This window comes from Dendropsophus ebraccatus, chromosome 5, assembly GCF_027789765.1.
Source record: "Dendropsophus ebraccatus isolate aDenEbr1 chromosome 5, aDenEbr1.pat, whole genome shotgun sequence".
Lineage (NCBI taxonomy): Eukaryota > Metazoa > Chordata > Amphibia > Anura > Hylidae > Dendropsophus > Dendropsophus ebraccatus.
The window spans coordinates 137,826,077-137,965,496 of record NC_091458.1 but is presented as its reverse complement, the minus strand read 5'-3'; the positions used below and the strand labels follow the sequence as shown (position 1 = coordinate 137,965,496).

The window sequence follows — 139,420 nt, the reverse complement described above, 5'->3', positions numbered from 1 at the left end:
TTTTGTTAAATTTCGATGGAGGCGCATCAGCGTGCCCCCATACCATGGAGATGGCACCCGGAGTTGAATAGCGGCCGCAATAAATTACAATCGATTACAATCCCGTCCGGACTGTATACTATGTGGGAGATTTATCAAACATGGTGTAAAGTGAAACTGGCTCAGTTGCCCCTAGCAACCAATCAGATTCCACCTTTCATTCCTCACAGACTCTTTGAAAAATATAAGGTGGAATCTGATTGCAGGGCCATTTCTAGCGCCGGGCGGGCCGGGCCACCGCACGGGGCGCAAAGGGCAAGGGGGCGCCCAGCGGTGCCCAACAACACCCGGCCCCTGCACACTCCCCACATCATTGTCGCCCCCGCCAAAAGCCCCAACGGGAGCTGAGAGGGCACATTAAGATGGACACTGACAGACCCCGTCTCCCTGCAGCCCCCGCCCCCGGACACTGAAGTGCCGCGCCGCAGCTCCGGTGATGTAAATACAGAGCCTCCCGGTGCAGGCTTCCTGCATCGGAAGTTCACTGTATCTGCCTCGCAGCGCCCTCACTCCTCTCCTGCTTGGCTCAGATGTGACGTCATGTCCAGAGCCAAGGAGAGAGTGCGGACACTGCGGGGCTGGAACAGGGGACTTCTGATGACAGGAAGCCTGCACCAGAAGTCTCTGTACTTGGAAATAGCGGCTCCAGGAGGAGAGACTGCGGGGGAGCCTTGCGATAGGTGAGTTTGCTTTGTGTTTTTTTTTTTTTTTTTTTTACATCGAAGCTACTACACAGGGGGAGGGGAGGGGTATACTATGTGGGGACATACAATGTGGGGGCTACAAAGAGGGACTATACAATGTGGGGCTACATAGGGAGCTTTACTGTGTGGGTGACAATGCTGGGGACATTATAAATATATGGGGGCAATGCAGAAGGACTTTATTACTACATTTGGGGCAATGCAGGGGGACATTATAAGTATATGGGGGATAGTGCAGGGGACATTATAAGTATATGGGGGACAGTGCAGGGGACATTATAAGTATATGGGGGACAGTGCAGGGGACATTATAAGTATATGGGGGACACTGCAGGGGACATTATTATAAGTATATGGGGGACAGTGCAGGGGACATTATTATAAGTATATGGGGGACAGTGCAGGGGACATTATTATACGTATATGGGGGACAGTGCAGGGGACATTATTATACGTATATGGGGGACAATGCAGGGGACATTATTATAAGTATATGGGGGACAGTGCAGGGGACATTATACGTATATGGGGGACAGTGCAGGGGACATTATAAGTATATGGGGGACAGTGCAGGGGACATTATTACTAGATGGGGGACAGTGCAGGGGACATTATTATTATTACTATATGGGGGACAGTGCAGGGGACATTATTATTACTAAATGGGGGACAGTGCAGGGGGATTATTATTACTGTATGGGGACAATGCAGGAGGCACATTACTATATGGGGGACAATGCAGGGGACATTATAAATATATGGGGGCAATGCAGGGAGACTTTATTACTACATGTGGGGCAATTCAGGGGGTCATTATAAGTATATGGGGCAATGAAGGGGGACTTTATTAGTATATGAGGACATAGCAGGGTACATTATTACTATAAGGAGGTACAGCAAGAGACATTATTACTGTAAGGTACAGCAGGGGACATTATTACTATGTGGAGGTACAGCAGGGGGCATTATTACTATATGGAGGTACAGGAGGGGATCCTACATACAGGGGCAATCCACAGACCTACTGACTTTTGCGCACCAAACAGTGCAATTATTACAGTTTGGGAGCCTATAGGTGGGAAAAGGGAAGGAAGATGCTGGATATGTGCGGAGCCTAAGATGTTTGGCAGGTTCTGAAGAGATGAATTGTAGCTGCAAGAAGTCGTCATGGTGGTCCAGGCCAGATGGAGAGGAAAGGGGAAAGTGACGCCTCAGATCAAAGAAGACGTCACCTGTGAGTCACTGAATGGTTCTTGTATTCAGTAGAGCTGGTAGGGGTGCAACACTGCTTCTTCTTAGTAACCCGAATTATGATAACGGCCCCCCTTACTTCCCCAGGACCGAACTGTGTGTGTGTGGGGGGGGCGCTTTTATCAACATTCGCCCTGTTGCCAAGATGCCCTAGAAACTGCCCTGTCTGATTGGTTGCTAGGGGCAACTGGGCCAGCTTCACTTTACACCTTGTTTGATAAGTCTCCCCCTATGGGCGACATGTATCATCCGGCGTACGGATGATTTTCGGCGGAAAGTGCCGATTTGCATATTTTTTATTTGCAAATGGCCGATTTGCGAATATAATATTCACAAATCGCCACTTTCCGCCGAGTACGCCGGGGGGCGGGGAGGGGGTGTGAAGGGGGCTGAATGGAGTGCGTGGACTCACCATCCGTTCCGCCAAAAGATACGCCGATAACCTACTCCAGTCCTCAGCTGGCATAGGTTTTCGGCAGTGCGCACCAGAGCGCACGGGATTTATGTAGAGGCAGTCCACCTCTACATAAATCCCCGTAGCGCCGGAGATGCGGGGACATTTATAAGTCCGGCGTAAAAAACGCCGGACTTAATAAATGTCCCCCTATGCGTATACGCTCCGTCCGGGATTCCATTCATTTTCAATGCATAGTATCTTTTGAATTAATTACGGCCGTTGTTGCAAATTAGAGACCTTTTACAGACAGATAAATCGCTTAAAGGGAATTTGTTATGAAAAAATGACTTAGGGTCCATTTACACAGAAAGATTATCTGAAAGATTATCTGTCAAAGACTTAAAGCCAAAGCCAGGAATGGATTTGAAAAGAGGAGAAATCTCAGGCTTTCCTTTATGACTTGATCTCTGTTTATAGTCTGTTTCTGGCTTTGGCTTCAAATCTTTGGCAGATAATCTGTCAGATAATCTTTCTGTGTAAATGGACCCTGAAAGTGTCACTGTTGTTTCAGAAAACTTTAGACTTGTCATAGAGACATGTCAAAAGTTTTGATCGGTCGGGGTCTGAGTGTTCACACCTATACCAATCTGGAGAACGAGCAGGGAGAGGACTGGGCTGCAGCTCTCTGTGTCAGTGTGATCAGTCGGGCTCCATAGGGCTCCATTATACTCCAGACTGATCATGTGACACAGAGCCGGGAAAGGACCGCGCTGAGTGCGATTGGTACGGGTCTGAGTGTTCAAAACCGACCAATTAAAACTTTTGACATGTGTTTATGACATGTCAAACGTTTTCTGAAATGACAGTGATATTTTAATGTTTAAATAATGTTTTATGTTAAAAATATTTTTTAATCCCTTAATGACCAAAGCCATAAATGTACGCCGTGGCATCGTTAGGGGAGTTCAGAGGGGGGCCGCACGGTGACCCCGCTCTGAACCGCCGCGATCCTGGGTGCTATCTGCTTAGGCATTTTGACAAAGTTGACAGCTGCATTTAAATGCCTTTTTTCCCCAATACTTGGTGGTCTAGTGGGAGGGATCGCCCCCCCCCATGACATGATCGCGGAGGAACCATCTCCCCATCTAAGCTGGCCGGGGGTCTGCGCTGTAACCCAGCTCGGCAATCTAGAAAAAAATGTGTTTTTTTTCAGCACACATATAATTTCTTTTCGGGTTTTGCAGTGTACTTTATGCAAAAATTAAGAGTCTGTCATTGCAAAGTACAATTAGTGGTGCAAAAAATAAGGGCTCATGTGGGTCTCTAGGTGAAAAGATGCAAGTGCTATGGCCTTTTAAGCAAAAGGAGGAAAAAATGAAAGCTCAAAAATGGAAATTGGCTCCGTCCTTAAAGGGAACCAATCACGGAAAAAATCGTAAGGAAATGTGCTGGCACATCACCCAGCACGCTTCCCAAACATCCCCCTGTACCCTCCGTGCCCCCCTCTATAAGATCGTATTCTTACTTTTATAATGTCCCATGCTGTATGTAAATGCCGGGCAAGTAGTCACGGTGGGCGGTCCTGGGCGCATCTAGCCACGGACCTGGGCGGTGGAATAGCTGTAATCACGCCCAGAGGGGGCCTGCGTCACACGTCGGCAGCGCAGCAACGCCTTTAGCACGCCGCGCATGCGCTGTACGGCGGGAGAAGATTCTGACACACTGCGCATGTGCGGCATCCTGAAGACATCGGCACGCCGACGCCGTTGAATGCAGGCCTCGGGTGACGTCGGCAGAACGCAGGTCTTTCAATCACGCCCCTCTGAGCGTGATTACAGCTATTCCACCGCCCAGGACCATGACTAGATGCGCCCAGGACCGCCCACCGGGACCAATTGCCCGGCATTTACATACAGCGCGGGACATCATAAAAGTAAGAATACGATCTAATAGAGGAGGGCACGGAAAGTACAGGGGGATGTTTGGGAAGTGTGCTGGGTGATGTTCCAGCACGTTTCCTTATCATTAGGGTGATTTTTTGCGTGATTGGTTCCCTTTAAAGGGGTACTCCAGCAAAAAGCTTTTTCCTAGTAATTGAAACACATTATGGTGCGTTTACACAGGCAAATTTATCTGAAAGATTTTGGAAGCCAAAGCCAGGAATGGATTTGAAAAGAGCAGAAATCTCAGTCTTTCCTATATGACCCATTCCCTGTTTATGCTCTGTTCCTGGCTTTGGCTTCCAAAATCTGTCAGATAAATCTGTCTGTGTAAACGCACCATAACAAAGTTTGTAATGCTGCGTTTACACAGACAGATTTATCTGACAGATTTTTGAAGCCAAAACCAGGAACAGACTATAAACAAAACAGGCCATAAAGCAAAGACTGAGATTCCTCCTTTTTTTAAATCCATTCCTGGCTTTGGATTCCAAAATTGGTCAGATAAATCTCTCTGTGTAAACGCACCATAATATGCTTCAATCACCTATCTGCCCCCCTTCCCTATCTTTTCTCCCCTCAACCCCCACCAGGAAGAGAAGTAAACTCATTCTTATCTAATGACTGTTGACCCCAGGCTGTTCTGTGGCAGCCATTTTCTGACAATGACATCATCAAGAGGGAGGCGGGTCTAAGCCCTGCTAAGCCAGCCTCCCTTTGTCAGATGACTCATGTTGCTCAGCTCTGAACAAGATGTAAGCCTACAGAGTCAGTAAGACATCATAGGAGACAAAGTGCATCATGGGAAAGCCCAAGCCAGGAAGTAAAGAAAATATGAAGAGACAAACTGGAAGTTCAGGGACCTGCAAACAGCAAGAAATTCGAACGGAGACAGACTCAGGAGGGATGGTAAGTGTAAAAACTACAGTATGTTTATGATTGATTGTTTTGATATTTTTTTTATCAGCGGCGGAGTACCCCTTTAAGGGGTTAAAAATTGTGATATGTCCACCCCTGTAGGTAAGTATACCTGGCAAAAGTTTTTCAAGGACACAGGGCTAAACATGTTGCCTACACTACTTATCCTCTCATAGGGTATGTTCACACTGCGGAATGGCGACGAATAACCCGTTGCGCATTCCGCAGCTCGCACCAGCCGGCGGACTAATGCGTGCGCGTGCATCTCCGCCCGTGTCATAGATTCCATTCTATGCACGGGTGGATTCCGTCGCCGGTCCAAAGAATGAACATGTCATTTCTTTGAGCGGAGAGTGGCGGCAGCGGAGGAGCACGCACCCTCTCATTCACTCAAAGTAGTCCTTGTTAACCACAGATGTCTGCAGTCGTCCATCTATTTAGGATACATTGTTGGTGACTGCAGCCACCTGTGGTAGTAATGGCGCCCCTTTCAATTGAATTGGAGATAGAGTGGCATGACAAGGAATGGCTGTGCAGCCCAAGCCTGACAGAAGCCATCATTACTGCCTGCACATGTATCACTCTCCATTTATCACTCATAACACTGCAGTGAAGGATGGAGAGCTGCCATACTCCACAGTGGCCTCTAGATGGAGCCACTGCCTAAATGTACCCTGCAGATAATTTCAGCTGTAGCTCTTCCTCCAGGTTAGGTCACCACCTTCCACAATTTCCATTGTGCAAGATCAATGTTGGGGGACGATTCCTTTATGTTCTATAAGTTGCGTAGTCATGTGACAAGTAATGGGAGGACCTTATATGTACAGAGGTAGTGGTAGCTTGTTATGTCGCTGCGCTGAGGTGGGCTAGGAGAAATATAGGGCTGGCTGTTCTCTATTGCGCCATCGTGGGTGGTATAAAGTAAAATAAAGTCATACAAAACAACAACTTTCTGAAGGCTGTGTGTGCACGCTGGTAGTTGTAGTCCATAGCTGGAGATTTGCAGGTTGGGTGACACTGCTATAAATAACTATAGGCAGGAGAATCACATATAATGAATGATACAATAACACACTGCAGTGGCGCTTGATGACTCCACACACCTGTAGGTAAGCAGGCCAGGATGGCAGCTGTGGACCCTGCCCATTCTCCCCGACCCCTTGTACAGTGAGTGTGTGAGGAGGGCCAGCAATCCGCCCCCCTCCCATCATCATCAATGACCGAATTGGTGCTCAGGGGTGGTAGCCCTGCCCCCAATGCACCTAATGAAATACCGGTAGAGGCTTTCCCAGCTTGTGGTGTCCCACCATGGGTGTTGCTTATTTATACACCCCTCACAAAAGTCTGTACTCCAAGTGAAAGTGGTAATGAAGTTGTACCTAAGTTTTGCCACTAGATGTTGCTACTATATGTAACTGTACTTTTATGTTGCACAGCTGTAGTGAATATGGGGTTATTGTTTGTTGTAATCTGCACACCAATGAAAGACTTCTTCTGTTCTTCACCTATCTCTATGCTCCTTTCTCTTTATACTTTCTTCACCACTCACGACAGACATTACACCTCCTGTAGGAAGTTGTCACATAAGGAGGGGAAGTACACACCCACACTTATTGAGTCTCACCCAAGTCTTGGTGGAGAGAGGACGCAAGACAAGACGGTCCCTGCTGTAGTTCAGCTGGGCCCTGGCTTTGCCAGGTCCCCACTTCAGTTAGTATCCAGTGTAGTCTAGTCTGTAGTGTGGTAGATGACAGACGCACATGGGAGATGCAGACACCAGTTTCTTGAAAGCAGCACTTCTACTCATTATGTAGTTAGGTTATTGTATGGGCTTCAGAGCCGTTTATCCTGGTTATATATAGTATCAGTGCATGGTTATTTGACTATCTCCCAATAACTCACAGCGTGTTGCAGCCTGCATTATCAGGTTACCCGGACCTGCCCATACCTGTGGTGCTGTTTTCCATGTGTGGTTTTTGAACTTTTTACTGCTATTGTTGTTAATTTTTTAGCCAATAAAATTTTGAACTTTCATATTCTATTTGTATTGATTTCAGTTTATTATTACACATAAGGTCTTTTTTCCTTTGCTTCATAGGATTATTATTGATTTAAGACTGTGTTTGTGATGTATATTACAATAACTCAACATTGAGTATCTATACATATGTGCATGTGTGTATCCATTTTGGATGTAACATTATGTAGTGTTAAGCCACTCAGGAGAGGACAAGTCAGAGATCACCCAATCCACGCCATGAACATCTCTAACAGTGCAGGGCAGTATTGTGAAACAAGAGGAACTGATCTGGATGGAGCAAAGTTGCTAGAAGCCTACATACTCTATCTTGCAGCGCAGGAGTATCCAGGTAAATTTGCCCACCTTGCTAAACTCAGGTAACAAGGTCTGGGGTTTGTGTCACCCTAATAAGACGGGACACCCGACACTGTAGGGCAACAGGTGGTATAACGACAGCTAAGGTCGAAACACGGGCACAGGTATACTTCTATTTTTAAGACTTCAGTATTCTACTTCTTCTAAAGTTCCGGCAGAGCACACTTCTACCCTGGGTTGGGACTCGGCACAAACTCCTCTCTACTACTCTGGACTCTTAGCACAAACTCCTCTCCACTGTTGTGAACTCTCAGTACAAACTCTTCTCTACTGTTCTCAGCCCTTCTACCCTAAAGGCTCTCAGCGCAGATTCTGTTCTGTCACGTCTACAGTATGTTATCAGCTATTGTACAAAGTTCTCACAGTATTCCCACAGTAAAAAAAGATTTCATTTATGATAACAGGACTCAGTGATTATTGTTCCAGCACCTACACAGTAGATACCTCATCCTTGGGTCATCTCCCCTTTCTGTGGCTGGCGGTAACGATAGTCTGGGTGGGTCACAACTCCACTCCGGGCCACCGTGATAAGTATGCAAGGGACCCCCTCACAACCTGGCAGGTCACCGACCACAGGAAAAAGGATATAACCAGCCACCTTAAAATAAAAGCGGGTGTGCCTCTATATCTGTGTACCCCACTGGCATTGGCGTCACGACAGTACAACCACAGGCTGAGCTATATTCCGACCAACCACCACAGTAGTGGCGTAACACAAAACCATCTGGCAAGTGACCGGTCGAACGCCCACAGGCACCACATGCTAACCACACAGGAACGGCACATACAAACATAACAGACATACCTTCTTCCTCAGCGCCCTGTGCCCACTAGGGAGCTATGAGCAGGTTAGATTTGTCTAGCTGCTGATAGTGCCCCTTTAATGCATTCAGCTTATTATTGTAAGTCCAGGGAACTCTGTGGCATATTTCAGCTGCTTTAAGTAATATTGGAGTAAAATCTTTTTTTTATAGGTATTTGGAATCGGCATTTCCAAAATACGATGCGTTTTTTCGAACATCATTGGCATCTATGTTTTTTTTGGGATTATTTACTGTTCCTATATTTTCAAGGAAAGATAATGGTGTCCAGTAGGTGGCAGCATCCCACAGTGACTGTAAACTGGAGCTTCTCCATACATAGAAGCTAAGTACCACACAGTGGTGCCTTGGATTACGAGCATAATTCGTTCCAGGACTGTGCTTATAATCCAAATCCACTCTTAAACCAAAGCAAATTTTCCCATAAGAAATTATTTAAAGCGGCACTATCAGCAGGTTCTTTCCAGAAAACCTGCTGATATGCCGCAGTAGCAGAGGACCTCTGTAGTATATGGCAGTTAGTTTCACTCCTCTTCTCCCCCACATTGTTTGTAAAATCGCTAAATGCTCTTACGCAAGTTACTTGCTTAAGAGCATTTAGGGCGTTGCTCGGGGCCAGAGAGCATCGCTGCTCCGTGCCCAAACCTGCCCTCTCCTGTCCCGCCCACTATGCATATTCATAACTACATAGTGGGCGCTATACTGCGCAGGGAAGCAGTCCCGTCGGACTGAATCCTCTAGGCCACTGCCGATCCTCCCGGAGGTCCCTCAGGACGTATGTATAAGAGACTTGTACTTACGACTTGAGGAACCTCCGGCCCGGGGGATTCACGCATGCGCGGAAAGCAGCCCGTCTCCGCCGTGTATAGTGCCCACTATGCAGTTATGAATATGCATAGTGGGCGGCGGGAGGGGCAGGCTGGGCGGTGTGCGGCGATGCTCTCCAACCCTGAGCAACACCCTAAATGCTGTTAAGCAAATTATTTGCACAAGAGCATTTAGCGATTTTACAAACAATGCGGGGGAGGAGAGGGGGGAAAGTAGTGGCAATATACTACTGAGGGATACAGCTACTGCGGCATATCAGCAGGTTCTCTGGGAAGAACCTGCTAATAGTGCCGCTTTAAATGCAGAGAATTGGTTTCACACACCCAAAATAATAATTTTTTTATTATGAATACCATGTTAAACAAATTAAATAAACATTTAGAAAGAGCTGAATATGTGATATTACAGTATAGCAATCAGCATGTGGTGTATAATGTATAGTAAGTGCATAAAACTGAAAAAACAGCAGCAGTTTGTAGATACCAGGAAGTGAGAATCACAGAGCAGTGCAGGAGGACAGTGACAGACACTTTTCTATACAGCAGTGTGAATAGCTGAGTGTGAGTGCAGACACATTATAGCAGGAATGGAGAGGATGGGAAACACAAGGGCTGAAAGAGACTGCAGGTAGCATGAAGGAATGAGCAGGGCAGATGTGGGCACAGTATAGCAGCACTCTCTGTCTGGGGAGAGAGGGGGTTACCTCCACAGTCCTGTCCCCTGATGTGAGCCCCAGCCTGAAGTTGATCTGCTATGATTTGGAAGGTAAGGGAGACTTCCTGGGTCAGAGTACAGTGCTGTAGACCTGCTATGCAGACCATGCCCCTCCTACACTCGCCCTCCCACCCAGTACAGGGAGCTCTTAAACCAAAGCAATGCTCTTAAACCAAGTTACACTTTTGAAAAGCTGTGAGCTCTTCTTGCAAAACGCTCTCAATCCAGGTTATTCTTAAACCAAGGTACCACTTTACACATATATAATGTTAACATAATATCTATGCATGATAATACTGTATCTCTAAATAGCAATCATAGTTACCAAATAACAGCAGAATACTAGAAACAAATATTATCACCATACATGGCACCACCAAACTGTATACTAAGCCCAATATTACCAATAATACCAATATACACAGGACAGATATTACTGTCACACCATGACCCTTACCACAATCACCACACAGTGACTGGATAATACCACTATACTGTTACTGAATAAAAAAAATACTATATAAAGACCAATATTCTACCTAAGCAGTGACAACATACAGGTAGATCTCTACAGTGTCGGACTGGGGTACCTGGGGCCCACCAGAGGAAATGATCCTTGGGGCCCACCAAAGAACAATCGGTAAAAAGCAACAAACTGACCCTGCCCTATCCTGGATTCATCTGGATCTGTGACAACTCCCTTGTCCCCCACTCAGAGCAGGCTATAGGGATAGCACTCCAATGACTGACTGTATATACTGGTAGTTTATGCCCATATGATGCAGCTGCACCCCATATAATAATTTTATTACCCCCTTTATCCTCCTGCCCTCCATCATCATACTCCTACCCCCTTCATCCTTCTGCCGCCCATCATCATACTACTACCTCCTTCATCCTCCTGCCCTCCATCATCCTACTACTACCCCTTCATCCTCCTGCCCTCCATCATCATACTACTACCCCTTCATCCTCCTGCCCTCCATCATCATACTACTACCTCCTTCATCCTCCTGCCCTCCATCATCATACTACTACCTCCTTTATCCTCCTGCCCTCCATCATCCTACTACTACCCCTTCATCCTCCTGCCCTCCATCATCATACTACTACCCCTTCATCCTCCTGCCCTCCATCATCATACTACTACCTCCTTCATCCTCCTGCCTCTCCATCATCATACTACTACCTCCTTCATCATAATACTACCACCCCCTTTATACGACTACCTCTTTCATCCTCCTGCCCCTCCCTCATAATACTACCCCTCCATTATCCTTCTACCCCATGATACCATCATAAGCAGTTGGGCTCAATATGCGCTTCCAAATAGTACTCAGGCCATTGAGGATGCATGGTCTACGAATGGTTGGCACACGTCAGTGATTGCTAAGGTGTTGATGTTTTCACAATGATTGGTGGTCATTCAAGCATCCATCCTCTTTGACATCAGCAACCGAAGCCATAAAAGTCCAAACATTTCTTAGAAGGGCCACCATTAACCCTTAACCTCTGATGATGCTTGTGTGTCTTGGTATAAAAAAAAAATTCCTATAAGATATTGGTACACAATTAACCCTTGCCTGTACTTGGTTATGAGTAGTGGTGTGTGTGGAGGCATGACCAGCGGTACTTCATCAGCATAAACTAAGTCTGATGTTGTGGTTACCTATATTTGCGATATAGGCAAAAAAATAAAATCTTGATTTTTTTTTTTTTGGGGATTCTCTATTTATCTCTCTTTTTTTTCTTTTGATAATTATCATGGGTGTAGTAGTAGGGGCATAGTGGATGAGGATGTAGTGGTAAGTAAGGGCAGTGTCAGTAGTAGGAGTATTAGTAGAAGTATTGGGAGTAGTAATATCAGGAGTGGGAGTAGTAGTAACAATGGTAGTGGGAGCAGTACTAGTGGTAGCAGTATTGAAAGAAGTAGTATTAGTTACTAGGTAGATATGGTGGAGGAGAGGCAGGGCGCCGTGCCGAGTCCTCACTTGCTCTCTGGTGATCTGGGTCTCTCCTGCTCTGGGAGCTCCTCAGTTACTGACCGCTGTTGCTCCAGGTGCGGGCAGGCGGCGATCTCCTAGGTGCGGGCAGGCGGCGATATCCCAGGTGCAGATTAGCGGCCCAGCAGGGGGCACTATGACTTGTAGGAGGAGCAGCTTGCTGCTCTGGGCCCTGCACGCCTTTGCTCCCTCTGCAGGTCAGGGCGCCCTTGTATTTTCTGGGAAAATCGAATTTACAGTTTTCAATGCAAATCAAATCGATTCTCAAATTCTGGGCAAATTAATCGAATTAAAGGAGAAGTCCGGGCAAAGCTTCCTGGTCTGAGCGCTGACCCGGGTCATGATGTGTGCAGTCTGCTCGGCCTGCTGTGCTGCCTCGGCACGGGCACTGGAGAGGGGGAGGTAAGAACATATTATATCTTTTATCCTCCCCCTCCTCAGTAGAGATGAGCGAACCCGCCGGATTTCTGGTTTTTAAGGACCAGAACTCTCGGCGTCTGATTCCCGCTGTCTGCAGGCTCCGTGCAGTTAATCTCCCAGCCCTACTGTAATCACAGAGAAAACTTTGGAACATATCAATATAGCCTTAGTTTTGTCTTAAAAATTGCAGAGGCATCTACAAAAAATGAACAGCTGTGAGTGTTGGCGACCTTATAAACACTGGGGAAAAAGCCACAAAAACTGCATCATCAAGGACAAAAAAAAAGGGCAGTTTTAATGGTGTTTCTTAAGGCAAAAAAAAAGTCTAGCAGAAATTATGTCTAAAGGGTTTCAGAGTACAACTCCTTAATACACTGGTTTACATTCACGTATATATATATATATATATATATATATCAAACCAAAAAAATGACATCGCTGACCATGAATCACTTCATTTTTGCTTGCAGAATTGCTTTGTTCGTCTCTAAAAAAGTTTCTATAAACAGGAGCGGAATAACTGTTGCAGAATGTATCTATATAAAACCTAGCGTGTAAGCTCATAACAATGACCTTTCATCAGAACAATACCTAAAGGTACGGACGGTTAAAAATAGCAACACCAGCTGATGATTTTTTATTTTTTTTTATTCCAAACTGTGACAAGAATTCAAACAGCTGAACACAAACTGAGCATGTCTACAGAAATACCAGCCATGGCTCCCCATAAGTATTGTCCATAAAACACTCGCTCTATATATCGAAATCATTTTTAATGTGCGTTTTGTTTGCAATTTCTTAACTGCAAAATATTCAAATCTCCAGGGGCGTAGCTAGAAATAGCTGGGCCCCATAGCAAACCTTTGATTGGGCCCCTCCTCTCCCCTGACTCTCCAACAGACATGGGTGGGAATACCCTGGACCTGGTCTTCTCTAGACTTTGCCCAATTTCAAACTTTAGTAAGGGCCCTATTACACCAAACAATTATTGACCGTACCTGGCCGATAATCAATTGGTGTAATAGGTCATGTTAAAAGGCAATGATCAATGTAGGCTGATCGTCTTTCGATTTTTCAACATGTTAAATCACAAGGATTACGAAAGTGACAGTCTGCTGCTTGCCGCTCCGTCGTATCGCTCTCTTCAATGATCTAAAGATCATCCGGGCCACCCCTTCTGCAGCTTCCCGTACGACCAAGGAGGAAGGTTGGTGCTTACTTCCGCCTCACATTGTGCCGTGTAATACTGTCTTAGAGTCCATTTACACGGAAAGATTATCTGACAGAGATTTAAAGCCAAAGCCAGAAACAGTCTATAAACAGAGATCAGGTCATAAAGGAAAGACTGAGATTTCTCCTCTTTTCAAATCCATTCCTGGCTTTGGCTTCAAATCTCTGGTAGATAATCTTTCTGTGTAAATGGACCCTTAAACTTTTTCTCCTCCTTTATAACAAGTTCTCATTCTTCTCTTGAGACCCCTACATCACACATGTACAGAAACCTATCTGCCATCAACACGCAACAACTTATAGACTCTGTACAGTCACCACTTTCCCCTCCTAATCACCTGCAGCCAAAAACATCTCTAAAATCTTTCCCTTTCTCACTGTTGAATCAGCTAAAATGCTCGTTTTCACTCATTGTTCATTCCCGTCTTGACCCCCCTGTCTCCCTGTCCAGCTACACCAATGCCCCCCCCCCCCCCCACCACCCAGTAGCAGATTATAAGAGGTCCGTTTCGGGCAGTAGCCCATGGCCCCCCAAACAGACTAATACTTTCAGAAGTGTATTATCTCCAGGCTACAGTTCTACCATGATTTGCATAAAAATAGCAGCTTTTTACCTCAATTTTGCACAAATCAGGGCAAAACTGCAGTCAGGAGACAATGCAGTAACATTAGAGAACATGCTGAAGAACCTTATTGTGTGACAATGATGTCACCATAGGTCCTTTACAGGCTGCATTATAGAAGAAAAAGACTAAAGCTAATGCCGCCATATTTACAGTGGGTTGGGGGGGGGGGGGGGACGCTTAGTGAAGAGCCCGGGGCCCATGGTAAAGTTAATCTGCCCCTGCCACCACCACCCCCATGTCAGTCACTTCACTGACTGCCCATTGACGACAGAATACAATATAAACTCCTCTTGCTCATCCACAAAGCTCCACGCAGTTGTACACTTCCCAAAGGTATAAATAAGCCATCAAAAATCATCTTTTTCAAGCAGGCTTATCAGGTTCCCTAAATTGGCCACCCCCTTCACTCCAAGCACTTAGACCTGTACATACAGTCATTGATTTGTGACTGGTTCACCCACCTTTACTGGCACTATCTTATTTATAAAAGATGTCAGGAAATAAAGCACTTTAGCATTTTTATTCTCCAACTTTTTTCTCACAGATTGTAAGCTCTTGTGAGCAGGGCCCTCCTTCCTAATGTTTGACTTCCTACCACGGATGTTACTGTTATATATATATATATATATATATATATATATATATATATATTACACCCTTCGCAAAAGCCTGTACTAATTGTATAGGAGTGGTGATGAAAGTAGTGATAAAGTTTCGCCACTAGATGTCGCTGTGCTGGATTTGTGTGTTTGGATGCTGCAAAGCTGAAGTGTATAAAGGGTTATTGTTTATTTGTATGTCACATGGATCTGCGAGCCAATGGGAATCTGTTCTTCTCTCCTATCACCTCTCTCTTTACTTCTTCTGTTCGCACTCTTCACCCACTCACAGCGCACTTTACATGCTCTGAGGAAGGAAGTCATGTGGGAGACAGGAAGAGTAAGTCAGTCTTAGCTAGAACCTCGTATGGGTAGGAAGCAAGGCAGGAAACAGCTAACAGTTTTCTTCTCAGTAACGCTACACAGCACTATGCACTGTTAAACCTTTTCAAGAGAGGACAAGTCAGAGACAACGTCAACCCACGCCGTGGACTAGGAGAGTTACAGAGCAGGACAGTATCCACAACAAAGCTACAGAAGCTAAGAACTGATTCAGATAGAGCAAAGTTGCGATAAGCCTAGGAACTCTATCTCGCAGCGCGGTTGTCAGCAGGGAACCCTCAACATTTCGCTCAACCCAGGTAAAAAGGTCTGGGCCTTGTGTCACCCTCTAGGAAGGTTTGGCCAAATCTAGTGGGCATAAGGTGGTGTAAAGACCCAAAGGTCAATACTCAGGCACAAGTATTTTCTTCTTCTTCTAAGTATTCTTCCACCTCATCCTCCCACATCCCGGCAGAGCACAGTACTACTTGGGTTGGGACTCTCACGACTCCTCTCTTCTTCTGTGTTCCTTCGTATCACTCAACACAATACTCAGTCAACACGACTATATTTTACACTGCATTCCAGTCGCAGATTCAGTTGCTGTATTGTCAGGTATTTGTCTACAAGTGTTATCAAGTATATTATCAAGTGTTTTATCAAGAGAAACATCATAACTTTGTAACCTGCTTCAAGCACGTACTTTCTAGTAAAACAGGCTTATTTATGGTGAAGAGACTCTGTGATTCTTCGCCTCCCACCGACACAGCACACACCGCAACCTTGGGACACTTCCCCTTTCTGTGGGTGGCGGTTCCGATAGTCTGGGAGGGTCACTACACCGCTCTGGCCATCCATGATTATACTAACCCAAGGGACCCCGTAGCAACCCGAAGGACACTGAACACAGGGTAAAAAGGTACACCTGGACTTGTAAAATAAAAGCAGGCGTGCTCTCACACCTGTGTTCCCAACCGGCACTGGTGTCACGATATAACACCTCAAGGTCCGGCTGTATCTCGGCCAACAACCACCGGCCAACCACCATCAAGCAAGTGACCTGTCAATCCTCCGACATAATAACATCATCACCGGGGGCTCACCACCACATGTGTATCTCTAGAATGTCTGATTATGTCAGTGTCTACTGTCAGTGTCTCATTGCGTTACTGCAATGAAACTCCAATACCCTTGGAGCAGTACTATATCTGGCCATTATTCTTCTTGTATGTGACATTTATATGCAGATTTCTGCTCTGCAAGTTGTCTTTTAGCTCTCTCTCTCTTTCTGCACTCCCCCTCCCATTTTCCTCCTCCCACTCCAAATATAAGGATTAAGTAGGATTGGGGGGCTTCCTCTTAACAGAAGGAAGCTTTTTTTTTGCCTGATAAGATATATTACAAAGTTCCTCATATTCGCTTGTACTTAAAAGGGAAACTCTGGTAAGAAAGATTTCACCCTGTTCAATCACCACTCATAATCTAAGGTTGCGTGTAATAAATTTCTATTACATGAATTTGTCCGTTTGCAGCACAATCTGACTCACACCCTGAAGCTGCTGAAAATCCTCACTGCCTGCTCCACTCTGTCTCCACTGCTCTGTCCTCCCCCTCCCTTCTAAGACAGAGGTCACATGACCTGTCTCTTCTGTTGCCAGGCAAGCTGTAACACCTAATCTGTAACCCTGCCCACCACTGACATCACACAGTGATCAACTAGCCAAGGGCAGGGAAATAACAGCGTCTCCTGAGTAGTATAGGGGAAAGGAGACACTGTTGTTTCATCTCTCTCTTTCTTTAATCTATCTATGTAGATGAATAGATAGATAGATAGATAGATAGATAGATTACAGTCCCAGAGAATCTCTGCACTACCCAAGAAACAAGTTTAGTTTATTCCATAAGGTATAAAAATCTGCAATGTTTCTGCCCCATCATGGAGCCTTTTTCAAGCAAGTTACAAGTGAGCACAAGTCTATTTATACAAATCACACAGGTGTAAAAAATCACTGCAATCAAGTATGCAAAATAGTGTCAACACAGTGTCAGAATATTTTAATTCATGTGCAAAACAATGTGCATTTACAAACAAGCAATACAATGTGCTAAATAGGGGTACATCATATATCATACATAAGTCACTATCATACACATGTATCATACACATATAATACACTGGCCACTATCGCAAGCATGAAATAACAATACATATCAACCTCCCCACAGCGGCAGCCATAACGTGTTCTTCATCTGTAGACACTCAGGGAGTAAGCATAAAGTAAGGGGTACTGCTCAGGTCATTGAAAATCACCAGTCCAAAGTTTAACCCCTTGCAGTTTTTTATTTATAGTTGTACCTGTAGGAGGCATTTGAGATTCAGGCACAGCAGGAAATCCATCCACATCTAAAGGGTCCAAGGAACCCCAAAGTAATAGCTCAAAGCAAATGACACAGCGGTTCGTGGTGTTCCGTTCCATATTCCTTACCAACTTCATACTAGACATCTAGAAGGAAAAGAGATGAACAAAAGAAGTTTTAATACATAATATTTATCAAATAGTGCTCAAAACACAGATACAGTATACGGAGATCACTTGGTGTGATCTACACAAATATGATCCTATTAAAACTAGAGCGTAGTGCAAAGAATTACACCCCATACAGCCCCATAGATGAAAAAATAGACCGTTATAAGACCCACAATAAGGCAATTTTAATCATACAAAAAAAAAAGTTTTATTGAGGAAAAAAAAAATAGTAAAACAGCATATTGCTGTAGTGGACTTACCTATAGAATAAAGATATCATGTCAGGCTATGTTCACACACATAGTATTTCCCAGTGTTTTTTTCAACACCATAATCAGGAGGAGAACTCACAGTGCAAAATTATAATGGAAAGATTTGCCCTGTTTCTTTGTTTTCAATACACTTCTGGTTTTGGTTAAAAAAAACATACCGACCAATATACTGACAGAACTAGTGTGTGTGAACATAACCGTACTGTAAAGTGCATTACGTAGACATGGAAACCCACCAAAAGTTAACATTTTTTTCCATCATAGATTTTATGGTACATTGAAAGGTGCCATTACAAATTACACTTATTCCTGAAAAAACACACACCCTTACATGGCCCTGTAGATGGGGAAATAAAAAACAAAAATGAAAAAATGAAAATTGGCGCCTAGTCCTTTAGGCCATTGGACTGGCCCATTAAAGAGGTAATTAGTCATTTACTTCTATTAAATAAATCTCAAGTCTTCCGGTACTTATTAGCTGCTGTATGTCCTGCAGGAAGTGGTGTATTCTTTCCTCCGACACAGTGCTCTCTGCTGCCACCTCTGCCCATATCAGGAACTGTCCAGAGCAGGAGAGGTTTTTTATGGGGATTTGCTGCTGCTCTGGACAGTTCCTGACATGGACAGAGGTGGCAGCAGAGAGCACTTTATCAGACTGAAAAGAATACGCCACTTCCTGCAGGACATACAGCAGTAGTATATAGAAGTAAATTACAAATTTCTGGCACCAGCTAACTTGTATTTTTTTTTTTTTTTTTTTTTTGCTTGAGTACCCCTTTAATGAAACAAAACCCTTCAATGAAACATAGTAGATATGTTTTGATGTACTTAATACATCGCTATAATACATAATAGTAACAATAGATAATTGTGGCGGGATAGGTTGTGTTCCTATGGTGCATTAGTCCTAGGTCCATATCCACCGATGACAGATTCTTTTCCTTTGACTGGGAATAGATTTTGGACCCTGTGTATTCCTCTCCCATAATAGTGCATAGGATTAACATTGCATGCATTGTAGTCCCTGCTTTGTTCAGAGAACAAGATCTGCAGCACAATGACAGGTGCACAATGATCAGACTAACCCCCAGCCCCCTCCGACCTTCCAAAAAAAGGCCAGCTCTCTGGGAGTTTGTAAATCCCAATGAACGTCAGTCCCCATTTAAAAATCTTTACACGGCAAAGACCTTTCAGTCTGATATAACAGCTCGCCCCGACCAGGTGATAGAGAGGTAAGTGTAACGCCGCTATTGCTTTCAGATACACACTTAATAAGTGTTAATACAGCATGTAAGCAGAGAAATCCCTGTACAGAGGTCAGAGGTGATGCCTGGTAACCTTATGCAGTAATACCTGGGCACGCTGCTTAACATTCTGAATATAGCACTACTCTAATAGAAAAAATAAATGGCCGTAATTAGAATCCCAGCTGTGAATTCTATCTGAACCCCTATAGGGACAAAGCTCTACCCCTGGACTCCTATAGTGGCAAAGCTCTACCCCTGGACTCCTATAATTACAAAGCTCTACCTCCAAACCCCTATAGGGACAAAGCTCTACCTCTGAACCCCTATAGGGACAAAGCTCTATCTCTGAACCCCTATAGGGACAAAGCTCTATCTCTGAACCCCTATAGGGAGAAAACTCTATCTCTGAACCCCTATAGCAACAAAGTTCTATCTGTAAATCTTTATAGTGACAAAGCTCTGCCTCTGGATCTCTATAGCGACAAGGCTCTACCTTTAAATCCTTATAGCGACTAAGCGCTACCTTTTAACATCTATAGTGACAAAGCTCTGCCTCTGGATATCTATAGCGACAAGGCTCTACTTTTAAATACTTATAACGACAAAGCTCTACCCCTGAACACCTATAGTGACAAAGCTCTACCCCTGAACCCCTATAGTGACAAAGCTTTACCTCTGGACCCCTATAGTGACAAAGCTTTACCTCTGGACCCCTATAGTGACAAAGCTCTACCCTTTAACACCTATAGTGACAAAGCTCTACCTCTGGACCCCTATAGTGACAAAGCTCTACCCCTGAAAACCTATAGTGACAAAGCTCTACCCCTGAACACCTATAGTGACAAAGCTTTACCTCTGGACCCCTATAGTGACAAAGCTCTACCCTTGAACACCAATAGTGATAAAGCTTTACCTCTGGACCCGTATAGTGACAAAGCTCTACCCCTGAAAACCTATAGTGACAAAGCTCTACCCCTGAACACCTATAGTGACAAAGCTTTACCTCTGGACCCCTATAGTGACAAAGCTCTACCCTTGAACACCAATAGTGATAAAGCTTTACCTCTGGACCCCTATAGTGACAAAGCTCTACCCTTGAACACCAATAGTGATAAAGCTTTACCCCTGAACACCTATAGTGACAAAGCTCTACCCCTGAAAACCTATAGTGACAAAGCTATACTTCAGCAGTACATGTTTTAAGAATCCCACTTTCATCCTTGCAGATATACACGTTGGCTTTGACTCATTACTATGACATTGTTTTTAAATGCTTTTTTTTTTTTCTTCAAGATAGTGGATATGAAGTAGTTGGAAATGCTTTAATTCATATGAGTAATTTTTTTTAACTGAAAAACTCAAAAGAAATAGACTTTATGGTAAGGCAGGGTCCACTCTGAGTTTCTGCAGTCAGTTTAACGGATCTGTTTTCAAATGGTTACCTTTAACTTATACAAAAAGATGACCAAAAACTCAAAAAGCATCCGTTTTAAATACGTGCTGTTTTTAATAATGGAAGTCTTGAAAAAAAAGATCCAAAAGGATTGCACGCAATTACAACGTCCCCCCCCCCCATAAAATATATACATTAAACGGACTGCAAAAACACAATGGGGGACATGTATCATCCGGCGTACGGATGATTTTCGGCGGAAAGTGCCGATTTGCGCATTATTTTATTCGCAAATGGCCGATTTGCAAATAAAATATTCGCGAATTGTCACTTTCCGCCGAGTACGTCGGGGGGCGGGGAGGGTGTGTGAAGGGGGCGGAACGGAGGGCGCGGACTCAGAGTCCGCGCGATTCACCATCCGTTCCGCCAAAAGATACGCCGAAAACCTACTCCAGTCCTCAGCTGGCGTAGGTTTTCGGTGGTGCGCACCAGAGCGCACGGGATTTATGTAGAGGCAGTCTGCCTCTACATAAATCGCCGTACCGCCGGAGATGCGGGGACATTTTTAAGTCCGGCGTAAAAAACGCCGGACTTAATAAATGTCCCCCAATGTCTACTATTTTGGGGAACACTAACTCATTTAAAAGAATAGAAAAAAAAATCTCCACCTTCCATCCACTCAATTTCAACATAGCCTTTCTGTGTTTTCAATCCACTCCTGATTTTGGTTGCAAAATACTGTAAGTATTTTAGTATTTAAGTATATAAGTATTACAGTGCGGCTATATTCACACGTTTACTAATTCTTCAGGACCGTATATGATGTCTGCAATCAACCCTAAAAAGTAAAAAAAAACAGTTAAATAAGTTGGAACGGTTTAAAATGATTACTCATATGTATTTTTTATGGATTTGGCAATAATTCCGGAAGTTCCCAGTTACAGTCCATATTAGAGCTTGTCGGTAATTTTGTGGATGCAATTTTTGCAGATTGTGGATCCATTAATATACAGACAGTGAGTCCACTAGCAGAAGTTCTTAGATGTCAATGGGCATTTGTAATTCTGCTTTCACCCTTTAATTTCCCCCTCATGTTTTAAAAGCCATTGCTCTTTAATTAATTCCCCACAGACCCTCTTCATTTTTCCATAAACTATGTTGCAAATGTGAAAAAATTAAAACCTTTTTTTTCTTCACATTTCGGGGTTGTATTGTTTGTTCACCCTGTGGTAAAACATGTTAGCTATATTCCTCAAGTCAGTACAATTTTATGTTATTTTAATACTTTATAAAAAAAAAAACAAAAAAAAAAACATTATTAAATAATTCTTTTTAGCCACCTTCAGGATTGTGCAATTTTTCTCCCCTAGACATGAATATATTTTTAAACAGAGCTCTTGAATCACATGAATTGTTATAAGAAAAATGCCACTAAAAAATGCAAAAACACTCAAAGAGCTAAAAAAAATTCTATGAGGCCCCTGTCAGACACAAAATTTGCATGGATTTTATTTGGCTGCTTTTTAGCATTTTTTTTTCTGTTGTTTTTCATTGCAGTATATTGGTATAGGCATTTTTTTTCCTGGCATTTTAACCACAGCATTTTTTGGGAATAAGACGTGTCATTCTTTTATCATGTTCTTGGATTTTATGTAGTTGACGTTTTTTTTCTGTCGCTGGGATGGGAGTAAAAAAATTACACTACTTCTTGCGCAATAAAAAGCCAAATCCTGAGCTGTGTGCAAAACTGCCAATGGGCTGAAAAGAAATGAAAAATGCCATGTAGGTATGGTAATATATATTTCCCTACAAAATGTCATGTACCAATCTCAATATGTTCACACACTGTTGAAATTGAGTGGATGGCCGTCATTTAATGGCAAATAATTGCTGTTATTTTTAAACAACGGCCGTTATGTAATGTATTATCGTAATATATAGGTAATGTATTCTTCTTTGCTAATAGTCAGTGCCGGCCGCGCATCGGCATTACACGTAGCGATGCGCGGTCGGCGCCCGACAATTATAGGTCAGAACCTATATCAACGATCAGCCGATGACAATGATCATCGGCTTATCATTGTCTTTATTACACGGAACGATAATCGGCCGGATAGGGCCGATTCGGACAATTATCGTTCCGTGTAATAAATACAACGAACTACCGATCGTTGTCATCGGCTGATCGTTGATATAGGTTCCAATCTATAATTGTCGGGCACCGACCGCAAATCGCTACGTGTTAGTGTTCTAGTGGTGCACGGCCGGCGCTGAGATTAGCAAAGAATACATTACCTGTCCAGGCTGCAGGGCTCCTCTTGTTCTGTGCTTCTCCCTGGGTCCCACACTCCAGCTTCAGAGCAGCATGTCTCAGCTGACAGGCCGCTCAGCCAATCACTGGCCAGGACGGCCAGTGATTGGCTGAGCGGCCTGTCAGCTGAGACATGCTGCTCTGAAGCTGGAGTGCGCGTGACCCAGGGAGAAGCACAGAACAAGAGGAGCCCTGCAGCCTGGACAGGTAATGTATAATGTTTAAACAAGGGCTGCAAGGACATCGGTAAGAATGTCCTAGCAGCCCTTGTTAAATGATTATCAGGCCGTGTAATAGGCTCAGTAAACGAGCGCCGATCTAGCAGATCACTGTTATTATCGGGCCCCCATCGGCCTGTGTAATAAGACTCGAAGGCTAGATTCACACGTAACTGATCCGTAGTGGATTTCGCGCTGCAAGTTGTCAGCAAAATCCGCTGCGATTCCCTTACTGTCATTCTGAGTAGGGTTACATACTAGCAACGAGTATGTAAACACTGTCCACCTTAACCCATGGTGGCCTGGTTTATACATTACCTGGTCTGCGCTCCTCCTCCTGTGGCTCCAGGCATCCTGACGTCTCCTTTAGCCAATCAGTGCGCTATCCCACCGCAGCCAGGAGTGGATTATGAGGGCACTTGGTACATATGCAGGGGCGACTATAAGTGGCAGCAGATGTTATGCGCAGGATCATGCCTAATTAATAGCATGCAATGGTTGCTTTGGCTGCAGTATTACCCAGCGTATGCTCGCATCTCTCTGAAGATTAACATTATATACACTTTAAGACCTTACCAACTTTTACAAACTTTTTGGAACTAGTTGGAAAAAATCTGTTCTTATTATTAATTTTTTTTGTTTGCCTACAGGATATCTATTTCCTTTCCATCATGCCAGAGCCGTAAGTATATGAAAATGAAATTTAACACTTTTAGACTTTATTCAGTCAACATCAAAATGACGGACTGATTGTACTTACCATAAACTATGGGGGAGATTTATCAAACATGGTGTGAAGTGAAACTGTCTCAGTTGCCCCTAGCAGCCAATCAGATTCCACCTTTCATTTTCCAAAGAGTCTGTGAGGAATGAAAGGTGGAATCTGATTGGTTCCAAGGGGCAACTGAGCCAGTTTCTCTTTACACCATGTTTGATAAATGTCCCCCTATATTTATACTTATATACTCTATGGGGGACATTTATGAAGTCCGGCGTTTTTTACGCCGGGCTTACAAATGTCTCCGGAGCTCAGGGGATTTATGTAGAGGCGCATTGCCTCTACATAAATAAAAAATATTTGCAAAAATACCATTTGCGAATATTTTTACGCCGATCTGCCCCATCTGCGCCTAAAAATGGAATTTAAGCCTTTTCATACATTTCCCCCTCTTACTTTTATGGAGACAGCAATTTTACTTCTTGACCAGTAGATGTCAATGTTGCCTTAATATGGTATACCAGTATTTAAAGGAGAAGTCCGGCCATAACAAACTATTCCAACTCGCCTGTCCCTCTCCAGTGCTGCTTTAGGACCCCTGCCAGGCTCCGGTATCTCCTGCAGAGCCGATGTCACGACCTGGTTGATGGACTGCCCGCTCAGCCGGTCAGTGACTGGGGAGGGACACTGAGTGCACTGAGTGGGCAAACCATCAGCTGGGATGGGAATTTTTCCATCATCACAACTCAGGGTAAAATGCCTCCTGGTGGGGTCATCCAGAATTCTGGATTCACATTCTGAATTCTGTATGAATTGCATCTCAGTACAGCACTGGCAGCATTATATCTCTGTCCATATGAGGTCGCTACCTCTCCCCAGCATTGCTTTACCATAAGCCCGGGGCTGTTCACCAGGCCTGGGCCCCTCCATCCCACTGTAACTATGGCAGCACTAGCGTTGTGTTCATAGTAGAGAGAGTAGATAATGTCATGATGCCGCGATGCGAGCTCAGGGCCCCAGGCTACCGCCTGAAACGGACCTATTTAAATCCGCTACTGATTGTGGTGCACAAGCGACATGACACGTGTGTGCAGAGCGAAGGAGAAGCCGTCTGGGAGAACAGCGGAAGCAGGTAAATATGACGTATGGAGGGGGCCTTAGTCAACAGGTGTAATGTAGTATTACATAACTAACCTTCAGAATAATGGTCATGTAACACAAGGATGGATGGAGTCTGTCAGAACAATAGTTGCTTGTATAGATAAAACACATAGAAATCTGCATCTTACAAGGTAGCAGGTTAGAGTTACCACTGAATAAAATGCTATTATTATTATTATCCAGAATAGTTTTAGGACATGGAAACTCTGAAACAATAGGATCTTACATGCCAGTTATAATGCTAAATAAGAATGGTGGCAACTATTCACAGGTGTGCTGGTCCTACCTGAAGCATAGATACTTACTTCTATATAGCAGTATACACACAATGTTTGCTAGGGTTATGAGATGTATAAATTATACGGGTTAAGACATCAGCCATTTACACATGGAGAAAAATTTGAATGGACCCCCCGATATGAGGTCCGGTTCACACTGTTGCACAGGGTTCTGGCTTCATAGCCTCCTTTGGGAGTTGATCACATAACCAGTGACACCAACACCCAGACTTGTGGTACTGAGGATGGACGACTGCTCCTCTGGTCAGTAGTGTAATGTAGGAAGGCGGCTGCCCCAGGTGCAAAATTGTTAGCGGTGCAAAATGTAGCCCCCCTAAGAAGATTAAGTGAGTGAAGATGCCAGGGGCATCCGGGTGGTGGTTTGATTATAATACTAGGGGCATCTGGGTGGTAGTTTAATTATAATACTAGGGGCATCCTGGCAGTGGATATTATAAGATTATATCAAATAGAGTTGACCCCTGTACTAGGGACATCCTGGAGTGAGTGTGTGTGTGGGGGGGGTTAACTACAATATTAGGGACATACTTTGCCTTGCCCTGGATGCTGCTAACCCATGCTATAACCACTGCCTCTGGTGCCATCGCTTTTAAAGCATCTTTAAAGGGGTATTCCACTCAAACATAACTTTTGATATGTTGCTTATGGTGAGACTAACAATTCCTTCCATACTTGTTATTATCTATTCAGTCTCCTTCCGTCAGTTCTAAACTGCTGCTTTCTGCTTAAGACACAAAAGTATGTGTGTGATCTTTTCTCTCTGTCTCCGCTCCTCCCCCCTCCCTTCTGAGACAGCTGATGTAAACAAGTCTCTGACTGTAACTGCAACACTGTAGCTTCTTTGTAATGCTGGGAGGGTTATTCTGAGGTCAAGTTGCTGATGATCTCACTGTGAATAACCCTCCCAGCATTATAAAGAAGCTACAATCAGATGTCTTAGAAGGGAGGGATGACAGAGAGAAAAGCTCACCCACACATTTTTGTGTCTTCAGCAGAAAGCAGCAGCTGAGAACTGGGGAAGGAGACTGAATAGATAATAACAAGTATGGGATGAATTGGTATTCTCACCATGGGCAACAACATATGAAAAATTATGTTTGAGTGGAATACCCCTTTAATTACATTCTTATCATGTATTGGCAGCATGTAACTTAATCCCTCAGCAAGGTCCTACTCTGTCTTGTAAAGACAAGACTAACTTTAGCTGTTTCCCACAGTGTATGATGCATTCTTCTCTGATATACATCAACAAGTTTGTTAGCTTGTGTTATTGTGTTTAAGCTCTCTGTATTGAGCATATATATATATATATATATATATATATATATATATATATATATATATATATATCAAAATGACACTACCCTTTTAACCTTCTTTTCTGTTTCTTTATTGGTGCAAACAACATTAGAGAGGTAAGTCATGATAAATGTGCTCACTCTGAAAGTCATTCTCTGTAGTTATGTATGCTGTATGTCCTCTGTGGTTTCCATTTTTTATTTTGTATTCAGCTTTTTTTTTGCTCTTTAGTACAGTAATCTCTCTGCTGTCATTTGCATGATCTTAAAGGGGTTATCCAGCGCTACAAAAACATGGCCACTTTTCCCCCTCTCTTGTCTCCAGTTCAGGTGTGGTTGGCAATTAAGCTCCATTTACTTCAATGGAACTGAGTTTGAAACCGCACCCAATCTGGAGACAAGAGTAGGAGGAAAGTGGGCTTGTTTTTGTAGCACTGGATAACCCCTTTAACTGCTTCTCTACATATGAGCAGCGATTTATGTCTGAAGCTGTCACCTATGGCCGCTACAGCTTCTCTGTATAACCCGTGTGTAATGGTTCCAGAACATTTTAGGAGAACAGTTCTGCTGTGTGTAACTCTTAGTTTTGTTTGTCCAGCCCGATCCCTTTTATTTCTGATATGTTTTTAACAATGATAAAACATTTCCCCAAACTCTTAATCATTTCTGTTCTTTTTCATCATAGAGGAAATCGAAGATTTCGGCCTCCCGCAAACTCCTCTTAAAGGTAATCTCTTAACTGAACGCTTTAGAACCACGCAACTTTTTTTTTTCTTGTTTTATATTTTGGTACTCAGAAAATATAACTTTTTATTTTTACATCTTGCATTATGCAATGTTTTGCTGTCCTTTTCCAATGTCCATAGTTTAGGGTTATCCGTCAATCTTTTTCTCTCAAATCAACTGGTGCCAGAAAGTTATATAGATTTGTAATTTACTTCTAGTATTCCAGTACTTATCAGCTGCTGTATGTCCTACAGGAAGTGATGTATTCTTCCCAGTCTCACACAGTACTCTCTGCTGTCACCTCTGTCCATGTCAAGATCTGACTGTGGCATGTAAGGGGCTAATCCATCAGGGGCGGCGGTTTCTTTGTTTTGCACAGATCGTACAGAAACTGACGCATGTACCAAAACTCTATAAATAAATGTAATTGTAAAGCATTTTCTGCAGAAGATATGCTGTATACTCACCAGTCAGCAAGGATCTTGGTTCTGACGCAAAAAAGGACCTGGGTATTAAAGCCTAGGATGTGTAACAGGAGAAGAAGGGGTAAATAACTCTTGATAAGTACAAAATATTTTCTGCTTCCTCTCCACAGAGTTTAATGCTGGCTAAGGCCAAGGAGGCCTGGGATCAAGAACATGTGAACACACAAGAAGAAAAGCAGAGATACCTAAGTGAGAGAGTGCCACATAGCAACACACACGGTCTAGGACTGGCAGCGTTACAGGTGTTTCTTAAATAACTCTTTATGTAGTATTAAAATGTGTAAGCTCTTGTGTTCCCCCCCCAGTCCTCCTAGTGTGTAAGCTCTTGTGTCACCCCCAGTCCTCCTAGTGTGTAAGCTCTTGTGTCACCCCCAGTCCTCCTAGTGTGTAAGCTCTTGTGTCACCCCCCAGTCCTCCTAGTGTGTAAGCTCTTGTGCCCCCCCCAGTCCTCCTAGTGTGTAAGCTATTGTGTCACCCCCAGTCCTCCTAGTGTGTAAGCTATTGTGTCACCCCCAGTCCTCCTAGTGTGTAAGCTCTTGTGTCCCCCCCCAGTCCTCCTAGTGTGTAAGCTCTTGTGTCACCCCCAGTCCTCCTAGTGTGTAAGCTCTTGTCCCCCCAGTCCTCCTAGTGTGTAAGCTCTTGTGTCCCCCCAGTCCTCCTAGTGTGTAAGCTCATGTGTCATCGCCGGTCTTCCTAGTGTGTAAGATTTTGTGTCACCCCCAGTCCTCCTAGTGTATAAGCTCTTGTGTCACCCCCAATCCTCCTAGTGTGTAAGCTCTTGTGTCACCCCCAATCCTCCTAGTGTGTAAGCATTTGTGTCCCCCCAGTCCTCCTAGTGTGTAAGCTCTTGTGTCCCCCCAGTCCTCCTAGTGTGTAAGCTCTTGTGTCCCCCCAGTCCTCCTAGTGTGTAAGCTCTTGTCCCCCCAGTCCTCCTAGTGTGTAAGCTCTTGTGTCCCCCCAGTCCTCCTAGTCTGTAAGCTCCTGTGTCCCCAGTCCTCCTCCTAGTGTGTAAGCTCTTGTGTCCCCCCAGTCCTCCTAGTGTGTAAGCTCTTGTGTCCCCCCAGTCCTCCTAGTGTGTAAGCTCCTATGTCCCCCCAGTCCTCCTAGTCTGTAAGCTCCTGTGTCCCCAGTCCTCCTCCTAGTGTGTAAGCTCTTGTGTCCCCCCAGTCCTCCTAGTGTGTAAGCTCTTGTCCCCCCAGTCCTCCTAGTGTGTAAGCTCTTGTGTCCCCCCAGTCCTCCTAGTGTGTAATCTCATGTGTCATCGCCGGTCTTCCTAGTGTGTAAGATTTTGTGTCACCCCCAGTCCTCCTAGTGTATAAGCTCTTGTGTCACCCCCAATCCTCCTAGTGTGTAAGCTCTTGTGTTATCCCCAGTCCTCCTAGTGTGTAAGCCCTTGTGTCTCCCAGTCCTCCTAGTGTGTAAGCTCTTGTGTTATCCCCAGTCCTCCTAGTGTGTAAGCTCTTGTGTCCCCCCAGTCCTCCTAGTGTGTAAGCTCTTGTCCCCCCAGTTCTCCTAGTGTGTAAGCCCTTGTGTCTCCCAGTCCTCCTAGTGTGTAAGCTTGTGTCACCCCTAGTCCTCCTAGTGTGTAAGCTCTTGTGTTATCCCCAGTCCTCCTAGTGTGTAAGCCCTTGTGTCTCCCAGTCCTCCTAGTGTGTAAGCTCATGTGTCACCCCAGTCCTCTTAGTGTGTAAGCTCTTGTGTCACCCCAGTCCTCCTAGTGTGTAAGCTCTCGTGTCCCCCTGAGACCTCCTTGTCTGTAAACTCTTGCAAGCAGGTCCATCATTCCTCGTTTTTTATTTTTATTTTAAAGGAGAAGTCCGGCCTCCATTTTTTTTTTTTTTTAAAGGCAGGGGCACGGGGGAAAGTATTAACTCACCTCTCCTCGTGCCTCTTCAGCCCCGGATCGCTGCTCCGGGTCCCCCACCTGGCTGATGGACTTGGTGGGTGGGACGCCGCTCCAGTCACTGATTGGCTGAATGGGCTGTCCATCAGCCGGGACAGGCGTTTTCCCTCAAATCATGACATCATTACAACTCGGGGGTAAATGCCCTCCGATTGGGGTCCTGAGGCCAGTCCCGCCACTTAACCCAGGCACGGGGAGAGGTAAGTTAGGAATCTTTATTATATTTCCCCTCTGCCCCTGTCGGCTTTTTTTTTTTTTTTTTTAATGGCCGGACTTCTTTAATTGTTGAATTCTGTAATGTGTGAAAGGAAGTGTAACCCCTATATTAAAAAAAAAAAGTGCTGCAGAATCTGTTGGCACTATACAAATAAATTTTATTATTAATAATAATAATAATAATAATAATAATAATATCTTATTATTATTATTATTATTTAAATGTGTTTTTGTTTCACTTTTAAATGTTCTATTTATTTTCTTACAGGAGTTATGTCGTGAACTCCATGTAAAGGTTGGAATTGTTGATGAGGAAAGATATGACATAGAAGCAAAGGTTCTTCATAATACAAGAGAGGTATTTGTCTAAAATATTTCCTTGAAGGGGTAGTGAGATGCTACACATTTATTCACTAAATAACACACATTACAAAGTTTACAACTTTGTAACGTGTGTTATTTCAGTGAATGGCCCCCTTCCCCATGTTCCCCCCACCCACGGAGGTGCATAATACTCACTGAATTACTGTCGACCCTGGGCCGCCATCTTGGGACAATGATGTAATCTTCATGCCGACCCCCTCTGGCGCGTCATTAGCTGCTCAGCCCCGATTGGCTGAGCATAGGTATGTCACGTTAAATATTTTCAGATATCGCTATCTACCACAAATGCATTTGAATGGCCCCATGAACGATGTAGGGATTGTGCGACCCGGCTGCCTGATTCCCCGTGCCTCTATATGCACTGCAAACAATGTTACTGATCGGTGCGAGTTTGTGGCCACGGATGGCTCAAAGATCTTTCAATGTATCTTCAATGCAGTTGTCAGGAGAAGGACCTTCAATGCAGTTGTCAGGAGAAGTTAATTGCTAATTTAATGTAATTGCTAAAATATTTATCTTTGACAAGTCCTACAGGTTTAGCCATATCAGTTTAGACTGGAATACCCCTTTAAGTTCTAATTTCTTCACACTATGAATGTTTGTAATGTCTATAGTTTGCGGTAAAGCAATGCATTTTTTATATTTTCTATGGTAGATTCAAGATTTGAAAATGAAAGTGTTAGATTTGCGTGGGAAGTTTAAAAGGCCACCATTACGCAGAGTGAGGGTATCGGCTGATGCTATGCTCCGTGCACTACTTGGCTCAAAACACAAGGTCTCAATGGATTTGCGCGCTAACTTAAAGTCTGTGAAGAAGGAGGACACAGAGAAGGTACAATATTTTAAACAACTTAATTTTAAGGCTATGTTCACACAATGTATATTTCCGCAAAATCCGTAGCATGCAGTGGAGAGTTCTGACGCGGGCGTGCACAGATGCGCCCACATCAGAACCCTGCGGCTGAAAAGATCATCCGGCTGGTACTGCAGTGACCTGGCCGGTTCACGGAACGGCCGGTCTCTTACATAGTGTGCACATAGCCCAAAGCAGTATTCCAAAGAATAAATTATGGCCAAACTTCTCCTTTAAATACTGGTATACCATATTAAGGCAACAGTGACATCTACTGGTCAAGAAATGAAATTGCTGTCTCCATTAAAAGTAATAGAGTACATAAGTATAAATATAGGGGGAGATTTATCAAACATGGTGTAACCAATCACATTCCACCTTTCATTTTCCAAAGAGTCTGTAAGGAATGGAAGGTGGAATCTGATTGGTTGCTAGGGGCAACTGAGCCAGTTTCACTTTACACCATGTTTGATAAATCTCCCCCATTGTCGCTATGTAGGGGAACTCCGACATCAGGTAAAAAGTAAACCTGCTGCAGAAGCATATAACGTTGCTTACCTGTCTGCCTAGTTGGTCTGATTTGCCCATGGGAACCAATCACAGCTCCACTCTCATCTTCATTCAGAGCAGTTAGAGAAATGAGAACTGCGCTGTCATTGGTTGAGATTGGTAAATCTCCTCCGATTGATTAATATGGACTATTGTTTTACCTTGAAAAAAACAACCAAACTGTGTTGTTCTCATCCATAAGGAACGCCCAGTGGAAGTTAGTGATTGGCGTAAGAATGTGGAAGCAATGTCCGGCATGGAAGGCAGGAAAAAGATGTTTGATGCTGCAAAATCCCCTACTGGACAGTAACAAGGTGAAATTCCCAGAATTGTACCATTGGGATTTGTTGCTTGTGGATATGTTAACATTTAAAGTCATGGATCACTTTCACTGCTAAAATGTTTTATTAAACCTATAATATGACTTTTTTTTTCTGCTTGACGTTTGTAATGAGTTAGAAAGGATTTACTCCAACACTGCAGTAGCTGAACGGCCCTGTGAAAGGCTTGTAGCCATGGTGGGTGCACGGCATCTAGGTAGATACATAGATATATATAGATACATATAGATGCAGAGCAAAATCGGCTGGCTGTCAGCGCTGCTCCCCGCCCTGCCACTCCACTACGGGTGCCGAAAAAAACTGGATCCAATCCTGAGAAACTGGGAGAAGTTTCCCATTATTGGATCCAGCTTTTCCCAGCATCCTGGGAGGAGTGGCAGGGAGCGGAGCAGCACTGACAGCCAGCCGACAAAGTGCTTCGCTCTATTTAGATGAGCGATTCGCTCATCTCTACTCCTGATATTATCTTCGTAGTGCGGATGCAAAGTATGGATCATCCACATGCAAAGAATGCCGCTGTGCATTTAACATATGACCTTGTTCGCACAGAATATGCAGTTTTATCTATGGATATGCTATACATTTGCTTGTCTTTTAAATTTCTGATCAGATAATCTCTATATATAAGAGAAACAGATCGCTGATCTCAGGGAGACCAGCCAAAATGATAACACTGCTGACTGCCAGTTAAAGCACTCAATGCAGTGAAATCCTAGGTGCATTGCTCCCTGGGAAACATGAATATGCAAAAGAAAAGCCCCATGGAGCCTCATTTAAGAGTGTGAAAACACAGGACTAGCCAGATATCCCTCCGGGAAGGACCCGGCCAAGGGGTGGCTCCTGTAGGGAAACCATCAAAACCAAAGTATTAAGTGACACTAAAAGTCAATGTAATGACAAGGGAAAAGCCAAGGCCAGGTATCCATCCACATACACCTGTTTCGGGGTGTTGCCCCTCATCAGTGTGTAGAAGGATTCTGGCTAGGTGGGAGCAATGCCAAGTAAAGCCATAAGAGAAACAGATTGCTGATCTCAGGGAGACCAGCCAAATGATAACACTTCTGACTGCCGGTTAAAGCGCTCAATGCAGTGAAACCCTAGGTGCAATCTCTTTATATTACATTCATTATATCATAATTTATTATAGTCAAATTTATTCTGTAAGGGCTCGTTTTGATTTCAGTTCTTCTGCTTTTTTTTCTAGAAACCCCACGGATCCTCACTATCCTCATTCTGCAGCTGTCAAATTATCAGAAATTACTTCTCTGTCAATGTTTAGCACTTATTACTTATTTTAAAATAAATGTAATCCACATACATACGCTCTGATCTCTAGTAAAGAAAGTCCCGTCTTTTTTTTTCAACTTATGCCAAGGCTCATGTGACAGTCACTAGAGGCTACAGTACTGATGAAGACACAGCCGGGAGCTGTCTTCTTGTGTACTGCAGCCCCAAGTCACATGACCACCACTAGAAGCTGTGGTACACATAAAGACACAGCCATGAGCCTGGAGTGGTAAGTTATATCTCCCCATTTTGACAGGAATTCTTCTCCTCCTAGGGCTGAGCACACTGCACTTAGCCTCTGCCTGGCAAACTGCATTACTGACACTGGCCCACCCAGTTTTGAGCAGGGACTCCCATCATTATGAAGGGATTCCCTGCTCCTGTACAGTAAGGAGCACTGCACTATGCACCGCTACTAACTGTATGTTCAGAGGTGGTAAGTAGTGATGTAGCGAGTACTAAAATGCTTGGGTGCTCGATACTCAAGACAAATATTTCCCGATGCTCGGGTACTCGTTTCGAGTAACAAACCCCATTAAAGTCAATGGGAAACTCGAACGTTTTTGCAGGGGACCCAAGCTCGGCCCAGGGAAGATTGTGTGAAAACCTGTCGACCTCAGAAAATGATGGAAACACAACGGAAATGGACAGCAGGGGCAGCTTGCATGGATGCCTCTAAGGCTGCCTAATCACACCATTGCACCAAATTCAACAGCCCGGTGGTCAAACTCAAGACAATAACAATACAGTCTTCTTAAGAGGCCCCGGAATTTGAAGGAATACACTTTTAATCCTATAAAGAGTATCTAAGAGAGAGCAAGTGCGGTAGCCTGTGTATTAAAAAGACCTGGTCAATCCTGCCTTCAAAGCGGCTACAACATCCCTGCGCACTGTCCAATATATAGCTCTCATTCTCCGACTCTCTCTCTGGTATACTGTGCACTGTCCAATATAGAACGCTCCTTCTCTGACCCTCTCTCTGGTATACTGTGCACTGTCCAATATAGAACGCTCCTTCTCTGACTCTCTCTCTGGTATACTGTGCACTGTCCAATATAGAACGCTCCTTGTCTGACTCTCTTCCTGGTATACTGTGCACTGTCCAATATAGAGCGCTCCTTCTCTGACTCTCTCTCTGGTATACTGTGCACTGTCCAATATAGAGCGCTCCTTCTCTGACTCTCTCTCTGGTAGACTGTGCACTGTCCAATATAGAATGCTCCTTCTCTGACTCTCTCTCTGGTAGACTGTGCACTGTCCAATATAGAGCGCTCCTTCTCTGACTCTCTTTCTGGTATACTGCGCACTGTCCAATATAGAGCACTTCTTCTCTGACTCTCTCTCCTCTTCCGTAGCGGTTCAGGAGTCAGGTGGAAGTTGCAGGCTAGTCATGGTGTACTAATTTTAACTAATAAAGGATGGTGGACAGACCGAGCCTTGAAGTGATATTCTGCTCATTTTAAACTTTTAGGCTATGTTCACACTACGTATATGTCCGGCCGCATATTTTCGCGGCCGGACACATACCTGTTAAACTCCGGCCAGGAATTTACGCAAGTTGCGGCCGGCTACGTACGGACCGCGAACTTACGCCCGTAGTCTACTTACGCTTCCCGAGCGCCCTACGTAGCGATCTGACAGCTGTCTTTTACTTGGAAATCTTCGCCTAGCCCCGGACACCCCACAGAACCTTTTGGATCGGCAAGGAAAGTGGAAAAATGAAGAAATCGCCACTACGTACGGGACCGCATGTTACGCTACGGGCGTAAGTTACGGCATTTTCGTCCTCAAACAATGGTCTGGTTCATTTTTTACGGCGCCGCGTACGATCCGGGCGTAAGTTCGTGCGTAGTGTGAACTGTGCAGCCGTACATCGTATACTTTCCATTGTACGCAAACTACGTAAATCTCCGGCCGCTTATTCACGGAACGCGCTTCGTCCGGAGACTTACGTAGTGTGAACATAGCCTTAGGCTGGGTTCACACACAGTATATTACAGGCAGTATTTGGTCCTCATAGCAACCAAAACCAGGAGTGGATTGAAAACACAGAAAGGCTCTGTTCACACAATGTTGAAATTGAGTGGATGGCCGCCATATAACAGTAAATAACGACCATTATTTCAATACAATGGCTGTTGTTTTAAAATAACAGCAAATATTTGCCATTAAACGGCGGATATCCACTCAATTTCAACATTATGTGGACATTTCTGTGTTTTCAATCCACTCCTGGTTTTGGTTGCCATAAGGACCTGACATGAGGAACAAATACTGCCTGAAATATACTGTGTGAGAACCCAGCCTTAATATGTTTCTGCCCTGGCGGAGAACATAACAAACAGCCTATTCTTACCTTTCCATGCTCCCCCAGTGTTGTCATTGTCTTCGGTCCTTGGCTGACCAATCCCTTCTCCACTTCCGAGACTGACTCATCTCGGCAGTGATAGCCCGCTTAGCCAATCACTGGCTGCGGTGCTGTCCCATTTCAGCCGATGATTGGCTGAGCAGGCTGTTACTACAGCTCGGAAGTAGAACCAGGGAACAAAGATGACGTAGGGGGACACTGAGAACTTGGAAAGGTAATGGTGCGTTTACACAGGCAGATTTATCTGACAGATTGAAAAAAAGGAGAAATCTCAGTCTTTTCTCTATGACTCGTTCCCTGTTTATGGTCTGTTCCTGGCTTTGGCTTCAAAAATCTGTCTGTGTAAACGCACCATAAGAATAGCCTGTTTTAATATGTTGCTGCCCTGGCTCAGAATATAACAAAATTTAAAGTGAGCGGAATACCCCTTTAAGGATGTTGTAGTAATAATGTCATCCAGGGGAGGGTGCTGTTGTTAAGTTAAATAGTTATGACCTCTGCTAGAATGGTAGTCAGAATGGTACTCAGAATGTAAACACCCCCCCCCCCCCCCCCTTGTTGCTGCCTGGTTGGGTGACAGCTGGGGATCTCACAGAGTAGCCCAGCACTTCACCTGACTCCTGTTATTGTTTCAGTCCTGTGACTTAAATAAAACTATGACCATTTTGGCATTAAAAAAAAGTTTTTGTGTGTTTATTAATAGTCTGTACTTATTTTAAGTGGTTTTATAGGGAAGTGCTTGAACTAGAGTAACTAGATCACCTGTAGTGAGTATACGCACCATCACCTAGCGGGAGGGACCAATAATAAAAAATTTTGTGAACTGCCTCTTTAAGTAAACTGATGATCATTGCACCAGCCTTCTGGCTTCCAGTGTCTGTTTCTCTGCACCCAAACAATCACGGGAGTCTCCAAACTCCACCAGGCAGACGCTGTTTTGTAGGTTCCCCCCAGGGGATAACAAGAACAGATGCTGCGGCTCTCAGAGAAGTGCCCCAGGCCAGCGACCCCATTGCAGTCACTGTGACCCCCTGCCGCTTGTGCCAGCTGGACCTGTTACTCAACATCAGGGCTTTCCCATTGGGTCAAGACAAATGTTCCCTGCCACAAAACTTTGTTCAGGCTGGCTTAAAATCTTGGAAAAACTCCAATAAAAATGCAATGCGCCAACATTGGCGGTTTTCATGGTGTTTTTGGCCTAAAAAAACACCAGACAAAAAAGTGTGTGAGGGAACCCTCAGGAATGGTTTGAGGGAAATAACACCACATATCCGTCTTCTTAAGCGCCTATAGAATCTGCTAGATAAACTAACCACTAGGAGGGGGACCCAGGGGAGAAGGTAAGAGTGTGTGTCCTTCTGCTTAACCCCTTATGTACTGCAGTGTGTAAGTGACACAATGTTAACTTACGTGCTGCAACACAAAAAAGGGTTAACAAGCAGAAGACACAGATCTCTGCTTCACTGCACTGATAACCTCTGACCTCTGTTATCCAGCTGCAATCAAGTAGAAAAGGAAAATGTGCAGAGCTCTTTGCAGAGGTCAGGGGCTCCTAATGGGCCCTTATAGCTAAAAACTGTAGACTGTCATAGCAAGCAGCCATTGGCTCTCTGCTCTGCTAGTCACTTTTGTGGCTGCAGCCAGGATTCTGCCTCTGGCCACAAGAGATTTTATTTTTTGGCGTATGTGCCTAGGGAAGGGGGGCCCCTTAAATTTTTTTGCTATGGGGCCCGTGAATCCTAGCTACGCCCCTGTGCCAGAGATTTGTAACTTATTTCTATTTAAAAAATCTCCAGTAATTATCAGCTGCTGTATGTCTTGCAGGAAGTGGTGTTTTCTCTTTAGTCTGATACAGTGCTATTTACTGCCACCTCTGTCTATGTCAGGAACTGTCCAGAGCAGTAGCAAATCCCCACAGAAAACCTCTCCTGCTCTCCAGACTGGAAAGAATATACCACTTCTCTCAGGACATACTTTATTAGAAGTAAATTACAAATCTCTAGCACTAGTTGATTTGAAAGAATTTTTATTTCTCTGAACTACCCCTTTAAGCAGTGGTTTTATTGTTATGGCTGATTCGAATATATTTACATACGGCAAAAAAAATCTAACTGTCTCCTTAAGTTTTCAGCTTAGAAATAAAACAGCTCCTAGGTATTTGTATTTTTCCGTCTGGAGCACTGGGATCAAAGGTAAGTTATGTACAGGGAAGGTGCAACGCTCCGGTTTATTGCATAGAATAAAAAACAGGTTGTTGGAAGCTTTTTATCTACTGTTAACACAAAGTACAGTATGATAATGACATAGCAGCCGGACTGGACAAGGTGCACTGCAGAACACTCCCTCCATTAGGGCAGTGACTTGTGGTCACATGATTGATCTTATTCAAGGTGTTCATGTGAACCAGGAAGCCAGGTGTATGCCGAGAGCAACTCCTGGAAATGTCTATCAGCAGGGGAAACTGGTCTAGCCTATCCAGGTACTGATATATACGACTAAGTAGATTTCTCTCAGTGCTCTATATACAAAGATGTATCAATCTATTTGTCCCTTTTTCATCTTCTCTCTCTCATACAGTATCTTGTGTTATGCTCCTTCACATAGCAATGTCATACAGTACTATTATAGGTGAGAATGCAGGAGACATCATGGACCTAATATGCTGTAAATCCTATATCTTCTTCAGTACCGTACTATATGCAGTCTATTCATTCCCCTTAAGCATGAGAATATTAATATTGTTACCTTTAACGTTCGGCAAATAATTCCGAGCACCTTGTCAGTTCTTTTCCTTTGGTTTTGACTCCTACATTTGTCACCAGGGATGTGATGATATGTCTACCTTTTCCTTTACCTTTGCCCCTTGTAACACTTTTGGCAATCTATTGAGTTTTGCTTTCATCTGAAGACAGAAGAGATGTCACCTGTTACACTACATGTAGTTAGTATTGCGAACCTTCTTGTATTTCTGTATAGGGTGCCCAGGAATTGTCTAAATTGTTATAGAATATGGTATATTACATGTACTGTACAGTAGGAGGAAGAGACCCAGTAAGACAGAGTAGTCTGCACTGCATAAAAGTATCCACTGTGCTTAATGTTCAAGCAGGGTGTCTCATCATGTACTTAGTGGTGCTCAGTCAGGTGCTCAGTATTTCATTAATAGATAGTAAGACAGCACTCACCATAACTTCAAGCTTTATTCGATTAAGTCTCAGGCCATATCATAGCAGGTAAACGGGCACACTGGCTCCCACTGGAATAGGTTACAGCCATTTCCCGTACTGAAGAAGCGCACATGAGTGCGTGAAACAGCTTTAACCTGTTCTAATGGGAGCCAGCATCCCTGCTTAGCTGTTATCATGTGGCCCGAGACTGCCATCTTCCTGTCTGTTTTTTAAATTGACAGTAGGAGGAAGAACCCATTGAAATTAGGAGGGACTAGTCAATGCGTACTAATAGTGAGTTGTACACTCAGCAGGGAGATATAAAGGAATACAATCCATTGGCAATGAATGTAGATGAGACTATTATGAAGGCACAATGAAGAATCCATTCCTTATCAGCATCATATATCTGTCAGAATACCAAAGATTTCTCACATTTTAACTCTGAATTGTGCATGTTGTACTGTAATTTTGGATGTGGGTTCGCCCCATACAATAGGAAAATCCACATCCTGGCAAGCTAACATAGTTTCTGCATGAAGTCTGTACAAAAACGGAATAAGTGACTTTTTTGTGTATGGATGTTTAAAGAGACTCTGTCAGTAGGTTTATGCTGTCCTATCTTAAGGGCCAGTTCACACTGAGCAAGATCGTCGGAATTCCCCGGTGGAGATTTCCGCCGCGGAATCCCGCCGTGCTCCGTGTGCTGCTGTAAGTGAATGGAGAGAGAGGGCGCGCGCTCGTCCGCTGCCGCCGCTCTCTGCTCGAAGAACTAACATGTTCATTCTTTGAGCGGAGAGGAAGCGGACAAGTGCGCGCTCTCCCATTTGCTCAAAGCAGGACACTGAGCGCGGCGGGATTCCGTGGCGGATAGCTCCGCCGTGGAATTAGGCCGTGTTTCCTTAGTGTGAACTGGCCCTAATGGTAGAAAAAACTAGTGGCACAGAAGCTGAACAGAATGATGTATCACATACATTGTTCTGTGCAGCTGATCCAGAGATATTCTCCTGAATAACATGGGCAATAAGTAGTCCTCTCCATTATGTGCATGAGCCCAGTAGTCCTCAATATTCATGAGAAGCAGAAAACTCCGCCCATCAGCTGCTGACTGGCATTTATCTATCTATGCTGTGTATAAGAAGTCAACTGTCAATCAGCAGCTGGAGGGCGGGAGCGGGGTGTGGCAAGGCAACAGCTGAACAGAATGATGGAAGTATCTATCGGGCATTTCTGTCAGTAGTTTATGCCACATAAACCTAGTGACACATTCCCTTTAAATCGGTGCAGGAAAAATCATATGATTTGTAGTATGGATTCCAATTAAAAATATCAGGACATGATCTAAGAAAGGAACTTGGATTTTTCCTTTCTGCTGGGTTTTAGTTGTAGTTTTAGGATTTATATACAATTTTACACGTACAGAATCTGCCCCAGATATCATTGTAACTAAATGACTAAACAGAGCATCAAATCTGCTGCAGATCCTTTACATGTGAATGGACCCATGAAGGGTAACTGTAGCGCTCTGTCCCTTCTTCTCTGCTATAAAACCTATGGCAAATAATTACCGTTATTTTAAAACAATTGCCATTATTTGCCACTAAATGACGGCCATCCAACAGTCTGCTTCCGGCTCTGCACACTGTGTATGAGTGGAGCCATTCTGACTCTGCTCACTGTGTATGGATGAAGCCGTCTCCTTACGGCACTGCACACTGTGTATGAACGGAGCCATCCGCTTCCTGCTCTGTACACTGTGTATGAATGGAGCCATTCCGACTTTGCTCACTGTGTATGAATGGTGCCATCTGCTTCCGCCTCTGCTCACTGTGTATGAATGGAGACATCTGCTTCCGGCACTGCACACCATGTATGGATGGAGCCATCTGCTTCCGGCTCAGCACACTGTGTATGAATGAAGCCATCTGCTTCCAATTCTGTACACTGTGTATGAATGAAGCCATTCCGACTCTGCTCACTGTGTATGAATGGAGCCATCTGCTTCCGGCTCTCCTGTGTGTGAATAGAGCCATTCTGACTCTGCCCACTGTGTATGAACAGTGGTTCTACACACTGTGTATGAACGGAGCCATCTGCTTCCTGCTCTGTACACCGTGTATGAATTGAGCCATTCCGACTTTGCTCACTGTGTATGAATGAAGCTATCTGCTTCCTCTTCTGGACTCTGTGTATGAATGAAGCCATTCCGACATGCTCACTGTGTATTAATGGAACCAGCTCCTTCTGGCTCTGCACACTGTGTATGAACGGAGCCATCCGCTTACAGCTCTGTACGCTGTGTATGAATGGAGCCATTCCGACTCTGCTCACTGTGTATGAATGGAGCCATCAGCTTCCGGCTCTGTACACTGTGTAGTGGAAGTGCTGTAGCTCCTACACGATCACATATTCATGTCCTATTTTGAATTAATTTTTAGTGATAAAACGCTTTAATTTTTTGGCTTTACACGGGAAAGCTTGCCTAGTTATTGCCCCCATGCACATCATTGCTTGCTGCCAGCCATCTCCCTGTATAAACTGCAGATGTGCTGCCAACAATACTGGAAGTGGACAAAGGACGAGCAATTGTGTAGCTATTGTGGGCTGTGTAAAACCTTCTTTTAACTCCAGTCCAATGAACTTAGTAGTGTTGGTCCTTGTATTGGGCAGCTGTCTGTCCCTGTAAATAAACCCTTACAATTATTCACACTGACCTTTGAGTCTTTGCCCTTCAACAATGTCAGGATTGTTACACGTATTACAATGACAATGCTACTAGACAGCTTTGTGTTGTAGTTGCATTGTAAACAATAGTATTCGTGTTAGCATCATGCTTGTTGGCAAAAATAGAGCGAGGTTTTCAATCACGTGGGACCGATGGGGCTTTTGGGCTATTGCAGATATTATGATATTACACTTGTGTGAAGCCGGTCTATGCAGAGCCGTCTTTCCCAGTGGGCAGCTGCCTGGGGGCCCATGACTCATTGGGGCCCCTCTTCTCCTTCGAGGGGGGGGGGGATAGCTGATAGACTATAGACTGGCATACAGCTTAGTTACTGGAATTATTTCTTTGCTACATAGAAGATATGCTAAACATTTCCGGAAGGTCAATTAATGGCAGTGAGAACCTACAAACCAGACTCAGGAATTACAAGTATGCATGATACAGAACTTAATTTGTTAATTTATGTGCTTAATGACAACAAAATGATAGACTACTGTATATAGAACTATGCAACTACCGGCCATAAATCACTGCCGAGAGAAGGAAAGAAGCAGTAGGGCGAGCACTCCTTTCATGTCATCTCAATTCCGGTCCTCATGGCCACCAACAGGTCATGTTTTGAGGATTTCACAGGTGATATAAGTATATACAGTGGTACCTTGGATTACGAGCATAAAGAATCATTGAAATGCAGAAAAATGGTTCCACACCCCAAAAATAATGATTTTTTTTTTTTTTTACTCTGAATAACAGGTAAAACAAACATTTAGAAAGCTGTATATGTCATATTATAAGTTACTGTAGAGTATAGCCAAGCAGCATAGTGTATAATGTATAGTAAGTGCATAAGAATGAACAAACAGCCGCAGTTTGTAGATACAGAATGGGGATGCAGATACCCACAATGCAGTAGCGTAGTACAACAGGCTAGAATAGAGAAGCAGGGCTGCTGTCAGAGGTCTGTGTGGTCACATGACAGCAATGGGGAAGGGGTGTGTGTTAAGCATGGACCAATCAGGATGTGAGAATCACAGAGCTGTGCAGGTGGACAGTGACAGAAACTATATAGCAGTGTGAATGGCTGAGTGTGAGTGCAGGCACATTATAGCAGCAGTGTGTATAGCTGAGTGTAAGTGCAGGCACATTATAGTAGCAGTGTGAATGGCCGAGTGTAAGTGCAGGCACATTATAGCAGGAATGGAGAGGATGGGAAACACAAGGGCTGACAGAAACACAAGGGAGCATGAAGGAATGAGCCTGACATATGGGTTATAGCCAGGGCCGTTTTAACACATAGGTGGGCCCAGTGCACGGCCCCCCCCCCTCTTCCCTTTCGGTGCACCCCCCACACACACACCCACCCACACCTGTTATCAGAATCAGAGCTCCACACACAGTATAATGTACAGAAAGTGACCCCACACTGTATTAATAGCCCCAATACATACAGTAGTTACCTTATAACACCAAGACCCCTATGACTACAAGCCTATAACAGAGTGCAGTTACATCCAGTGACTCACAGGGGGCGTCTTTTCCGATCAGAGTCTGTCACCTTTTCTTTTTCTCTCTCCATCCAGCGTGGGCCACCTTGAAGTCTTCCCCGGGTGTGAATCTCCTCTCCAGAATCTGCCAGAGAAACATTTTAGGCTCCATCACATACAGTAGTTAGGTCCCCTGTATCCCTATATAGTAGTTACACCTCTATTTGCTCCCATAGTTTTAAGGTGTCCCTGTGTCCCCATATAATAATTAAGTATGCTCTGTGCCCCAGTATAGAAGTAAGGTCCCTATATAATATAGGATCCTCTGTGCAGCCCCAATGTAGTAGTTAGGTCCCTTGTACCCCTTTATAGTAGTTACACCCCTCTGTGCTCCCATAGTTTTAAGGTCTCCCTGTGGTATATAGACCCCTGTGTGCTTCCCCAGTTATATACAGCCCTCCTGTGCGCTCCTCAGTATTTTATAGACCCCCGTGCGCTCTCCCAGTAGTATATAGCCCCCATGTGCACTTTCCCCAGTAGTAAATACCCCCCTGTGCGCTCCCCAGTAGTATATAGCCCCTCTGTGCTCTCTCCAGTAGTATATAGCCCCTCTGTGCGCTCCCCAGTAGTATATAGCCCCTCTGTGCGTTCCCACAGAAGTATATAGACCCCCTATGTGCTCCACCAGTAGTATATAGCCACCCTGGGCACTCCCCCAATAATTTATAGCCCCCCTGTGCTCCCCCAATAGTATATAGCCCCCCTGTGCGCTCCCCCAGAAGTATATAGCCCCCCGGTGTACTCCCCCAATAGTATATAGCCCCCCTGTGCTCTCCCGCAATAGTATATAGACTCCCTGTGCTCCCCCAATAGTATATAGCCTCCCTGTGCGCTCCCCCCCATTAAATAGCCCACCTGTGTGCTATCCCAGTACTATACAGCCCCCCGTGCTCTCCCCCAATAGTATACAGCCCCCCTGTGTGCTCCCCCAGAAGTATATAGACCCCCTGTGCTCCCCCAATAGTATTTAGCCCCCTGTGCTCCCCCAATAGTATATAGCCCCCCCGGTGTGCTCCCCCTCCCATATAACATAAAAAAAACAAACACTTATACTCACCTGGGTCCTCGCGTTCCTCTCCTCTTCACTCTTGTGGCCGCATTGCAGCGGTCACAAGAGGCCGCACTCCCCTTACCCTGGCGCCGGCGCTCCTGTGACGTCAGGCACCGACTAAAGCAATGCTCTTAAACCAAGTTACAATTTTGAAAAACTCTGAGCTCTTCTTGCAAAGCCCTCTCAATCCAAGTTATTCTTAAACCAAGGTAGTAGGTACCACTGTATCACCGTCCTGAGGATGGTTCAGTACCTGTCCACAGGATAGTCTGTCAACTTTCCTCTGGCCTATCTGATGGAAACTTCTTCCATGTGCTCAGCTTTGTTGTCCTCCGTCCTAATCTTCTCTCAGGCTTATCCATCACAAAGGAAGATAACCTCTCATCCTAGGCAACCTTCATCTCTTCCCCCCTATTACATCGCCGTCTTAGCTTTCAGACTAAAGTCTTGGAGATGATGCTTATTGTTCACACACCTTGTGCACATTCTCCTTCTAGAGTCACCCCCCAGCGCCAGCACCGCTCTATCCAAACAGGGCTGTATACTGGGAGAAGCATGGGAGTCCCAGCACCATTTTATCCTAACAGGGCTGTATATTGGGGGAAGTGGGGGAGTGGCAGCACCACTCTATCCTAACAGGGCTGTATACTGGGAGAAGCATGGGAGTCCCAGCACCACTCTATCCTAACAGGGCTGTATACTGGGGGAAGTGGGGGAGTGGCAGCACCACTGTATTCAAACAGGCCTGTATACTGTGTAAAACATGGCAGCGGCAGCATTGCTCTCTTTTCTCTCACCTACAGCTTTTATCCACAATCTGAGGGAGAAGCACAGGAGATTTGCAGCTTTATGGGATTACTCACAAAAAAAGAGGGGCGATTGAGTTCATTGACCGGATGTTCCACCTTGATGTCGCTTATGAGTACCTTACACTGGCACCTGACAGTTTTCTCTAATTTGCTGTAGACATGCACAGGGCCTCAGGGGAGGTTTCTCATACTCAGAGATGAGGAAGCTAGCAGGGAGCTATTACATCGCCACATTGTGCTCTGTCAGTTTCACACTAGATAACTCCTCAGCCGCACACTTATTAGGCAGGTAAAGCCCTGGATGGAGTATGGAAGTGTATGGACCTTCTAAGGGTCCTATTCCACGGGCCGAGGAGGGCCCGATCAACGATGTGAACGAGCGGCGATCTGCTAGATCTGGGCCTATTCCACGGCCCGATGATCGTTGAGCGAGGGCTGCAAGGACATTGTTACCGCTGTCCTTGCAGCATCATACATTACCTGGCTGCAGGGCTTGTCCTCCGCTCTGTCTCCTCCCCGGGTCCCCTGCGCTCTATCTTCTGAATGGCCGGTCAGCTGACAGGCTACACTCAGCCAATCACAGGCCGCGGCGGTCCCGGCCTGTGATTGGCTGAGCGCTCCGTCAGCTGACCGACCATTCAGAAGATAGAGCGCGCGGGACCCGGGGATGAAGTCAGCGCAGAGAAGAAGTCCTGCAGCCAGGTAATGTATGATGATGCTGCTGCTGTTTTTTCTCAAATCGTCCAATCGTCCAAATCCCCCGGCGCGCACCGCTATTCAACCGTAGCGATGCGCGGTGGGGGAACGATGATTTTAGGTCTGGCCCTAAATGAACGATCGTTCTCTCTATTTCACCGAACGATAATCGTCCGAATCGGGCCAAATGGGCCCGATCCGGCCGATTATCGTTACTGTGAAATAGGGCCCTTATCCAAGTGCTAGGGTCACTTCTAAATCCACTTAAGTGCTTGGTTTGGTGGAAAAACATATTTAAGCCACATTTATTTTGAATAAATTATTTTCAAAAAGCTATTAAAAGGATGACATGTTTTCAAATGCAATTCCCTTCCTCGAATCCAGCATCATACAACACGGCAGCAGGTATAACTTAAATACCTATCTTTTTGGTGCCAACCACGTCCTCTGGTGGGCGGGTCTAGACAATGTTAACATTGAAAAAAAAGGAAAAAACATTACAGAACGAAATGTAAACACATTGGGGGAGATTTATCAAAGGAGTGTAAAGTAGAACTGGCTCAGTTGCCCCTAGCAACCAATCAGATTCCACCTTTTATTCTTCACAGATGCCTTGGAAAATGAAAAGTGGAAACTGATTGGTTGCTAGGGGCAACTGAGACAATTCTACTTTACACTAGTTTGATGACTCTCCCCCATTGTTCATAATAAAAATACATACAGATATTAAAGGGGATGTGTCATCAGACATATTTACATATTACATTACATACAGTATTTTAAAAAAATATTTTGTGGCTTTTTAATTTTCTTTTTTCTTTTTATATCTATAATCTAAAATAATTAAATGAGATTTTGCCGTTTTCATTCTCACCACTGGGGCTAAAACTAAGCTAAGACTTCCTGTTGTGTCTATGGTGATAAGAGGAGGCTGCTGGAAAGTGATCTGTACAATATTGCAGCAACATGTGACACCAGTCACATGGTCACAGAGCGCTCTGAGTAATGTTTCACATTCATCCAATGAGAAAGTCTATCTATTGTCATCTATGTCCACGAGTCTTACTATAAAGCATGGCACTAAATGCTGTTAAAAAACGCTCTGGCAAGATTGCCAGGTCTATAAGGCCGGGTTCACACTACGTGAAATACCAGCCATTTTGTGACCCGGCCGGTGTCACAGAACAGCCATTGTTAGTGAAGATCATCACCCATGTGAGCCCGCATCCTAATTCACCATTGCACACAATGGAGAGTGCGGCCGGAGCCGCACTTTTAATTGTGTGAACTGACATGTCTGTGTGGCCGTTATTTAATGAATAGCGGCCACACAAAACTGAAGTGTCAGTTTTTCGTGCAGCCGGTTGTAATCCCGTCCGGAGCGTATACTTTGTGTATACGCTTCACCCAGGATTCCATTCATTCAAATACAACATATGTTTTGCATATATCATGGCCGTTGTTGCATATTGCACCAACGGCCATGATTAATGGGAAACATACGTTTTGTGAACATGGCCTAACAATGTATACAAATTTAAATAAAATTACAGTCAGAAAATAGAATACGTTAGAATAAAAGAACAAGTTTACAAGTTTTAGGATCTCACTTTTATCAGTACGAGAAAATCTAGGTTAAACATTCCCTTTAATGTCTTAAAACTTTACTTTACTTTAAGAGGGTGTAAAATCAATTTATTGAAAAATGTGAAGATGTGTCAGAAACATTGAATAGCATCAATCGACATACAGTAAAAGATGAGAACGTGTCAGAGCGGGTGTGGAGAGAGCGCCGCTCATGTAGGTTAGTGTGGTCACATGACTTTAGCAGTCAATCAAGAATAGGGGGTGGGGGGAAGATGTAGCACCGGATACTGTAAGAAAGCTGTCATTATGGTAAGTAGCTGACACCAGCGAGCAACAAAGTGACCACAGAAGTAAAATTAGAGGCAAAAGGTGAATAGGAAAGATAGTAGACCAGGAGAAGTAGGTATTTGCAATGGTTGGCATATGGCATACAGCAATAAATTGGAGTATATAATAGGACCAGAGGTGAATACATAATTGAGAATGGATAAGGTTATTGGGAGAGATGAGTGGCTGTAATTAGAGTTGAGAGAACTCTGAGCATGCTTGAAGCTCTAGGGAGTCCTGGTGGATACAGTCTATGGCCACAGTCTTCCGCCACCACTAATAAAGTGCTGGACGCTCGGGATCGGACTACCCTGAGCATGCTCAAAGTTTGCTCAACTCTAGCTGTAAATACTGAAAATAAGTAGAAATACATATAGGTGTATAGGTCTTTAAAGTAGTTTACTGTACAGTAATACAGTGGTACCTTGGTTTAAGAGTAACTTGGATTGAGAGTGTCTTGCAAGAAAAGCTAGGGCCATTTTAATACACTTGTGGGCCCGATGCAAAGCCCTCAAGGGTGGTACCCCCCTCTTCCCTTTCGGCAACCCCCCCCCCCCCCCCCGCTTTATTCAGAATTTGCCCCCACACTAAATTAAGAGCCCCAATACATTACACTATTTCCACCATACCGTGATTACATATTACGTGAAAACTGCACTGAACAAAACAGGAAGATATCACCAATGATACCATTACATAATACTGCCACATCATGACCCCTATCACTTCAACCCGTTTAACTGTGCAGTTACATCCAGTTACACAGGGGGCGTCTTCTCTGATCAAGGTCTTTCACCTTCTTTTTCTCTCCATCCAGCGTGGGCCACCTTAAAGTCTCCCCTGGCTTTGAATCTTCTCTCCAGAATCTGCCAGAGAAACATTTTAGGCTCCAGCACATACAGTAGTTAGGTCCCCTCTACCCCTATATAGTACTTACACCTCTCTGTGCCCCCATAGTTTTAAGGTGTCCCTGTGTCCCCACATAATAATTAGGTATGCTCTGTGCCCCAGTATAGTAGTAAGGTCCCTATATAATATAGGATCCTCTGTGCAGCCCCAATGTAGAATAGACCCCTGTGTGCTGCCCTCAGTAGTATATAATCCTTGTGCGCTGACCCCAGTAGTAAATACCCCTTGTGTGCTGCCCGCAGTAGTATATAAACCCTATTGTGCTGCCCCCAGTAGTATATAGACCCCATTGTGCTGCCCCCAGTAGTATATAGACCCCTGTGTGCGGCCCCCAGTAGTATATGGACCCCATTGTGCTGTGCCCAGTAGTATATAGACCCCTGTGCTCCCCCAGTAGTATATAGCCCCCCTGTGCTCCCCCAGTAGTATAAAGCCCCCCTGTGTGCTGCCTCCAGTAGTATACAGCCCCCCTGTGCTCCCCCAGTAGTATCTATCCCCCCTGTGCTCCCCCAGTAGTATATAGCTCCCTACACTCCCCCAGTAGTATATAGCCCCACTGTGCACTCCCCAGTAGTATATAATCCCCTGTTCTATCCCCCAGTAGTATATAGCCCCCCTGTGCTCCCCAGTAGTAAATAGCCCCCTATGCTCCCCCAGTAGTATATAGCCCCCCTGTGCACTCCCCATTAGTATATAGACCACTGTGCACTCCCCCAGTAGTATATAGCCCCCCTGTGCACTCCCCCAGTAGTATATAGCCCCCCTGTGTGCTTCTCCAGAAGTATATAGCCCCCCTGTGCGCTCCCCCAGTAGTATACAGCCCTCCTTGCAGATGTACCATTTGCCCTTTGGTTAAATTGGCCCTGAGAAGAGCTCACAGTTTTTCAAAATTGTAACTTGGTTTAAGAGCAATGCTTTGGTTTAAGAGCTCCCAGTACTGGGTGGAATGGGGAAATGGGGAGTGGGTGAGGGACATGGTCTGCATAGCGGGGTCTACAGCTCTGTACTCTGACCCAGACCCTCACCTTTCAAATCATAGCAGATCCTCTTCAGGCTGGACTAGCATCAGGGGACAGGACTGTGGATGTAATCTCCTCATAGCTGTAACCCCTCTCTCCCCAGACAGAGAGTGCTGCATTTATGTGCTTCATATGCCCTACTCATTCCTTTATGCTCTCTGCAGTCTCTGTCAGCCCTTGTGTTTCCTATCCTCTCCATTCCTGCTATAATTTGCCTGCACTTGAACTCAGCTATACACACTGCTGCTATAATGTGCCTGCACTTACACTCAGATATACACACTGCTGCTATAATGTGCCTGCACTTACACTCAGCTATACACACTGCTGCTATAATGTGCCTGCACTTACACTCAGCTATACACACTGTTGCTATAATGTCCCTGCACTTATACTCAGCCATTCACACTGCTGTATAGAAACGTTTCTGTCACTGTCCTCCTGCACAGCTCTGTGTTTCTCACTTCCTGATTGGTCCATGCTGAACAACCCCCCACCTTCCCCATTGCTGTCATGTGGCCATACAGACCTCTGACAGCAACCCTGCTTCTCTATTCTAGCCTGTTGTACTACGCTACTGCATTATGGGGATCTGCAGTTCCATCCTGTATCTACAAACTGCTGCTGTTTTTTGAGATTTATCCACATACAGTACTATTCATTACACTCCACATGCTGATTGCTATACTGTACAGTAACTTATAATATCACATATTCTGCTGTTTCTAAATGTTTGTTTCATTTATTTTACATGTTATTCAGAATAAAAAATAATTAGTTTTGGGGTGTGGAACCAATTGTCTGCATTCCAATGATTTCTTATGGGAAAATTTGCTTTGATTTAAGTGATTTGGATTACAAGGACAGTCCTGGAACAAATTATGCTCGTAATCCAAGGCATCACTATATATATATATATATATATATATATGTGTGTGTTTAAAGACCTAAAATCCCATATGTATACCCGATGGTATATGGGGCACGAAAAAACATAAAGTATGTATGAGTATGTAGATGCAGCCCCACACTAAGAGAACAGGTAAAGCTGGAGTGGCAATATATTGTAGATAATAGGGCTATAAAGAGGTGACTCAGACAATGTCACACTGATTAGACTCCATTAGATAAGTTAAATAATTGTAATATGGAAACCACCCACAGAAAATTACCACTTGTGCTACCGTTCCTCATCGCTTTGCTCTAGCAGAGAATTTCTTTTGGGTGTGACAATTCCTGAATGTATTCATCATGTCACACACAGGCTTCTTTGTTTCTTGTGGGAGCAATAAAAATCGCCATTATTATCAGCTATGACTGACAGAACAGGTCTTCTCTAGCTTATTGGAAGGGAAGGGTTCCTTTAAGTCTTGTCTGCAGTCATTTCAAAGCGACCTGAGTTTGGGCAGTGATGCAGCAGGTCTTTGTATTTACTGTCGCTCTTCTATGGGGATGATTGACAAAATGAATGATAGTTTCTTGTAACGCTCAGCCAATGGTTCAAACTTTTATCTTCGAACCCTTTGATGCAAAGTTAAATGAAAAGTGAAATGGAAATGAAGCAGTATCGCTTTACTGTAAATGATGCAATAGCGCTGTCAGCGAGCGGGGAATGAGGAGCAAGGGAGTGCTGACCCTCTCATCGCTCCATGTAATAGGGGCTTAAACGACTGAACACAGCATCAAATCTGCAGCAGATCTTCTGTGGATCCTGTATGTGTGGACGCATCCTTAAAGAGGAAGCCCCACGAACACTAAAATCGGCAGGCAGGCGGGTGAGAAAATACAAACAAGTAAACACACCCATCCTCCTGCCTCAATTGCGCTGCTCCAGGGTCCCGTTCACAGCAGCCAGCTGTCATCTTCAGCTGGAAACTGGGTTCATACCGTACCCAGCTCTTCCAGCAGCAACGTTCCGGCCCGGCTCTTCAAGCAGCAACATCACCCAACATGTACCCAGGGACAGGATGTTGCAGCTAGCAGTGCTGCAGATCACCGGTGGCTGGGAGTGAGTACCAGGAGGAGTGAGTTTAATTGTGTATTATTTTCTCCCCCTGCCTGTCTACTAATTTAAGTGTTTGTGGGACTTTTCCTTTAAGGGGAGCTCCATACCAGGTACAGATTTCCAGTACTGAGCCCTGTATGTGAATCACACAGGGCGTGCATGCTGCAGCTCAGCATCAGCATCAGCTCTGTGGCTTTTTAGGTTGTAAGGAAAATGGGCAGGCAGGGAGCGTGGCAAGGCTGGGAGAAGGCATGGCCTCATTCCTCACGTAATTTATCAAGGTTTATGTCTGGAAACAGGCGTAAACCAGGATGTATCCCAGGCCAGAAGTATAGATGGAGAAGAGGCCCGAGGACAGAGCCTTGGGGGACACTAACAGTGAGGGGGGGAGGTGGTGTAGGAGAGGCATGTTGGCTGATCATTGCCTTTTAACATGACTTATTACACCAAACAATTATTGGCCAGAGCAGACACGAATCAGCCAAGTACAGCCAATAGTCATTTGGTGTAATAGGGCCCTTTTAGATGAGATGCAGAGCAGGACACCAGGAAGGCTCTTGGACTGGGAGCAGCTATTGCACATGCAATGCCAGCAGCCAACCAGTCTCACTCTGCATCTAATGATGTCATTCTCCTATTAGTCAGTTGTCAGATCGCCACCCTACATCACACCTTAATATAGGAATACAGTTGTTAATAAACAAATTATGTGTTATGCCACCGCTGATTCCTGCCAGCTTACCTATAAGAAGCCCGACAGACAGCACTGTGTTCAGTGCAGATCATCCTCTCATTACACAAAGTCAGGATCGTATGCGCTTTGCAGCTACTACACACAGTCTTGACACCAGTCAGCAATGATGGGCACGAACATTTAAAAATTGGCTTTAAAAATTGCCAATAAGGGCCCCTGCTTTTGCTGTACATTGCGCTTGCAGAATAGCACCCTGCCAGGAAAAAATTACTGGACGTGGGAAGAGGGAGAGCGGCTCACAGAGGACAATGGCCTATCTGGCATTTGCCAGAATTGCCAGATGGGCAGCCTGGCAATATATAATGACTTTTTCTTTTTAATCTTTTTGCATTTGATGAAATTCTGCCTAAATGTTACTTTTCTGCTGTTCTTTTGTTATTTTCATTAAAAAACATGATACATATGAAATATATTATATTTGGTAAATATAAAATATATACCAGATTCCTGATTGTGATGGTGTGTGGGTACATCTATTCCTTCTTCATCCAAGTGCTAAAGAACAATTGATGCTTTCTTTGTTTTTTAATGAAAATAACAAAACAACACCAGAAAACTAACATTTAGACAAAGGTTAATCATAGGCTAGGTTCACACAACGTCTTTTTTCGGTCGGTCAATGGCAGTCAGTGATTTCAAAATAACGGACGTTATTTGGCCTAATGCGTTATGTGTCTCCTTGGGAAGAAAGATATGCAACGCAGGCAACAATACTGCTTATTTTTACAGTTATGTAGCAGGTATAGATAAAGTACATAGTAATTATTGCTGCACAACCAGTATCTTTCCGCAGCCTAAGGCTTTGTTAACACGTTGACGTTCCATTGCGGTGCCATAGCGATTTTGCTGTTAAATCAAGACAAACGCATTACATTTGTACCACCACTTTGGAAAATTTGAAGCAAAACTCTGACAAATACCCAGGAAAACTGCAGTGTGTGAACAAAGCGTGATAGAAATCACTCCAGCAATCATCTCATCATCATCAGACAGGAGAACAATGAGGCTGCCCGTACATGTGCAATAGTGATGACTCAGAATCAATCAGCTTGTACAAGTGAAACAGTGAAAAGACACATTGTTACAGTTTATAATAAAGCTTTAATGACTCATACAAACTTTATTTATAACAAACCAAAGCATAACTTCTTTCTTCTTCATCTCTAGGCTTGCACAACAGTGGATGGAAGATGATGAAGAAGAACAGCAACGGGAAATGAGAAGGAGACATCGAGATTTAAGCAACCCGACTAACAGAGTCATTGAAGTTGAAGACGACAAGTGGGTATTAAGATTGCAACATTTCAGTTTTAACCCCCATAGGCCTCCATTGTTTTGGGGTTGGAGGGACGACACAAGTGATCTCTATTAATTGTATTTATTATGCATTTACCATAATTAAAGGAGTAGTCTGGTAGAAGAGAATTGTAACTATCACCCCAAGACATATAACTTCTTTATATGAGAACAAATTGCTGAACAGCATTGTGTAGGCGTCTAGATCAAAGGGTGCCCAGCATCAGGAAGCTTGACTCTAGAACATTCTCTCAGCTTCAAAGGCCGACTAGACTGCTCTAAATTTTCTTTTCTGCTGAGTGGCTGGCTAAGGGTCCTATTAGATTGGCCAATGGCGGCCCGATCAATAATGTAAACGTGTACCAATCTGCTAAATAGCAGAAAAAGATGAACTTGTCAATTTTCTAAGGCCACAGTTCATTGAACATTGGCTGTAGTTAACCCTCTGTGCACACAATGTATGGCCGTGCTGCCGCCCGTACATTGCACAGAGGTCTATGGCTAATTGGATTATAGGCACAACCAAAAGTGCCCGCAAATAGCGTCTGTTGTTTGACACTGCTGTTTTACAGTGTGTGTACATAGCTTTAATATGAAAAGCCTCTAGCCAGTGTGTTTCCGGGACGTCACCTCATGGGGATTCACTGTTCACCCTCCCCCCCTGATATCCTACTTTTTCCCTATCCTGTGGATAGGAGAAAAGTTAATTTTTCCTGGAAACCCCCCCACAAAAACAGCTAAACAATTGTCTGGATGTTTTAGTGCAGTTTTGGTGCATAATTTACCTGTCCGCGCTCCCGCTGTGTCTTCTTCTGTGTCTTCGGCATCTTCAACCGCCTCCAGTCTGCTCAGTTAACTACTGACTGAGACGGGAAAGCCCCGCAGCCAGTGATTGACTGAGTGGGCTGTCACTCACCACACAAGAGTGACAGCCTGCTCATCCAATCACTGGCTGTGGGGCTGTCCCATCTCAGGCAGTTACTGATTAGCTGAGCAGAATGTGACACTCATCTGCCTTTGGGTGTCATACAGAACAGTATGGCCACCAGGGCTCCACGAAAGGCTGCACAGACCTCACAGCCAGGTCTCCTATGGTGTCAGGGGTTCCGGGTCCCGTAGGCTTCAGGTCGGGTAAAATGGGAAGAGGGATCCTTCTCTTCTATCTCATTATAGTATATCCTAAGAAGCAGCAGCAGCATGGCGACCATTATAGAGCAGTACTTAGCAATGTAATACTAATACTTATACTAATTTGTATTTTCTCTGCAGTCTGTCTGTCTCTGTTTTCTTCTATACCCCCCACCCCCCTTTCTATAGACTGTTATAGAAAACAGGTGATTGGTGCCTTAACACAAGTTGCTAATCTGTCTTTCCTCTCAGGATACATTTGATCATTTTTTTCAGATTGATGATGAGTTTGGGAGAGGAGGAACAGGAGATGGGGATGATATTTGGAGAAAGAGGCATATTTCTCTAATAATAAGATTACAAAGTTTCTTCTATTCACTAGTACTATTGCAGAGTCTGTTGACACACCAGCACCTATTCAGATGTGGATCTGTTTAATCCCTAATCCAGGCCCTCTGCCAACTTGGTAAGAAGCTCGCACAATAAAGAAGAAAAGCAACAAAATCCAACCATCAAGGAATTTCAGAGAGACGATGAAGAAACTCAAAAAGAATATGATAACAGCAATAAGGGTCACAAAGAAGAATCTGAAGGTAAGAAAATCCCTTCTCATAAGACACTTGAGCTTACAAGTAATGAAGAAAAAAGTCCGAACCCCCGTGGTTCAGGTGAGGACGTTCAGGAACGAGAGAACCCAAACCCAAATAACCGGAACTCTCATAGACAAAGAGACAATCTCAATGAAAAATGTCGGGAGCCTGTAAACTCCGAAGGAAAACAAAGAACACATCATGGTATTAATGAAGAATCAAATAAGGAACCCACCAGGCACCAAGAAAAGAAGAAAATGGTGGAAGCACAGGACGTGGAACATGAAGAAATAAGCGCTCATGAAGAACGCAACATCCAGGTAAGAAACGTAAGAAGACTTAAGAAGACGTTTATACCTGAATATGATTAACATAAGTGTAAGATGGCTATGGAATATGTTATTCAATCAATATCAAGTGTGTGTGTGGATGGGAGGCGGAGGCAGTCACTGCAGCTCCGCCCCCATGCCTTGTTACTTAGGCCCCAAATGTTTGTGTGGTTAGCTGAAGGATAGATATAAACAGGTTGTATTAATGGAGTGTATTCCGAGCAGAGACCTGTTACAAGTGACATAGGAGAAGGTTAAGTAGGTAAGGATAGTGACATAGGAGAAGGTTTGGTAGGCAAGGATAGTGACATAGGAGGTTTGGCAGATAAGGATAGTGATATAGGAAAAGGTTTGGTAGGTAAGGATAGTGACATAGGAGAAGGTTTGGTAGGTAAGGATAGTGACTTAGGAGAAGGTTTGGTAGGTAAGGATAGTGATATAGGGGGAGGTTTGGTAGGTATGGATAGTGATATAGGGGGAGGTTTGGTAGGTAAGGTTAGTGACATAGGAGAAGGTTTGGTAGGTAAGGATAGTGACATAGGAGAAGGTTTGGTAGGTAAGGATAGTGATATAGGGGGAGGTTTGGTAGGTATGGATAGTGATATAGGGGGAGGTTTGGTAGGTAAGGTTAGTGACATTGGAGAAGGTTTGGCAGGTAAGGTTAGTGACATTGGAGAAGGTTTGGCAGGTAAGGTTAGTGACATAGGAGAAGGTTTGGCAGGTAACGTTAGTGACATTGGAGAAGGTTTGGTAGGTAAGGTTAGTGACATAGTAAAAGGTTTGGTAGGTAAGATTAGTGACATAGAAAAAGGTTTGGTAGGTAAGGTTAATGACATTGGAGAAGGTTTGTTAGGTAAGGTTAGTGACATTGGGGAAGGTTTGGTAGATAAGGATAGTGACATAGGGGGAGATTTGGCAGGTAAGGTTAGTGACATTGGAGAAGGTTTGGCAGGTAAGGTTAGTGACATTGGAGAAGGTTTGGCAGGTAAGGTTAGTGACATTGGAGAAGGTTTGGCAGGTAAGGTTAGTGACATTGGAGAAGGTTTGGCAGGTAAGGTTAGTGACATTGGAGAAGGTTTGGCAGGTAAGGTTAGTGACATTGGAGAAGGTTTGGCAGGTAAGGTTAGTGACATTGGAGAAGGTTTGGCAGGTAAGGATAGTGACATTGGAGAAGGTTTGGCAGGTAAGGTTAGTGACATTGGAGAAGGTTTGGCAGGTAAGGTTACTGACGTAGGGGAAGGTTTGGCAGGTAAGGTTAGTGACGTAGGGGAAGGTTTGGTAGGTAAGGTTAGTGACGTAGGGGAAGGTTTGGTAGGTAAGGATAGTGACGTAGGGGAAGGTTTGGTAGGTAAGGGTTGTCTGTTGCTAATTACAGAAAAACGTAATATGGTTGATATTCCTGGAGGTGTCAGCTATATGGAAAATGGTTTAGCGTTACTAGATATGTGCTCCAGACAATGAAAACTGCAGTTCAATGTCTCAAATATAAAATGATCTCTCTCTGGATGCACATTACGGTTATACCAAAAGAGATTAAAGATGCTTCCCTATGCCAAAATTAGTGACACCCATCTCTCTATTATATTTAGATCTTAAACTGTTCGCAAAAATAATAGCCTCCCACCTACTGTAACTCCAACATGTTATCCATCTCAACCAGGCTGGCTTTATGCCTCATAGGGAAGTGAGGGATAATAAACATTATTCATCATATCTCCCACTCATGCATGCCAGCCATGTTGCTGCCGACCGATGCTGAAAAGGCTTTCACCAGAGTTACACACAAAATAGAAAAAAGGAAAAATTAGGAGGGCACTCACCGTTAAAATTTAACTTTTATTTCATTTCTTTAAAAATCGTCCATTCGGTTAGGTACGAGGACGCCAGCTCCGGCGTGATTGTGAAGGGCGTGACAGCTGTTTCACACGTGATTCGTGCTTCTACAGACCTGTAGAAGCACGAATCACAGGGTCTGTAGAAGCACGAATCACGTGTGAAACAGCTGTCACGCCCTTCACAATCACGCCGGAGCTGGCGTCCTCGTACCTAACCGAATGGACGATTTTTAAAGAAATGAAATAAAAGTTAAATTTTAACGGTGAGTGCCCTCCTAATTTTTCCTTTTTTCTATTTTGTGTGGAACTATATCTACCTATTTTTCAAACAGGGGTGAGCACCACCGCAAAACAATTTAAACACATTCCTGCGCCTGCACCGTTTATTTTTCCATATCCCAATGTGAATTACATGGTAGTGCCAGCTACAGTATCTTACCTGTTGTTTCACCAGAGTTAGTTGGCCTTTTCTTATGGGTACATGCAGGGCCGCCATCAGGAATTTCGGGGCCCCATACAACCAAAGTGTCTGGGCCCCCCACATTAATAAAAAAAAAAAATTGTGTGTTCGACCCACGCCTTGCTGGGAGGTATAATTTGGTTCAGATCAATTCTAGAGAACTGGCTCATATACCCCATTTTCCCCAGTGGCTTAAAATGTAACCTCTGTTATACAGTTATAAAATTGTAGAAACTAAATGTGAACAAGGTGCAATGTAAATGTCACCATACAGACACTTACTTGTATAGCTGCCTCTTGTGCTCTGTATGCAGTGCATTATACTCACCCCTGCAACGTACAATTTATAGCGTGTCTACAAGCCCAGCGGGGCTCATTATGATGGAGACTAAAACTTATACAAGAGTGGGGTAGGGGTTCCCCTGTATTCAGAATGCTGTTGAGTACTAGGCAATGCCCCGTTTGGGGTTATTGAATTTCGAGGGTCTGGGGGGCTGTTTGATTTGTATATGTTCACCAATATCCCGCCCCCCCCCCCCCCCCCCCCCGGTATGCTCACTAACATAGAATATGTTGATAAGGCTAATATAATGAGGCTGTTCCATGTTAGTGAGCATATACAAATCACACCCCCCCCAGGCAGACTAGTTTAGCTCACCCAAGCCAGTGATAGCGAATACATGGCAGTGAGAACGCTTTCTAGGAGATCCTGTTTGTGCAGCAGAGGTGTCTTTATCCTGCTCTGCATAGACCCTCGTAATTCAATAATCCCAGACGGGGCATTGCCTAGCACTCAACAGCATTCTGAATACAGGGGAACCCCTACCCCACTCTTGTATAAGTTTTAGTCTCCATCATAATGAGCCCCGCTGGGCTTGTAGACACGCTATAAATTGTACGTTGCAGGGGTGAGTATAATGCACTGCATACAGAGCACAAGAGACAGCTATACAAGTAAGTGTCTCTTTGAATTGCACCTTGTTCACCTTTAGGTTCTACAATTTTATAACTGTATAACAGAGGTTACATTTTAAGCCACTGGGAAAAATGGGGTATATGAGCCAGTTCTCTAGAATTGATCTCACACACAGACACCAGCACACATGTATACAGACACCAGCACACATGTATACAGACACCAGCACACATGTATACACACATACAGACACCAGCACACCAGGGCACGATGAAGTTTGAACTTCTGCAACCTGGAGAAATCACCTGATATCACCTGCAGTCCTATGTAACACCACATAACACAGTGGCATCTCTGAGTACAGATAATGTAGTAGATTTCACCTGCAGTCCTATGTAACAGCACAGATAACACAGTGATATCTCAGAGTATAGATCATGTAGTAGATGTCACCTGCAGTCCTATGTAACAGCACAGATAACACAGTGATATCCCTCTGAGTACAGATAATGTAGATGTCACCTGCAGTCCTATGTAACACCACAGATAACACAGTGATATATCTGAGTACAGATAATGTAGTAGCTGTCACCTGCAGTCCTATGTAACACAACAGATAACACAGTGATATCTCTGAGTACAGATAATGTTGTAGCTGTCACCTCGGGGCGCCCCTACTAAATGATGTTCTACAAAATAAGAAAACTGTCATACAGGGACTCACAGGTGACGTCTTCTTTGATCTGAGGCGTCACTTTCCCTTTTCCTCTCCATCCGGCCCAGACCTCCATGATGAGTCCTTCCAGATACGTTTCATCCCCTTAGAACCTGCGAGACAAACAATTTAGGCTCCGCACATTTCTAGCAACTTCCTTTCCTTTCTTCCCCTGTAGGCTCCCATAGTAACTGCGCTGTGTGGGATGCCCCCTGTATGTAGGATTCCCTGCTGTGCCCCCATGAGCTAATAATGCCCCTAGAGGTACCCCCATGAGCTAATAATGCCCCCAGAGGTGCCCCCATGAGCTAATAATGCCCCTAGAGGTGCCCCCATGAGCTAATAATGCCCCTAGAGGTGGCCCCCATGAACTAATAATGCCCCCAGAGGTACCCCCATGCACTAATAATGCCCCCAGAGATGCCCCCATGAACTAATAATGCCCCCAGAGGTGCCCCCATATACTAATAATGCCCCCAGAGGTGTCCCCATATACTAATAATGCCCCCAGAGGTGCCCCCATATACTAATAATGCCCCCAGAGGTGTCCCCATATACTAATAATGCCCCCAGAGGTGCCCCCATATACTAATAATGCCCCCAGAGGTGCTCCCATATACTAATAATGCCCCCAGAGATGCCCCCATGAGTTAATAATGCCCCCAGAGGTACCCCCATATACTAATAATGCCCCCAGAGGTTCCCCCATGAGCTAATAATGCCCCCAGAGGTGCCCCCATACACTACTAATGCCCCCAGAGGTGCCCCCATACACTACTAATGCCCCCATACACTAATAATGCCCCCAGAGGTGCCCCCCATACACTAATAATGCCCCCAGAGGTGCCCCCATATACTAATAATGCCCCCAGAGGTGCCCCCATATACTACTAATGCCCCCAGAGGTGCCCCCATATACTAATGCCCCCAGAGGTGCCCCCATACACTAATAATGCCCCCAGAGGTGCCCCCATATACTAATAATGTCCCCAGAGGTGCCCCCATATACTAATACTGCCCCCAGAGGTGCCCCCATATACTAATAATGCCCCCAGAGGTGCCCCCATACACTAATAATGCCCCCAGAGGTGCCCCCATACACTAATAATGCCCCCAGAGGTGCCCCCCATATACTAATACTGCCCCCAGAGGTGCCCCCATACACTAATAATGCCCCCAGAGGTGCCCCCATACACTAATAATGCCCCCAGAGGTGCCCCCCATATACTAATACTGCCCCCAGAGGTGCCCCCCATATACTAATAATGCCCCCAGAGGTGCCCCCATACACTAATAATGCCCCCAGAGGTGCCCCCATATACTAATAATGCCCCCAGAGGTGCCCCCATATACTAATAATGCCCCCAGAGGTGCCCCCATACACTACTAATAATGCCCCCAGAGGTGCCCCCATACACTAATAATGCCCCCCGAGGTGCCCCCATATACTAATACTGCCCCCAGAGGTGCCCCCATATACTAATACTGCCCCCAGAGGTGCCCCCATGTACTAATACTGCCCCCAGAGGTGCCCCCATATACTAATACTGCCCCCAGAGGTGCCCCCATACACTAATAATGCCCCCCGAGGTGCCCCCATACACTAATACTGCCCCCAGAGGTGCCCCCATATACTAATACTGCCCCCAGAGGTGCCCCCATATACTAATAATGCCCCCAGAGGTGCCCCCATACACTAATACTGCCCCCAGAGGTGCCCCCCATACACTAATAATGCCCCCCGAGGTGCCCCCATACACTAATAATGCCCCCAGAGGTGCCCCTAAAACAACAAACATCCTACTCACCTAATCCGCGCTGTGGCTGCAGGCAGCAGCTCTCCTCCTCCTCTTCTGGCTCCATCTTGCGAGCCGCAGGGACGGGACTTCCGGCAGGCGTGATGACGTCACATGATCACGCCTGCCGGAGAGGTCACATCCCGGCCTCCCATAGGCTGCTGGTATGAAGTGCCGGCAGCCTATGGGAGAGAATACAGGAGGAGAACGCTGACAGGTCCTTCTCCTGTATTCTGATCGCTTCAATGTTCCGCCCGCTCAATGTGCGGGCGGAACATCAAAGCGATCAATGCATCCGGAGAAGCTGCGCGGCCGCAGCTTCTCAGGATGCTCAGAAACAGGTGGCAAGGGGGGCCGTGCGGGCCCCCCTAGCGTAGCGGTGGGGGGCGGCGGCCGGCGGGCCCGCCGGGACCCCCCCCGTGTCTCTTAGGGTCCGGGCCCCATACGGCAGTACCACTTGTACTGCCCTATCGGCGGCCCTGGGTACATGTATATGTCAAATTGTAATCATGGAAAAACCCTATAAAATTAAAATAAAAAAAACTTTAAAGCGTTAGCGGTATCTCTCCCATGGCATACATGTATGTCCTGGAGCCACAAGGCGGTAAAATGGAGAGAGGGTGCTCTGCTTTTCCAAAGGGGTTCCCCAGGACTTTTTATTCTTGGCTCATTCTCAGGATAGGTCTTCAATTTCCAATCGGTAGGGGTCTGACTGAAGCCACTATTACATGGGGCGATCTTCGGGAGCAAGAGAGCGGCGACCTGTCAGATCAGCGCTTACTTGCTCCTCATTCCCCGCTCTCAGCCAGCACTATTACTTGCGCTGACAGTAAGCGAGTAAGTGCGGGGTCCACAAGGAGCTGCAGATCATCCGGGTCCCACTGAGAGTCAGACCCCCAACAATTGGATATTGATGGCCCATCCTAGAAACATAGAAGATTGTCCGCAGAAAAAGACCACTGGGTCCATCTAGTCTGCCCTATTAGTATTTTGCTTCTTATTCTCTTAGGATATATAGGATGTATATACATTAAGTTATTGTAGATTTACCTACCACATCTGCTGGAAGTTTGTTCCAAGCATAGTACTAAAGTAATAAAGATCAAAGTAATAAAGTTTCACTTTAATAATTAGCCACTTCCTGATGCAGCGTTCCTGATTTATTTACTTTTTTCTTTGACTCCTTCTAAGATCCATAATGTTTTTATTTTTAATTGATAGAACCCAATAAGGTCTTATTGTTTGCGAGAAGGCCTTTTTTATTGGTACAATTTTGGGGTATGTGAAGCTACAGAAAAAAAACTATGACAGTGGATGGATTTCGACACCATGTAGGATAAACAATGCTGTATCCGTATTTAGCAGCACCAATTGGGTTAAAGCTTTTGTTGCTTGGAGTTGCAGTCAACTGGAAGCCAAGTTTTCTTTTCAAATATCACTCCTGTGGATCTAAATTATGCACAGGTGTGAGATTCTGAAGCCGGACAAGCAGTGATGGGAGGGGGAACGAAGAGATGTCATAGCACTCAGCACTTCAGGGGCTAAGAAACACCTCTTTGACTCTTTGCATCAGAGAATAAAAGCATTTTCCCACATCATAGAAGCACAGATACAGTATATGAAAAGTACCAGGTGTCTCCTTGCAGAATGGTAATTGCAGTTGTGAGTTTCACTTCCTGTAGAGGAACACATGTTTTTTTTACCATGAAAAGACAACTCTTGGTTTAGCTGCCAATAAAATGAAAAAAAAAAAATAAATAAATAAAAAAAAAAAAAAATGAGGAGACAGGGTTGGATTTGTATAAGGACAGGGGTCTCTTGGTGTACATAGGGGATCACAACAGATAATGCACCAAGTAGAGTAGCAGACAAAAGTGTGGGGGGGGGGGGTGGAGCTGGGTGTTCTCCTCTAGGATAGTTAATGTTTGGCACTGGTGCAAAGGTCCCATAGGGATATATGTGTGTGTATATATATATATATATATATATATATATATATATATATATATATATATATATATAATTGTTTAAAACCTCACAGTAGCTCCTTTTTTTTTTTTTTATAAAAAAGGTATTATTATTAATAATAATAATATGAATGCTATGATGAACAACGAATTTCATGCACCTTGTTGTACTTCATCAGATCCATAAAGTGCATAAAGTGTGATTCATTATTAAAAAAGAAAATCCACCAATTCTGGAGGTCGGCTGATAACAGATGTAAACAGATGTAAACAGATATAAAAACAATGCAAAGAATACAAATAAAAGGAAACAATCGAGTACTGTAACAGCATACTTATTATGGTCTTATTCTAAAGCCTTATTCACGCGTCCAGTAAAGTTGTCTATAATTGCGGATCCGTAATAATGGCTCAACTTAGAGCACATAGATTTATATTGGGCTATTCACACAGTCCATGTTAATTTTGATCTGTAATCTGTTTTGTTAAAAAGAAAAGGACATGTCCTAGTGGGGATTGTCATCTGCACTAGGATTACAGATACAGATTACCAATAGAAGTCTAGGGGATCCATATTTTTTACGGATGTCACATCTGAGACGTCTGTACAAAACAAGGATCAAATCTATGCAAACTAGTACTGTGAGGAATATGGACAGCCCTGTCCCTATTCATGAATATGCATAGTGGTATTATGTGTGGTGTGTTTTATATGTATTCGTGCAGTGGATATTTTATAGATTGTAATTGATATTTTATAGATTGGGCAGGCCCATAGCTGATCCAAGTTAATCATATGGACTTATTGATTAGCTTGGAGTCACGCCGTCTGTTTACCCTGTGTAAAAGACCAAAAGTCTCTCTGCATGGGGCAATAAGCGCGGAGCTGCAAAGGAGATGGTGGAGTAGATTGTGGCTGTTGTTGAATTCGCACCTCTGAGGCAGGATCACTGACTCCATGCCAGAAGGGGGTGGATGCTCTTTATGAAAAGCAATATGAAATCTTTCATAACTTTGTCAAAATAAAAAAAAAGCCACGGACGCCATACCATAGTGTTGGGGATAATGAGGACATCGCAGGAAGTCCAAACATGACTGTTCTCATCATTACATAAGGGGTATCTCACCTTCTGAGTGTCCGAGGCATATCATGTTTGATATGCCAGGAATCAGAACTGCGAGATATGAATTATGAAAAAGGGCTGGGGCCCGTACCATTGATATGGCACCTGGGGAAGTATCTTTTTGATATTCCCAGGTGTGTTCCCTTGATGGCTTAGGGCAGTGACTAAAGCTCTGCCCAGAGGGGCTGAGTTAGAGATGTCAAGTGACGTCCCTCCGGCCAATCCTTTCAGGTCTGACATAAAAGTGAGACCTAGGGAACATGTCATTGTCACAAAGTTGGGGATCCAATTGAATTGGTTTGTGCACCACTTTCTAAGCCCAAATCCCCTGGGAAGGAAGAGCCTATACAACGCATCCCTCTGCTAAGTATTAGAACTTTCTTATTTTATCCCTTTTGTTTTAATTGTTTGCAGCGTCTGTATGTCTTTTGTTATCCATCTTTTTGTAACCAAGTACTGTCCATTTTAATGCATTAAACCTAAAAGTTTGATGGTTTGTCTTGTAGCCTAAACGAACCTAGTTAGCTCCAGGAAGAGTGCATGTGCGGTGTGTGACCGTATAGTGTATGACCGGGTGGCTTACTCTACCGTGTGGCTGTGTCTGCTTGCGAGTGGAACACTCTTGGGGTTCCCTGTCTCCCCAGTAACGTAATAGATAGGGTGGTGGCAGCAAAGTTGTGTATGTATGTTGTGTTTGGGTGTCTGGCAGCGGCTGGAAGGTCACGTGTATGACGACAGCCGGTGGGTCCCAACATAGCCAAGTTCTGTGTGCGTGCTTCGTGGATGTGTGTCTGGCAGCGGTCAGTGGGTCACGTGTATGACAGCGACTGGTGGGTCCAGATACAGCAAAGTGTCGTGTTTGTGTTGGCCAGCGAGCAGGCAGTGTTCGTGGCCAAGTGGGTGTCTGGTGTCTGGGTGTGCAGAAGGCGGCAGGTGGCGATTTACACTCGAGTTACGGCCCGGGAGCAGAGCGTAAAGCGTGAGTGCGTGATGTGAATCGACCTGTAGGGCTAGCGCAACTTAGGGCAATCTAGAGCTCCCAAATTCCTCCGATCCCCTTGTCTTGTCCTTCTCCCCTCTTTGGACCTTGTTTTAGGTCTTTCCGCCTCTTGTGATCAGGTCTCCCCTCCCCCTTGTCAGGGCTGGCGCAGGTTGGCCCGCGTGTTCCTGACAAGTACTATTTACATTTTACAGAAACGGATGCAATAACAGATGCAATTACAGATGATTTTCCACAGATCACAGAAAAAAATAGCGGGAGGTTTTGAGGCCCAGACAAATTACTGAACGTTTGAATGAGGCCTAAGTATCGCCACTAGGATTTGTCACAAAAAAAAACTACTTTTAGCATGTAGGAGAGAAAAAAAGGGAGATTTATCAAACTGGTGTAAAGTAGAATTGTCTCAGTTGCCCCTAGCAACCAATCAGATTCCACCTTTTATTTTTTTAAAGAATCTGTGAGGAATGAAAGGTGGAATCTGATTGGTTGCTAGGGGTAACTAAAACAATTCTACTTTACACCAGCTTGATAAATCTCCCCCTAAATGATATTGGTCAGACAAGTTTCTTAACTTTTAATGTCTTACTGTTTTAGATAAATTTGTTGTGGTGAGAATACCCCTTTAGGCTTGGTTCACACTACGTATATTTCAGTCAGTATTGTGGTCCTCATATTGCAACCAAAACCAGGAGTGGATTGAAAATACAGAAAGGATCTGTTCACACAATGTTGAAATTGAGTCGAGGGCCGCCATATAACAGTAAATAACGGCCATTATTTCAATATAACAGCCGTTGTTTTAAAATAACTGCAAATATTTACCATTAAATGGCGGCCATCCACTCAATTTCAACATTGTGTGAACAGAGCCTTTCTGTGTTTTCAATCCACTCCTGGTTTTAGTTGCAATATGAGGACCACAATACTGACTGAAATGTACGTAGTGTTAACCCATCTTAAGATGATTTAAATGATCTTTGTCAGGTTTAGGCCATGTTCATGACACCAGCCAGTGTCAGAGAAGATTATTCCGACCGATACTGCAGTACCAGTGGGATGATCTTAACCACCGCTGAATTCGGATGCAGGCACATCCGTGTGCGTCCGCATCCGAATTCCCGGCTGCTTACAATGGAGAATGCGTCCGGAGCCGCACGCTCCATTGTGAGCACTGACAGGGTTTTTGCGGCCGCAGAAAACTGGCATGTCAGTTTCTTGTGGTGCCACTAGGGATCCCGGCCGGAGTGTATACAATGTTGGAGATTCGTCAAACATGGTGTAAAGTGAAACTGGCTCAGTTGCCCCTAGCAACCAATCAGATTCCACTTTTCATTCCTCAAAGACTCTTTGGAAAATGAAAGGTGGAATCTGATTGGTTGCTAGGGGCAACTGAGCCACTTTACACCATGTTTGATAAATCTCCCCCTATGTGTATACACTCTGGCCGGGATTCCATAGAAGGCAGCACTACATAAGCTATGTAGCAATCACCGCCGTTGTTGCATATATGCAACAACTGCCGTGATTACTACGTAGCTTATGTAGTGTGAACATAGCCTTAGGTAACATGACTCTGTTTAAGATATGTATATATCTTATATGTTTTATTAGAACCAGAATACAGCAGAACATCGGAAGAATTCCGCCAGCGTCAGTCATTCTGTGGTTCAAACCCCTTCAGATGCAGAGACTAAGGACAGCAGTTCAGCTTCACCATCCACCGGCGGAAACAACACATTTAAGAGCCAAGTGTTTGTAAGGTAAGAAAATGGTAACAATATTATTTTACATAAGGTTTTTATTACATCTGCACTATAACATTGGTCTGTAACATGGTATAATGGTGGTGCTTTGTGGGTCATACTTTATAAGGCTGGGTTCACACTAAGTATATTTCAGTCAGTATTGTGGTCCTCATATTGCAACCAAAACAGGAGTGGATTAAAAACACAGTAAGGCTCTGTTCACACAATGTTGAAATTGAGTGGATGGCCGCCATATAACAGTAAATAACGGCCATTATTTCAATACCACAGCCGTTGTTTTAAAATAACAGCAAATATTTGCCATTAAATGGCGGCCATCCACTCAATTTCAACATTGTGTGTTTTTAATCCACTCCTGGTTTTGGTTGCAATATGAGGACCACAATACTGAGTGAAATATACGTAGTGTGAACCCAGCCTAAAGCCATGCGTGCGCGCCGCTGAGATGAGTCTTACGCCCATAGAGAATGCCGGGAACCGTCATTCTCTATGGGCATCGGACTCATCTCAGCGGCGCGCGCACGGCTTCGGGCGCTGATATCTTCATACCGGGACCGGCTCCAGGAACGGGACTCGTCAGAAAGGATAAGTACACGGAGGCTGCACCGGGGGGGGGGGGGGGGGATTGGTCGAGCAGGCTCTGTGCCCGCGTCCCCGGTGGCAGGTTCCCTTTAAGGATTTGAATCTGTATAGTCTGGAGGAAAGAAGAGAAAGGGGGGACATGCTTGAAACCTTTACCTATGTTAAAGGACTAAATAAGGTTCAGGAGGGAAGTGCTTTTAGTAAAAAAAAAAAACTGAACTCAAGAACAAAAGGACACAGTGAGAGGTTAGTTGGGGGAAAGATAAAAGAGAATATGACTTTACTGAAAGAGTAGTAGATGCTTGGAACAAACTTCCAGCAGATGTGGTAGGTAAATCTATAATAACAGAATGTAAACCTGCCTGGTATATACATATATATATCCTAAGATAATAAGAAGGGAAATACCAAAAGGGCAGACTAGATGGAGCCAGTGGTCTTTTTCTGCCGACAATCTTCTATGCTTCTACACACTGCCCCACACTTTATAGCGTACACACTTCTCCCCCTCCCTGCCACAAAAAATTCCCCTGCCCAGACTTTTCTTTTAAAGAGTAGCGCAGTGGCCCAAAACGTTGGTTGGTCTATCTCTGCAATGTGAACACTGCTCAATAAAGAAGATTCATTAAGGACTTGGTGAGTGCCACCATCCTTTCTTTTGGATGATACAATTTTTATTTTAGTGTTTTTTAAGGGACTTTGCGATTTGTATAAAACATTGGTTATTATAATTTTTATTAGAAGTGTACATTCCTTGTATATAAAATGTCAACTTTTTGGTTTTCTTTGAAGACTTGCTAAGGTATAGCACCTGGATGTATTACTTAGATAATTGTAATGCCATGGCATCAGCGCACAGTGCCTTACAGCATCCTCGGTTCTCTTTGCCTGAGCATTGTCGTTTCCTTGTTTTCCTGAGTAAAGATATGTTATTGAGCCTTCTATTTCGTGTATTCTGAACTACTGTATGCCTGTTCTCTGGATTACATTTGTCTGTCTGGCCCCTTCTGTACCGTTTGCCTCTCCTGTTGCCGACCCGAACTGTCTAACCTGCATCTGGAGCCTCCTGCCCTGATTCTGCCCAGCACTGTCTGGTTCTTAGGACCAGCAGCTACCCACACTGGGACCAGACCTGTAGACCTGGAGTTCTCTATGTGCAAAAGTCCAGCTTCTGCATCCTTGAGCTGGATAATGGGTTAAGACCCTGAGGGCCTAGAAACCTAAAGTCAAGCTGGTTCATTAGCACATCTGCTGCCCATTACAATAATATAGTGGTGTCCATTTATTTGTGTATGGAGTTGCGTTAAGTCTGTAATGATTATGAATTTGTTTTTATTTATTTTTTGCCATATTTTGAAAGCTCTGTGAAAATCCTCCGCCAGCACAGTGGCATCTTAAGTCCACCGCCTATACCTGAGGAGGCAACAGACGAAGCCCCAGCTGCAACAAGAGCAGTAAGGACTAAAGTCATGTCTCCGCCAGCATCTAACACAACTCAGAGTGACAAGCAGGTGAGGAAACAATAGGTTACAATTCAGTAAATTCTGTAAATATTCTGTAAATTCTGTAAATATTTTGTGTTCTTGGTAGTAATTGTCTTATAGCAGAAGTCCCACAAAAGTTAAACATCTCAGACAGAAAGGGGGGTGTGGGAACGTAATAAAGAAAGTATACTTACCCATCCCTGTGCCCCTGCAGCGATGATTTCCCCATCCCTGTGCCTCTGCAATGCTGATTTCCCCATCCCTGTGCCTCTGCAGCGCTGAGTTACCCATCCCCGTGCCCCTGCAGCGCAGAATTACCCATCCCCGTGCCCCTGCAGCTCTGACTTACCCATCCCTGTGCCTCTGCAGCGCAGAATTACCCATCCCCGTGCCCCTGCAGCTCTGACTTACCCATCCCTGTGCCTCTGCAGCGCTAATTTACCCATCCCCGTGCCCCTGCAGCGCAGAATTACCCATCCGGCACAGAATTACCCATCCTTTTGCTCCTGCAGTGCTGACTTACCCATCCCTGTGCCTCTGCAGCTCTGACTTACCCATCCCATTACGGCCTGTCCGGCAATCTGAATTGCCAAATGCTTTGAATGGTCCCATTCAAATGAATGGGATCAGTTCAAAGATCCCCTTCCCTCCGGTGCAGTAGCAAATTACTGAGCCAGATCACCGAATGAGTGTAAACCCAGCCTAACCATACCTAAATACAAATGAATTGACTAATCCTCAAATTTCTTCATGTCTTTTACTTGTTTTCCCGTTTATCATAAAGAATTACAGATCTATTCTTCTTGTGCAGGATGCGGCTTCCCAGCAGACATCGTCGCCCTTCAGAAGGTTCACTCCTTTTACCAGCTCTGTTAAAGTAAGTTTAATAAATTCAGACCTTCGATCTGTTTGAACTAATAAATTTCTATAAAAACATCAAAGTGTATAGTCCTCAAGATACCTCTATAATGATAAGTATGAATAAGTGCCAAATGTCAGTATATATAATATACTGTATAATGGATGTACAGGATTGCAGAATTCAATCCCTGAATATACTAAATAGAAAATAACAGCTTTAATATATGTTCCAAGTAAAAAAATTATATGTATATTCTTTGTTGTTTTATACTTTATTTTGTTTTATTTTATACTTTGTTATTTTTGTCTATTTGTATTGGTTGATGAAGGTAAAGCCATTCCAGTTCCCCTCCATCCTTTTGAGAGGTTTGTGAGCTGCATCCATACAGTAGCTGCTACTTTTCATTTCTATGTTTGTTCTGATTTCAGATAGTGAGATTGCCTGAAACTGAGAGTGAGACCCAAGCAAGTAGCGGTCTTAGACGCAGGTTAGTATATTCCACTACGCTAGTTTGTAAGTCATTTTTTAATTTAAGGGGGTTATTCCGAGTTAAAAGGGTTATCCAGCAAAACTGGATTTGTGATTTACTTCTATTTAAAAATCTTAAGTCTTCCAATACTTATCAGCTGCAGTATGTCCTGCAGGAAGTGGTGTATTCTTTCTGACTGACACAGTCAGTGGGGTATTCAGTCTGAAACAGTGCTCTCTGCTGCCACCTGTGTCCATGTCAGGAACTGTCCAGAGCAGGAGAGGTTTTCTATGGGGATTTGCAACTGCTCTGAACAGTTCCTGACATGGACAGAGGTGGCAGCAGAGAGCACTGTGTCAGACTGGAAAGAAAACAACATTTTCTGCAGGACATACAGCAGGTGATAAGTACTGAAAGACTTTAGATTTTTAAATAGAAGTAAATTACTAGTCGTCAAATTAAATATTTTCATACATTTATTTAGCAAACTTGCCTTCTCCTGATATGCTACTCTTTCTCCCCCACCTTGTTGTTTAGATTACCCACCACTCTAAAAGCATTGGATGGACCACCACACCATATATCTATATATACACTAGCCAGACCACTGCTTTTAGATTGGTAACCTAGACAATGAGCTGTAAACAATGGGAGGGGAAGAGCGGCCATATCAGGAGAAGGAGGCAAGTTTGCTAAATCAATGTATTGGAAAAATATTTATCTTGACAAGCCGTACACGTTTAAAGGGGTTATCCAGCATCCAGCATAAAAAATGTTGCTGCCCTGTTGGTAAATATAATAAACATGCTATATTTACCTCTCTACGCTGCTCCGGTGTCCTGATGTTGCCCCTTTGTTGTCCCCCGCTGACTGCAGCTCCACTACTCCCAAGACAAACTTATCTTGGGAGTTACAGCCCGCTCAGCCAATCACAGGCCACAGGGCTGTCCCATCTCAGTCAGTGATTGGCTGAGCAGGCTGTTACTCCTGAGACAAGTTCCTCTCAGAAGAGGAGACAGTGGGGGACACTGGAGAGGATGCATCGGGACATCGGGGGATCTTGGAGAGGTAAGCATATCATGTTTATTATGTTTACCAACAGGGCAGCAATATATAAAATAAAATTAAATGCTGGATAACCCCTTTAACTATGTGTTAACATTGCGCTTTTGCAGTCCATTTAACTTATACATTTTATGGGGGGGGGGATGCAATGTGTTTGGATCTATTTTTCGTTGACTTCCATAATAATAATACTAATAACAATAACTAGATTAAAATGGATGTTTGTTTTTTTTAAATGTTTTTCTTTTTAACGTTTTCAAAACAGGCCTAGACAAGTTCCTAGACCAAAATAACTTAAATGCATATGTATAGAACCTATCATCCCTCCCCTTCCCTGTATCCATCCCCTCGTATTAACCGTATTAACTATGTAACTATGTAACTGTATTTTTATGTACACTTTAAAAACTGATATGTTAAACGGTGTGCAGTGTGAACCAATAGGAATACCCCTTTAATAAGTGGCTGCTGGGTGCTTTGTATCTGTGTGCTGGGAGGGCGAGGGAGGTGTGTAGAAGGAAGAATAGCTCTGCATATGCCATGTCATGATTTGCATCTTAGGGCTGGGTTGATATTATATAAAAATGATGGACGTCTTTCATAACAACAGCCGTCATTGTGCAAATAACATCAGTCATTTTTTTAAATAACGGCCGTCATTTTTATATAATGTGAACCTAGCCTATGTGTATTGGTGGTGTTCTGAGTGAAAGATGATGTCAGGGGAAAGAAGGTTTGCTTTCAGTACAATATGTTCTGTCTCTAATATTATTCATTTTAAAAATGAGAGAATTTTAAAATGTATAGAGCAGACTCCACTGTCTTATATGTGGGAAATACAACTTCCATGGGTGAAACTCAGATTTGCTGTGTTCACACATTTATTTCTGATGTTCTATTCTTTTATTTTTTTGCCTAGTTCCAGTTTACGGTTGTCACTCCGTAAGATAGACGATCGAGTGGAGAAATATACATCGGCTGTAAAGGTAGTGTCTTCCTTTACTGATTCAGGTTTTTGTTTCAATATTGGATTAGAATAAAATGAGATCAACTTGTGAAAGGTCACATGACTCTCATGTCTGTTGTTTTGATGAAACATGTGACAGGGTTAGCACAGATATGAACGGAGCCCAAAACTTATGTTCCCATGGTGTACGGAACAATGAAAATGAAGGTAATTTTCTTACCTTAAAGGGGTTATGCGGGTAACAAAAAAAGTATTCTAAATGACCCCCCCCTTCCCAATACCACCCTATGTATAATATGCATGTATAACCTATCTTGCACCATTTCCCTGTTTGTTTCCCCTCATATTTACCCCCTCCGGATGTCTTAAATCTTCTTCCCTGTGTCCACTCTGAAATAGAAATAAATTGCAAACCTCTGGCACTTTCTGACGCCAGTTGATTTGAAAGATTTTTTTTTGCTGAACAACCCCTTTGGAATTCACTGTTTACTTTAGAACAAGAAAACTGGATAAGGCTTCCCTCAGACACAATTTTGGATAATTTTTTTGCGCTGAAAAAGTGTGACAAAAACAATTAAAAAATGCCAGCCATTTTTTCTGCTTTTTGGTGTTTTTTCCAACAGTTTTGCTGGCATTTTCTTACTTTAGTGTAATTAGTATAGATTTTCTCAGCAGTTTTCCCCTATGTTTATCTGTTTCCAGTACAAGTCATGTGATTCTTTTTCACGTGACTCCAAGATTTAAAGACTTGAGGAAAAAAATTACAAAAAATGCCAATATGCATATAGACAGACTTTTTCTTCAAGAAACAATGGCAATCCCTCAACCCCCCCCCCCCCTCCCCTAAGACTTCCATAGGGGAGGGGAAAACTCCAGAAAAAAAGTCATGTCTATATGCATATTGGCATTTTCTCTGGAATTTTTATCCACCTATAGATGTCTATGGGGAAAATTGCTAAAAGGCATAAACTGCTGCAATTTAAAGGGGTATTCTCATTTCAAATAACATAGTTAAACTTGTATATTTTTGCTGCTTTTGTCTTCCCATTGTTGACAGCACAATGTCTAGGTAACAGACCACCACTCTGCTTTAAAAGCAGTGGTCTGGCTGGTGCCTACATAGCTATAATGTAAATTTATAGGAGGATATTTATTATGCTGCTAAAATGTCTTTTTAAGGCGCAGGTGGGCCCGACCCAGGCAAGGGCATAACAGGGGGGCTGGCAGAACACAGAGGGGGGCGTCGCCTCTGCTTGCGCTGCATTTATAATTTTTCTGGAGGAAAAATGTCAGTAAAACCTACGCCAGCTCTTAACTGGCATAGGTTTCACTTTATTTGCACAATCTGCCCCCTCCTAACTGTTTGTACCTTCTTATAGCTGCTTTTAGTCCAAGATCTGTCCTGGGGTCCGTTCTGCAGGTGATGCAGTCAATGTCCTAAAAAACAACTTTTAAACCTACAGCCATGTGTCAAATTGTCGTGGCCTAGAGTGTGTGTGACCTAGGCTTGCACCGCCTCTCTGTCCCTCCTTCCTGCCCTCTTCACAATTAGGAAAGCCCCAGGGCAGGTTTTTTTTAATATTTATCACCTCACAGCTCCTGTGCAGTATTCAGACAGGTGATGAATAGGAGAAAATGTCGAGGGGCATTCCGAATGATGAAGAGGGTGGAGAGGAGAGACGGAGGGGTGGTGCAAGTCTAATCCACAGACACTCTAGGCCACTCCAGTTTGACACAGGGCTGAAAATGTAAAAGTTGTTTTTAGGACAATAACTGCATCACCTGCCGAGCGGACCCCAGGACAGATCTTGGATTAAAAGCAGCTATACGAGGGTACAAGTGGTTTGTGGGGGGGGGGGAGATTGTGGATACAGAGTCGCTTTAAAGGAGAACTCTGGCAGGACCTAAAAATATATATATATATATATATATATATATATATATATATATATATATATACAGACACACACTGCATACTCACCATCCCTACAGTGACGATCACCACTTGAATCTCTCGCCGGCCGCGCCCCCATCACCTCCGGGCGGCGTCTTCGGAACGTGAAGTGAATGGGAGAGAAAAGGCTGCTGGTGCACTTGTGCACTGGCAGCCTTTTCATTGGCTGGGCGCATCACATGGCTTCCAGCAAGCTCTGCCAACCAGGGCTGAGCAATCTGGAAGCCATGTGATGCTGTCCAGCCAATGAAAAGGCTGCTGCCTTTTCATGTCCCATTCACTTTACCAGAAGAGGAAGAAGACCTGGCCCGCCCCCTGCTGTGAGGGGGAGAAAGGTGGAGTGTCGGGGGTCGGAAAAGGGGGGGAAAGGGGCCACACATCTTATTTACACACATTACAAAGTTATATAACTTTGTAATGTGTGTTAAATAAGCTAAAAAAGAAAATTGACTGAGTTGTCCTTTAAGCCCAGTGAAAAAAACGCCGGACTTAATAAATGTCCCTCATAGTGTGTGCATATACTGTATAATATTTATAAATATGTAATCAATATGTCTATATGCACCAGCCAGACCAGTGCTTTTAGAGCAGAGCTGTCAACGATAGGAGGGAAAGAGCAGCATATCAGGAGGAGGAGACAAGTTTGCTAAATTAATATATTTGAAGGAATATATAACTTTACAAGTTGTACAAGATTAACTATATTATGCCCTATATAATGCCCTAAAAAATGACAAACTAAAAAACGTCATGTTGGTATTGCATTTTATTTTTCCCATGCTGCAGCATTTTTGAGCTAAAAAAAAATGCTATGCACCAACTTTGGTGTTTTTATTGGCGGGTCTTTGGAAACCGTCCACTCTTTCATCCCAAGACGCTAAAAATACTGACCAAAATACAGATCTAAATACTGCTTTAAAAAAAAAAAAAAGTGACCTGAAGATGTATGTGCACAAGTTATAGTTGTATTAAAGCAGTGGTTTTATAGAGATAAAAATTATTGTGGAGATACTAACGTAGTTACACCATAGACTTCTGTACAAACTAGTGATTTATTTTCATGGTTATAAACCAAAAAATTTTTTTTCCCAGAAAACAGCGAGTGTCAGAATACCAAGTGTTCGTAATGAAAGTGTTCTTGGAGGATCGGATGGCATTGTAAGCAAGAGGAGCATCTTTGAAAAAGAAGACAGTACAACTAGGCCAGAGATTTCCAAAAAGGTGAGAAATATTTCATTATTCACAGAACTGTGTGTAGTGCGATATCCTGATACAGTACAACCTGAATAACATACCATTTTAGGCCATGTTCCCAGTTCAGGAACATATCGGTGGCAGGTGGGCGCCTCAAATAGACAGCCGCTAATAATGATCATGGTCTATGACGAGACGTCCGCCTTGCCCAGATATGTTCCTGAAGTGGGAACATTGCCTTAACCTCTTAGAAACCCATGGCTCCCTCCCGCCCTCCCACTTTGGCTAATTAACCATTTAAATGCTGATCAAAAGGCATCCATGGTGGCCTGGTGACGGATCGGCTTCTCACGATGCGATCGTGAGAACCCTATCTTTTATACTTACCAGGTCTCAGTGACATGTTGACCTCAGTGTTTGCACCTTCTTTTCTCTATCCTTTTTTTTCTCTCTATCCATAGCTAAAGAAATGTCTGGATAGAAAAGAAGTAAATTGTAAAAACTTTCATGTCCTTACCAGATCACTTTTTAATCTTTCCCAGGATTTAAATCTTCCTGGAGGTGTTGCGTCTCGTATTAACCAATGGAGAAACAAGATACAAAACAGTTCAAGTGCCTCTTCAGGCTTGAAGGTATTGGCTTAGTACACAGATTTGTCATACAGAAAATGTTTTTATAATTCCACTAATATTGGTAATTGCAAAAATGTGCTTTTATAGGACTTCAGAACTGGGGACGTAGCCAGTAAGAGAAGGTTATGGCAGCAGCGGTCTCAATCTTCAAGTGATTCCAAGGTAAAACATGAAATATATTTCAAAGCTGAAAAATAACGTAATAAACATCTATAGAATATAGATTCATGTGGCATGACTGTATATCTTAGGGCAGAGGAATCAAAATACATTTTTCACCCCAATTTTCTCAATATGTTTTGTAAATAACCGCTACATATATCAATCAACATTCACCAATGTCAGAGTAAAATATGTCATGAAAAAGTCAGCCCCCAGTATGTAGTAAACCCCAATGTAATAGGCAATGCCCTGTTAGCGCCCCCCAATAAGTAATCCCACTGTTAGATAGCTCCCCCCCACCAGTATATAGTCTACCCAATGTAATAGGCAATCCCCCAGTAAGTAATCTTCCTGTTAGATAGCTCCCCCCCACCAGTATATAATATACCCAATGTTATAGGCACCCCACTGTAGGTAATCCCCCTGGTATTTAGCCCCTCGCGTAGGCATCCTCCCGGTGAAATTAAAAAAACAAAAACATACTCACCTGGCTGCTTTGCTGTCCTCTTGTCCTCCTTGTGCATGATGTCTCTCATGTGTTAGACTGCTAAGGCAGTAAGCTACCTGCGGCCACCAAAGTGGTTGGCATAGCTGGGAGCCAATAGCTGGTCACTCTGACAATGATAGCACCATTTAACTGCAAGCGTTTATCAAGAGTGCCACACGCAAAACCCGGCTCAAAAGAGGTGATGAAAGTGAAGCAAGCAAGGAGAGCCCATTCTAGCTCTGAGCCCATTGGTGCATTCCCCACTTCCCCGCTGGGCCAATCCGGGTCTGATCATACGTATGCATATGGCAGTTTGTGGTCTGGGGTTTCCCCAGGGACTTCTGTGTGGCTTTCAGACTCATAGCGCAGACAGGTGAATCTGATATGAGATAAATTTATAATGAAGAAAACAGCCAGGTAGCGGAGATCCGAGATATGTAACTGCTCACATCAGCTTTTGGACATGCCGCCTCCCAGAATACCCTTTTAAAGGAACCAAAGTTAAAAAAACCGTAAGAGCTATGAGATCAATTTCATTTGCAACATGCAATAGATAGGCACCCTGAAGTGTATGTTTAAATGGGTTAGTGACGTATGTGCACCACTGCGCATATGTTGCTTGGACAAAGCCTGTATAGCAGCAGTATAGCAGATGGGATCTTCCCAACATCCTGCTGTGCAGATGAAGATTTTTGCCATAATTTTTGCCCGCTTGTGGGCATAAATCATTGTAAATCGGTGTGGGAGGAGGCCACTAGTGGATTTCTCTTACTGTCAATCATCCCCGCAGAGCGTGCTGACAGGGCTGTGACTATTCACGGTGGCTCTTTGCCCAAATGACTAGCTGCCGCCCCTCTCCCGGCCTTATGCACCGCAATAAAACACATTTTTCCCCAATGTAAAGATAACCCGGCAGACGTGGCTCATATGGTAGGAGAGCAGCAATAAAGATTAATAGGGTGCAGCTGGAAGCCACATCAATAAACTCAATAGGGATTATGATTGCTAGCTTTGTGATATACATGTGTCATATTTTCTACATTTCCTATGCCTAAGGGCCAGTTCACACTAAATTTGGCGGAATTCCATGGTGGTCCTCTCCGCCACGGAATCCCGCCTGCCTTAGTGTCAAATGGCGTCTCTATGGGAGGGCTCACGCACCTCTGCTCTCCTCCGCTCTCTGCTCAAAGAATTGACATGTAGCAAACCCTCCCATAGAGACAACGTTTGACACTGAGGCGGGATTCCGTAACAGAGAGCTCAACCGTGGCTATTAGCGGGCGTGGTTGATCGCTGTGCCCGCTAATAACGACATTTAATAAGCTGCATTTAAATGCCCTGCAGAGCCCCTCCATGGTAGTCTTGTGAGGTGATCCCCCCTGCGATACGATTGCCGATGGGGAATCCCTTCTCCTTACCCTGCCGGGCCTCAGCGTCGGAATGACGATGATCCCGGATCAGTAATCTAGAGATCTGGTCTGCAGCAGACCGGAGTAATAGAGCACTGATCTAATGGATCAGTGTTCTATTATATACACAGCATTGATCTCAATGAGAGATCAGTTCTCTGTATATAGATTCTAATTACTGTGTATGTTTAAAAAAAAAATCCCCTAGTCTGATAAAAGTTTGAATAACCCTCTTTTCCCATTTAATAAATAAAAATAAGTTAATAAATAAACAAACATGTTTGTTATCGCCACCCGAACTATTAAAGTATCCCATTCCGTATCTCGCATGGTAAACGGCATAAGTGCAAAAAAATTGCAGAGTGCACATTTCTGGTCGCATCAAATCCAGAAAAATTGTTATAAAAAGTGATCAAAAAATTAGATACTGATAGAAAGTATAGATCATGTTACAAAAAATGACACCTCACACAGTCCCCTAGACTAAAGGATAAAAGCGCTATAAGCATGGGAATAGAGCAATTTTAAGGAACATTTCGTTTCTTTAAAATATTAAAATTTTTTTAAAAGCCATCAAATAATATAAAAGTTATGCAAGTTGCCTATCATTGTAATTGTAACAACTTAAAACTTGAAACAACTTTAAATAAAAATTAACATGGTCTAGGAAGGATCATGGACACTGCCCAAGCAAGCCTGCATGTATTTTTCAAGACACTTGATGCAAGGTACACCTTTTTTTTCTTCTTCATTTTAGCCATGATCTTGCAAGAATTAAAGAATCTGCGATAAAGAACTCCTACTCATCTAACAGACATGAAGACAATGACAATGAGAGAAGAAGACAATGGTGTTTAAAATTTGATCTCTTAAATTTCTCGATTAGCTTTTGTATGAAATGACTTCAGTTACTACCTTGATCTCCCATTATCACTGATGGTCTGTAATGGCAAAATGATAAATAATGTAAAAATACAAATTAAAAGGAAATTGTCAACCATTTCTCCTTCTCTTTGTTTTTTATGCTAAAATCAGAAATTGAGTTCTGGAGAAGAAAATTTCATACCTCAACATTGGGAATCCAAATTTACATTGATGCAGCTGGCATTCTCTTTATAGTGGAATCCTATGGATATGGAAGTAGCTCTAAATATAACAAGTATGATGCATTAACCCCTTAAAGACCTGTGGCATACCGCTACACCAGAGGGTCAGAGGTCCCTATGAAGCGAGCTCAGGAGCTGATTGGCGACCTTCTCATAGAGTCTGCCTCAGGAGCGCTAGCTTCATATATTTTAGGTTTAGAGCATTTTTCAAAATGCAGTATCACACATGACAGGTTTAGATACACTGAAGAAATGTTACAGTCCAAAGTGCTGTCCCTGCTGCTGATGAGAGTCTAGAGTGCACACAAACCTCAAATTCTGCAGCATACATGTTTGGAATCTGGGGGTGTGGCTTATGTGTACAGCAGCCAGCCTCAAGATGGCCGCTCCAGTGAGCTGTTTCCATGGTAGTTTTGTTACAATATTATAGAGTTTACAGCCTCAATGATTTCAGGGGTGATTTGTTTTATGTTTAGTCATATTTACTTCCTACCTACAGTAAAATAACTGAGTACACGTGATAGTGATATGTCCTCTTTAAAGGGGTGTTCCCCTTTCTTTCAAATCCACTGGAGTCATAAAGTTATATAGATTTGTAATTTACTTCTATTTAAAAATCTCAAGTCTTCCAGTACTTATTAGATGCTGTATGCCCTGCAGGAAGTGGTGCATGCTTTACAGTCTGACACGGTGCTCTCTGCTGCCACCTCAGTCCATGTCAGGAACTGTCCAGTGGAGGAGAGGTTTTCTATGGGGATTTGCTGCAGCTCTGGACAGTTCCTGACATGGACAGAGGTGGCAGCAGAGAGCACTGTGTCTGACTGGAAAGAATACACCACTTCCTGCAGGACGTACAGCAGCTCATAAGTACTGGAAGACAGGTGATTTTTAAATAGAAGTAAACTAAATACTGGCCAAAATACTGTGTGGAAACATAGCCTAATGTTATGTTTACACAGTCAGATTTATGGAGCCAAAGCCAGGAACAGAATAGAGTACCCAGCCCTGAAACTGTACATATGTGTGTAAGTAGAGAAGCATGGATGCTACTTATCGCTTAGTCACTATGGTGATTTGGGCCAGGTGGCTAATTCAATTAGCATTATTCTAGCTTTGTTTGTCTGTTGGGTTTAGGCTAATGCAAAACAAACATTTACTGTAATACCTCGTGTCTGAACAAAATTGCCCCCTGAAGTTTTGTTCAGTACTTTAAACATTGTTCAGTATCTGAACAAAATCAAGGGAGATAACTGTTAGCTGAACTCAGGGGCGGATTAAGGGTAGTATGGGCCCCAGGCGGTTCAGGAATTATGGGCCCCCTCTAGCCCTGCCCCCAGCCCAACTATCCTTGTCTGATAACTATGCCCCCACTCACTTCCCACAATGCACCACAAGCCAGCTAGAAGCAAGCCTAGAATAAGGACCAATCTATAGGTTGATTCTAACTAATGAATAGAGATGAGCGAACCGGGTTCGGGTTCGAGTCGATCCGAACCCGATCGTTCGGTATTTGATTAGCGGTGGCTGCTGAACTTGGATAAAGCTCTAAGGTTGTCTGGGAAACATGGATACAGCCAATGACTATATCCATGTTATCCACATAGCCTTAGGGCTTTATCCAAGTTCAGCAGCCACCGCTAATCAAATGCCGAAAGTTCGGGTTCGGAACGACTCAAGCATGCACAAGGTTCGCTCATCTCTACTAATGAACATAGAAAAGCTCATCAGGAGCACTGGCAGGTAGCAGGAGGACTAGTTAGATGCAAATACTGCTGGGAAAAAATGGATGTCATGTATTTCAAGCACTTTCTCCCTACTCTCAAACTAATATATCTATAGCTGCAGCAAAACTTCAACTCCAGTCATGTCTTCACTGCAGATACTGGACTATATATATATATATATATATATATATATATATATATATATATATACATATACTGTTACAACCAAGTTATCTGCATCTGTAGCAAGACTACCACTCCCACCATGCTTTCACTTACAGAGCATGATGAGAGTGGTAGTTTTGGTACAGCTGCAGATACCTGTCCCAGTTACATATATATTCCTGTAACTAGTTATTTGCAGCTGTCCTTACTGGGTTCTGGGGTCATCTAGCTCACAGTCTGATCTCCTGACCGCCATTCATTCCACTATAGAGGGAAGAGGTGTCGCTAGCTAACTTTCATACCTGCAGCCTGGCCCAGCAAGCAAGGAGTTAATTGACCCCTTTATTGCTGGACTGTCTGCATCTATCTCCCTGATGGTGCTATCTCTCTTTCCTCTGAAGTGGGATGTGACCTCAGGTGACAGCTGCAGAGTAGATAGGAGTCCCTGACCAGGAGATCAGAATGGGAGCTTCAGATGCAGACAGCTCAGCAATGAAGGGGTCAATTAACTCCTATCTTGCTGGGCCAGGCTGCCAGTATGTAAGGGTCACATTCTGACCGCCCTGCTAGCTTCCCTCTATCCCTCCCGGTGGATAAGATGTTGGAGCTGCCATTCTTCTCCTCCAGAACAGCTCGAACCCAGGAGGCCACCGGCTGCTGACGATCACATGATCAGCCTGCATTTCATTGGTTGAGGCCCAGTCATGTGATAGTCATCTAGCTGGGCCCCCTGGAGCTCAGGGCCCCAGGCGGTTGCCCAGATTGCCCTCATTACAATCCGCCTATGGCTGAACTATTGTTTGAACTTGCCGCGCTGCTCTTGCTTCTCCCTGCTTCAGGGAACACTCGTTTAGAGCAGCAGCGGTGTGGCGGCCTAGAAATGGGTGCCGGCAGCTGGGGCAGACTGGAAGAGCTGTTTCTGGCAGTGGGCAAAAGCAGCGTTGCCCCCGGGGAAAGCTCTGGCAGGTGGTTTGCCAGATGATTGATGCGGAGGACTGGTGGCCCTGAGGAGGCCTCTCGGATGTGGGACAGTTTGGTGGAGCGGAGAGCAGTAGCAGTGGCCCCTGGGAAAGCTGCGGATGGACGCTGCCGGACAAGCGGTTTAAAGGGTGTTCAGTGCAGAAGCAAAGGCGCCGGCGGCCCAAAGGAGGCCTCTTGGAGATGGGACATGCCTTTGCTGCAGGAAACATCCATTTAGAGCAGGGAACCCTGTCATTATGACGAGAATCCCCGCTCTGTGTTCCCCACAGTAGAGGTAGAGAAACAGGCAGCAGCGGGCAGCTGTTTAAACTTTCCACGCCACTCTTCCTTCTCTCCACTGTGGGGCACACCCTGCAAAGGAGCAGGAATTCCCTTCATAATGAGAGGAATCTCCGCTCCTTTACAGTAAATAGAAAGAGGCTAGTCTTTATACTGTGTGGACCATGGAGTGTAAAGACCAATTACATACATTTACAATGTTCCCTATAGGAACACACAGCTCGGTTCTCAAACTGCTCTGTTCTGGAACAGCCTTCCAGAACCGATTATGTTCAAGAACAGAGGTATCATTGTATAAATATAGATCCCCAATAAAGAATATGGCTTTACATACTGTACATACATAGCATACATAGTGTGTACCACCACTCATCAGTATAATGCTTGCCTACCTGCTTGTGTGTGTTATTAAAACAACTAAAACCTACCACGTGTTCCGAGCATCCATCTGTAATATTATTATATAGGACCTAGTAGTTCCTTGTTAGGTAAACCTAGTGCCATAGATTCTTTGTGCAGTTTTTATCTGTACCGGTTGTCTCTCGGACTGTATACTTATATGGTGAACACTTTGAATTCTGAAGAGCCTGAATGATAACCAGGAATAGAAACATCAAGCCAATCCCAACAAAGTATAGTGCACGTTATCACTCCGTCTCCTCTGATGTCTTTGTCTGCCCTCAGAATATAAGGACTGGGTGCTGTATGCGTCCCATTGTTACCACTTCATCTCAGCTCCGCAATATCTACAGGTAAGTGAGCAGTGTATTTTATGTTATACTGTATTATTACTTTATGCTCTTTAGTCTATAATCCAAACTGCACCATTTTATTGATTTGCAAAATAAAAGGCAAAAAAAAAATTGGGGTCACTGTAGTTTTTATGGCGTTTTTTAGGTCAGAATGTTGTTACTTTCGGCCCTCCAGCTGTTGCAAAACTACAATTCCCATCATGCCTGGGCAGCCAAAGCTAAAGCTTTGGCTGCCCAGGCATGATGGGAATTGTAGTTTTGCAACAGCTGGAGGGCCGAAGGTTCCCCATCCTTGCTTTAAAGTATACAGCAAATTATTAAAAGTTCTACATATGCATCTTTTTTGGTTTCGGTGCTTTTCCTGATGTTTTCCCATTGTTTAATTTCTTTACATAACGGCCTTTAAAAACACACACACAAAAAAAACATGTTTTAAATGTTAGAAAAGATATCAAAATGATATCTGGTAAAAAATGTTATAAACAAGCAACTATTTTTCTGTGTTATGGCATCTGGTCTATTTATATGTAACTGGTAGATTGATTAAAGGGGTTATCCAGAAAAAATCATTTCAAATTAACAGGTTTTAGAAACTTCCAGTACTTATCAGCTGCTATATGTCCTGCATGAAGTGGTGCATTCTTTTCAGTCTGACACAGTGCTCTCTGCTGCCACCTCTGTCCGACACAAGAATTGTCCAGAGCAGTAGCAAATCCCCATATAAGACCTTTCCTTCTCTGGACAGTTCCTGACATGGACAGAGGTGGCAGCAGAGAGCACTGTGTCAGACTGAAAAGAATTCACCACATCCTGCAGGACATACAGCAGCTGATAAGTACTGGAAGACTGCTGATTTTTAAATAGAAATAAAGTACAAATCTATATAACTTTCATAAACTAGTTGATTTAAAAAAAAAAAAAGATTTTCGCTTGATAACCCCCTTTAAGTAGTATTTGTTAAGTCTCAGGTTCACACTTTGAATTTTAAATGAGTAGATCTTAAAATCTTTATTACAATCATCCAGTCCTTTAATATCTTGACATTAGAATTCTATGTTCTCTTTTCAATGTAACATGTAGGAATGTATACTTTACGTGTTATTCCTTCTCTACCTCTCATGCTTCCTTGAGCCTGTTCCCTCACACCTGGGGGGACATTTACTAAGGAGTCTAATGCTGCATTTACACGGAACGATTATCGTTCGAATTTTCGCAATAACGATCGCATTTGAGCGATAATCGTTCCGTGTAAACACAGCAAACGATCAAGCAACGAGCGAAAAATCGTTCATTTTGATCTTTCAACATGTTCACAAATCGTCGTTCATCGTTCGCTAAAAATTCGCAGATCGCTTTGTGTAAACAGTCTTTTAAAGATTCACCCTATGTAAAAGATGGGCTTAAGCGATCTTAAAAAACGATCGCAATAACGATTTTTCTTACGAAATTTCTTACGATTTTTCTAACTATTTATTCGTCTAAACGCTGATCGAAATCATTGCTTCAAAATCGTTAAATGATCGATTGGGCGAATTATCGCTTCGTGTAAACCTAGCATTAGGGTGTGTTTACACAGAGAGATTTATCTGACATATTTTGGAAGCCAAAGAAAGGAATGGATTTGAAAAGAGGAGAACTCTCAGTCTTTCCTTTATGACCTGTTCTCTGTTTATAGTCTGTCCCTGGCTTTGGCTTTAAAGATCTGTCAGATAAATCTCTCTGTGGACTGTGGGTCCATTTACACAGAAAGATTATCTGACAGATTACCTGCCAAAGATTTGAAGCCAAAGCCAGGAATGGATTTGAAAAGAGGAGAAATCCCACATTTTTCTTTACGACCTGATCTCTGTTTATAGTCTGTTCCTGGCTTTGGCTTCAAATCTTTGGCATATAATCTGTCAGATAATCTTTCTGTGTAAAAGGACCCTTATGTGCGTGACTCTTCTAATAAGAATTGGTGGATATTTTGTTTCTATATCCTCTAACTGATTTATTAAAATGTTATGGTGCGTTCACACAGACAGATTTATCTGACAGATTTTTTAAGCCAAAGCCAGGAACAGACCATAAACAGGGAACGGGTCATATAGGAAAGACTGAGGTTTCTCCTCTTTTCAAATCCATTCCTGGCTTTGGCTTCCAAAAAAGTCCCAAACAAATTCACCTGGTACTGGTGGCAAATGATAAATCAGTGCAAAAAGTGGATAATGTGAATTTTTGGGTGAGCTGAAAACAGGCGGACTAAAAAAAGTCGTATCTAAAAAATATTCACCCGTTGAATACTGGTTCATTAATAGACCAAAAATTGGCGAAAAATCCAATTATTCACCTAAAAATAGGCGCAAATTTCCCCCCTTGTCTCTCTCCCTGGCTTTTATTATTCTCCTATCTAAACTATTCAGCCTCTTGATCTGTCCCGTGCTTTTACCCTCTTGTCCCTAATCTTCCCTTTATCTCTAAATTCCTGGAATGTCTTGTAAAGTCCCATCCAGGAATATCTTTGTTAACCACTTTGTTGCCTACAACAGGGATGGGGAACCTCCGGCCCTCCAGCTGTTGCAAAACTACAATTCCCATCATGCCTGGACAGCCAATCAAATTCAATCAGATCCAATCAAAAGTAACAAGTAGCGATTCCTTTAGTGTGTGTAATCTCATTAAAGGGGAACTCTGGCGAAAATATTTTTCTTTCAAATGGACCAGATTCGGAAAGTTATATAGAACTATAATTTATTTATATTTAAAAATTTCAAGTCTTCCCATACTTATCAGCTGCTGTACGTCTTGCAGGAAGTGGTGTATTCTTTCCAGTCTGACTCAGTGCTCTCTGCTGCCACCTCTGTCCATGACGGGAACAGAGGTTTTCTATGAGGATTTTCTACTGCTCGGGAAAGGTCCTGACATGGACAGAGGTGGCAGCAGAAAGCACTGTGTCAAACTGGAGAGAATACACCACTTCCTGCAGGACATACAGCAGCCGATAAGTACTGGAAGACTGGAGATTTTTTAAATAGAACTTATTTACATATCTGTATAACTCTGTGACACCAGTTGATTTAAAAAAAAAATTCTCCAGAGTATCCCTTTAAAGCTGGCCCTTTCTGCCAACCATGCTAACACTATGGTACGTTGCTCACAATGTAAACTGTGTTTTTGTGTGAGTCATTGTGAGTTAAAAAAACAAAACCAAATGTATTTTTACAATGATTGAACTTAAAGGGGTTGTCCAGCACTACACAAACATGGTTACTTTTGCCCCCCTTGTCTCCAGTTCAAGTGTGGTTTGCAATTAAGCTCCATTTACTTAAATGGAACTGAGTCTCACACCCCACCCAATCTGGAGACAAGAGTGGGGCAAAAGGGGCCATGTTTTTTTTTTAAGCACTGGATAACCCCTTTAAGTCCCATGTGTATAGATAACTTTATACATTACAAGGATGAGGACAAAGAATAGTAACTTTTCACTCAAGTATTTTCTGAAATTGTTTAACATTGTGGATTTTTTTTGCTTTTGTTCACTCCCTGTGTAGCTCCCGAATCCACAATGTCTGACACAGAGGATATACCAGAAGAAACAGAAGAATATGAGTATGTATTTGCTTTAATTCTTGCACAACATAGATTCCAAGTTTACAAGCATTTTATGAAGTTTTATATCAATTTACAATAAACAAGAAAAACAAGAGAGCATTGTTTATTGGAGAAATCCCAGAATGGGGTGGAACAATCTAGAGTTCCCCACAGAACACAAAAGACTATTACTGCTCAACCGCCACTGGGAGCCATAAACCCCAAACAATAAATCTCAACGGCCATGGCTCGGGCGCTGGTTGCAGATGTTGTGTGCAGCTGGTGGGCTCTAGTATTTGGAGGCAACTTGTCACAGTGGCCAGGAGTGCTAACACCCACCCCTCAACACATGGTAACCGGACCTTGGTAGAACTGGTGTGAGGTGTAGGTGCTGGTGCAGCACAAGAGATGACAGAGTCAGGCACTTAAAGGGGTACTCCAGGCTATTTTCCATGTATGGCCGAGGAGGGGGTGGATATAGATGCCGCTGGTCACTTACCTCCCTGGTTCCAGTGGCTTGTCCCGGATCGCGCCGCCCCGTTCTCCTGTCCCTCTGCAGCTTCCTGGCTTCCTGGTCTGAGCTGCCGCTTGAGACGCCACATCTCACGGCAGCTCAGCCATTCAGCGGCCGAGGCGGGTCTCCGCTACCACTGCTGAATGGCTCAGCGACCTTGAGACGTCGCGTCTTAAGCTGCAGCTCAGACCAGGAAGCGGCAGAGGGACAGGAGAACGGGGCGGCGCGATCCGGGACAAGCCGCTGGAGTCCTCGCCTTATTCCTCCTATAAGAATGCTTCTCCTGGTATTCATCTGGTCTTTATACTGCACAGACATCCTGAGCCTGATATGTGTGTGGCTTCATCCTCCCTGATGTGGTACCACACATATCATACACTGTCAGCTGACAGCAGGAAGAGCTTCTTATAGGAGGAATAAGGCGAGGACTCAGACGGTATTGCCAGGAGCACAATGCTGACAAACATTGGGCACCAGGTTCCAAGCAAAGGAATCATGAAAGGGGGGATGGCAGTCGATTCTCCTGCTCCTTATACAATTTAATCCTTGAGAGCAAAAGGTAACCATCCTTCCGGGACTACTCCACCCAAGTTCTAACAGTTGTCCTGCTCTTGGCTCTCTCCCTGCCTCTACCACAGGAGCAGGGATTTCCGTCATTATGAGGGAAGTCCCCGCTCCTGTAACCTTGGTGTTCCCAAACACCAAAATAACTGTCAGCTGAACAATAATTCAGCTGACAGTTGTCTCCCCTGATTTTGTTCAGATAACAAACAAAACTTCAGGGTGGTTTCAATACCGAGGAGTTCGGGAACTGAGGTATTACTGTATTTGGCTTATGTTTAACATAAGCTGCATGGCTTATTCTTATATTGGCTTATTATTTAACAGATTGATCCAGTATGTGAAATAAAAGGTTTTTTTTTTACTTTCAGTAAATTTTGTTTAAATTTTCATAGTTTAATATTGTTTTATTCTTTTAACTTTTACAGAGAAGAGGAAGAAGCAGAAGAAGAAGCAGAAGAAATGGAAGGTATTCTAACAAGGCCAATTTAAAAAGAAAAATGAGCCTAAGGGCCCTATTCCACAGTAACGATAATCGGCCGGATCGTCCCCATTTGGCCTGATTCGGCCGAATATCGTTCGGTAAAATAGAGAGAACGATCAGCCGATGATCGTGTCATCGGCTGATCGTTCATTTAGGGCCAGACCTAAAATCATCAATCTTCCACTGCGCATCGCTACAGTTGAATAGCGGTGCGCGGTGGGCGACCGACGATTTGACAAGCAGCAGCAGTAATACATTAACTGTCCAGGCTTCTTCTCTGCGCTGTCTTCATCCCCGGGTCCCGCGCACTCTATCTTCAGAATGGCTGGTCAGCTGATGGAGCGCTCAGCCAATCACAGGCCAGGACCTGTCAGTGGCCTGTCAGCTGACCGGCCATTCTGAAGACAGAGCGCGCAGGACCCGGGTTTGAAGACAGCCCGGAGAAGAAGCCTGGACAGGTAATGTATGATGCTGCAAGGGCTGCAAGGACATCGGTAACAACGAATTTTGGGGTGCTTATTCCCTTGTGTTCTTTGCCGAGACGATCCTGCCTCTACTTCTACAAAAGACTAGTTTGAGGGTGACAGCCCACTTGGCAAACCAGTGGCTGCGGCACTGTCCTGCTGCGGCCAGTGATTGTCTGAGCAGGCTATCATCCTCAGACCAGTCTGTCTTTTAAATGAGCTGGGATGGTCTTGGCTGTAATCCGAAGATACCGTAGGTGAACATCAGGGGAGCATGAAAAGGAAAGAATACATCATTTGTTATGTTATCCCCACAGGCAGCAACCTATCAAAATGTATTTTTGAGTGGAATACCCCTTAAGGCTTATGATCATTATTCGCGGCCGTGATTATAATGAGATGACCGCCTTTACAAGCTATTTTCCAGAATTGGAGATGAAGCCATAAGGGGTTAAACACTAACAAATGTAATAAGTTCCTCCTTTTTAAAAGACCTACAACACATCTTTGTAAGCACTGTACAGTATAGAACAGCCTATTGTAACAACATATTGGTATTTAAAGCGAATGTACCACCTTACTGCCAATAATAAGTTTTACATACCACCAGATCTGCGCCACTGTGCTGAATTTTTGAATTAGTCGTCCCTTTCTCATTACTTTCAGATATTTAGATATGGAAATCACGTCTGTTGTGCACTGGGGGTTAGCCCGGGAAGGCCAGTTCAAAGATACCTCCTCCCCCCAAGCAACACATGGCTCTTCTTCTCCTCAGTCCCGCCTCCAGTACCCGGCCCAGCCTGTCTGTGCAGCTGGATCTCGAGCGCCGTCATCAGAGTGGGGTATGGTGTGGGTGGAACCCATAATCCAATGGCCGTGGCGATATGGGTAGGGGGCAAATTTCCACAAATATACACTATCCTTCAGTACCAATGCAGAGAGTGGGGTATGAGTCTGCAATGTGATGATGGCGCTCGAGATTCGGCCGCACGGGCCTGAAACGGGCAGGATACTGGAGGTGAGACTAAGAAGAAGAGGAAGAATGTCATTTAGGGGAGAAGGAGATATCTTTGAACTCGTCTTCCCAGGCTTACCTCCAGTGCACAATGGACCTGATTTGCATACCGGAATTCCAGCAAAAATAACGAGAATAGGATGACCGATTCAAATAAGGACCGCATCAGATGATTCAGCGCAGCGGCGCAGATCTGGTTGTATGTAAAACTTATTATAAGCAGTAAGGTGGTACTTTCTTAGTGAAGTCAATGTACCCTTTGTTTTCAGTGCAAAAGGTAGAAGACGAGGAGGAGGAAGACGTAGTTGAGAAGGGTATGTCTGGTATTAACTTATTTATCAACCCGATTTATGCCCGATTTTTAAAATTAAAATATATAAATTTAAATTTATTTTAAAATCTTACAAGAAATGTAATATAAAAAACAATCACGTCTCAATGTAATTATTATAGACACTAATCATTCCAATTCACTTACATTTCAATAACTTACATAAAACTGCTGTTTTTTAGGGCCAGATTAGATTTCTTTGTGCATTTCTACATTTCTATAGCGCAAAATCAATATGCAATTAAGGGATACATAGAGTGCAATAAAATCTGGTATTGGGAGGGGATTCTCAAAGGGATGGTCATATATACATATGTATATATATATATATATATATATTCATTTTCTTCAGTGAAATTATCATATTTAAAAGCATGTAAAATTAATATTTTGTAACCTCTATGTTTTGGATAAAATATATTAAGGTAATGAAGAGGACGCCAATGCAGAGGGAGAAGGTAAGGTTCAACTACGAAAAAAACATTTTATAAATTTTCCTCGTCAAGTTTAGTCGAACTAGTCCTAATAAAATGTAGGAGCCAGCAATGATCTTCTCTGCAGATACTGTTAGGCTGGATTCACACTGCGTTTTTGCAGTCCGTTTAATATTTTACATTTTCTGAAAGAAAAAAAGGATAAAAAAAAGATGCAAAAAACGGATGTAGTTGTGTGCAATCTCAAAAAAAGGACCCAGCGCCGGCGCCGTTCTATCCACGTGCAAAACTTAAAGCGAATGTACTGATGGTACATTGGCTTTAATACCATAAGATGAACAAAGGGGCCTAATACTCTATAAACAAGGGCAAGGGCACAGAGGAGCCTAATACTATATAGGGACACAGAGGGGGCACTAAGGGGCTTCAGGTAGGAATCTAATAGTATATGGGGGGCCCAGATACTATATAGGGACACAGAGAGGGCCCTAAGGGGCTGCAGGTAGGAATCTAATAGTATATGGGGGGCCCAGATACTATATAGGGACACAGAGGGGCCTATTATTTTGGGTACACAGCGGAGGTCTACAGTAGGTAGATTATCTGTACCTTTATTGTAGTTGTTCCTCAAAAAATGCTTTTTATTGTATTTTTAGTGTCCTGGTTACGCCTCTATGACACAATGACAGATTGGGTATAAAAGCATTATTTTACATGATTGCATGATTGCATTTGGAAAACTACAATAAAGGTATATAGAGTCTCCCCGTTTACATAGCTATGTGACCATGTAAGAAGTTTGGGACTTTTTTTAGCTGACAGTTTCTATTTATATTTGAAAACTGATGTACTCAGTAAGTCTACAGTGTTACATTACCTGTACTCAGGCTGTAACTAGAGATGGCTGGGCCCCATAGCAAACTTTTGATTGGGCCCCAACCCGTTCCCGACTGACCACTAAGCCGTCAAGTCTAGTCATAGCTGCAAGTGCTCCTCAGGAGTGCATGCAGTTAAAGGGGCATTTGCAGAAAACGGGAGGCCCTCTTGGCCACCTGGTGCTGCAACTGAGCAATTCAGGAGCAGTCAATGGGCCCCCTGATGTGGTGGGCCCCATAGCAGCTGCTATGGCTGCTACAGTGATAGTTAAGCCCCTGTTGTACTGTATCATCACAATTTTACAACATTACAGCACAGAATTTATATTATTGGATACCACATTATTAACTATAACCCCCTTTTTTACATTTATTTATCTAGAGGAGACAAAGCCCAAACCCAAGTAAGTTTCTTTTCTTACTTTTATTTTTGCTCAAGATAAACCATACTTACAGTGTACGGTATGGCGGCAGGTGATGGGAAAATAGCAGACTGTGTGCAGCTCTACTTTTGGTAGTAGGAGATAGCAGCAGGCAATGGGCCTCTTGATGCCTCGTTCGCACATTTACAAGTGATGGACACGGAAGGGAGCATCAGGGTTGGCGTCTTCATGTCCTGCATGCAGCTGCTCTGCAGCAGAAGGTAAAGGTAGCGGGGAGAAAAAAAGAATCATAGCTGTATGCCCTAGTGTTCTGTTCAGTGGGCAAGCTTCCAAGAAGGTCTTACTTTTGGGGGAGGCCTTATATTTAGCAATTCAGCAAAACCTCTCCTAGGTCTTATTTTCACGGGATGTCTCATTTTCGGAGAAAGAGGGTAGTTATTATTACATACTTGTTATAGCGCCCTCTGCTGTCCTTTTCATTCACCTGGTGTCCAGTGCCTGTGAGAAGAAGGCCAATTTTTATTGTAAGGCCTGCACTATAGCAGAAATCACTCCACACCATGCAGCTCGAAGTATTTTTTTTCCCCAGTTTTCTGCCATTTTGGAAAATTGTTGACAAGTATCCCTTTCTTAATCACATTATCAAGCAATTTCATAAATGTTTATCCTCTGCTTTTCCCCATAGACTTTTTATGCCAAACCTCGTACCACTGAAAATACCAGATGGAGAAAAAGTGGATTTTGATGTAAGGGTTCTTATATATTTGTGTTTTGATTACTATAGCACTTTATAAAATACCCAGGAGAGAGAGAGAGGTCGGCACCACTGCTATAGCAGCATAATAAATGAGCAATCAGCAAAAAGATTGTGTCTGAACAGACTCCTAGGGTGGTGCACACACGGAGGTAAGGCAGTCTATAATAGTAAAAAGAAAGAGACGTATGGCACCCAAAAGTAGTGGGGTCTTCTATTTATTCATGGACACAAAGTGCAGGCAAGGAAAGGGGAAGATGGCAAGCGGGCACGTCTAGAGAGGCAACAGTTTCGCGCTACAGGTGTGCTTTGTCAAGCCCAGTGCATGACAGGCCCGCATGCCATCTTCCCCCACTATTTTTGGGTGAGTGCCATACGTCTTTTTACTTTATAAAATACATTGTGAGTTTACATACAGACATTTGAGTTTAGAAAGACTTGTGTACTCTCATTTCTACCATATTATATGGTAAAATACAAGGTACCAGCAAAAATGGGTCCGGAAGAGGTAAAAGCCTACCTGTTATCATTTTTACTTTTAAAGAAATCAACAGGGGCTGTGATCGCAAGCAGTTCTGCATTATACTCTATTTTATTTATTTTTTTTTTAATTCTGCGCTTAATTATACATACGGCCACTAGGTGTCTCGTTTCCTGTCAAATTACATAATTAGTTAATTGCCCTCAGGTAATATACAACCTGATTGATGAACAGGTGTCTTTCCTTGTGTGAGCAGCAAAGGACCGGGACTTCTTGTGTTTGGTGTCTGTTTTTGGAACAGAGAAAAAACAAAATATCAGCATGGAGGGAGCACAGAGCACAGTTTGGCCGTATATATAACATTGATTGAAACATAGAAAAAAAGTGACTATATTGCACAACTGCTTGTGATCACAACCTGATCTGATTTAAAGAAACAATCAGGTAATCTGTAAAATCCTGTACACTATTCTTCCTGAGTTATTCTTTTGAGGATAATAATAATACTACAGTCATTGCTGTAACAAGAAAGTGAAGGTAAAGGCAAAATCAATACAAGAAGGTATTTGATTGAGCAGGGTGAGCAGGGGCGAAAAAATGTGCCTGGGCCCCCATAAGCAAACCATGCTACCACACTGTCTATAATGGTGACCAACTCCAGAACACACACGTATAAAAACACACACACACACTGACATATACATACATACATACACACACATTGACATATGCATATATATATATATATATATACACACACATACACTGACATATATATATACATATATATATATATATATATATATATATATATATATATATATATTTATATACACTCACCGGCAACTTTATTAGGTACACCATGCTAGTAACGGGTTGGACCCCCTTTTGCCTTCAGAACTGCCTCAATTCTTCGTGGCATAGATACAACAAGGTGCTGGAAGCTTCCTCAGAGATTTTGGTCCATATTGACATGATGGCATCACACAGTTGCCGCAGATTTGTCGGCTGCACATCCATGATGCGAATCTCCCGTTCCACCACATCCCAAAGATGCTCTATTGGATTGAGATTTGGTGACTGTGGAGGCCATTTGAGTACAGTGAACTCATTGTCATGTTCAAGCAGAAATCGAGACTCATCAGACCAGGCAACGTTTTTCCAATCTTCTACTGTCCAATTTCGATGAGCTTGTGCAAATTGTAGCCCCAGTTACCTGTTCTTAGCTGAAAGGAGTGGCACCCGGTGTGGTCTTCTTCTGCTATAGCCCATCTTACTCAAAGTTCGACGTAGAGAGATGCTCTTCTGCCTACCTTGGTTGTAACGGTTGGCTATTTGAGTCACTGTTGCCTTTCTATCAGCTCGAACCAGTCTGCCCATTCTCCTCTGACCTCTGGCATCAACAAGGCATTTCCGCCCACAGAACTGCCGTTCACTGGATGTTTTTTCTTTTTTGGACCATTCTCTGTAAACCCTAGAGATGGTTGTGCGTGAAAATCCCAGTAGATCAGCAGTTTCTGAAATACTCAGACCAGCCCTTCTGGCACCAACGACCATGCCACGTTCAAAGGCACTCAAATCACCTTTCTTCCCCATACTGATGCTCGGTTTGAACTGCAGGAGATTGTCTTGACCATGTCTACATGCCTAAATGCACTGAGTTGCCGCCATGTGATTGGCTGATTAGAAATTAAGTGGTAACGTGCAGTTGGACAGGTGTACCTAATAAAGTGGCCAGTGAGTGTATATATATATATATATATATATATTTATTTATTTATTCACACTCTGACATATACATTCATCCATACACACACGCACACACACACACATTGACATATGCATATACACACACACACACACATACTGACATATACATATATATATATATATATATATATATATATATATATATATATATATTCACACATTGACATACAGTATATATATAATGAGGATCTGTGGGTCATATGATCAGGTCCTTCAACACTCTCCTTCTGTGTGCAGGGGGCTGGCAGGTCCTTCTCTGTTCAGAGCATCTACCCAGGTCTTTTTATGTTCAGCCCGCTCACCTACACCATACAGCAGTGGGCCCTTCTCCCTCTCTGGGCCCCTGTGCTGCACAAGTGGTATGTCCGCCACTGATGTTGAGATTAATTTATGAGTGAACTCACTGTACAGGATAATATTTTTAATTCAGTCCTTTAAAAGGTAGTTTTAGAGAGAAAAAAAACACACAAATATTTATTTAATTGATAAATTGTGATTTGCACCATGTTTATTTTTTGTTTTTTGCTAAATTCCAGGATATTCATAGGAAACGTATGGAAAAGGATTTTTCAGAACTTCAGACACTTATTGAAGCTCACTTTGAGAGCCGAAAGAAAGAAGAAGAAGAACTATTGGCTCTTACAGAGCGCATGGTAAGGGTCAATGCTCTAATATATACAAGCGTTCCCAGGGTTCACCAAATAATGGTACCAACTGAGCAACTGGACCATCTACTTCCTACAGGACATACAACAGCTGATAAGTACTTACAAATCTCTGGCACTTTCTGTAGGAGAAGCGGAGAGCAGAACGGGCGGAGCAGCTTAGAATTCGAACAGAAAGGGAAAAGGAGAGGCAAGCCAGAATGGCGGTAAGTATGTCATGTATTACAGTACTTTTTGTAAATGGGCAGATCTGGATGATGCAAGAAGGTAGATCCCAATGGTGCGGTACGTTTTTCCAATTGCTGTCTGGTTCCTGCCATCTGCGCCGGTTTCTTCATATGCAAATAGGGTCTCTCTGTGCACTGGAGGCAGAAAGAAGTTACTGTAAATATATAGAAATGTATTAATGAAAAGTACAGGACTCAGCGCATGGCAGATAAATAAATCATGGAGGCTCCAAGGCAAATGTTCAGAAAGTATATGGCACTGTGTTGGTCATGCATGGTGCATATTGCAGAATAGTATAAATGGTAACAAAATGCAATATTGTAAAAAAAAAAGAAAAGAAAAGAAAAAAGAACAATAATAACAACAATAAAAATGTGGATAAATGTTCATGGAAAGGGGGGGGGGGCCTGTATAAGTTAGTAATACTGTAGTATATACGGCTAACCCAAGCTGAATCACATAGTAACAACAATTAAATTGCCCCAATTCACCAAAAATGTTGTTGGGAACAGTGACACAATTAGCACAGTGTCACACACTAACCTATTATCAAGGCTTGTATGCCAGTTCTCTGGTGTAAAAACAGAACACATTTTTGCACAAGCCTCTTTTTGAAAAATACACACTTATGCGCAACTATACGCTATAAGGCACCACAAGTTCCAGTGGAGGGCAGCCTCCTTCCCATGGTGCACAGAACACAGCTGGATGATGTCCCCTGTATGTGATATACCTCACCTACACGCACACATGTTATTAGAGGGGGGCACCACACATGTTATTAGAGGGGTCTCCTCTGCTGGGGGCACCACACATGTTATTAGAGGGGTCTCCTCTGCTGGGGACGCCACACATGTTATAAGAGGGGTCTCCTCTGCCAGGGGCACCACACATGTTATTAGAGGGGTCTCCTCTGCTGGGGGCACCATACATCTTATTAGAGGGGTCTCCTCTTCCAGGGGCGCCACACATGTTATTAAAGGGGGTGTCCTCTGCTGGGGGCGCCACACATGTTACTAAAGGGGGTCTCCTCTGCTGGGGGCACCATACATGTTATTAGAGGGGTCTCCTCTGCTGGGGGCGCCACACATTTTATTAGAGGGGTCTCCTCTGCTGGGGGCACCGCACATGTTATTAGAGGGGTTTCCTCTGCTGGGGGGCACCACACATGTTATTAAAGGGGTCTCCTCTGCTGGGGGCGCCACACATGTTGTTAGAGGCGTCTCCTCTGCTTGGGCCACCACACATGTTATTAGAGGGGTCTCCTCTGCTGGGGGGCGCCACACATGTTATTAGAGGGGTCTCCTCTGCTGGGGGGCGCCACACATGTTATTAGAGGGGTCTCCTCTGCTGGGGGCGCCACACATGTTATTAGAGGGGTCTTCTCTGCCAGGGGCACCACACATGTTATTAGAGGGGTCTCCTCTGCTGGGGGCCCCACACATGTTATTAGAGGGGTCTCCTCTGCTGGGGGGCGCCACACATGTTATTAGAGGGGTCTTCTCTGCCAGGGGCACCACACATGTTATTAGAGGGGTCTCCTCTGCTGGGGGCCCCACACATGTTATTAGAGGGGTCTCCTCTGCTGGGGGGCGCCACACATGTTATTAGAGGGGTCTTCTCTGCTGGGGGCGCCACACATGTTATTATAAGGGGTCTCCTCTGCTGGGGGCACCACACGTTATTAGAGGGGTCTCCTCTGCTGGGGACACCATACATGTTATTGGAAGGGTCTCCTCTGCTGGGGGCACCACACATGTTGTTAGAGGCGTCTCCTCTGCCAGGGGCGCCACACATGTTATTAAAGGGGATCTCCTCTGCTGGGGGCGCCACACATGTTATTAGAGGGGTCTCCTCTGCTGGGGGTGCCACACGTTATTAAAGGGTGTCTCCTCTGTTGGGGGCACCACACATGTTATTAGACTGGTCTCCTCTGCTGGGGGCACCACACATGTTATTAGAGGGGTCTCCTCTGCTGGGGGCACCACACATGTTATTAGAGGGGTCTCCTCCGCTGGGGGCGCCACACATGTTATTAGAGGGGTCTCCTCTGCTGGGGGCGCCACACATGTTATTAAAGGGGGTCTCCTCTGCTGGGGGCGCCACGCATGTTATTAGAGGGGTCTCCTCTGCTGGGGGCACCACACGTTATTAGAGGGGTCTCCTCTGCTGGGGGCACCACAAGTACCAGCAGATAATCTCCCCTGGAGTGGCAGTAGGAGAGGAGCTCCTTGTCCTGCCACTTTCTGTGTAATGCTGGCTGAACGATTAGCTCCGCCCCCATTATACAGCATCCAGACCTGACCAGAAGAGGCCAAAGCCCCGAGGCAAAGCAGGAGCCTGGAGAGGTGAGATTAACAGGAGAAGAGGGGGACTAATATAGGCTGTGTTCTCCAAGAGTCCACTCTTTTCATCCAACTGAATGTCAATTTACAGTCGCAATAAAATCAGAAAATTTAGATCATGTCTCTTCTTTCTTATGCAGGAAGAACGTGCTCGCAAAGAAGAAGAGGAAATCAGAAGAAGAAATGAGGAAGATGACAAGAAAAAGAAGGCTTTATCAAACATGCTTCACTTTGGTGGCTATCTTCAAAAGGTACAGAAGCCATGGTTTCACTGGCAGCACAGCAATCCACCACAATCCACCATGTTTTGCTATTTGTCTGTAGTATTATAATTTGTCTATTATCATGCAGTTTTGTAAATTGGTCTGACAAAAAAGCATGTTTTTGTCTGACTGCAATCTAGAAGCTATTTTTTGGTGATGTTTTTTCAAATTTTCTTGGGGGTTAACTATGACTACCAGGGCATCACTGGGGATTACCTATGGATGTCAGGGGCATCACTGGGGGTTAACTATGGATAGCAGGGTATCACAGGGGGTTAATTACGGATACCAGGGGCATCACAGTGGGTTATCTACAATACTAGGGACATCGGGGGCACACGACTTTGCCTTGCCCAGGGGCCGCCAATCCACATTACACCACTGCCACACACAGTATAACATTGGCTGTGCAGTGTAAGGCTCTCAAATGATTTTATAAATGCTCAAATGGCCCTCGACAGAAAAAAGGTTCCCCGCCTCTGATATAGATAGTAGGATGTAAAATTGGGGGGAAAAAAATGTAAAATATGTTTACCTTAAAACAGTATTTAAACAATGTCATTTTCTAATGACACATTCACTTTAAGTTTGTGGGTTATCATAGCTTCTGCCAAATCCTGGAGCTACGTTCCTCCAGCTTTATTACCGCTAGTAAAGGTTGTGTCTTATACAGTTATACAGTAAAAGAAAAAAATAGTTATACAGTGTCTGGCTTCCTTACACATTATACCTGCAGGGGGGCACCATCAGGGTGAACATCCTACAGTCTGTGCCCCAGGGGATCTACTACCACCACCATCTTCTTTGAAACCCCCTTGTTCACAGAGCATAGACAATGTTGTAGAAGCCCTTGCGCAAGTGTGACAAGATCTTCATGAACCATGCATAATTGATGTGGAACCGCAGGTCCCAGCCATCCCACAGATGTCCTCCCCTTGTGTGACTACACTCTCACTGGGATAAGCATACTTTTAGAAATGCATAGAACTATGGACTTATATGTGCCTGTCCAGGATTCCAATGTATGTTGAACTTTTTGTACAGACTGAAAGGAAAGGAGGAAAGAAACACACCGAACGAGAAAAGAAAAAAATGATATTGGCAGAGAGAAGAAAGCCACTAAACATTGAGAATCTGAATGAGGATAAGCTGAGGTATGCTACACATCATTCTCTGATCAATATGTGCGTTAGTCTCATTAATGAACGGATCTGTCCATTTTGAGGCCACGTTCACACAATGTATTTTTGATTGAACAATGGACGTTGTTTAATCACAGCGGCCGATTGCATTAACCCCTATGGAATTCCGGCTGGAGTGTATACACTCCGTGCCGCCGTACAAAAAAATGACATGTGTATTTTGTGCGGCTGCTATTCAGTGAATAGCAGCTGCACAAAATAGACGGTGCAGACAATGTAAAGTGCGGCTCCAGCTGAGCTTTACATTGTGTGCTATGACTAATTAAAGCGCGGACACACCCGAATGTATTCGCCCGTCTTACAATTAAAAAGAAGTGATGTTCATCCGGCCGATACTGCTGTACCAACTGGGGTGAACATCTCAGACAGCGACCGTTGTGTGACACAGAACAGCCGCTTTTTTTACCACATGTGAACATGACCTAAAAGATGGGATAAGCACAAACTAATTGCAAAATGATCAGTATTTTTTTTAATGATCCGTTTGAATTTTGGCTTTAAAAAAACTGACTGTCCATCCGTGAGGATATCAGTTTATTTTTCTTCCTTGTGTCGCACGCTCAGTGAAAAAAACTAATAATAATTTTATTTGTATAGCGCCAACAGATTCCGCAGCGCTTATGATGACAAATAACTTAGTAAACGGACGTTCCGTTCACGTAAACGGATGTGAACGGAAATACCTTCATCATCACTGACTATAATGTGAAAGGAAAAAACAGATGTGTACTTTCCATTCATATTTCATTTCTTTTGATGGACAAAAAATTTGCCTTATGTCCTTCGGAAAAAAATATGGAACACTGACGGATTCAATGAACATAGAGCACTAATGTGATCAGCGGAGCACGATGAAAAACCCATTGAAATGAATGGGTAATATGCCGAATGCGCTAGGTTTCAAAACGGAAAACGGAATAGAGGTGGAGGGTAAAACGCTGGTGTGAACTGAGCCTTAGTCCTTTTACAAGAACTGATAAACGGTTGTTATTCTGGATTTATTAAGTAGGGATTGCTATCTCTATAAATGTATGCCTGTGATATCCTACCACTCTCTTCCGTAGATGCAATGTACATACGTCATCAGTTAGTAGCCATAGGTGGCTGGAAGATGCCCTCCACCCACTGCTTGCTTTTAACCTCTATTAACTATGATAACTACTGGGGCTTCTCTTTAGAGCTGGCAAAGATTTAGACATAGACCAGTGATGTAAATGTCAAAGTGCTATACGAGACAACTTTTTAACCCAGAGATGTCAGAAAAGAGAGGAAATCTCCCAGACTCCTAGGAACATCAGCACATCTCTTGGGCACCATGTGTTTCAGTTATACTTTCTTCTCCCAATCCCTGCACTTGTGTATCTCAGTTGCACAGTGACACGGCTTCCATTCCCAGATGCCTCAAACCCTGTTACATTGCCCCCCATTTTTTAATGCCAGCAACAACGTTTATAATCGTGTCACAACTAGCGGCATTCCCCCAGCCAAACCAAACCAGAGTCATTTCAGCTGTTATGCCATTTAACATTCCACAAGAATCCAGCAGAGCTCAGCCCAAGCTTCTGCACTGCTTCTCTCCAAGCTTCTGCACAGCTTCTCTCCAGGCTTCTGCACTGCTTCTCCCCAAGCTTCTGCACAGCTTCTCTCCAGGCTTCTGCACTGCTTCTCCCCAAGCTACTGCGCTGCTTCTCCCCAAGCTACTGAGCTGCTTCTCTCCAAGCTTCTGCACTGCTTCTCCCCAAGCTTCTGCACTGCTTCTCTCCAGGCTTCTGCCCTGCTTCTCTCTAAGCTTCTGTGCTGCTTCTCTCCAAGCTTCTGCACTGCTTATCTCCAGGATTCTGCACTGCTTGTCTCCAAGCTACTGCGCTGCTTCTCTCCAAGCTACTGCACTGCTTCTCTCCAAGTTTCTGCGCTGCTTCTCTCCAAGCTACTGCACTTCTTCTCTCCAGGCTTCTGCACAGCTTCTCTCCAGGCTTCTGCACTGCTTCTCCCCAAGCTACTGCGCTGCTTCTCCCCAAGTTACTGCGCTGCTTCTCTCCAAGCTTCTGCACTGCTTCTCCCCAAGCTTCTGCACTGCTTCTCTCCAAGCTTCTGCACTGCTTCTCTCTAAGCTTCTGTGCTGCTTCTCTCTAAGCTTCTGTGCTGCTTCTCTCCAAGCTTCTGCACTGCTTCTCTCCAGGATTCTGCACTGCTTGTCTTCAAGCTACTGCGCTGCTTCTCTCCAAGTTTCTGTACTGCTTCTATCCAAGCTACTGCACTGCTCCTCTCCAAGCTTCTGCACTGATTCTCTCCAAGCTTCTGCACTGATTCTCTCCAAGCTTCTGCACTGATTCTCTCCAAGCTTCTGCACTGATTCTCTCCAAGCTTATGCACTGCTTCTCTCCAAGCTACTGCGCTGCTTCTCTCCAAGCTTCTTCACTGCTTCTACCCAAGCTTCTGCACTGCTTCTCTCCAGGCTTCTGCCCTGCTTCTCTCCAATCTTCTGCGCTGCTTCTCTCCAAGCTACTGCACTTTTTCTCTCCAAGCTACTGCACTGCTTCTCTCCAAGCTTCTGCACTGCTTCTCCCTAAGCTTCTGCACTGCTTCTCTCCAGGCTTCTGCCCTGCTTCTCTCTAAGCTTCTGTGCTGCTTCTCTCCGAGCTACTGCACTGCTTCTCTCCAAGCTTCTGCGCTGCTTCTCTCCAAGCTACTGCACTTTTTCTCTCCAAGCTACTGCACTGCTTCTCTCCAGCTTCTGCACTGCTTCTCCCCAAGCTTCTGCACTGCTTGTCTCCAAGTTTCTTCCCTGCTTCTCTCCAAACGTCTGCCCTGCTTCTCTCTAATCTTCTGTGCTGCTTCTCTTCAAGCTTCTGTGCTGCTTCTCTCCAAGCTTCTGCACTGCTTGTCTCCAAGCTTCTGCCCTGCTTCTTTCTAAGCTTCTTTGCTGCTTCTCTCCAAGTTTCTGCACTGCTTCTCTCCAAGCTTCTGCACTGATTCTCTCCAAGCTTCTGCACTGATTCTCTCCAAGCTTCTGCACTGCTTCTGTCCAAGCTTCTGCACTGCTTCTCTCCAAGCTTCTGCACTGCTTCTCTCCAAGCTTCTGCACTGCTTCTCTCCAAGCTTCTGCACTGACTCTCTCCAAGCTACTACACTGCTTCTCCCCAAGCTACTGCGCTGCTTCTCTCCAAGTGTCTGTGCTACTTCTCCCCAAGCTTCTGCGCTGCTTCTCTCCAAGCTTCTGTGCTGCTTCTCTCCAAGCTATTGCGCTGCTTCTCTCCAAGCTACTGCGCTGCTTCTCTTCAAGCTACTGCACTGCTTCTCTCCAAGTTTCTGCGCTGCTTCTCTCCAAGCTACTGCACTTCTTCTCTCCAAGCTTCTGCACTGCTTCTCTCCAAGCTTCTTCCCTGCTTCTCTCCAAGCTTCTGTGTTGCTTCTCTCCAAGTTTCTCTGCTGCTTCTCTCCAAATTTCTGCACTGCTTGTCTCCAAGCTTCTGCCCTGCTTCTCTCTAAGCTTCTTTGCTGCTTCTCTTCAAGCTTCTGTGCTGCTTCTCTCCAAGCTTCTGCACTCCTTCTCTCCAAGCTTCTGCACTCCTTCTCTCCAAGCTTCTGCACTGCTTGTCTCCAAGCTTCTGTGCTGCTTCTCTCCAAGCTTCTGCCCTGCTTCTCTCTAAGCTTCTGTGCTGCTTCTCGCCAAGTTTCTGCACTGCTTCTCTCCAAGCTACTGCACTGCTTCTCTCCAAGCTACTGCACTGATTCTCTCTAAGCTTCTGCACTGATTCTTTCCAAGCTTCTGCAATGATTCTCTCCAAGCTTCTGCACTGCTCTTCAAGCTTCTGCACTGCTTCTCTCCATGGTTCTGCACTACTTCTCTCCAAGCTTCTGCACTGCTTCAAATGCCCCACCCCCGAGGCGTTTAAATCATCTACTTCATTTCCTAAGAGGTGCACGCATCGAAGCATCAAACGCCTTTTCAAAAACCTTCAGAGAGAATAGCGGATTTATAGCAAAATGCATTGCAGAAATTATCTGCTGTGTATCTGAATGTACCCATAATTTACCCCAATTTTGACCAGACAATTTTCTTACTAGGTCAGAAGCTCAGAAGCTTTACAACCAGATATATCAGTTAGAAGCTGAAAAGTTTGATCTTCATGAGAAATTTAAGAAGCAAAAATATGAGGTAAGCACATGCCCAGTAATAGAAAGTCCAGATAGGTCCTGCTTTTACGTTAGTGTAAAAACCTATTTTCTGTTTTGCAGATTAATGTCTTGAGGAACAGAGTTACAGACCACCAAAAGCTGTGAGAATTAAAGTCTCTTATTACTTATGTTTGAATTTACATAAAAATAGAAAATAATTTCATTCTTCTCTTGCTGCTTGTTTGAAATGTGAATTGTGTAGCCATTAAAGGGAAACTATCAGCAGGTTTGTACCAATGGACCCACTGATATATCCTTGTAGTTCCTTATCTCCTCTTTCCAATGCCGCTCTTCTTATCTTTGTATGCCCCTCTGTTTTCGAGTAGTTTAAACCTAAGGAAATATATAAATGAGCTCCTTGGGTGCATTGGGGGTGTTCTTTGGCCCCCCATCTGCTGCCTCCTATGGTCATGTCTACCTATGCATATTCAAGTGTGCATAAGCAGATGGGTCTCCATGCAGGCGTTGTTAAAGGGGTACTCCCATCTCCATAACTATGGCTAAAACATCAGGTAATTAAAAGTTAAGAAAATTTATTCTTATTATCTTTTTGGCTCTGGCTCTCTGCTAGGCCCTTGATGTGTCTCCTGCATTGACAGCTGGTTGTCTAGGTTCCCAACCACTGTTTTTAGCAGTGGCCTGGACGGGATGATGACTCACTGCCTGGTCTGAGTGAGCACACTGTGCTTACATACTCCCTGCCCTGACCCTTATCTGCAGTAATCTATCACACTGACAGCTCTCAGCTCTGTGGAGCTGTTAGAGTTGGTGTAGCTGAGCTAAGCACAGAACAGCAGAGCACTGACCAGCAGCTATGTTGCCAGCCCTAGTGCCCTTCACAGTGAAGGAGGCCGCCCATCGAGGAAACTAGAAAGTAGAGTAATCTTCAAGCCATGTGAAAAGTAAAAAAGGGAGGTGTGAATAACCCTTTAAAGACTAGTCTGCCTATGCATTCCTGAATATGCATAGGTGGGTGTGACCGTTGGGCTGAAAGGTGCACTGGAAGACCGAGGACAATCCCCAGTGCATTTAAAAAGTCCAGGCTAAAACACTGGAGGCAGGCCCAGGCCCAGTGGGAGGCAGGCAGGCCCAGTGGGAGAAAACACCCGCCCCTCTATGACGCGGCTCCATTAATTCCCGTCCCCGGTGCTTCACCCCAGGCCGATGCTCGGTAATAGACCGCTGCTGTGCGCGGGAACCAGGCCGCGGTTCAAAAAAAGGAACAAGGCATTGGCTTCCCCTAACCAGCACCGCTCTATTCATGTGCAACTATTAAAGCAAATGTACCTGATGGTACATTCACTTTAACCTTAAAAAAAACAAAGCTAAAAATTCCTTCCTTTCTTCCTTCCTCCCTTCCGATCTCTCTCATTTTCATTCTTTCCTTCCTCCGTTCTTTCCTATTTTCCTTCCTCCCATTACCTTTTTTTCTTCCTTCCTCTTTCCATATATATATATATATATGTATACAACATGTATTTAGGATGTTCGGCGTTTGTGCTTCCGTTCTTATTTCTTTCTGTTTTCTTTTTCTCTCCTTTGCACATCCTGAAACAGTAAAAGGTGAGTTATTTTTGTAATAATTTTTTTTTTCAAAGTAAATCATGATATTATGTAGAGATATTTTATAGAATTCTTATTCAAAAAGACATACTCCAAATAACATTTACCAAGCCCACAAAACCCTTGTTCCAATAAGTCACAATTGTATATTTGCGCTTGTACAAGTCTGTTGGATGATGATTAAAGCAATTGTAATATACTCTGTTTTCATTCTTTACTATTTGCAAAATGTCTTTTTGCGATAAGTTGAATGGGAACTTTTATGTTAAAGGGTAAAATTCATCTGGGACCCCTTTTTTCTGCAATACTCTGGGAGGGGGTGAAAATAATAATATCCACTTACCTCAATGGCTCTAGCACTGCTGCTCCAGTCCCCTGGTCTTTGGCCGCTTCCTGGGCTTGAGACATGACCTGGTAGGACTGCTCAGCCATTCAGCAGCTGTAGTGGTGTCCCGTCTGTGCCACCGAATGGCTGAGTGGTCCTGCAACGGCACGTCTCAAACCCCCTCTCAGACCAGGAAGCGTCTGGGGGGCATCGGAGTGTAGTATGAGCACGGCAGCTGCGTAGCCAGGGAGTTAAGTGGATATTATTGTTTTCACCCACCCCTCTCGGGCATTGCAGAAAAAGGGGTTCCGTCTGGAGTACCCTTTTAACTTCAAAATCAGAGTAGAGCAGCTTTGAACACATTTACTAATTTTTATTAAGTTAGAATTTTTTAAATGCAGTAAAATGGGGTGGGTTCAGGGGGGCTGCCCCGGGTGAGAGGTTCCCTTTAAGAGCGTCATTACAAAGTACAATTGGTGTCACAAAAAATTTTGCTCATATGGGTCTGTGGGGGAAAATGCAAGCACACAAAGAGGGAAAAACAAAAGTGCAAAAGCAAAGATTAGCTGCGTCCTTAAAGGGGTGCTCCAGCGTGGGGGCACTTTTTTGGGGGGACCGGGGAGGAGGTGGCTGAAATAAAAGACGTCCACTTACCTCTCCGGTTCCAGCGGCGGGTCCCGCATCACGGCGCTCCGGTGCCCGGTTCCCGGCCGCTTCCGGGTGTCTGACGCCCGAGACGCTACGTCTAAGGGCCGCTCAGCCACTCAGTGAAGGAGGCGGGATCCGAGCGGACTTCAAACGGATCCCGCCTCCTTCACTGAGTGGCTGAGCGGACCTAACACATAGCGTCTCGGGCAGCGCCAGACACCCGGAAGCGGCCGGGAACCGGGCACCGGAGCGCCGTGATGCAGGACCCACCGCTGGAACCGGGGAGATAAGTGGACGTCTTTTATTTCAGCCACCTCCTCCCCGGTCCCCCACGCTGGAGCACCCCTTTAAGGGCCTAAAAGAAACTACAGACGGATGTAGGAGAAGTAGCATCTATTCTTTATATTATCAAATTTATTATGATCCACAACCAATTTTGGCTTCAAAAGTGCAAAATGATATCAAAGCCACAACAGTGCAAAATGGAAAGAGCCCTATTACACAGAGATATAATCGACTGAATCGGGCTGATTATCGCTCCGTGTAATACAGGGAAGGATCTGCCGATGAAATGATCATTGATATACTATATTAATATATAACTTTGTATTGCAGCTCCAAAGGACCCAGAGCTGGGAAAGGTATTCTGGGAGGGCGATGGAAATGAACGCATTCTAATCCATGCTGTGCTCGGCTTTAGGAGAACAGAACAATGTGTGATACAATAATATGTTAATGAAACTATTTACTGGATATTTCTACAATAAAATGAACTTTAAAAATGAAAGTAATGTTCCAGTTTGATGCAGCAACTTTGGCTTTACTTGGTCATTTCCCAAATCAAGAGGTGGACTGTCTGGCCCATAGTGGTGGGGTTCAGGGTCAATGGGAGCCATGAGTTTCTGTTTGTAACATTGGTTCCGGGTAAATGCAGCTTGGCTCCCATTGACATGAATGAGGGCTGCATTGTAGTAACCCAGTGTCACTACTACACTATGTACAGAGCCGAGGCTTCCAGCTCCCATACACTGCTGTGCCCATCAGCTATTAAAGGGGTTATCCAGCATTAGAAAAACATGGCCACTTTCTTCCAGAGACAGCACCGCTCTTGTCTCCAGTTCAGGTGTAGTTTGCAATTAAGCTCCATTCACTTCAATTAAACCACGTTGCAAAACCTGCACTCAGACTGAAGAGAGCGGCCATGGTTTTGTAGCACTAGATAACCCCTTTAATGGTCTATGCTTAGTCATCAAATACTGCCATCTAGTGGGAAACTACAATATTGTTCTAAATGCCAGTATAGAGGTCATTGTAAAAAAAAAAAAAAACATTAAAGGCCGAGCTGTGGTAATATAGTAATACCTGTAGTAGTTTGTACATTTTGATAGACGAGAAAGAAGGAAAGTTGCCAATTTACCTTATTATAAAGGAATTGTAAAAGTATAAAATATTAGTAAATAAAGCTCATAATGTTCTAGGCTATTGTAGGGCAACATAATATGGATTTCTAATCAAATACTGCCATCTAGTGGACAAAGACTATATTGGTCACCATTGATAAAATGGTGACGTCACAAACCACTGTAAAAATCCCTGAGGTGCGGGCTGTGCTGTGCGGCAGTGGGTGCTGTGGTGTATGCAATCACATTGGCCTGCCAAACATCCTGTCGTTTGGTGACTGTGGCTGTTCTATGAGTGTAAGGGCCCTATTACACTCGTTCGAATTTTTGCAATAAAGATCGCATTTAAGCGATAATCGACGATCATGCGACGAACGAGAAATCATTCATTGTGATGTTTCAACATGTTGTCAAATCATCGATGGTCGTTCGCTAAAATTTCACAGATCTCTTCGTGTAAACATTTTTTTACAGATTCAGCCTATGTGAGAGATGGGCTTAAGCGATCTTAAAACGATCGCAACGATTTTTCCTAATGATATATCGTTCCGTCTAAACGTTGATCGTTATAAAAAAAACACATCCTAAGTTCGAAATCGTTAATCGTTCAACTGGGCGAATTATTGCGCAGTGTAAACGCACCATAATTGCAGGCAATGATTGAAAAATTGTTTGTGTTGTTGATTTAGATCTGACCCTAAAATCATTGTTAAGATCTGATTTAGATCTGACCCTAAAATCATTGTTAAAGGAGAAGTCCGGTGAAAATTTTTATGAAAGTATTGTATTGCCCCCCAAAAGTTATACAAATCCCCAATATACACTTTTTACGGGAAATGATTATAAAGTGCCTTTTTCCCTGCTCTTACTTCTGTATCAAGGCTTCACTTCCTGGATAAAATGGTGATGTCACGACCCGACTCCCAGAGCTGTGCGGGCTGTGGCTGCTGGAGAGGAAGATGGCAGGGGGATGATCAGTGTCCCCCCAGTGCCCTGTGTCCCTCAGTGTCCCCCTGCCATCATCCTCTCCAGCAGCCACAGCCCGAACAGCTCTGGGATTCGGGTCGTGACATCACCATTTTATCCAGGAAGTGACATCACCATGTTATCCAGGAAGTGACATCACCATGTTATCCAGAATGTGACATCACCATGTTATCCAGGAAGTGAAGTCTTGATGCAGTAGTAAGTGCAGGAAAAAAAACACTTTATAAGCATTTCCCATAATAAGTGTATATTGGTGATTTGTATAACTTTTGGGGGGTAATACAATACTTTCACAAAAATTTTCGCCGGACTTCTCCTTTAATCGTTCGCTGTAATTCCACATTCATTTACTAATCATTCAGTGAAATTACACATCCTTCCTTCCTTTGCTGGGATCAGATGGAGTAAATGATGGTAGTAACGATTGTTCTGTGTAATATGGTGAACGATTTCAGGTTAACAGTAAACAATCTTGTTTGCAATCGTTAGTCGTGAACTGTTAAAAATCGCTTCTTCTAATAGAACGCTTAGGTTGCTTCACTGCTGCTTCACTTCCCTGCTGCCCGTTAAGTTATAATACACTCAGCACCCTTAAAGCACTGTGTCCCTTTAGTATCTTGCAGTTCATCTCAGTTATATTGCATTGTGACTAGAGATGAACAAATTTCCCCCAAATTTTGTTCAGCAGTGTTTTTTAAAGTGACAGAGGCGCTCTGGGCACAGGTAACAGGAGGCCAAGTGCTCCATAGACAGAGCACCTCTCTTAGTTGAACAAAGCTGCTGACATACATACTGAATATCAGGGGAAGCTAGTGCACCCCTAAGCCTAGTGCCCTCTGTTTTCCCTCCCTACGCCCCTGGAGAATCTATTTCATATAAGACAGCCTTCTACCAACATGTTTCCTGGGAAATCTTGTTAAATATGTACACTAAAGCACCATATGTCAAAATTACATACAGTAGTGGATAGAAATGAGGGAGTACTAAAATGCTCGAATGCTGGTTTCTCAGGTCGAGTATTTTCAAAAACTCAAGTGCTCGATTTGATTAACGAACCCCATTAATGTCAATGGAAGACTCAAGCGTTTTTCAGGGGCCTCCTATTCGGCAGAGGGGAGGGTGTCTGATGCACCTGAAAACCTCAGAAAGTGATCGAAAAACCACAGAAATTGAATGGGAACAGCAGGGTGAGAATACATGGATGCATCTAAGATTCCCAGGACGCTGTATTATAAGGACTTTTGGATGAGAGGAGGCAATATTGTAGATCAGCCTGAGCTGTGGGACTACATTATAGCTGTGTCCAGAATCAATCAAACTATTAGTGCCAGGTAAGAGGTCACAAAGCTACTTCCACAACCCCTCCTGGCATTACTCCTGAACATCTCCTGGCATTACTCCTGAACATCTCCTGGCATTACTTCTAAACATCTCCTGGTATTACTCCTGAACACCTCCTGGCATTACCCCCACAACACCTCCTGGCATTATTCCTGAACACCTCCTGGCATTACTACTGCACCAGCTCCTGGAATTATATCTGCAACACCTCCTGATATTACTCCTGAACACCTCCTGATATTACTCCTGAACACCTCCTGATATTACTCCTGAACACCTCCTGGTATTACTCCTGAACACCCCCTGGCATTACTCATGAACACCTCCTGGTTATACTCCTGAACACCCCCTGGCATTACTCCCACAACCCCTCCTGGTATTACTCCTGAACACCTCCTGGTATTACTACTGCACCAGCTCCTGGAATTACCTTTACAACACCTCCTGGCATTACTCCTGAACACCTCCTGGTTATACTCCTGAACACCTCCTGGCATTACTCCCACAACCCCTCCTGGTATTACTCCTGAACACCTCCTGGTATTACTACTGCACCAGCTCCTGGAATTACCTTTACAACACCTCCTGGCATTACTCCTACAACACCTCCTGGCATTACTCTTGCAACACCTCCTGGCATTATATCTGCAATACCTTCTGGTTAGGGAGGCCGAACCACGGAGAGTGCAGGGGGAGGGGAGGGTCCTATGATTTCAGTTCAGCAAAAGAACGGGGCGCCCTGGACCAGCCTCACTCTGCAGCAGCTCCCAGGTGCGGTACAGGCACACACTGTGGACAGGTCTTCTTACCAACACAAGTGCAGTGTGAGAGGCATCATCGGTCCCCATTATATGCTGGGCCCCTGACGGCAGTACTGCCAATTATGCCAGGATGGTTGCCCTGACTCCATGGGTCAGATGCAAATCGCCCGGCCCAAAGTGTGTAAAGGCTATCAGTAAGGAGCGGTGCATAATAAGAGGAATCCCTGCTCTAAACGGGTGTGAAGCCCTTGCTTCTCCCCAAGACCATGCCCATGCTTCAGCATCGGCGGCCTAGAGATGAGTGCCAGCAGCTGGGCCAGCCTGGAGGGGCTGTTCCCTGCAGTGAGGAGAAGCAAGGGCGGCGTGGCAAGTTCAAACAGCTGCCCGCTCCTGCCTCTCTCTCTGTCTCTGCTGCCGGGAACACCTGTTTGGAGCAGGAAATCCCCTCAATATGAAGGGAATCCCCGCTCCTGTAACCTTGATGTTCCCAAACACCTCGATAACTGTCAGCTGAATAATAGTTCATCTGACGTTTATCTCCCCTGATTTTGTTTGAATACCGAGGTATTACTGTATATTGTATTTTACAAGGAAAACCTCGACCCTTTTATAAAATTTGTTCTCACTTAAAGCCACTTTCAATTTTATTTCCTTTAAGCGGTCTCTCCATGTTCTCTACAGAATAGAAAGAATAAGTTACTGCATTAGTTACTAAGGACAAGTGTGCTGCTCTTTCTGGAAGAAAGTAGCTATGGTTTTCTGATCCTGAATAGCCCCTTTAACCCCTTAAGGACGGGGCCAATTTTCGTTTTTGCGTTTTCGTTTTTCCCTCCTTGTGCTTAAAAGGCCATAGCACTTGCATTTTTCCACCTAGAAACCCACATGAGCCCTTATTTTTTGCGTCACTAATTGTACTTTGCAATGACAGGCAGAATTTTAGCATAAAGTACACTGCGAAACCAGAAAAAAATTCAATGTGTGGTGAAATTGAACAAAAAAACGCATTTATTTTATTTGGGGGGTTTTTGTTATTACGCCATTCTCCCTGGGGTAAATCTGATTATCCATGTTCCTCAAGTCGTTACGATTACAATGATATATAACATGTATAACTTTTCTTTTATCTGATGACCAAAAAATTCAAACCATTGTTAACAAATATATGTTCCATAAAATCGCTCCATTCCCAGGCTTATAGCGCTTTTATCCTTTGGTCTATGGGGCTGTGTCAGGTGTCATTTTTTGCGCCATGATGTGATCTTTCTATCGGTACCTTGATTGCGCATATACAACTTTTTGATCACTTTTTGTTACATTTTTTTTTGGATTTGATGCGACCAAAAATGCGCAATTTTGCACTTTGTTTTTTTTTGGTGCTGACGCCGTTTACTGTGCGAGATCAGGAATGTGATTAATTAATAGTTTGGGTGATTACCCACGTGGCTATACCAATGTTTATTTATTTATTTATTTTTATTTATAACATGGGGAAAGGGGGGTGTTTCAAACTTTTATTAGGGGAGGGGGCTTTTTATTATATGAGCTCTGATCTTCCATTGATCTATGCTGTATATAGTTATACAGCATAGATCGATGAGATCGGCACTAGATTGCTTTCGGCTGCTGCAGCCGAAAACAACCAAGTGCCGAGTCGGGGTCAGCGGCATCTTGGAGCGGACCCCGGCAGGTAATAGACATGGAGATCGCTCCTCCGGGACAACGTCCCGGAGGAGCGATCTCAAGCACTAGACACCAGAGAACGACTGCATACGGTAATCGGATGCAGCTGTCAACTTTGACAGCTGCCTCCGATTACCTGATTAGCGGGCTAGGCGATCGGACCGTGCCCGCTAATAGCCAAGGTCCCGGGCTACACGCGGCACCCATGACTGCGGCGGTTCAGAGCGGGGTCGCCGCGCGGCCCCGCTCTGAACACCTCTTGGGGACATATGACGTACAGGTGCGTCATATGTCCCTAAGAGGTTAAAGGGGTACTCCAGAAGAGAAAATGTTTTTAAATCAGCTAATATTAGAAAGTTAGATAGATTAGTAAATTACTTCTATTTAAAAATCTCCAGTCTCCCAGTACTTATCAGCTGCTGTATGTCCTGCAGGAAGTGGTGTATTCTTTCCTGTCTGACACAGTGCTCTCTGCTGCCACCTCTGTCCATGTCAGGAACTGTCCAGAGCAGTAGAAATTCCCCATAGAAATCATCTCCTGTTATGGACAGTTCCTGATATGGACAAAGGTGGCAGCAGAGAGCACTGTGTCAGACTGAAAATAATATGCCACTTCCTGCAGGACATGCAGTAGCTCATAAGTACTGGAATACTGGAGATTTTTAAACAGAAGTAAATGACAAATCTATATAACTTTCTGACACCAGTTGATTTTAAATGTGTTTTTCCCTCTGGAGTACCCCTTTAATAAGGCAGTTCTAGTTAAATTACCATCAAACATCTATCTATCTCCTATCTATCTATCTATCTATCTATCTATCTATCTATCTATCTATCTATCTATCTCCTATCTATCTCCCTCCCACTATCTATCTATCTATCTATCTCCTATCTATCTATCTATCTATCTCCTATCTATCTATCTATCTATCTATCTACAAATGTGATTTATTTAAATCAAGCGCACCGGCAGCCTTTTCTCTCTCATGGACCCGGAAGCAAGAGACATCGCTGGACGACGGACGCAGGTGACGGTGAGGCGGACGGCGGGCGAATGGAGTGGCGATCGTCACCGGAGGGATGGTGAGTATGGTGTCTGTGTGTGTCTGTGTTTTTTTTTGGGGGGGGGGTCCCGCCGGAGTTGTCCTTTAAACACGGTCCCTGGTCTTGACTTGGATCCTCTGGCACCCGGCGTTTACCTCTCTTGAAGTGCTGCTACTACTTTCTCGTGATTTATCTATCTAGTTATCTATCTATTTCCCTCCAATCTATCATCTATTTATCTATCTATCTATCTATCTATCTCTCCCTTCTATCAATCTCCTATCAAGTTACCTGTTCTATCAGGGTGACGCAAGCCCCCTGCAAGATAGAGTACGTAGGCTCTTAGCTGCTTTGCTCTATCTGGATCAGTTCCTCTGCTTTAGGATACTGCGTGGGTTGGGGTGATCTCTGACTTGTCCTCTCTGTAGGTGTTTAGCCCTGCATCTTAGGTAGAAGTGTTGCTCTAAGAAGGAAAGTTTGTGTTTTCTCCGTAAACGTCTGTACACTACAGCTAGTCCGTCCTGGACGGGGAACCTGGCAGAGCCAGGTCCCTGGTTAACTCAGCAGGGATGCCAGATCTGTGTGTCTTGCTCCACTGAAAAAAAGATCGGAATTCTTAAGTCTGCTCTCTTGTCCCTGTCAGGCATAAGCCAGGACCCAGCTTTACTACAGCAGTGACCTCAGAATCGGCCCTGTTGTCACTATACCATCTTTTGCCCACCAGTGTCAAGTGACCCGTTCCATGAGGGTGACACAAGCCCCAGAACTCGTTACCTGGGTTGAGCAGAGGTGCCAAGATTTCCTGGTTACACCTGCGATGCGAGATAGAGTACGTAGGCTTCTAGCAACTTTGCTGTATCCGGATCAGTTCCCCTTGTTATCAGGAAATTGTCCTGCACTTTTAGACTTATTATCGGTGTGGGTTGGGGTGAGCTCTGACTTGTCCTCTCCTTGGAGTAGCTTAACACTGCATAGTGTGTGGAAGGGCTGTTTTCAAGAAACTGTTGTCTGCGCCTCCCATGTGCATCTGCTCTGCACAGGAACCTGACTGCACACTAGTTCTGGAGTGGGGACCTGGCAAAGCCACGGCCCAGCTGGACCAAAGCCGGGACCAACTTGTTTTGTGTCTTCTCTGCTAAACAACCAGACTAAGACTCACTAAGGGTGGGTGTATATTTCCTCTCCCCATGTGACAACTTCCTACAGGAGATGTAATATGTCCTGAGAGTGGTGAAGAAGAAAGCATAGAAAGAAAGGAGCTTAGAGATAGGTAGAGAAGAAGAAAAGGCGTCACATCATGCAAAAGGTATTTATTTCCTTGTATACATGTATTATGTGCCATGATTAAGAGGGTTTACCTTGCAACGCGTCGGCGTGTTTTTAAATGTTTGTTTTTTATGTTGATGCCTAAGTGAATAAAGAAATTAAGTTTTATGAAGCTGGAGATCGCCAACCTTTTTTCTAAGTTATGGACTAATGGGGAACGGCCCGCAATATAGATCTCACGTGCTTCAATCCTGGAGAGCCCTCATTACAGAGAGTGAACCACGTGTTGTGAGCTGATACAATCTTTCTTTGTCAAGGGAAGAAGAAAACCCTTTTGTTACCTGTAGCTGTGCAAAACACATTGAAGCCCATGTTTGGGGAAAAACGCTGACCCAAAAAAGCCCAAAGTCTCAAAGAGACTTTCACACATAAAGCCAAAAACGCCATGCACCACATTGGTGTTTTTTGTGCCGTTGTGTGAGGGCACCCTTAATCCCAAAAAGCTCACAATTCTAACCACTTTTTTTTTTACGTTGGCCAATAAAGGTATCACTTTTGAATTCTATTTAGTATTTGGCAGCACGCTGTAGGTGCCTGTAACCAGCCTTGCACACAGCCTCAGCTGCAGTAGGAAGCTGCCATCCAGCTGCAGGGTTGGTCTTCTCTGCCCTTCCTCCTCCTGTATGTAATGTTTACACATTTCTGCCTGTTTTTTTTTTCTTTTCCGTCTTCCCGTATAAGGTCACATCCAGTTTGTAGACTTTCTTTAAAAGCAGAGGAGTCACTCCTTCTGAACAAACGCAGCAAGGAGATTAAGAGACTCGGAGACAATCCAGGCTCAGGTATGTGGCATAACCTATAACCTGCGGCATGTAATAGCTGCTTTATTACAGAGAAAGAGAGAATATAGTCTATATATATATATATATATATATATATATATATATATATATATATATATATATATTGTGTTTAATTGTGCATTAGAAGAGTTGATCCATTGCTGAAACAGCTGGATATAACTTTCTCAACTAAAAGTAAAAACAATCTAATGAAAAGTTCTAGTTCTAGCTATGTAGTCAGCATTTTGAAGTTTGTTCTAATATTCCTCTGAATTCCTGGTTTCTAGTTGGGGTGTGAATGGGCTGGAGACTGTCCAGGCAGGCTTCTCCGCTGGAATGTAATCTACCTTTTATGGAAATTTTTAGGACTACTAAAGTCTCGCACTGAATGGGTGTGACTTCTCAGTAGCCTATCAACATACAGACACTTGAAGGAACTGACTCGAGAAGTATGCAGAGTGTAAATATGAATGAAGAAATGAGAGTAAAAGAGTTAATAAGGTTGAAAAAAGACAAGAGTCCATCGAGTTCTATCTACAGAAACCCTACTGTGTTGATCCAGAGGAAGGCAAAAAAAAACCCTTATGTGTGCATGCTGGTGGTGGTGCTAGAAAGTTGCTGTTATATGAGCCTTTAAAAGCAGGGACAGTCTTGGAATAGTCCGTGTATTGAACTGTATGTAATACAGAGTTGCTGTGTTACTCATTGTGACCAGCTACTAACTTATTACATATTGATATTGTCATTGTCAATAGATAAGGCTGGGTTCACACTGCGGTTTTGCTGTCCGTTCAACGAATCAGTTTAATGGGAAAAAACAGGCAAAAAAAGAATGCATTTGTGTGTATCTGTTTGGATCAGTTTTTCCAATGACTTTCATTATGAAAAAAATCAAAATGAATCCATTTTCTTTTATAATGGAAGTCAATCGAAAAACATCAGTTTTTTCATCTTTTTTCCCCCTTATTAAACAAATATGTTAAACGGACAGCAGAAACGCAGTGTGACCGCAGCCTAAATGATGTGTCCTGGTTGCAGTTAGTTACGTAACATTAACACAGGGGGTATCAGCCGGATATCATCTGCCTTGAAGCAAGGATTTTTTTAATAAAACAACTAATAAAACAGATGTAGTTACACCCCCTCATCTGGATATTACTTTATTATAAAACCTGTACCCATAGATATGTCAGCCAGAGGAGGTGAACAAACAGGACATACAGCAGCTGATAAGTACTGGAAGATCAGAGATTTTTAAATAGAAGTAATTTACAAATCTATATAACTTTGTCACCAGTTCATTTGAAAAAATAAATAAATACATTTGCTGCAGTACCCCTTTAATTTAGAGGGGGAATATCTACAGAAGGGATTGCCTACGGAGAGAGCCTACTACAAGGGGGATGCTACATACTGGGTGGGCTAACAAGAACACCTCTCCTGCTCTGGAGAGTTCCTTACAGAGATAGGGTGGGTTCAGACTGAGGAATTCTCGAGGAAAATGTCCGCGGAATTCCGTCTGCTGTCCGCCCGCACATCTGGGCGCACGCTTTTCAGCCGGCTCAAAGACACCATTCTATGGGCCAGTGTATTCCGCGATCCGCTGAAAAAAGTGATATGACACTTTATTCAGCGTATAGCGGAATACGGCGGCCCATAGATTGGTGTCTATGGGGCCGGCGGAAAGGCGCCCAGATGTGCGGGCTGACAGCTGACGGAATTCCGCGAACATTTTCTGCGAGAATTCCTCAGTCTGAACCCACCCATAGGGGTGAACTACGCCAGGTTTTATACCCCAGCAGGCTAATTATTCTTGCAGGTTTTACCCACTGCTTTAATCCTTGCTGTGCAAAGGTTAAAGGGTAACGCCAGCGATTTTTCTTTTCTTTTAAGTCAACTTTTGTCAGAAAGTTATATAAATTTGTATTTGGACTTCTATTTAAAAATCTCCAGTCTTCCAGTACTTATCAGCTGTTGTATGTCCTGCAGGAAGTGGTGTATTCTTTCCAGTCTGACACAGTGCTCTCTGCTGCCACCTCTGTCCATGTCAGGAAATGTCCAGAGCAGCAGCAAATCCCCATAGAGAACCTCTCCTGCTCTGGACAGTTCCTGACATGGACAGAGGTGGCAGCAGAGAGCACTGTGTCACTACTGTGGTAGTTCAGGTGCGGTTTGCAATTAAGCTTCATTCACTTCAGTGGAGCTGAGTTGCAAAACCTGCACCTAAACTGAAGACAAAAGTAGTCCACTGGAAGAAAGTGGCCATGTTTTTCTAATGCTGCATAACTCCTTTAATAATGGTATTTCCATAGTATCATTTACTATATACTTATCATTCCTGCAATGTTCCTACAGAAACATGCCTAACTGGGGTGGAGGAAAGAAATGTCCGGCGTGCAACACGACCGTCTACTTTGCAGAAGAAGTACAGTGTGAAGGAGCAAGCTTCCATAAATCCTGCTTCCTGTGCAGTGAGTTTCCTTCTATTATGTTCCAGTTATGTTATCGTGTTGCTTTTTTTAAATTTTATTTTATTTTTATTTTATTCGTTATACTGTTTTTGTGGGACATTCAACAACAAAAATAATAATTGTACTTCTCATCAAAGCAGAATAATTGAGATGATTAAGGTAGTAATTTCTTTAATCCACTGAAAGTCATTAAATCACTCGGTCTAACATGACCTTTAGCTGGATGACATCTTCACCTATATACTGTGGGGGACATTTATCAAACTGCTGTAAAGTAAAACTGGCTCAGTTGCCCCTAGCAACCAATCAGATTCCACTTTTCATTGCTCACAGACAAAATGAAAGGTGGAGTCTGATTGGTTGCTAGGGGCAACTGGGCCAGTTCTATGTTACACCAGTTTGATAAATCTCCCCCTGTATGCTTTTATACACATGCAGAAAACTTACCTAAGGCCGGGTTCATACTGCGTTTTTGCTGTCCATTCAACTGATCCATTTTAATTGTTTATTTTAACGTAGAGAAAAACGTTTTTGTGTATGCTGAAAAGTATAAACTGCATCCGATTTGATCCTTTTTTATTTTAAGTCAATGGAAAACAGATTCAGATGGAAGACATTCAACTGCATCCGTTTTACCATCTGTTTTTACCATCAGTCTTTTTTTTTTCTTCCATAAAACGAATATGTTAAATAGACAGCAAAAATGCAGTGTGAACCAGGCCTAAACTAGGAACAGCCATAATTTTAAGATCGTTTTAAGATCTTTACATTTATAGACCGGCGCCGTTCCTTTTTTTTGAACTGCAGACTGGTTTCAGCGCATAGCGCCGGTCTGTCCCTGAAAACCGGCCTGGCCTGAAGCTCTGGAGGCCCACCTGCCCCCATTGTGCTGTTCTGCCCTCCATTATAATTAATAGAGCTGCGTCACAGAGGGGAGGGGTTTAGTCAGACTGGGGCAGGCAGTGCTTCAGGCCAGGCCGGTGACAGGGAAAAGATCGGCGCCAGTCTACTAATGTAAAGATCTTAAAGTGATATACCTGCTCGCTTTAAGATATCTTGGATACGTCAAGTCTCCTGCCCTTTATTTCCTTAGGGTATATATACACACACACACCGTATACGCAGCGTATTTACTGCTGCGATACGCAGCAAATACGCAACAAATACACAGCAGATTAGATCTAAATAACTGAACACAGCATCAAATCTGCACCATCAAATCTGCTGCAGATCTGCTGCGTATTTGCTGTGTATCTTCTGCGCATACGGTGTGTGTGTGTTTGTACCCGTTACGGGTGCGTTCACACCTACAGGATCCGCAGCAGATCTGCAGCAGATCCGCAGCAGATTTGATGGTGCAGATTTGATGCTCTGTTCAGTTATTTAAAGGAAATCTGCTGCGGATCTGCAGCAGAAAATACGCTGCGGATCCGGTAAGTGTGAACTTACCCTAAGGGTACAAACACACACGGCATATACGCTGCATATTTACTGCTGCGATACGCAGCAGATACGCAGCAGATTAGATCTAAATAACTGAACACAGTATCAAATCTACTGCGTATCTGCTGCGTATCTGCTGTGTGTGTTTGTACCCTTAAAGTGAATCTGTCACCCCAAATCTGCACACTGTAGCAGCAGCACCTTATGATAGATGGAATAAAACATTTCATGGCCTATACTGTGTGCGAGTCTTTATGTCCCCACAACACTTCAGCTCTGTTTTATTATGGACACTTTTTTTTTCAGAATGATTAGCAAGTAGGGCTTCCTTCACATCGCCAAGCACTGCTCCATTTTCACACATCATGCTTCTCCATGGTAATTTAGGCAGAAAAAATAGAGCAGCAGGGCTCACAATGTAAAGGCTCTATTCCACGGAACGATTATATGGAATAGGAGGCAACGATCAGCCATAGTAGTTAGTTCATGTTCATGTCGGCTGATCGTTGAAGTCGTTTATTTTTCAACATGTTGAAAGACAAACGACTTATTTAGCAGCGATCTTCTGCTATATCTAATGGGCTGCCCGGACGATCAGCGATCGAGGAGCAAATAGCGCTCGTTTGCTCCTCAGAGTCGGGCCGGGTAATACGGCCTTTAGTAAAGCAGTGCCAATCAGTCAGAGGGATGTGCATAATAAATGGCGCTGCAGCAAGCCAAGGTCACCAAGCAGCATGGGCTCCACCTCCTTGACACTCTCTCAGGCCGAATAAGTGAATTTTTTTAAAGAAATGAAGGCATGCACACAGCTGCAGCAGGTATGATCTAAAAAGTTTTACTTCCCAAAAAGAGACCGTTTGTGGGCTGTTGGTTAAAGTGACTGTACCACCAGGCCCAGGCTGAAGCACTGGAGGCGGGCCGACGCACCCTTAGTGGGAGGAAACCCCTGCCCCTCTATGATAGGGTTCCATTGATTCTAATGGAGTCACGTCATGGAGGGGCTGGAGTTTCTTCCCACTAAGGGTGGGTCGGCCCGCCTCCAGTGCTTCAGCCTGGACATGGTGGTACAGTCACTTTAAAAGGCCATTGCTTTTTCCAATGCCAGCATATTGTACACTAATGTGAGGCTAGAAAGATAAGATCGGCAACATGGGGTAAAATCCAAGAACAGCTGAGGTCTAAAGCCAATGGATCTTGCTGGAAGCAGTGGAGATTGGTGTAAGAAGCCTTGAAGTAAAGTTCTGTGGAACATCAAGCAGCGCTAGCTGGTATTCAATGGCAAACGATACCAAGCAATCAATAGGGGTTAACATACAGAACATTACAAGATCAAAACACATTAAATGAATACGGTAAATGGCAGACTGGTATATAGAGAAAGAGGACCCTTATAATCTATAGGGTAAGGGGACAGTAGGTGAGTTTCAGAGTATGTTATGGGGGAGGCTCGGGTGAAGTCTTGGAGGTGGTTGTATGAGGTACAAACAAGGGGGAGCACAAAATGAGGTCGTTTGAGGATCGGAGGTTGCGTGTGGGACGGTAGCGGGATATCAGGTCAGACATATATGGAGGGGACAGGTTGTTGACGGCCTTGTAGGTGAACAATTTAAAATGTATTCATTGGGCAATGGGGAGCCAGTGAAGGGACTGGCAGAGGGAAGAGGTGGATTGGTCGTGCAGCAGAGTTAAGGATAGACTGAAGGGGGCTGAGGGTGTTACACGGAAGGCCAGAGAGGAGGATGTTACACAAGTCAAAGGTCAAAGGTTACCCCAAAGCAGCGACTTGGAGGACAGGGGGCAGAGCACAGCCATTGATTGTGATTGACAGATTAGGTGGAGGGGGAAGCGAGAGAGGGGAAAGATGATTACAGTAGTTCTGTTTCGTCCATGTTGAGTTTTATAAAACTCCAGATATAGCCGATAGACACTCTGGGATCCTAGATATCAGAGAGGTGACATCAGGACTGATGTGATTTATACAGTATATGTTTGTTGTAAACCAAAAGAGTTCTATAAGGTATATTACTTCTTAATAATACGGGCATCACATTTTAGCGGATGAACTTGAGATCAACTTTGTCACTAACGTTTTTCCAGTGGTATGCAAGAAGAATCTTGACAGCACTACAGTTGCGATTCACGGAAATGAGATCTATTGTAAATCATGCTATGGAAAGAAATATGGCCCTAAAGGATATGGATTTGGACAAGGAGCAGGAACCTTGAGTATGGATCGGGGAGAAAGCTTGGGCATCCGTCCAGAGGAGTAAGTTATCTTACAGGGTATTTATAAAAGCAAAGCCAGACTTATAAGATACTGAGAAGGGACTCTCAAAATTGCATAATCTCTTCAAAGGGTATACTGTATATTCAGAAAATGACATAGTTATATAGTAGGGCAGGAAAAAAACGTAATCTGACCTAAAAGGGAACTATTTTTTTATTCTAGCAGTGACAGCATTCAAAAAAAAATTCTATATATCTATATAAGCAATACAGTCACTTCTGGGGATTTTCCAGTACACGGACACCTGGGGTACACTGGGATTGTGCATGGTTCCAGCAGAATCTGCACTAGGTATACCAATAGTAGGAAGCGGCAGTGAAGAAGTTGCTTCAGTTGAAACAAGAAGAGGTAGTTGCATACGCTTATCCTAACAATGTTAAGCTTCTGGAATCCACATATGGGCTTCAGATGGGTTAACAGGATAATTTATTGATAAAATTTGGGACAGCGTGTTTTGAGGGTTAATTCCCATTTCATCAGGTGAGGTATAGGGATTTGGAGGCAGGGGTAGCAGAACAGGGTGGACACTAGCAGCGGGGGCACATTAGTTATATTCCTGAAGACATATAGTGACATTAAGCAGTACGAGGACACATCTGTATTGTCATGATATAATGCAAATAAACATGCATAAAAAATTATGCCTTTAAGAACCTTGAGAATTTATTTGAATGTAATGTTTAATTTCCCTTCCTTCATCTATTTTGTATGTTCTCCAGGCCTTCCAGCTTCCAGCCAACAAACAATCCGAACGCATCGAAATTTGCTCAGAAAACGTCAGGAGCTGATGTGTGTCCTCGCTGCTCTAAGTCTGTGTATGCTGCTGAGAAGGTTATTGGAGGGGGAAATGTGAGTAAACCTGACAAGCAGTGCTTGTCTAAATTTGCTTTCTTTTTTAAGTATCTTTATTACATCCCCTGGCGCACACCACAGAAAAGACAGAGTTTTATACCCGAATTGCACATAAATCTCCTTTTTCATGGTGTAAGTCCCTCCACCTGCTCTGTCCCTGCTCCAGCAGCTCTCCCTGTCACCTACCTAACTATATAATGTAACCCTCCACCTGCTGTGTCCCTGCTACAGCAGCTCTCCCTGTCACCTCCCTGACTATATAATGTAACCCTCCACCTGATGTGTCCCTTTTCCAGCAGCTCTCTCTATCCCCTACCTGACTATATAATGTAACCCTCCGCCTGCTGTGTCCCTGCTCCAGCAGCTTTCCCTGTCACCTACCTAACTATATAATGTAACCCTCCGCCTGCTGTGTCCCTGCTCCAGCAGCTCTCCCTGTCACCTAACTATATAATGTAACCCTCCGCCTGCTGTGTCCCTGCTCCAGCAGCTCTCCGTCACCTACCTGACTATATAATGTAACCCTCCGCCTGCTGTGTCCCTGCTCCAGCAGCTCTCCCTCTCACCTCCCTGACTATATAATGTAACCCTCCACCTGATGTGTCCCTTTTCCAGCAGCTCTCTCTGTCCCCTACCTGACTATATAATGTAACCCTCCGCCTGCTGTGTCCCTGCTCCAGCAGCTCTCCCTGTCACATACCTACCTCACTATATAATCCCTCCACCTGCTCTGATCCTGATCCCTTTCACCTAACAAACTGCAACATCAGGAGACCTGGGTCTATATGTGGAATAATTAAACATAAAAGGTTTGAGGTAAATTAAATTCAGATAATAAAACAAGGATACAAATATACCCCTGTGCAAGCAGCCGTCACTATTTACCCACAACATACAAAAAGAAACAACCCACTACAACATATAAATACAAAAGGACACTAAGGGCATAATTTCATACAAAATAGTACTATTTTATTAGCATGATTAATCAATAAACATAATAAAAAAAACTGCCATTAAAAACTACATCAGAAATGTTTTAAAGCTGACCACCTGTACAAACAAATCATCATAGCATCTGTGCAAATAATGTAATAGTAACAGGATGGGTTTTAGTTTAGAATGCATAGACAACTGCCCGACCACAGAATGGCTAACCAAGTCTCCACCTACTGGTTTTACAATGTAAATCATACAGGTCTTATGTAACAGGCATATGGAGCTCTCCACTATATACACTCACCCATAGTAATGCACAGTAGCTATCACGTCCCAACGTCCATTTCGCTAAATTTGCTTCCTTAGGCTACATTCACACGTACCGTATCTGCAGCAGATTTCACGCAGCTAGTTTGCAGTGAAATCCGCTGTGGATACCTTCCCTATCAGTTACATAGTGATTACATACTCGCAGCAGGATTGTCATCCCGCTGCGAGTATGTAAATGGCTCCCCCCTTAGCCCCCCGCCGCCCACAGCATACTTTACCTGATCCATGCTCCGGCTGCATCTGAGGCTCCCGGTCCTCGTAGGTCCCGCTCAGCCAATCAGTGCACGGCCCTGCCACAGTCTCTGATTGGCTAGGCGGGACCTCCGGAAGCCTCAGATGTAGACAGAGTGTGGATCAGGTACAGTATGCTCCGGGCAGTGGGGGGCTAAGGACAATCCCGCTGCGAACACAATCATGCAGTCACATTGTAACTGACAGGGAAGGTATCCACAGCAGATTTCACTGCGAACTAGCTGTGTGAAATCCGCTGTGGATATGTTACGTGTAGATCTAGCCTTAGGAAACTCCAGGGAAGTATAATCCAGTGCAGCTCCAAGTGTGTGCGCACCTGTTGATCCACAATGAAAAAAAACAACTGAAAGGGTAAAAATGGATTCAAACGAATTGCACTTAATTGCATCCATTTTTTTTTTCTCATAAAACATATACCGTATTTTCCGATGTATAAGACGACTGGGCGTATAAGACGACCCCTGACTTTTACGAAAATTTTCAGGGGTTTGGCTTATACGTCGGAAAATGTTAACCCCTGCCTGACCGCAGCAGGTTTTACTAGCTAGAGCCCTGCTATAGTCAGGCAGGGGGTAATTGAACAATAAGGAAAAAAAATTAAATAAACAATTCAACTCACCTGTGACCCGTTGCCGACACCCGCGCGTCCCCCGTCACGTTCCCATGGCAGGCAGTGTAATGAACACTGCCTGCGCCGGAGGTCCCTGAAGCTCCCCCGGCAGTCGAGCATCTCATTGGAGAAGCTCGGAGACACATCGGGGACCTGCATACTGCAGGACTGCAACAACTACTCTAAAAAAGGGTGTGTTGGATCATGGGAGTCACTGCTTTCCTTCTATACATATATACTATTTTGTGAGCACTTGTTGGGTGTGCTTTATTTGCAGTTAACCTCGACCTTGCATTTGCCTTTTCTGATTTGTTGTACATGTGCTGACTTTTTAAAAATGTATTTCAATGTGAAATTGTCTTCTATATCACAATGCATTACATTGATAACACATAAGTATGGCTGCGGATAATGGGGCTCCCAGCCCATTTATTCTTATAAACCACTTTGATATTAATTGTATTCACTATTTGATCTCTCTCCATATGTGTTTGCAAGGAAGGAGCTGTTGTTTACACTTTGTTCCTCTATGCTTGACTAAGCAATAGCATTTGTTTGCACAGTTATATATAGAGCACTGCAGTTGTTGGTTTACTACTATATGTGATAATATTGGTACTTACCTCTGCAGGTGATTTAATATAGGGAGTCCCCCCTCTCTATTTTCTTCCATGAGTAAGGGTCCATTTGCAGTGAGCACGAGGGGTTGCAGATGACAGTGTAAGGCAATGTTAGCTGGGGGCAGTAGTGCATGGCCTCAAGGCCGTATTTACCATTAGGCACCCGTGGTCCGGTGCCTAGGGCAGCACCAGGGAGCAGGGGAACAGAAAAAACTTTTTTTGGTATGGTGGTATTGGTCAGGTCTGGTATCACCAATAGGTGCGTGAAGATGGGGCGTCTTCTGGTTTAGTGCCTAGGGCAGCAGCAGCTGTTAATACAGCCCTGCATGGCCTATGTAACGTGGCAGAGTGCAGTCCCACAGTATGCAGGCAAATGACATACAATACAAAGTTGCTTGAGACAACTTGAATTTTCACTAAACAGTTCTGCAAAATCCAATTCACATCCAGTCCCTTGAAGCAAAAGGTGATTACAGCTTTACTGCTTGAGAGCAGGTAGGACTGGTGACTTTCCTTTAAAGTGCACTATTGTTAGCAGGCTAACTGGTGAGTCTGACTACAAAACAACTTAGAATAAAAAGGAAGTTTGGTTGTTATTGGAGTTGACTACTTTGGAGAGATCACAGTCCAATTTAGAATATGACTCTGCTATCGAGGACCTTCACAGTTTGGCTTGCTGTGACTTGAGAAGAAGAAGAGACCAATCCTACTGACGGGACAACTCTACAGATCTGTCACGATACTTGATACATACGCAGGAGCATGATCACCGGCATGGAAGCCAATTAGTACCGTCTCTAACTGGAGGCCTTATATAGAGAATGAAAAATCCAGGGGAACCGGAAACAAGAAGCAATGTCTCCAACCCTGGTCTAGAAAAAGTAGATGAAGCTGTGTCCTCGCAGCGTGGACTAGCACTGACTTGCTGGATAGGTGACTGGATTTTCTAACTAGCACATTGGCCAGAGGTCAGGCCCTGAATTACGCTGACTTACTTGTCTTAATCCACCCTTTTATGAACTACATGGATTGTTCCAATTGGTGGAGATGTGAGGTAATAAGACATGGCTAAGGGTACTATTACACGGAACAATTATCGCTCCGTGTAATAAATGCAACGATCAGCCGGTGACAACGATCATCGGCTGATCGTTGATATAGGTTAGACCCTATTTTCGTCGGGCGCCGACCACGCACCCCTGCGTGTAATAGCGGTGCGTGGCCGGCGACTAACGATATACATTACCCATCCACGTTCCAGGGCTGCTCCTGCCGTCCGCTTCTCCCGGGGTCCCGCGCGCGCTCTAGCTTCACAGAGGCCTGTCAGCTGATAGGCCGCTCAGCCAATCACAGGCCGCGGCGGTCCCGGCCTGTGATTGGCTGAGCGGCCTACCAGCTGACAGGCCGCTGTGAAGCTAGAGCGCGCACGGGACCCCGGGAGAAGCGGACGGCAGGAGCAGCCCTGGAATGTAGATGGGAAATGTATGCCAGTTTAGCAAGGGCTGCAAGGATATCGGTAACGATGTCCTTGCAGCTCTTGTTAAGCGATTATCGGGCTGTGTAATAGGCAATGTCCTTGTAACAATGTCCTTGCAGCCCTTGCTAAACTGGCATACATTACCCATCCACATTCCAGGGCTGCTCCTGCCGTCCGCTTCTCCCGGGGTCCCGTGCGCGCTCTAGCTTCACAGCGGCCTGGAACGGAGCAGCCCTGGAACGTGGATGGGTAATGTATATCGTTAGTCGCCGGCCACGCACTGCCATTACACGCAGCGGTGCGCGGTTGGCGCCCAACGAAAATAGGGTCTAACCTATATCAACGATCAGCCGATGATCGCTGTCATCGGCTGATCGTTGCATTTATTACACGGAGCGATAATCGGCCGAATCGGGCCAATTCGGCCGATTATCATTCCATGTAATAGTACCCTTAGAGACATGAGAAGTCTCAAAGATCACTGTGATTAAAGGAGCGATTAAAGTCTGGGGTCGGACTTCTTTTTTCTTCAAAAGAGTTGGGGAAGAGGTGACTAACATAACAACATGCACCCACCTCCCCAACTCCAGCGTGGGGTCTGCTGTCCTATGCTCTGGTTCCCATCATGGCGTGTCTGGTCCGCTCAGCCAGTCAGCAGCCGTAGTGGGGTGGTGACCAGACTGATGTACTCTCATACATGTTACAGTGTGTGGTATTATGAAACAGCAAAAAGGAGTTAACCCTTGCATAAGATCCTTCAGTGTATACTATAGGCAATGTGACACATAAATAGAAATACATTGTCAGGAATGTGCAGTAGCCTGGTGTGAACTGGGCCTGTCTTTACTTTTGTGTGTCACACCCGTTTGCTTCTCAGCTTCCTGGCAATACAGGAGTTACACTGGTCACTGCTAGACTTGATTGCTGCAGCTGAGCAGTGTCTGTTGGATGACATATTCCTCTGCCTTTCCAGAACCCTGAGGATCAGAGCGCCGGTCAGGGGCGTAACTAGAAATGGCTGGGCCCGATAGCAAACTTTTGATTGCCCCCCCCCCCGATTGACCACTAAACGGTCAAGTGAAGTCATAACTACATAACTGCTAGCTCTGGTCAGGAGTGCTTGCAGTTAAAGGGACATTTGCAAAACCCAGGAGACCAGCAGGGCCACCCGGTGCTGCAAATGATGACGGCTCAGGGGGCCCAGTGTATTGCAGGAGCAGGCCATGGGGCCCCCTGATGCAGCGGGCCCCATAGCAGCCGCTATGGCTGCTATAGTGGTAGTTACGCCCCTGGCACCGGTCCAATGGGGATCTGGACCAGGTACTTGAGCCTCAAAAAATGAAAGCAGAGTTAGTCCTTCTCTGCTGACTATTAAGGTTCACACCCTGATCCCAGCTCCCCCTGTCTATTCCTGTGATCCCCGTTCCTAATTCCTCTGCTTGCTTGACTTATTACCTGACCTCCCGCCTGATCTTTGACTATCCGATTGTTTCCTGATTTTGTACTGCATTGCCCCTTTGGTTCTGACTTGGCTTGTTGACTTCCCTTTATTGTGTTTGTCTGTCTGTCTTGTTCTGTGTTTCACTTATTCAGTATAGGGAACATCTTTGTGGTTGTCCGCGGCTGCCTAGGGTCGATTGAGGCAAGTAGGTGGGGACAGAGGGTGGGATCAGACTCAGGGCCCACTGTATTGTCTTGTCCCTTCCTCCCCTGTCCTGACATACATATAGCGAATACATTGTGCCCCAACATCATATACAGAATAGAATAGAGTGCTTATGAGCCACCTGAAAACATTAAACATACAGCAGTTGGGGACTGGGACACTCATATTTTTTACTGCCTTTATAATATATTGTGTACAGACTTGTACATTTACATATGAGCGGCATGCTTGTTTTTAAGTGTATTCATTATTTTTTTTACCCTATTATAACACTTTTTTTTTCTCTTTTTGGTATTTATGCTAACTTCTAGACACAGCTGGTAACATTTGAAATAAAATTAACTTTTACTTCATATAGAAAAGAGGACATTTATTAATAGTAGACTTTTTTGCTTGTCTTTCAGTCATGGCATAAGGCCTGTTTCCGTTGCGCTAAGTGTGGGAAAGGATTGGAGTCCACAACACTGGCTGATAAAGATGGGGAAATCTTCTGCAAAGGTATGTGACTACATTTTTCTGTTGTATCCCATGGCTTTAGTTGTACACTGACATAGAAATAAGGCATAAACAACATACTATGTCTCCACTGCAGCTGTGACACCCCTTTATGACATACTTATGTTCTAGTAGGAAAAAAGTGAAAATTGGCAGCACCTTTGTTAAAATACAGACAAAAATACAAAAAGTGCAACAGCAACCCACAGGTGCTGGGGGGAATATATACTGTAAGATCTTGCACCTGTGGGTTGCTGTTGCACTTGCTGTTGTATTTTTGTCTGTATTTTAGCCACATGCAGCGTGCAACCTGCAGTGTGAACAGAGGCAGAGGTGCTGCCAATGTTTCCTTTTTTTCTGTAGAATGTGTGTGTGGGGGTGTGTGGCTACCTCCTTTTGGCTTGCACTCCACCCATGTCCCAAGGGTGCTATAAAAAGAGATAATTTTAATCCTATCTGCCCAGTTGTAGGCTTGTTTAGCCCAGGAGAGGCCATTGCTAGTGTGAAAATGCTAAAGTAGGGACCAGGTCTCTGAGGACACCTTAACGTGGCGACATGGTACACTCTGTTTGATCAAATAGTTTGCTAAGATCCTCATTTTTCAATATCTACAGAGCAGGTTTTAATCATGTTTACACCGGAAGGAGTATATACAGTAAGGAATTGCACCTGTGGGTTGCTGTTGCACTTTTTGTATTTTTGTACGTTCTAGTAGGCATTCAACAATCCTACAACATTTTCTTTCCCCATCTAACCTAGGCACGCTCACTATAATAAATCATACCGCTTAATAGCTGCTGTAAGCCATCAGTAGCGCAATAATAACTGCCAGTACATCCCTGGGAATAGAATGACTGACCATGTGCTCTTTCTGCTCCAGATCCCTGCCCAGGTGACTGAGGAGAAAAGCACTGATGAAGTGTTTTACAATCATTCCACGTTCATACAATTTTGTAAAAAATTGGAATAAAAATGTAAGGAAAATAAAATTGATAGGCTATCAATACATGATTGGAAGGGTCAGCTGTTCAGCGTCCACGCTAAGGCCTTATTCGCACATTTTCTTTCTGGCCTGTATATTCTTTCCACTATCGACGTTTGCAATCTGCCCCAAAATACAGATTGTGCATCTCTAGTGCATCCGCATTCCGTATTTTTTTTTTCTTCCGGATCTGTACTGTACTAGTTTAAATAAAGTTGATCAGGTTGAAAAAAGATGCAACCAGTTTGCCTATTGCAGACCCGCATTTTTTTTTTGCTGACGATTCGGATTCCAAAAGGTTACAATATATAAAAAAATAGCGGATCCCATTGACTTCTAATGGTGAATCAGTAAAAAAATTTTAAAAAAAGGATCCGCAATAGGTTGTCTTTTTTTTTTTTTTTTTTTAAGGATCAGAATGCGGACTTGTAATCTACTGATGGTGTAGATAGCCCTATAGAAATCAATTGGTAACCACAAAAATTTTGATCAGTCCGGGTCTATGTTCAGACCTATATATATTAGGAGAACGAGAACACTGAGACCCGGACCGATCAAAACTTTTAACATGTCAAAAGTTTTTTCATGATGACCGGTACACATTAAAGGGGAACTCCGGATAAGAAAAACTTGTTTTCTATTAAAAATACATTAAAAGTTATATAGATGTGTCTATACAATGTATTAACATATCTGTGTGGTTCTGCTACACTGGTAGCTAATAGAAATCCTGGAAGTGAAAAAAAAATGGCCCCTGTGCCAATTCTTTGCATATTCAAATTTTGTAGGGGACAATCAGTGGAGACTCGTAAATGAGTACTCCATTTAATTTTTTTCGCTGTTCTCCCTGAGTTCAGTGATTGCTGTGTTTTGTTGGTCTATATTTCATTGCCGCCGGTAGCCAGAATCCTACTCCACACTGACGAGGGGCAAATTCCCCGAAACTGCAGTCTGTAGATGGATGCCTAGCCTTGGTAATCCTTGTCTTATGTTGTTATACTCGCCACAGAGTTAGACTTTGACTTACAGGGGCCACTCTGGTGTTTCCCTTTTTAGGTCCCAAAGCTCACAACAGAGTAAGGACCTGAGGGACTATGTATAAGGGTGGTTTGGTGCTCTCCCCACTAGGAGACACCCCTTGGCAATAGGCTTCCTTCTCTGGAGAGAGGGATGTCTGGCTATTCCCGTGTTTTGAGACTCGCAACTGAGGCTCCACGGACCCCTTCTTTGCATATTCAAATTTTGTAGGGGACAATCAGTGGAGACTCGTAAATGAGTACTCCATTGGATTTTTTCGCTGTTCTTCCTGAGTTCAGTGATTGTTGTGTTTTGTTGCCCTGTGCCAATTCACGTTGTCTCCTGCTCCTTCTGCTCTCCCCCATTAGGAGACAAATCTTCCATGCCTCTGTCTCACATTGTTTGTGTTTGCTGAGGACAGGCTGATGATGCAGACAGGGGGCAGGGCATGATATCACAGGAGGCAGGGCTGGATTCCCCAATCCCCTGAGTGATTCACCATCTCTGAATGGCCAGAAGCAGGTGCAGAACTAATTTACTGATTGTGATGGGTGGGGGACTGTGATGATCAGCTGAGGGAAAGCATTGTATTCTGGGAAATGCTAAACCAGGAAGGACAGAAACACAATCCAGAGCAAAAAAAAACCCTAAATAAATGGATTTTTGGTAGTTTCAAAACTGGGATAGACAGGTAAGTAATGCTATATTCTTCTGCAGAAGTTTCATTTTTTAACCTCTACCTGGAGTTCCCCTTTAAGGCTTGCTACGTATTCTTTCACAGTGACTTTCTAATTACAAAATTATTTATTAATCTGACTAAATTTTGTCACTCTTATCTCCCTTTAGGATGTTATGCGAAGAACTTTGGTCCAAAAGGCTTTGGTTTTGGTCAAGGTGCTGGAGCTCTCGCTCACACTTAATAAATATTCTCCTATTACTTCTGTTTCATCATTCTGACCATCAAAATATAAATGGATTGTTACTGCTGTTGCTCTCATGCTGAAAATCATGTTATGTTATATTTACAATATTTTTTTTTCACTTTTTTTTAAAGCAATATATCTAACCAGCTGATTTTACATGCCTGTAAAAGATCAATATACATATAGCAGATCAATGCCATTTGAACATTAAGGATACTTCTACTAAATCAATAAAAAATAAAGTTTACTGGTGCAGACTGAGATGAGGGTATTACAGTTGAATGAACAAAACAGGTTAACATTGTGGTTAGTATAACAAACGGAATAGTGGATACTACAAAATATTATATAATGCTGACCCAAGTCGCCTATAACATGACAAACAATATAAGGAAATACAATAATGAACTATTTTAACCATATTTTGTGAAATGTAAGCATACAATAATACATATATCGAATACATTTAGTTGGAGAACCTCTTTCACTGTAAGTTTAGATTGCTGTTTGTTGGCTCACGCACTTTTTCCACATTATTAAAATATTTTTGCTGAAGAGAAAATTGTGTTTTATTCTACACATGTGGCAAAAGTATTCAGATGGGGGGGGATTTATAAAACTGGTGTAAAGTAGAACTAACTATCAGGGGAGATGCTACCTGCTGTGGGGGTAACTATCAGGGGAGATGCAATCTGCTGGGGGGGGTAACTATCAGGGGAGATGCTATGTACAGGGGGGGGGGGTAACTATCAGGGGAGATGCTATCTGCTGGGGGGTTACTATCAGGGGAGATGCTATGTACAGTAGGGTAACTATCAGGGGAGATGCTATGTACGGGGGGGGGTAACTATTAGGGGAGATGTGATCTGCTGGGGAAGGAGGGGGTAACTATCAGGGGAGATGCTATGTACAGGGGGGTAACTATCAGGGGAGATGCTATGTACGGGGGGTAACTATTAGGGGAGATGCGATCTGCTGGGGAAGGAGGGGGTAACAGGGGAGATGCTATGTGCTGGGCGTAACTATCAGGGCAGATGATATGTGCTGGCGGGGTAACTCAGGGGAGATGCTATGTGCTGAGGAAGGAGGGGGTAACTACCAGTGGAAACGCTGTGTACGGGGGGGGGGGGGGGGGTTGTAACTATCAAGGGAGATGCTATCTGCTGAGAAAGGATGGGATAACAGGGGAGATGCTATGTGCTGGGGGGTAACTATCAGGGGAGATGCTATGGGCTGGTGGGGTAACTGTCAAGGGAGATGCTATGTGCTGGGAGATAACTATCAGGGGAGATGCTATGTGCTGGGGGGTAACTATCAGGGGAGATGCTATGTGCTGGCGGGGTAACTGTCAAGGGAGATGCTATGTGCTGGGAGATAACTATCAGGGGAGATGCTATGTGCTGGGGGGTAACTATCAGGGGAGATGCTATGTGCTGGCGGGGTAACTATCAGGGGAGATGCTGTGTGCTGGTGGAGTAACTCTGGGAGATGCTATCTGCTGAGGAAGGAGGGGGTAACTATCAGGGGAGATGCTGTGTATGGGGGGGGGTGTAACTATCAGGGGAGATGCTATGTGCTGGAGGAGGGGGGGTAACTAACAGGGGCATTACCTACAGTGCCTCTTATATTGGTGGATACTTCATACTGGGTGGTGGTGGGGAATTACCTGCAGAAAGATACCGACTATGTGTACTATGGGGGCACAGAGAGACCTACCTACTATATGGGGCACAGAGGGGTCTTATTTAAAGGACAAGTGCCATGAAAAACTTTTTCCCAGTAATTGAAGCACATTACAAAGTTATATAACTGTGTAATATGCTTCAATCACCTATCTGCCTCCCTTCCCTGTCTTTTCCCCCCTCCACCCCCCACCAGGAAGTGTCCTGACTCACACAGACCTGATTACTGTGGTCACCGTCACCAAGCTCTTCTCTCAGCTCCTTCTCCTGTTACACTAGACTCCCCCCTCCCCTGCCTTGTCAGATGACAGGCTTGCTCAGCTCCCATTGGCTGAACAACTGCAAGCCATCACTTGTCACATCTCACTTGCTTATCTTCCCTCAGACTGACTCCGGCACATAGGCAGCTCCCTCCTCCCCTCATACCCTCTCTCCTGCTGCCGTGGACTCAGTGAAGGAGTCATGTCACTAGAGAAGATAAGCTGAGCAAGCAGTCACCTGACAAGAAGGGGGAGGCTGGTGTAACAGGACCTAGCCCCGCCCTCCTGCTGATGACTCATCCTCACAAGAAGGAGCTGCCTGGTGACGGTGATGACAGTAATCAGGTCTGTGTGAGTTAGGACACTTCCTGGTGGGGGGTGGAGGGGGGAAAAGACAGGGAAGGGAGGCAGATAGGTGATTGAAGCACATTACAGAGTTATATAACTTTGTAATGTGCTTCAATTACTGGGAAAAAGTTTTTCATGGCACTTGTCCTTTAAGGACACAGAAGACTTTATGCCACTATATAGACTAAAGGTGGCCATACACCTTCATTAGCTGCTGGCTGAACAGTCCTTTGGCTGACAGTTATCTCTCCCCTCCATTCTCCCCATATACACTAATGTTCGGCACAGCCGAGCCTTCCTGTGTTCTCTATGGAAGGGGAAAGCCACAGCCTGACTGATCCGATGAGACCCGCTGCCATCAGTCAGGTCAGAACTTACTGGTTATAAGAGTAATGCTTTAAATTCCCCACTGGACATCATTGATCACATCACGCTGCCGCCAAACGCTAACCATGGTGGTAACACGCTGTATACACAGGAAACCAGGGTGTGGCTGTTAGTGTCATGTGATCAATGTACATGATGTCATCATAGGATTTTAAGGTTGAGTTAAGGTGGGTTTGTTTACCCAGGTCCCAGTCTGTAAACTACCACAACACCCCTTCAACTTATTTTACAGGGGTTATTCAAGATTAGAAAAAGTGCAGCTACTTTGTTGCAAAAACAGCGCCACCCCTATCCTCAGGTTGTGTTTGGTATTAGAATTTAGATCTATTTACTTAAACCTGACCCACTTTACAAAACCTTTATTAATCCACTTACTAAACCTGACCCAAACTGAGGACAGGAGAGGAGCTGTTTCTAGAAAAATGCGGCCATGTTTTCCTAAGCTTGGATAACCCCTTTATTTCTGTATGAGATCTGTATCCAGTGATGCAAACCAGGGTGGCGGCTTCCATCATCCAGCACTTTATCACTGTCGAGGTGCCTTCCCAAAGAAGGCCTACTGTTGTTGGCTGTTTCCTAATTGAGTTGGAGAATGGGTCCGGATCCCCTCTCCCACAGCATGCACTTAGAATGAGGACACAGACTACGTATCTTGCAAACAAGTCTGGTGTGTTCCCCCATCTCTGAGAACCCACCTTTATTTATACAGGAAAAAACCAATGGATATGAATGTAAAATGCAAAGTCATACACTATGCACGTCATCAACTTCAAAAGAACGAATAACTACGGATATATTTTGACAGATATGGATATACAATAAGATTAAATGTTCAATTAAAATTGTTTACATAAGGATGTTGATACATACATAAGGATGCTAAAAAACATTTGTTATCTGCTTACGAGAATGTGAATTCTAAAATAACATTTATTATCTGCTGGGAACAGACGGTGGACCAGCTGTATGTCCTTGAACAGGATTCAGTCATGTAGGAAAGTTCATGAGAAAAGAATTTATTTTTCTTCTATTTTATCCTGTTATATTGATAAGGCCAGCGATGCGATTTTACCTACCTGCACCGTACCTGTATGACTACACATATATAGGCCTCTTGCTCAGAAGCTCCAGCACATTAGAGAGTCCCTGATAGGGTTAACTTATAGTTGGACCATTTCTTACCTTGGAAAACTTCTGATATGACACTAGAAAGAATGTTTTGTCTCAAGAACTATTTCCCTCAGAGACATGTTTATCAGCGTTCAAGGCCATTCTCAGAAGAAAGCTGCCTGTCTGTTACAGTGGGAATAATGTGAAAGTATCATTGCACAGAATGTATTGTTCTAACCTTTTTGAATAATAATAATGAATACTAATATAGATGCCATTGCGCATGACTGAATATCTAAATCACTAGCACCGCCTCATCTATGTCTTATTAGCATTTGTTACCACCCTATATTTTATCTGTCTATAAAATGTGATCACCATAATAAAACTTGGGCCATTTTCTCCAGGCTTATAATCATGATACATTGTCTTATCTGTGTCCATGACGTATAAGTGACGAGCTGGTAATACTGCAGGATTCCAACTCTAGATATAATTAAAAAACCATCCTTTACCTGGGTTTTTGGCTTCTCTCCATAGAGAGAGGTCAACATATAAATTTAACCTTAACATTTGGCGCCCTTGGCAGGGACTCAGCCCCTTGCAACCAGAACGCAGACAGACGGGATGTGGTGATTTATCCGTCATCGGACGCGCAGATATAACTGGCCAGGTAAGAAAGACTTTCCTTTCTTACGTACTATCTGTGCCTCAGGGGAACGGATCTAATCAGATTCCCGTCACACCTGCGTTCTCTATATATGTTTGTAAAGCTGAGTCTATTTGTTAGACAAAGAACTCTGTAACCCAGGATAGGACAAGGTTAAAGTGCTGCATTGCCGTCGCAAACTGTTGTGTGATTGAGATAAGCTGTTGCTGTATTTATGCTGAATTAAGGAAAGGGATTGCCGAACTTATTCACTTCTGCGTCCTTACGGGGAGGCTGTGATTAATTCTTAACCCTTGTAATACAGCATGGCATCGAGAACAGCTGCGAGGTCACAGACAGTAGGCATAACTTTTGGAGTGAACGGGTTCCTGATAAGTGATATCTGTCTCGAGCAGCGGGAACAATACTTGTATTGATCCCATTATTTGTGCTTGTACTGTGGTAGAGAGCAGGTCAGAAGATCTGTGACTTACCCCCTTGCCCCCTAGGAGGAATTAGCAACGAGGGACAGTAGGTTGCTGTAGTGCGTCGCCATAGTGTGTCACTGTGACGGCTGGGCCTATAGTAGCTGTGCTTGTTAAAACCTAAGGTTTAGGTTTCGTTCCCCAATACGCTACCTAGGGATTAGCTGAGCAAGGATGAGACAGTTATTCTCTAAAAGAAGGGATCCCCAGTCTCCACAAGAAGTTTATGTGAAGCTGATGTGAAGCTAAGAAAGATATAGTTAGCGATGGGCATGAGAAGATGCAGTGTAAGATCTAGAACAGATCTTTAGGAGGTTTGATATGAAGGCAGATACATGCCTTAGCCCCACCAACCTCTGGCTCTCTGACCAACACCTGGGAAACCCCTTACACTCCTGTGCACACTTATTTTTGCCTTGTGGGTAGGTAACCAGACTTACATGTAACATGCAGGGCAAATGGGTCCTTGGAATTTCCAGGAACCTTAGGGTCAATGTAAGTACTATCCCTAAGGGGGGAATCGAGGATTAGAGTTCTAAGAGAGGAGGGTGTGAAGTAGATAGATGAGAGCCAGAGGGTCAGACAGAAGGAAAACATTCAGGATAATGGGTGGGAAGCACAGGTCCAGCTGGGTGGACATGTCATGTGCCGGTGACCAACAATATCTAGATAAGACAGAATATTGTAGTGTGTGTGGCAGCCCAAGCCACATCATTATGTTACATCATTGTACCCAGTTTATATCTGTATACAAACCCCAGATCCTGCAAAAAGCCAACCTACCTCCAATGGTGGCGTATAGACCCTTTGTTCTGCAGGAATCTTCCCCTTGGTCGGTTGTTGAAGTAGTTACTTTGATTTAAAGTGCCCCTGACCTGATAGTAAGACCAATGCCTTTGTGGAGGTGGGCAGCCTAACCTCAAATAGTGTACAGTGCCATGTAAGTGTCTAAGTACAATGCCACGTACTCAGACAAGGAGAACAGTCCAGCTCATTGCTAGATACAGTACTGAGAGAGCTGAAAAGAGGTTAATTAATGCTGCGTAGTGAAGCAGCATACAAAGTTTTTTTTGTGTGTTATTTGTTATGTTTTGTACAAGGCCATCAACCAGCTCTGAGGGCTGCAGATCACATGCAAGCAGCATTAGGAAAAAGAATCAGAGCTGTTGTGTAATGTAATGTACGCTCCTACATTATATACTGTTGTATTTCAGCCAGTTTTACTAAGCTGGTGGTCCCCTCTAGAAGTATGTTACGTGTTACAAAATGTTGATCATTTTCTGTTGTCCCGACCGTGGAACATTTGCTTATTTAGCTACGCCACTTTTTCTGTAATCAGCCCTCAAAGATGGCGACGGAAAGCCAACCACTCCCCATATCATCCACGTCTCCATTATAATTGTGACGTCTCAAAACCATGCCCTAAGCCAACACCCTTATATCCGGTTATCTAGTCCGGTGGCCATTTTAACTCCTGGCATTTCTGTCCTCCGCCCATACTGCTTAGTGTCACTGAGGGGGCGGGCACAGGACTCTCCGATAGAGTCTAACAACTGTTTTGCACATTTATTAAGAAATGTTATTACCTGATGGTGAAGAAAGTTAGACAAAGGTTTGTTGAAAGGAAAAGCATAGAGACTGTTTGAAGGAATCAGGTCTAGTAGACCTGTTAGTGTATAAGATTGTTATACGGGAGTGTCAGTAGTCAGAGAGAAAAAGTACGTTTATTTGGAATGTCAAGAGAAAAGTGATAATTGGTAAAGATCAAACGCAGAATTTTGTGCACTTATTAAGAACCCAATGGTATAAGGAGCCTGTAGTAACTTATTACTGTAACTTACACATTTGTATTTAAAAAGTATGTTGTAGGTATATATATGTATCCCAAAATATATTGTAAGCAGATTTTCTTTAAGTGTGTGTCCCCAACGTATGATATTTCTAAGAAGAAGTAGTTTACTACAGTAAAAAAATATATATATATTTCTATGTAACTTTATTTAACAAGTCTTTATATATATATATAGATATATCTATATATATATATATATATATATATGTGTGTATATATGTGTACACAACTATCCTAATAAGTTCTACGCAAATTGTTTTTTTTTATCCTACTAAGTTATAAGTATGTGTGTCACTGTCCAAGGTTACAGTCTGGTGTATAGGAGCACAGCGCTGATATCTTCTGTAACTTCAAGG

The 139,420-nt window shown here is 44.0% G+C and overlaps 4 protein-coding genes and 2 long non-coding RNA genes across 6 annotated transcripts; 5 read left to right on the top strand and 1 right to left on the bottom strand.

Moving 5' to 3' along the window:
- Positions 1-17,367: 17,367 nt before the first annotated feature.
- LOC138793109 (uncharacterized) lies at positions 17,368-23,993 on the bottom strand. The gene is made up of 3 exons (XR_011363212.1): positions 23,936-23,993; positions 21,315-21,484; positions 17,368-17,710 (listed from the first exon to the last, which is right to left on the bottom strand). It is a non-coding gene; the product is annotated as an uncharacterized lncRNA (long non-coding RNA).
- An 892-nt stretch (positions 23,994-24,885) lies between these two features.
- Positions 24,886-33,437, top strand: TNNI1 (troponin I1, slow skeletal type). The gene is made up of 8 exons (XM_069972982.1): positions 24,886-25,025; positions 25,238-25,325; positions 27,337-27,378; positions 27,973-28,104; positions 30,250-30,339; positions 31,021-31,197; positions 31,970-32,081; positions 33,313-33,437. The coding sequence occupies exons 1-7, from the start codon at positions 24,886-24,888 to the stop codon at positions 32,075-32,077; spliced, it is 777 nt and encodes a 258-aa protein (XP_069829083.1). The 3' UTR covers positions 32,078-32,081; positions 33,313-33,437.
- A 4,699-nt stretch (positions 33,438-38,136) lies between these two features.
- Positions 38,137-79,547, top strand: LAD1 (ladinin 1). The gene is made up of 12 exons (XM_069971429.1): positions 38,137-38,242; positions 53,524-53,637; positions 55,231-55,690; positions 67,124-67,272; positions 69,221-69,371; positions 70,156-70,221; positions 70,635-70,693; positions 72,660-72,726; positions 75,754-75,882; positions 76,398-76,487; positions 76,575-76,649; positions 79,303-79,547. The coding sequence occupies exons 1-12, from the start codon at positions 38,205-38,207 to the stop codon at positions 79,306-79,308; spliced, it is 1,404 nt and encodes a 467-aa protein (XP_069827530.1). The 5' UTR covers positions 38,137-38,204; the 3' UTR covers positions 79,309-79,547.
- Positions 79,548-83,431: 3,884 nt separating this feature from the next.
- LOC138793851 (uncharacterized) lies at positions 83,432-90,463 on the top strand. The gene is made up of 4 exons (XR_011363364.1): positions 83,432-83,552; positions 87,083-87,140; positions 88,626-88,666; positions 90,430-90,463. It is a non-coding gene; the product is annotated as an uncharacterized lncRNA (long non-coding RNA).
- Positions 90,464-90,476: 13 nt separating this feature from the next.
- Positions 90,477-104,175, top strand: TNNT2 (troponin T2, cardiac type). Its single transcript, XM_069972980.1, has 10 exons — positions 90,477-90,483; positions 90,917-90,949; positions 92,183-92,204; positions 92,869-92,929; positions 95,725-95,841; positions 95,982-96,059; positions 98,567-98,677; positions 99,734-99,843; positions 103,960-104,050; positions 104,131-104,175. Exons 1-10 carry the CDS (start codon positions 90,477-90,479, stop codon positions 104,173-104,175), a joined length of 675 nt encoding a protein of 224 aa, XP_069829081.1.
- An 11,647-nt stretch (positions 104,176-115,822) lies between these two features.
- Positions 115,823-132,853, top strand: CSRP1 (cysteine and glycine rich protein 1). The gene is made up of 6 exons (XM_069972564.1): positions 115,823-115,927; positions 118,283-118,398; positions 121,939-122,107; positions 122,848-122,977; positions 129,279-129,372; positions 132,215-132,853. The coding sequence occupies exons 2-6, from the start codon at positions 118,287-118,289 to the stop codon at positions 132,286-132,288; spliced, it is 579 nt and encodes a 192-aa protein (XP_069828665.1). The 5' UTR covers positions 115,823-115,927; positions 118,283-118,286; the 3' UTR covers positions 132,289-132,853.
- Positions 132,854-139,420: the final 6,567 nt, after the last annotated feature.

What these genes read in the sequence shown, in the direction of transcription:
- TNNI1 (XM_069972982.1), top strand. Translation starts at nt 24,886, where the DNA reads ATGCCGCGATGCGAGCTCAGGGCCCCAGGCTACCGCCTGAAACGGACC. An exon ending in TGGGAGAACAGCGGAAGCAG is followed by an intron (nt 25,026 to 25,237) that starts GTAAATATGACG and finishes ATTATTATCCAG; the next exon opens with AATAGTTTTAGGACATGGAA. An exon ending in TTCTTCATAATACAAGAGAG is followed by an intron (nt 30,340 to 31,020) that starts GTATTTGTCTAA and finishes TTTCTATGGTAG; the next exon opens with ATTCAAGATTTGAAAATGAA.
- LAD1 (XM_069971429.1), top strand. Translation starts at nt 38,205, where the DNA reads ATGTCTATCAGCAGGGGAAACTGGTCTAGCCTATCCAG. An exon ending in AAGAGCCAAGTGTTTGTAAG is followed by an intron (nt 67,273 to 69,220) that starts GTAAGAAAATGG and finishes ATATTTTGAAAG; the next exon opens with CTCTGTGAAAATCCTCCGCC. An exon ending in CTTTTACCAGCTCTGTTAAA is followed by an intron (nt 70,222 to 70,634) that starts GTAAGTTTAATA and finishes TTCTGATTTCAG; the next exon opens with ATAGTGAGATTGCCTGAAAC.
- CSRP1 (XM_069972564.1), top strand. Translation starts at nt 118,287, where the DNA reads ATGCCTAACTGGGGTGGAGGAAAGAAATGTCCGGCGTGCAACACGACC. An exon ending in TAAATCCTGCTTCCTGTGCA is followed by an intron (nt 118,399 to 121,938) that starts GTGAGTTTCCTT and finishes ACGTTTTTCCAG; the next exon opens with TGGTATGCAAGAAGAATCTT. An exon ending in TTGGGCATCCGTCCAGAGGA is followed by an intron (nt 122,108 to 122,847) that starts GTAAGTTATCTT and finishes TATGTTCTCCAG; the next exon opens with GCCTTCCAGCTTCCAGCCAA.
- TNNT2 (XM_069972980.1), top strand. An exon ending in TGGCTCTTACAGAGCGCATG is followed by an intron (nt 95,842 to 95,981) that starts GTAAGGGTCAAT and finishes CACTTTCTGTAG; the next exon opens with GAGAAGCGGAGAGCAGAACG. An exon ending in CTGAATGAGGATAAGCTGAG is followed by an intron (nt 99,844 to 103,959) that starts GTATGCTACACA and finishes TTTTCTTACTAG; the next exon opens with GTCAGAAGCTCAGAAGCTTT.